General features: G+C 57.5%; 3 protein-coding genes across 9 annotated transcripts in view; 2 read left to right on the top strand and 1 right to left on the bottom strand.

Annotated features, from left to right (window-relative positions):
* RFXANK (regulatory factor X associated ankyrin containing protein) overlaps positions 1-4,739 on the top strand; it is a 12,543-nt gene extending 7,804 nt beyond the window's left edge. For all 6 annotated transcript variants that reach the window (XM_054013555.1, XM_054013559.1, XM_054013553.1 and 3 more), the window contains exons 7-10: positions 2,174-2,299; positions 3,292-3,358; positions 3,807-3,887; positions 4,316-4,739. In XM_054013555.1, coding sequence (XP_053869530.1) covers positions 2,174-2,299; positions 3,292-3,358; positions 3,807-3,887; positions 4,316-4,374 — 333 coding nt within the window. In that variant the 3' untranslated portion in view covers positions 4,375-4,739. The remainder of the gene's footprint in view (positions 1-2,173; positions 2,300-3,291; positions 3,359-3,806; positions 3,888-4,315) is intronic.
* Positions 4,740-8,278: 3,539 nt separating this feature from the next.
* Positions 8,279-13,958, bottom strand: NR2C2AP (nuclear receptor 2C2 associated protein). Of its 2 annotated transcripts, none has more exons than XM_054013512.1 (6): positions 13,852-13,958; positions 11,738-11,983; positions 10,950-11,040; positions 10,406-10,511; positions 9,542-9,609; positions 8,279-8,870 (listed from the first exon to the last, which is right to left on the bottom strand). In XM_054013512.1, the coding sequence occupies exons 2-6, from the start codon at positions 11,776-11,778 to the stop codon at positions 8,754-8,756; spliced, it is 423 nt and encodes a 140-aa protein (XP_053869487.1). In that variant the 5' UTR covers positions 11,779-11,983; positions 13,852-13,958; the 3' UTR covers positions 8,279-8,753. The 2 variants fall into 2 exon arrangements, with proteins under 2 accessions (XP_053869487.1, XP_053869488.1); XM_054013513.1 differs by lacking the exon at positions 13,852-13,958 and adding an exon at positions 12,111-12,180.
* A 42,853-nt stretch (positions 13,959-56,811) lies between these two features.
* NCAN (neurocan) lies at positions 56,812-133,822 on the top strand. Its single transcript, XM_054013879.1, has 15 exons — positions 56,812-57,225; positions 80,730-80,809; positions 97,579-97,980; positions 99,204-99,378; positions 100,626-100,753; positions 101,877-102,170; positions 102,966-104,087; positions 106,165-108,054; positions 115,190-115,306; positions 120,850-120,963; positions 122,521-122,679; positions 125,996-126,078; positions 127,485-127,629; positions 130,083-130,265; positions 131,067-133,822. The coding sequence occupies exons 2-15, from the start codon at positions 80,737-80,739 to the stop codon at positions 131,273-131,275; spliced, it is 5,094 nt and encodes a 1,697-aa protein (XP_053869854.1). The 5' UTR covers positions 56,812-57,225; positions 80,730-80,736; the 3' UTR covers positions 131,276-133,822.
* Positions 133,823-139,646: the final 5,824 nt, after the last annotated feature.

Raw genomic sequence — 139,646 nt, 5'->3', positions numbered from 1 at the left:
CTGTGCCTGGCAAGCGCTCAGCTTAGTCAGCCATGTTTTGATGGAACAAAGCAAAGCGCTTTCCCTTGGTCTCCCCCAGCCCCTCTGGGATGAAGGGGCCACCTCTGTTGGACTTAACCCTGGAAATTGAGTCACAAAACTTGCTCCTACACTTTGAGCACCCCTCTCTCTTCCCCGCCGCCCCTTCCCATTGCGCTAGTTACGGTATCAATCTGACAGCAAGATCATTGTCGCTGAAAAGTCTCTGCCGACCCCAGGGCAATTCAGATTTCCAGCCAGCCAATCGCCATCTCAGGTCTTCACAGAAGGGTGGTTTTACTGATGGATTTATCAGCTGGTTTTTTTTCCAGGGGAACAAAACAGATAGAAAAACACTTTTGCAAGGTTAATGTACCATCAATTATCGGACAGTTCTGATCAAGCCATCTGTAGGCTAAGTCAGGAGCTTAAAGAGCCTTATCTTGCGACTCGCAATAGCTGTTTGTAATTAAAGATCTGCATATTGGTAATTTGAGATCCGCCTTATCGCTGGGCTGCATAATCCACCCGTATTTTTACTCCGTGCTGCATTGTCCTCGGGCTGCACCCTCGTTTGATTGGGGCCTTTAGAAATAGGTCAGTTACAGTCCTGAAGCAGTGGAGGGTTTATTGTTAGCTTCTGGACAAAGCAAAATTCCTTGCTGCGTGGGGTGTTTAATCCAGGGGGAAGCTGCTACCCCCAGAGGGTTCAGAGAAGAGTCACGAGAATGATTAAAGGGTTCGAAAACCTGCCTGATAGTGATAGACTCCAGGAGCTCAATGTATTTATTTTAACAAAAAGAAGGTTAAGAAGTGACTTGATCACAGTCTAAGTATCTACCCAGGAAACAAATACAGTAAAAGCTGTTTTATCTGGCATGTTGGGGGAATAGGGGGTGCTGGTAAGGGAAAAGTGCTGGTTAACTAAGAGAGAGGGGTTTGGGTGCAGGGCAGGAGATTGGGGCATGGGAGGAGGTGCGGGCCGGGGCTGGAGGTACCGGATCCGAGGGGCACTCACCTTGGGCGGCTCCCCACAAGCAGTGACCTGTCCCAGCTGCTCCTAGGTAGAGGTGCGACAGGCAGGTCTGCGCGCTGCCTCCACCCACAGGCGCTGTCCTCGCAGCTCCCATTGGCTGCGGTTCCGGGCCAATGGGAGCTGCCGAGCCAGCACCTGGGGCGGAGCAGGGGCAGTGCAGCCTGCCGCGCCTCCGCCTAGGAGCAGCCGGGACAGGTCACTGCTTGCGGGGAGCCGCCCAAGGTGAGCACCCCACAGATCTAGCACCCCCTCCTGCACTCTGAACCCCTCGTGGCCGTTCCTCCGCTTAGGAGCAGCCGGGACAGGTCACTGCTTCCGGGGACCCATGTGGAGCCAGGTAGGGAGCCTGCCAGCTCTGCGCCAAGCGGGGCTATAAACCAGACTTTCTATGGAGATCAGAAATGCCGGTTTCTAGAGCTTTCTGGGTGGCACAGGGCCGGATAACACCGCTTTGACTGTATTTCAGAATGGGCTCTTTCATCGCGCAGAGAAAGGTCGAACACCAATCAGTGGCTCGAAGTAGAAGCTAGCTAAATTCAGACTGGAAATCAGGCGTACATTTTTGACAGGGAGGGTAATTAATCATGGGAACAACTTCCTGAGGTCGTGATGGATTCTCTGTCACTGACACGTTTTCAGTCAAGACTGGATGCTTTTCTAAAAGATCTGCTCTCGGAATTATTTTGGAGACGTTCTCGGCCCCGTGCTGACCAGGAGCTCAGACTAGGTGATCACGGTAGTCCCTTTAGGACTTGGAATTTATAAACCTACGAATGACCTATACTGTAGGGGGAAGGGCTCAGTAGCTGCGTGGGGCTTTTCCAATATCCAGTTTCTTTAAGGGGGGGTGGGAAGCCCTCGTCGTCTCTGCCCCACAGAAAAGACTCGGCATGCTGGGAAGCAACGGCCAGACCGTTCAGTCTGATCTCAGAGTTCGGACAACACCTCTGTGAGTTGGAGCCGCTCAGGTGAGCGGATAAGCCTAGGCATGCACGTGCCAGCCAAGTGGCACGTCACGCAGCGGTAACCGTGAGCGAACAGAGCCTTGACCATCCCAGTGCACTTGTGTGTGACCTGTTTTCTTCTGCATTGCTGGTTTCCCCCTTGTCCTGTCCCCAGGGTGCGGACCCCCACGTACTGGCCAAGGAGCGGGAGAGCGCGTTGTCGCTGGCCAGCACCGGAGGATACACGGATATAGTGACCATGCTGCTGGAAAGAGACGTAGATATCAATATATACGACTGGGTAAATGCACTGGTGCTTACCGCCAATGTCACTCCCTGCAACAGCCATCCTGGGCTTTTGCTGTTGCTAAAAGTTGTCTTTAAAAAATAGCCTGCTTATGACTGGGGTTAAAGAAATTAATTTAAAAAAACACCGATGCCAAGCTGGGGAGAAATTCATTGGCCCCCCCATCAAGCCCGTTGGTCTGTTTTCAGTTAAGATTCCACATAGGACCAGCAGTGTCTTGAATGCCCCCTTCAGGGACCAGCCAAAATTGTTTGCCTGGGGGAGATCTTTAGTGAACTGCCCATCCTGGGGAACTTAGGAGACTTTAAAGTGGCCCCTTCAGAGAGGCCATTACTCATTCTCTGGGGTGGTTTACAAATTACAAGCCAATGCATTTAGAAATAAAATGACTTTGAAAGTAAACTTCTAACCCACCCAAAGCTCCCGAGAATGCAGAGCCTTGAAAAATCAAAACCAAAGCTCCAGCCAGCCCAGAGAGACACAGCCACGAGCCGTGGCCCAAGGGCAGGCCTGGTGGGCCTCGGAGATCTCACCCTCTCAGAGGGAGCTCCAGCCAGCCCAGAGAGACACAGCCACGAGCCGTGGCCCAAGGGCAGGCCTGGTGGGCCTCGGAGATCTCACCCTCTCAGAGGGAGCTCCAGCCAGCCCAGAGAGATACAGCCACGAGCCGTGGCCCAAGGGCAGGCCTGGTGGGCCTCGGAGATCTCACCCTCTCAGACAGAGCTCCCCGCTCAGCCTGAAAAGCAGTAGAATCGAGTCCTTCATTTACACCGTTCTTCCGTTGCGACTCGCTCGGGGCGCTGCTATGGCGGGTGGGCGGTGGGAGCTGGGTGGCCCGCTGAGCTCACCCCACACCTGCTGACTCGGTTTAGCTGCCACACGACACCCTGTGAAACTTCTTTGAGTTCTGATGGTACCTGAGCGTTTGGCGTCCAGGTGGAATTCGGGGCGCACTCTCAGGGCTGCCATCTCCTGTCTCCCTGCAGAACGGAGGCACCCCGTTGCTGTATGCCGTGCGTGGCAACCACGTGAAGTGTGTCGAGGCTTTACTAGGTAATGAGACAGACTTTCACGTGCTGTTTACTGCGAACGCTGCCTGGAAGCGCTGACGTGGGGAGAGGCATGAAGTTATTTGGGTATCAGAAGGGGACGTGCATCCCTCGACCAATAGTAGCACGGAACAGATGGGCCAAAGCCAGGGCTCCCGAGACCCAAAACTGCAGCGAGTTTCCAGCACTTGCACCTTTTGTTCTGGGTCTCTGCATGGAATGGCCCAGATAGGCAAAGCCTGGGTGTCACGCGGCAGGTCATTCAGCCCCAGCATCTCAACTCCGAGCATTTACAATGGTCCTTCTGCTGTTTCCCGGAGCGGTCGCCCAGCCCCAGCCGGGGAAGATCAAAGCACCCAGGCCGGCCCTAGAGCCCACTGCTCAGTAAAGTGAGATGAGCTGTCTGTGTAGAGAGGGATCTCCCCTGAGCATGTGCTCCTGTCTGCTTTCAGCTCGCGGTGCTGATCTGACGACGGAAGCCGACTCCGGCTACACCCCCATGGATCTGGCCGTGGCATTGGGACACAAGAAAGGCAAGTGTCCTGCCCTTCAGACTGTCTAGAATGGGGGGGTTGGACCCGAACCCTGCCCCACTCCAGTACGGTTCCTCAGTGCCGAGTGCCACCTGTGGCATTCCCTAATCTGCACGGACACGGGATCGTCCCACTTTCCTGCTTGCTGAATTTGGCCCAGAAAAATCAGATTCTCTGGAGAGGGCATTAACACGGCACAGCTCACACCCAGCTGCTCACAGGGGCCAAGCCAGGGAGGGGATGGGTGCGGTACGTGGTCAGCCAAACAGAAACAAGTCTAAATTGCCAACTTCCAAGGGGATACTGGAAGCAGAACGACTAAGAAACCGCAGTGGTGGCTGCCATGTGGGGAGCGCATATAGGCTGGCCACACTCCAGCTGTGCCTGTTTGAAACTCTACTGGTGTCTCTTCTCTTTGTGCCCATTAGTTCAACAGGTTATTGAGAACCACATCCTCAAGCTGTTTCAGACCAAGAAACTGGAGTGACGCTGGCTCGTGATCCCTGGCTGAAAGAAGCAGGGCTTTGCTGTCTCCGTCAGCCCTCCGGATGCTGCATGGGAACACGGTGGCCAGACACGCTGTCTCTTTCCAAGGGCTGACACTCCTGCCGCAGATCTGTGCTGCCACTGCTGAGCGGGTGTGGAGGGAGCTTTAGAGGAAATCCCTGCTGGAGGAGGAGCTGTTTACTCTCCAAGCAGGTGGCAAAGGAGAAGCATCCCACACACAGCAAGACACTGAATTGTCCAGGTAGCTGCATTTCTGCTGCGAACAAGACTGCAAGCCGCCTCCCTCTGCCCCCTCTGTGTGTGTGTATTAAATGGTGCCTAAAGCAGCCCTGCCTGAATGCAGTAGCTGCGGGGTGGGGGCTGTGCTGGGAACTGGGGTTTGCTCAGAGAAATGCTCTTTGGGATGCTGCCTGTTCTTCAGATGGGGTGAGGGTGAACCCTGCCGCCTTCGAACGGGATTGAAAGTCTGCCCTGCTGGGGCAACCCTCTTCCCCCGGCCCACGCCACGGCCATTGACCATGCTTGTTGCAATGGCTGAGGGAGGGTTCAGGTCAGCGCACAGCATGCTGAACATACTGCAGCGAGCTCTGGGGGAAACAGGTTAGGTGGGGAGACCGTCTGCTCGACAATTCCCTACCGCCCCGGGCTAAATTCTGTGAGCCACTCTAACCAGAGCCCCCCTCGCCTGGCTATTCAGACCAGCCACCCTGCTGCACTTACCCTCGCTCCCAGTGCGGACAGAACAGGCAGCAGCGCTGGGAGTCGTGTCCCACAAGCAGCCTCTTCAGTCTGGGGCTTCCCTCCACCATGGTCACACTCAGCAACTGTTATTCACGCAGGTTCCTCCCTGTCTTTGGAGGGGAGAAATGTGCTGCTTGGATCTTCGGCCCTTGCAGCATCAGCTGGAAGGCAGCTGATTAGTTACAGGTGGGGCTGCAAATCCCCTTAAAGGGCCAGTCCCCCCATGACACTCATTGAGGTTTATGCCCTTCACATGTTAGTAGATGGTTAGGTCACTCCCCATCCCTCACCAAGGCTGCATGTGCTTCAAATCTCACCTCTTTAAAGGGCCAGTTACCCGCTCTAGTTCAACGGTGATTAAAACTAGGCATCCCTGAGCGATCCCAGGGAAGCCCTGAGCCGCTGTGCTGCCCTGGCCTGCAGCCCCGGTGAGCAAGCCACCATCTCGCCTTCCAGAACGGGCTGCTGGGTCGGACGGATGGGACCAACGCATGTGCTGGTGGACCCACTAGGGTCAATCCTGTGGCCACCCCAAGCACCTTGCAGGGAGCGTTAGCAGCAGTTTCTGCCTGGCCCCCGCCGGGGACCATGGTGCATCTTTGCAGCATCGTTCAAAGCTGCTGCGTGGGCGGACTTCCTTCCCCCTGCAGCTTCTTCCTGGAAAAGCTCAACAAATGCCCCCAGCACCGACGCTCCTTTCCTGTTCAGCACCTGCCACCCCCTCCCCACTTCCACATTCCTATTTTAGCCTCCCCCATCAACCACCGCCCCTCTTGACTCTCCCCACCAGCTGTCTCCCTTTTTCCATTCCTCCCTTTCAGTGCTGGGGTCAGAGGTACCTCCCCTCTTTAGTTCTCTGTGAGGCCCCCTGGGGCGCCCTCTGCAGACACCACCACACTGTCTCCGTCCGTCCAGTTGGCTCATCTCTGCGCACGGCTCTGTCCACTCATCAACGGCATCCAGCCACCAATGTTAAAGTCCACATGGTCCAAGCTGAGCTCCCGCATTTTCTCCTTAAGTGCCCATTGCTGCGTGGAAATCTTCCCTAGCCCATCTGGCTTCTCCCAGGCCCAGAACCTGGGCATCATCTGCACCAGCCCATGTCACATGAGTGGCATGAGACTGTTTAAGGTGCTCTAGACGCGTCGATAGGTAGCCATGGCCTGGTCCATGCCTGTGTGCAACGCCACCCTCTGCCAGCTGCAGGCGAAGCTGGGACTTCAGTTAGAAGAGAAACCAGCTGAATTCTATGCAAAGCCATTAGCTTTGAACGCAGAGAAACCTAACTTGTATTAGACTGGGGAGCTTCTGGCGCGTAACTAGCACCCTGCCTTGCTTAACCGAGGGCCTACAGTGTTTAATTAACGATGGCGAAACCAAAACAGCCAGAAACCCGACTATTCTACAAGACGGGGGCGGCTAGTTTATCGCTTTTCCTTTGAAGGCTGAAGTTACACGACGATGCTTTCGGGAGAGCGTATTTAGAGAAATGGGATTGTCGTCTTAGTTAGAAAAGAAATAACAGAAACGCAGAGCGCGCTAAGTGGAAAAGGGGTTGGCACAGGGTGATTGGTCTAAATGGGGTTAGATTAGAAATGAGCTCTAATGGAATCTGGCCTATGTGATGGGGGCTGGGCTCGGTACCAGAATCAGACCCCCCCCCCCAATCAACAGGGGAATCGTCTGCTCCTTACATGTCCAATCACTCGAGCACTTGACTGAACCGCTCAGACGCTGCGTGCAGAGGGCCGAGCTACGCAGGCACTCAGTAGCTCGTGCATTGCCCCCCTGCTGCCTGGGGATGGCAGGGTGCTTTGGGGCATGCAGCCTTGAGCGTTGGGCTCAGTGGGATTGTCTCCCTCATCAGGGCCGGCTTTAGGAAGTGCAGGGCCCGATTCAAAACAGTTTTGACGGGGCCCCGGCAGGGATGACTGAAAACAAAAACGTAAAAAAAACACATGGGGCTTGTACTCACCGGGCGGCACTCCTAGTCTTCGGCGGTGGGTCCTTCACTCGCTCTGGGTCTTCGGTGGCACTGAAGGACCTGCCGCCAAAGTGCTGCCGAAGTCCCAGAGCGAGTGAAGGACCCGCCGCTGAAGTGCCACCGAAGACCCGGAGCGCTGCCGAGTGAGTAAAAATTAACAAGGAGCCTCTAGCCAGGGAAGGGATTCTCGACCACTTGCCCCCACCCCGGCGGCTCTGCCACTGGGTGCAGGGCCCTCTTAGGCGCGGGGCCCGATTCGGGGGAATTGGTGGAATTGGCCTAAAGCCGGCCCTGTCCCCCATAAGTAAAAGGCCTGGAGGGAGTGGACTGTCGGCTGATTGTGGTTTTATGTATCAGAGTAACAGCCGTGTTAGTCTGTATCCGCAAAAAGAAGAACAGGAGTACTTGTGGCACCTTAGAGACTAACAAATTTATTAGAGCATAAGCTTTCGTGGACTACAGCCCACTTCTTCGGATGCATATACATGTATCCACGAAAGCTTATGCTCTAATAAATTTGTTAGTCTCTAAGGTGCCACAAGTACTCCTGTTCTTCTTTTTGTGGTTTTATGTAGGTGTTAATGATACTTTGGATAACTCGGGTCTTATCTCGCCCCCTGCAGAGGCGAGGGCAGCTAGCCCCATTCTCACAGCTGAGTGTTAGGGGCTTGAGGCAGCTCTGACGGGCGCCATTAGTCCTACCTTGGAGGAGCAGCCACATGATATTTCATAGTTCTCTCTCCTGTAGGAGCCGGATTATCCCCACTGCCTCTGAAAGCCCTCGAGTGCACGATCCCAGCTGTCCCCTGGCAACTACCACCCTCCCCAGCTGGGCCGAAGGCAATTTACATCTGCTGGTCAGTTTGCCGGAGCAGCTCAGGCCTCACCCTACCAGGAAAGGGCAGAGTGGAATTCTCCGCCTGACAAGGGTCTGAAACTTACCGGGCTTCATGGGCTGCAGCCCTGAGAGCAGGAGCCCTGAGGAAGCAGGTGTTCCTGGGGGAACAGACACTTCCCAACTCTTCAACACCACTTTCTGAGCAAAGCCCGGAGCTGCCACCTCTGTGACCCCACTGCATGGGCAGAGTGGGCCCGAGCTGGGGGCAAGGAGGCAGTTTCCAAATTCAGTATGTGATTTGTTTAATCTCTACAGACCCACTCGCTTGCCCCACATCCAGCGTGGGCCAGGAGGCGGGAAGCATTTATTCAGCCATTAAACATGAGCTTCACCGCGTGACAAGCCACTAGAATACGGCATGTTTGTCATGCACTGCTCTGCACTATGCGGAAAGCCCACGAACGCCACGGTGCGCTTCTGGGGGAGTTTAGATCCCGCTAGGAGGCCGCAGCTCGGTGGGGAGGGGGCAGGATCCCCGCCTTGTTCTGTTAATGCCCACGGCTGTTTTCTGTCTGAGCGTTTCCTGGTTTACTTCCAAGTGGCTACATTTCAATTGCAGAACAAGTCTGGCATCTCTCCTCTCTCGTAAGAGATGCTGTCTGCCAAGGCAAATATGCCAGTTCATGCCACCGGGGCCTATCAGACAGGGTGGGAAGGCAGAGTGCGGCTGATCAAACACTAGGGGAACAAACCCACTCGGGGTGATGGGCTGCTGTTCTGCCATTTCTGTCCCAGGTTAGAGCTTTTCCCCGAGGACGCTGAGGCGATACACGACGATTCTCCCGAAGAAATCCGTGCTGTTCTCAAAGGTGATTTTCAGTTTATCCAGCATTGTTTCTTCTGTCCTGAAGCTGTGGACAGAGCAGTAAAGGAAGAAACAAGGGCAGAGGGGTACATGACACACACACAACTTCCAATACAGCAAGAGAGTCACTCACCCAACACAACCCAATCAATGCAGGTAGCGAGCTGGGACACACGCTATATTCTCACCAAAACGGGGGTTCATCTCACACCCCCCAGCTTCCCTGGTACCCTCCCGCAAACTGCACAGAGTGCAAGGATTCCATCCAGCACCTGCTCCAACAGATTACGGCCACCTGCCTTTCGATATGCCCGGGTTACACAGACCCTGCCCTGCTGACGTTGTGCAGCATTGAAACAACTTATGCAAGGCTGTGGTGGATTCTCCATCACCAGCAGGTTTAATATCAAGCTGGTTTTGGTTTTCTAAAAGATCTGCTCGACTTCAAACTGGCATTAATTCAAGGAAGTCTTATGGCCTGTGCCAAACTGGAGGTCAGACCAGGTGATCACAGCGGTGCCTTCTGGGCGTATACTCTATGGAAGAGCCATTCTAACCTAGCCCGTGAGGGTCATGGATCAGTGTTCACGCTGCACTCCATGTCAGTACCCAGCCCTAGCCGTGGACGAAAATTGGTGACGAATCCTGGTCACGTGCCACCTGCAGCACGTTGCGCATACACTTAGCGGACCTAGCCCCCAGTGAGAATGGAAGGATATCTGCAGAGCATTGATGTCTTCAGGGTAGAAGTCTGATATCTTCACAAGTTCTTCACCTTTTCTGCCACCTAAAGAAGCAAGAGGAGAGGATGGAAATGTCTGCGCTGGTTGCAGGGTTAGATTAGCATTATCACTGGATCTACGCTGGGAACTGGACGTCCAACTGTCTTTGGCACTTTTGAAAAATCCCACCCCATGGCTTTAGTACAGGACGGGGGTCAGGCCAAGAACTGGGTTTCATTCCTAGTTCTGACATTTAATCTCTACAGTGCTATCCGTCCAGGTACCTGTATAGCCCTCATTGTTCTGGCCTAGACAAACCACTTTCTCTCTCTGGGCTTCAGTTTTTCCTGGTTATAAAATGGGATCAGTCCAGGCCCTGTGAATTCAAATTGGACCAAAGTTCTCCCACACCCCAGCCCTGGGGAAAGACATTCCACTACAGAGATTTACGCTGAATTAAATACAATTGATACTGTAACATCTAGTTCAATGCAATCCTCTGCGTCTGGCTATCCTGCCAGGCATTGCACAAGGCCACCCATCGAGCTGCAGAAGTGAATGCGCTGGGCTGTGGATTTGCGAGCCAGTGTCTCGCAGGCTCTTTGGCAAGGTGCTTTCACATGAAAGGCACCGGAGAACTGCCAAGTGCTCTTCTGCATAGCTGCAAATAACGACAGTGCATCGGCCACAGATCTTTCTCTGGATTGGTTCTTGTCTCAGTTCATCTGGCCTGTCCGGAGCATCAGTAGAACGTCGTCCGAGCCCCAGTCTGCTTCTGTCCCGTCATTAGAGCCCTGCAATTGACAGGAACGAATGGCACAGAATGCCGCACCTTGTTCCCCTGCTGGGGAGGCTCTTTACCTTCCAGTGTGCACAGCTGGCTCGCAAATCCACCCTGGAACTGAATCTGGAACTGGGAAACCTTGACAGTCTGTGGAAATTCCAGCATCACCCACTGGGAGGAGCCCTGCAGCCAGGAATGAAACGGGAGCGCAGGTTACAGTCAGCTTTCCACAGGGGCCACTCCGCCAGTTACACCCAGCGAGGGCGGATTCTGCAGAGAGCCCTGTAAGGCCCGTAAAGGTGGGAGTGAGCACCGGTGAAAGTGCCCCCTGCCGTGGTTAGCCAGGGCCAGCGCTGTGTAGCCGGAGCTAGGGCACAGCAGAGCACTGGGGCAGTGCACGGCGCCTGGCACGTGCAGCACTGCGGAGCGATGGCACAGCGGCCCGGCGCGGGGAGGCAAGCGTGGCAGCCATTCTACACTCAGCAATAGCCCCCACGTAAGCTGGGCCAATAGAGCCCAATTCCCTGATGGGACGTTTGCTCCAGGGGGTGGACGTGCCACCGTTCCATTTTCCATGCTTGCCCCGACGGAGCAAGCACCGGGGGCGTCCGTGCAGCTCACCTGGTCCGAGTTCCAGCAGGTCTCCTCGCTCCCGTCGAACATGTGCTTCTTCCCGAACTGCTTGGCGTCCCGGTTGAGCACGGAGCTCACTCTGCAGAGACAGAAACCAGAGTCGCGAGGGGCTGGGGCTCTGACGCCTAGTACGAGCGCGCCCCACTCCCACGGTGAGTCCTGGTGTCCGCAGACACAAGGCCAGGCTTCTCGGGAGAGTGTCTCTAACAACGGCACTGCACCAACGAGACCAGGCTGGGATGGAGCCGGGTGTTCGGGGCTGCGTAGTTGGTGCCTTTCCCAGAGTCTGAAGTCCCCCAGAGCAGGTGCAACACTGACAGCAGAACAAGCTGCCCCCGCCCCCCATCCCCCACAACACTGACCCTTCAGAGCCCCTCCGAGGGCGGGGAGGGGAGTTCAGGAGCTGACCCTGGTAACAAGCGGCTTCAGGAGCATTCACTGAGCAGGAACGAGGCTGAGAGCATCACACTTGTTCCACTCAGGGCAGCGGGGAGCCGCCAGGCGGTAACAACATGAGCCTCTCCCCGTCCTTTAGCTCCTTGGGGCTTCAGCCCTGTGTGTGGAGAGCCTAGCAGCTGCTGGCATTAACACACAAACCATACTCCGTGAGTGCTCTGACCCAGAGCAGGTCCAGGGGAAACCAACCCCCCCGAGAGCTCATTCTCTCAGGGGTGGCGGGATTTTACCCCACTGTGACTCATCCACCCAGGACAAGTTCACTACAGCCTGGAAAAATTCAGGTAGTGGGTTCTTCGGGCGCAGGAAGGAAAACTCACCTGCTCACAGTCTCCCTGCAGATCAAAGGTGCCGTGGGCATGGCGCTGCTGGAAGTATTGATCCTCTCCAGCCAGGGCAACCCCCAGCACACTCCACTGATGAGGTTCGGTGCCAAAGCACCCAGGTGCAGCCTGCGATGGAGGAGTGCCTGGTAATGGGGCCGCAGCAGAGTTGCGGGGTTCAGAGGGGAAAGAGGATCCGTTCTCTGCGCTGCTCTGAAAGATTAACGTCACAGACCCCGGGTCCTGAAATGAAGAAAATGCTCCCCAGAATCAGTCGCAGAGACTCCAGGAGACAAGTAGCACAATGCACAGAGCAGCCTTAGCCAGCCAGCCATGCCTTGGCTGGGGGGTCGGGAATGATGTGCAGTACCGTATGGGTCGCTGCAGATACTGCCACACCCTGGGTCAGTACCACGGCCCCAGTCCTGCAAAGGGCAGAACCTGAAGTCAGTGGGGCTGGAAGCAGTACCGGGGCCCACCTGCAGAGATTGGGGCCCCTGGGAGGCACTTGCCTCGATTCTATTTTGATCCAAGCCACCATCTGCAACCTCCAAAGAGAAACAATATTAAAACGTCCCCCCAACAAAACAGTTCATCACAGACTGCGTGAAAACAAGAGGAGAAGAAACAAAAACAAACAGAGGCTGAAAACCCGGCCCCTCTTGCAGTGTGTCCCCTCCAGAGCAAAGAGATCACCCCGAGAATGTTAACAATCCACGCACTATTTCCTCCAAGCAGAGAGCTGGAGTGCTTCCATCCCAGTGTTCATTTCACTCAAAAACGGCTGGAAAGATCTTGCCCACACTCCACTCCTCCCACCCCCACGCTTGCTCTCAGTTGGCACCTCCGGGCACCAATGTAATGTACACTAATAATGCCCCCCCCGCAATCCACTTTCAGGCTCAGACCCAAACTGGAAAATACAGCTCCTAGCGCAGTCATTTGGAGAGAGTCCCCAGGGGGTTGGCATCAAGGACTTGGGTTTTATCCTGCTGCCCAGCACCGCAGACGCTGAGCCCTTCTACATAAAATCAATACCAAGCATAAGGAGGGGGATTCTATCCAGGGAAGCAAGGACTCTGAAAAAGATCGGAGGGTCATAGTGAATAATCAGCAGACCCTGGATTCCTGCCCTGACACGGTGGGTATAAGAGCGAATGCGATCCTGGGATACACAAACCGGGGAGCAGAGAGGTTATTTTGTCTCTGTATTTGGCGCTGGTGCGACCGCAGCTGGACTCCTGGGTCCAGTTCTGGTGCCCACAACTCACGAAGGAGGTTGATACATTGGAGAGGGCTCAGAGAAGAGTCACAGGAAAGATTAAAGGGTTCGAAAACCTGCCCTAGAGCAATAGAGTCCACTGGAGCTCAGTCTATTTAGCTTAACAGAGAGAAGGTGAAGGGGGGGGACTTGGTCCCAGTGTGTCATTATCTACCTGGGGAACAAACATTTAATAACGGGCTCGTCAGCCTAGCAGGGAAAGATCTAACACACGACCCCAGGGCTGGAAGTTGAAGCGAGATATGTCCCCACTACAGACCTTACAGCCGCGCTGCTGCAGGTCTGTCGCTGTAAGGTCTCCCGTGGAGCCGCTCTCTGTCGGCAGGAGAGAGCTCTATTTAAACTAAACCACCCCCAAGGAGCGGCCGGAGCTCCGTCCACAGGAGAGCGTCTCCCACCCACATAGCACTGTCCACACCGGTGCTTCTGTCGGTCAAACTTATGTCGGGGGGGGGGATGTTTTAGTCACACCCTGACTGACAAAAGTGCTAGTGTAGACATAGCTTCAGACTGAATCCGGCGCAGATTGATTGGGGGGGGGACTAACCAGTGGAATTTACCACAGGTGGGGGCTGGATTCTCCATCACGGCCAATGCTTAAATCGCTCAGGATGTTTTCCTAGAGGCTCTGCCTGGGGGAAGCTCGAGGGCCCCAGGAGGAGCTGACCCCAAAGGTCTCCTCTGGCTGTGCGCGCCCCGCCCAGGGTGTCCCCGAAGCCCGCTCCCAGCTCCACGGCTCGGCGCTGGGGGCCCCGTCCTGCCCCAGCAGCGCCCCCAGGAGACCCCGGGAGAAGAGAAGGAAGCGCCCCGGGGCCCCCCGCGGACCTACCCCGGCTCCGAGCGCGCTGCGGGCTGCGCCCTCCCGTGCGCCCCGGGGAGATGGGCCGGCTGCCGGGGGGAGGCGCACGCCGGCCGGCCAAGGCGGAGCTGGGCTGCTCAGGAAGCCCTGAACTGCTTCCTGGGGCTGCCGGGGCCTCTTAAAGAGACACCGCCCCGTGTCAGGGCCGCGCTGCGCCGGTTCGGGTCCCTTCGGCCCCTCTGTCCCCGAACCCGGGTGGGGGGCTCCAACCCCGCCTTCCCGGTGACTCCCGGCGGTCCCACAGCTAGTCCGGAGACCACAAGAGCCCCGACTCCTAGCCCCCGCCGGGGGTCCCAGGGCCCACTCCCCTGCACTGCCCTGGCAAAGCTAGGGAAGGAACCCAGGCGTCCTGGTTCGCAGTCCTCCTACCCCTGCCAGGGCCACGCTGTCAGAGGTGGGACTAGAACCCAAGAGTCCTGGCTCACCCCTTCCACTTTAGGCATTAGACCACTCACAGCTCACCTAATACCGCTCTGTCCCCATCACAGCCTGAGCAAGCCTGGGACCCGGGTTACTTTGTAATGAAAGAGGTGCTGGTACAGTGGGACTCCTGTAATTTTTTTGCATTCATAACTGATGCAGCAAACCCAGCGGTGCCGGGGCTCTGAACCGCCAGGCCCAGCAGTGCCGGGGCTCTGAACCGCCAGGCCCAGAGGAACCGGGGCTCTGAACCGCCAGGCCCAGAGGAGCCGGGGCTCTGAGCCGCCAGGCCCAGAGGAGCCGGGGCTCTGAACCGCCAGGCCCAGCGGTGCCGGGGCTCTGAACCGCCAGGCCCAGAGGTGCTGGGCTCTGAACCGCCAGGCCCAGCGGTGCCGGGGCTCTGAGCCGCCAGGCCCAGCGGCGCCGGGGCTCTGAGCCGCCAGGCCCAGAGGCGCCGGGGCTCTGAACCGCCAGGCCCAGCGGTGCCGGGCTCTGAACCGCCAGGCCCAGCGGCGCCGGGGCTCTGAACCGCCAGGCCCAGCGGCGCCGGGGCTCTGAACCGCCAGGCCCAGAGGCGCCGGGGCTCTGAACCGCCAGGCCCAGCGGTGCCGGGCTCTGAACCGCCAGGCCCAGCGGCGCCTGGCCTCAGGCCTGGCTGGCCCTGGCACAAATTAAGCCCTGCATGGGACCCTCAATGTCATACATGAATCCTCCAGCATCATTTTATTGCCTCCAGGATGCCCCTGTAAGAAAGCTATTAAAGGGCGTGTTGTCTAGGGGGTGGCAGAGAGGGGCTTGGTGCCAGGACGCCTGGGTTCTGTGCCTGCCTTTGGGATGGAGTGTGGACTGGTCTGCAGCAGTCCTGACTTCCCACTCCGGGCTTGAACCAGCCTGTGTCCCTGACTAAAATGGGGATAAATGCTGCTACCCTGGCATGCAGACGAAGGTGACAAGATCCTGCCAGAGAGGGCCACACCTGTAAATCTTACAGAACTGGACTGGGGCCAGAGTGGACTGGATACAATAGGAGGACGGGAGTGTAGTGACAAACGCCCCCAGTGGTTTCTGTGTAAAGGCTGCAAATGTCGCCCTGGAAGTGTTTAACTATTAACCTCAACGTGCACTACTCCCTGCCCAGCAGAAAGCCCCTTTTAAAATGCAGATACCAAAAAGTATCTGTGTGTGTGAGTGGAGGGATGTGTCATGACTGCACGGCCATTGGTGCACGTGTGTGCAGCTACCTGTGAGCATGCATGTGTGCACAAATGTATGTATATGCACATCACATGAGCATGGCTCGCTGCATGTGCATGAATGTGTGACTCCACACGGGCATGTATGTGAGGATGATTGCGAACCTACAGAAGGCGAACAGGAAAGGAGAAATCCCGGGGAAGCCAGTGCATTTATTCCTGTGCCTTGTCCTCGCCCTGAACAACCAATCGCACCCCGGCTGAACAGACACACGGGACATTTTGGAGGAAAAAAATGGGGGGAAATGGAAACATTTTTGCTCGGAATTAAACAGGCACCGGGGCTGTTTAATTGGACTACAGCCAACTTCTTCGGATGCATATAGCACGAAAGCTTATGCTCTAATAAATTTGTTAGTCTCTAAGGTGCCACAAGTACTCCTGTTCTTTTTGCGGATACAGACTAACACGGCTGCTACTCTGAAACCAGTAATATTTATTATTACTATTGAATGAGCGTCTGTGCAGCGCTTTCGGGGTTCCCGGTGCTGCACCGGGTGAGAATGCATGCTTGGCTCCTCCCACTGGGTGCTCTCTGACTGCTGGGGCCAGCTCCAGGACTGTAACCCCGTCCCACGCAGCTGCCAAGTGGTTCTGGAAGCACACAGCAGCCTCCTGGGGAAGGCTCTGTAATGGCACAGAGACAGGGGCCCATTACATGCAGCGCGATGGCAGGGGAATTACTCAGAGCAGAACAATCAGGGAAGGAATTAAACAAATTGAAATGATGATCTGGAAATTGCTTGAACATAACGACCCCGGCCAATCAAGGAATGTCCCAGTTCCTTCGGTTCCCGGGTTAGATGTTTGTCGGGGGTCACTTAATGTTGCAAACACAGCCTCTTATTTTGTAGACTACTTCATCCTGCCACTCTAAGCACTGTCACTGTCTAAGCACTCCCGCCCTCCACATCAGGGCCCCCTCACCAGGACAGGTGGAGTGAGGAGAACAGGAGGGGAGGGGAGGAAATATTCTTCCTAGAGCTGATCAAACGGAGTCCCCGACGGATCCCTCAGGCTATAAGGACTCGGTTGTATGGGACTGAATGACCAAGCCAAAGACAGAAGCAGACCTGAGGGGCAGAGATTGATCCTGCAGGACAGATGTAATTTATGCCACGGATACAGGGTTCCCCTCCCCTACCACACACCCCCTCCTCCCTGTGGGGGTTCCAGCAGAGAGACTTCTACCAGAATTGCCCCGATGCAGGGGGAGTGCTCCAGTGGGAACTGCCAGCCAATGCAGTTTCGCGCAGCAGACAGGGGAACCCAGCCCCTGGTGTCTGGGACAAAGGAAGGATTATTATCCCGTTTCACACTCAGAGCAAGGCCCAGTGACTTGACCAAGGCGTCTGCGGCAGAGCCAGGAACCGACCCCAGCTCTCCTGATTCCCAGGGGAATTCCTCTTCCTCCGCAGAAAGTTCCCAAGCGGTGCTGCCAGCAAGGGACAATGTGGGGTTCTACCAATACCTGCCACTTGCATGCGAGGGCTGGCCAACGAGAAGAGGCCAGAGTGGTCCCCATTGGGGGAGGCGCTGCCAGGGCCTGGGCCAGCTGGTCAAATTGCTGGAGGCACAGGTTGGATTAGCACCGGGGAAGCTGAGCATCGACAGTCCAGGATGTGGAGCTGCGTCCCGACGTGCAGACGGGCACACTGGATTTCTGTGCGCGAAGGGGGAGGGGAACCCGGGGGGGCAATGGGACCCATTGAGCTTTTATTACACTGGGAATTACAGGGCCAAGACCCCGCAAAGCTCTGTCTGTAACCCAGTCACCGGAGACAGAGCCTGGCTCAGAACCGATCCACGACAGTTGTGCCTGGCTGGTGCGGCAGGCGCCACACGCCTTGGAAATAGGGGGCTGCATTTCACTTCCTTTAACCCACGTGGCGGGGCCAGTGACTTGACAGTGGCCTGAGGAGTGTGCGCCAGGGATCAGTGTGTGTGTCCTCCTGCATACCCTTGCTAAAGGGAGAGCTTGTGTGTTAGAGCCTGATCCAACGCCCACTGAAACCAGCCGGGATCCCCTCTGGCTCCAAAGGGCGCTGAGTGGAGCCCGTAGAGAGCACTTGTGCCTGTGTGTACGGGCGTGCAAGTGTGAGTGTGAGCTGCTCTCAGCACCAGTGCATAGATCTCAGCGTACGGCCCCACAGAGCTCAGCCAGCCAGGACTGCCAGGTCAGGGACAGCGAGAATGGAAACCATTGGATTCAAACGTAGGGAGGGGTCCCCAATACCTTGCCATGGGGAGGGGTCAGGCTCAATGTCAGGTCCCACAGGAACCCAGCAAAGAGCCCCCAGCACCTTCCCGAAGAGCCCCCAGCCCACATCAAATACCCCCCATCTCACGCCAGCCCTTAGCCAGAGAAAGGCAAAGCCAGTGTAACCCACTGGTTCTATGCTCATTGCAGGTCACCCCGTAGTGGCTGGTCCTCCTATGAGAATTACACAGCTAATAGAGTCTCTCCTTGTGCTGGAGGCCTCTGTTTTTAGCACCGGTTCAATCCCTGCCAAGGACTCGTGGGGCATTGCATGGGACCCCTCCCCTTTATTCAAGTATCAAGAAACGTCTCGAGAGCCCTTGGGACCGACACCCGCCTCCCCTCACTCTCACGCAGAAGCACTGCAGGCTCTCATCGGGTTCGGCGTATTCACCAGACAGAGGGACCAGGCCTCTCCTATTTCCCCCTGGGCCCAAATTCACCCACTGACTTCCGTGGGATCACACCAGGCACAGATCTGAACCTGTGGGGATGGGAGGGGGCAGGAATTCGGCCTTTGAACCCCAGGCCTGCTAGGGAAGGGTTGGCCACAGGCTGGGCCTGGGCAGTAGGTGGCGCTGGTGGCCCACAGTGGAGAAAAGCCAGCAGGCCAGGTAATTGCCCGGCCCCCTTTTCTTCCTCTGTCTGGCTGCATCTCAGCCAACAAAAGCGCGGCCGCCTCTGGAGGCAACACCTGGATTCGCCCCAGTTCGTCGCTGCACATTATTAAACTGGGACCTGCCGGGGCAGAGCAGCCAGCGGTGGTGGAGAAGCAGGGAACGACTGCGAAAGAGAGAAATAATCACACACACACACCCCGCGCTTACACACACGCACCAGCAGCAGCCGTCTAAAATTAACCTTCCCCGGCATATGGTGCATTCTCACTTCTCCAATTTACCTGCAGCTTTGCAGGGGCGCCCTTGGAATACAATGAGTCAGCCCCAGGCGCTCGATCGCCAGTCCCCAGCACCCCCCGGCCTTAGGCAATCTCCCCAGGCGACGCTCTGCGCGAGGAAATCAAACTCCAACCCAAACGCATTATCCGCAGCACTCCCGAGCCTCCAGATATTTTTCCCGTCACTGTGTCTGGATGAGTCACACTCCGAGCGCACACAGCCTGCCTGGGCATGCTGAAAAGCAAAAAGCAAATCGCCCCCACCCCAAAGCCTTACTCCTCGCGTGATCAGCACTAATTCACCCAGGCCAAGGCTGAGACCAGGGCTTGGGGTCTGGTGCAATCACCCTGGGGTCCCCAGTGACCACAATTGGAGTCCCCCCCACACACGTGTGTACACACACACACACACACACAGCACCTCCGAAAAATCAGGCATCTCATGCTGGGCTCTGAGAAATTGGTGGCCTCCCTACTCAGGGGCCACTCTTGAAAATCACAAGCGCTTGAGCTCCGCCCGATCCCCTGATTCTCTCCACCCTCCCCATTTCGCAGACCAGGAGCTGCAACGGGACCTAGCGGCTGGGTCACGTGAGAGCTGGGTGTGGTCCGTGGTATGTCACACGTGGCCTAGGGCCTGTGGGGCTATAATGGGGAGCCAGGGGGCAAGTGGGCTCCTAACAGACTCAGCCTTCTTCTTGCCCCCCAGCTCCCAGCCACCCCTGACTCCCAGTGACTGACTCCTACGGCTCGCTTCCACCATGTCCCGTCTCAGGGCTCCAGCACTGAATTGTCCCGTCTGGAGGGGCCCAGCCTCTGTCCCAAGTCAGGGGCTGCGCATCTCCAGCGTTGGCGGCCCTCGGCGGGGACAACGGCTGGTCAGGGAGCCAGCATGGGGCCTAAGTCTGACCGAAGTCTTGCTTTGCAGGCTGGTGCATCGGCCCTGTGCTTTGGACCATGCCCTCTTGGCGTTTGGAAAGCTGGCCTGTGCCCTCCCCAGCCAGCCCTGGGGCGCTGCAGGGAGATTGCGCCAGCTCGCTGATCCAGGGAGCACGGATACTAGGCAGCGCCCTGCATGGGGGGAGGGAGGGGATGACGACAACACAGCACAGGGCACCAAATGGGCATCATCCAGGGGCCAATGTGCCCTGCACCTAGTCACTGGCAGTGAGCAAATTAACAAAGCAAGAAAGCCGCACAGTTAATGAGCGGTGGAATAATTAACCAGACTGCAAGAGCAGCACCAGTCCATGAGGATCACTGACCCTCGGCCATAGACTTGCTGCTAATTGCAGAGGATAACCCCCCCGCCCCCCCCCAAGCAACCTCCCAGCCCTATGGTGGGGAGGGGAGGGGAGCTCTTACAGGCCTAGCTGGGGTTCTCTGCTCTGCATTGACCATGACCTGGTAACAGCTGGGGCAATGGAATCACCCGTCCCAAGCAGCTGGCCTGACCCAAGACATCACAGTTGCCTTGGCACCTCCCGCTGAGCTTTAATCCTGGGGTGCTGCCCCCCCCCCCAGCCAATGAGAACGACTGGCACATGTATTACAATAGCACCCAGAGGCCTTGCTGTGCCCGGCGCTGCTCAGACCCAGAACTGACATCTGCAATACACAGAGGGGCGACAGACTTGCCCAAGGTCTGCCTGCAGCAGAGAGGGGATTAGAACTCAGAACTCCGGAGCCCCCGGCCCACACCGCCTCTCAGCTAGAGCCAGGGGAATGCAACGGTGGAGCCATCGTTCCCCGGAGCGTAGCACAGACAGACACACAGACAGTCTTATGCTTACACAGCACCTTTCAGGGGCCAAGCCCACAGCAATGCTGAGCCTTCGGTGTTAGTGGCGGCTGCAGGTGCCCAGTTTAAGAGATGCACTGGGCACGTGCTGCCCCCGGGCTGCCCCTGGCGCGTAGCGCTCACTCCGCTCACCCTTCCCCGGCAGCCCTGTCCTGCCTGCTCCTTTCTTCCAGGTCACCGACGTGTGCAATGAGCTAAATCAGACCCCAGCCCGATCCCCGCAGAGCTGCCCCCTGCCTGCCATGGCCGGGCCAGGCACATCCCTGCCGGAGCCGCTCACCCGTGACTGACCTCCCGGATGAGCCTGGTGTGTAGCACTACGTCGAATGCCGCAGTAACCGATACCCTAGATCCCCTGTCAGCCCCTGATTGAATTGGCCTTGTCAACACTGGTTCGCCACTTGTGAAGTAACTCCCTGCTCTCCATGTGTCTGTATATAATGCCTGCATCTGTAGCTTTCACTCTATGCATCCGAAGAAGTGAGGTTTTTACTCACGAAAGCTTATGCCCAAATAAATCTGTTAGTCTTTAAGGTGCCACCAGACTCTTTGTTGTTTTTGTAGATACAGACTAACACGGCTACCCCCTGATACTTGACAACATGCAAGGCACTAAATTTAGCCGTATGGAGTGGAAATCCATCAACCTCAACAAAAAACTTGCACAGATACAGACAGACATCATCTTCCTCTCCAAATGCAAACAGATGGACATCATACCAAAAGGACTGAAGGTAAAAAATCCATTGCAATCAACATACTACACTGAGTATGGTGAGAGACTGTGCCACACACTCTCAAAGAAACTGAGGAACCACCTGATCAGCATCCTGTACAGCAGACAGGAGAAGATCAAGAATGAGCTCTCAGAACTGGAGACTCTCATACAATACCAGCCTTCTACACAAACTTCAACGTGGCTGGACTTTACAAAAATGAGACAAGCCATTTACAATGCACATTTCACTTCTCTACAGAGGAAAAAGGACTGTAAGCTATCTAAACTAATACCTGCCACTGGGGGCTATAACAATGGTACCCTCAACTCATCTAACAACATTGTCAATCTTTCCAACCACACACTTAGCCCAGCAGAAGAGTCTGTCCTATCTCGGGGACTCTCTTTCTGTCCCACCATCCCCACGAACATGATACAGTTCTGCGGTGATTTGGAAGCCTACTTTCGTCGTCTCCGACTCAAGGAATATTTTCAACGCACCACTGAACAGTGCACTGACCCACAGGAACCTTCCTACCAACACTACAAGAAGAGGAACTCTGCGTGGACTCCTCCTGATGGTCGAAATGACAGACTGGACCTCTACATAGAGTGTTTCCGCAGACGTGCACAGGCTGAAATTGTGGACAAACAACATCACTTGTCCCATAACCTCAGCCGTATAGAACGGAATGCCATCCACAGCCTCAGAAACAACTCTGACATTATCATCAAAGGGGCTGACAAAGGAGGTGCTGTAGTCATAATGAACAGGTCAGATTATGAACAGGAGGCTGCCAGGCAACTCTCCAAGACCACATTCTACAGGCCACTATCCTCTGATCCTACTGAGGAATACCAAAAGAAACTACACCATCTGCTCAAGAAACTCCCAGCTACAGTACGGGAACAAATCTACATGGACACACCCCCAGAACCCCGACCAGGGGTATTCTATCTACTACCCAAGATCCATAAACCCGGAAACCCTGGACGCCCCATCATCTCAGGCATTGGTACTCTGACAGCAGGATTATCTGGCTATTTGGACACTCTCCTCAGACCCTATGCTACCAGCACTCCCAGCTATCTTCGAGACACCACCGACTTCCTGAGGAAACTACAGTGCATTGACGTTCTTCCTGAAAACACCATCCTGGCCACCATGGATGTAGAAGCACTTTATACCAATATTCCACATGAGGATGGACTACAAGCTGTCAGGAACAGTATCCCTGATGAGGCCACAGCAAGCCTGGTGGCTGAGCTTTGTGACTTTGTCCTCACCCACAACCACTTCAGATTTGGGGACAACTTATACCTTCAAGTCAGTGGCACTGCTATGGGTACCCGCATGGCCCCACAGTATGCCAACATTTTTATGGCTGACTTAGAACAACGCTTCCTCAGCTCTCGTCCCCTAGTGCCCCTCCTCTACTTGCGCTACATTGATGACATCTTCATCATATGGACCCACGGAAAGGAGGCCCTTGAAGAATTCCACCTGGACTTCAACAATTTCCACCCCACCATCAACCTCAGCCTGGACCAGTCCACACAAGAGATCCACTTCCTGGACACTACAGTACAAATAAGTGATGGTCACATAAACACCACCCTATACCGGAAACCTACTGACCGCTATACGTACCTACATGCCTCCAGCTTCCATCCAAGACACATCATACGATCCATTGTCTACAGCCAAGCCCTAAGATACAACCGAATTTGCTCCAACCCCTCAGACAGAGACAAACACCTACAAGATCTTTATCAAGCATTCGTAAAACTACAATACCCACCTGGGGAAGTGAGGAAACAGATTGACAGAGCAAGACGGGTACCCAGAAATCACCTACTACAGGACAGGCCCAACAAGGACAATAACAGAACACCACTGGCCATCACATACAGCCCCCAGCTAAAACCTCTCCAGCGCATTATCCACGACCTACAACCTATCCTGGAAAATGATCCCTCACTCTCACAGACCTTGGGAGGCAGGCCAGTCCTTGCTTACAGACAACCTCCCAACCTGAAGCAAATACTCACCAGCAACTACACACCACACCACAGAAACACCAACCCAGGAACCTATCCCTGTAGCAAACCTCGTTGCCTACTCTGTCCCCATATCTACTCTGGCAACAGCATCAGAGGACCCAACCACATCAGCCACACCATCAGGGGCTCATTCACCTGCACATCCACTAATGTCATATATGCCATCATGTGCCAGCAATGCCCCTCTGCCATGTACATTGGCCAAACCGGACAGTCCCTCCGCAAAAGAATAAATGGACACAAATCGGACATCAGGAATGGTAACATACACAAGCCAGTAAGTGAACACTTCAATCTCCCTGGTCATTCTATCACAGATTTAAAAGTCACTGTCATTGAACAAAAAAACTTCAGAAACAGACTTCAAAGAGAAACAGCAGAACTAAAATTCATTTGCAAATTCAACACCATTAATCTGGGCTTGAATAGGGATTGGGAGTGGCTGGCTCACTACAGAAGCAGCTTTTCCTCTCCTGGAATTGACACCTCCTCATCTATTATTGGGAGTGGACTACATCCACCCTGATTGAATTGGCCTTGTCAACACTGGTTCGCCACTTGTGAAGTAACTCCCTGCTCTCCATGTGTCTGTATATAATGCCTGCATCTGTAGCTTTCACTCTATGCATCCGAAGAAGTGAGGTTTTTACTCACGAAAGCTTATGCCCAAATAAATCTGTTAGTCTTTAAGGTGCCACCAGACTCTTTGTTGTTTTTGTAGATACAGACTAACACGGCTACCCCCTGATACTTGTCAGCCCCTGGGGCTGCGGCCGCGCTTGGTTTGTTCGGCATCGTCTTCCCACTGCTTACAGGAGCCGGATGAGCCACCCAGGGGACCATCGGACAAGTGCAGCCGGGCATGGATAGTGCAGGCTTGTACACACGCACACACACGCACACAGACTCACATACAAACGTACACAGGTGCACACACACATATACATGTACCCACACCTGCATGCACAGAGCCTCACGTGCACACTCCCAATAGCGTGTACACACACCACCGCTCAACCAACGGGCTTCAAGCCTGAAGCACGGAGAGCCGGCCTCTAGTCCACGGAGACTGCTAACGAGGAGGGTGGTCACAGCCAATTTGCGAGGGGAGTGGCGAACTGAAGTGGGCCAAGTCCCCCCCACCCCGCCGTTCACGAAGGCCACCCAACAGCACCAGCTGATAATGGTGCCAGTCCCCAGCACCTGGGCTGGAGTTGGGGTGAACAGTTTCACATCCCCCCAAAGTCAGTACTGAATATCGCTGCCCACTGAGGGTGCTCTGATGGCCCCTCCCCAGCGGGAGCAGCTCTCAGCTGGCAGACCGCGGGTCTGGATGCTGGCCTGGGGGTGTCTTCTGGAGGAAGCAGAGCTCGAAGTGCAGGGTGATGGCAAAATGCATCAGTCAAGCCAGGCCTGTGGCATCCATTCAAGCAGTTGTGGGTGTTCTGCGGCCCAGGGTAGCTGCAAGATGCCAACTGGGATGCCCGGGGCAGGCCGATGTGCCCCTGCCCATGAGGAGAGAGGCCATGCTGGGTTACAGGGTTATAGTGTCTTTCATCCCCAAAGATCCCAAAATGTTTATCGATTGCAAGGTACCCGTAGCCCACCACCGACATGCAGCTACCTCGGGGTGCTGCCTGCCTGGGCTTACCAAAACAGCAGCTTAGGACCGAAAAAGAGGAGAATTGCATCTGCTTGACACTGCAGCAGGGAGCTGGGGGGGGAGGGAAAGGACACCAAGGTTAACACCCATGATCATTAAAGACTGTGAGTCCTTGGGCCTCAGTTCCTTTCCCCTCCCTGAGCCAGGCTGCGGAGGAGTGGCCAGCAGTGGAGAATGGACAGAGCGTCTGGAGGAATGTTGAAGGTGGCCCCATTGGGGAGAGATGTGGGCTGGGAGTGAGGTTCATGTCAGATCAAGGAGAAAAAAGAAAAAAACGTGTTTGATGAGAGGGAAGCAGCAATCAAGTTTATTAGGCTCAACGATCTCTGAGCTAGCAAAGTTCGGCAGCCAGGCCGAGGGCTTGTCAAGCAATGCGCAGCATTGCCGACATCTGAGACAAGCAGGGCTGGGCGCTCTGCACCGGCCTGCTAGGGGTCTTATTGGGATGGACGGGAGCATGTCCCAAGGCGATAACCCAGCGGGTGTCGGGGCGGGGGGATGGGTTTCTGTGCTAGGTGAATTATTAACCCTGGAATGTGCCACTTTGTTCCAATCTGGGAAGCACAATTTTAAATTCAGATGAATGTAATGAACGAACAGCAATACTGAGCCGTGGCTGACCAGCCCGACTCGGCCCCCGCCTTGCCGAGCAGGAGGAAAGCTGCTCCCTGTTTTGCAGATGGGGATCCAGCACCCTAGGCACCATGTTCTCCCATGGGCCCTCCCATGGGTAACTTTACCGTCGCTCTGGAGCTGTGCTGCCAGCCAGCTCCAAGCGTGCAAATATCAGACGTCCCCCCAAGATCACATCACGAGACTTTAACCCTACTAAATGCCACGTCTTCTGTTTGCCTTTGGGGTGTAGAGCATTTAGGGGTCCCATTTTCAAGCTTTTCTCCACCATTACGAGAACTTGAAACCCACTGGCTCTCCGGTGTGCCTGGGAGGCAAATGCAAGCAGCGTGCGGTGCCTGGGGTGGTGTCCAGGCCAAGGGAAGGGGCTTTTCCCGGGGAGGCCTGGCCAAGCCGGAAGGCGGCCCAGGCTTGCTCTGAGCCATAGGGAGAGTCTGTGGCAGAGTCAGGAGCTCCCAGTCCTTCGATTGGACCCCCAGCCCAGGCATCACCCCTCTGCCAGAGCACACGCCCCTCCCAGACACTCTGCTGCCAGAGGGGGGTCGGCCCTTCCAGCCCAGCTCTCCCCGTGCCCGCCTAGGATGGTGTTTACTTCCCCTAAAGCTGGGGGAGTAACCCCACCACCACCACCACACACACAAACAACAGAGCCAGGGAGCTGACGGGAAACCGCCACAGAGGGCCGTTCCCGGGCCCCTGCCTGTGTTCCTCAGCGGAGGCTAATGGGGAGAGACGGTTGCTCGGGGCAGCGTCTGTCAGCTCAGATTAGAGGGCGCTCGCTGGCTGTGGGATTCCTGCCCCCTGAGCCACGACGGGGGAAGGTGAGAAATCCGCTGCCTGAGCCATCGGCAGCCAGTCTCTGGCACAGCCTGGTGGGCCAGGGCCAAGTCAGCTTCCGCGGGGCCTGGGGAGATTCACATGCAGTGGCAGGAGAGGGGTCTGTGGATCAGATCCCAGCTGGGGGGGGGAGGAGGCTGATTCTCTGTTCCCTTGTCCCTGGGCTTGGAGTGGGGCTTTGTGCTGCCCACGTTCTGGGGCACTGCAGGGCCCCGCCTGGCTTCTCGTATCAGTTAGAGCCACCTCAGGGCTGCTCAGCCTTCCGCTCTGTTCCCCATGGCTGCTGAGAGGCAGAGAAAAGCCCCAGCGCAGTGCCCTCTGGCCATGCCCCGGGGCCATGCTAGGCCAGGGACTGGGAGCAGAGCGCTGCGCAGGGGGGCTTCTCCGCTTTATGCTGTCAGAGTGTAGTAAAGGGGCTTTAGCCAGGTGCTGGAGCGATTTCCTTAAACTTCCCAGGATCCATCATAAACCTTCCCCCTAATTTTACCCCCTTCTTTCCTTCTTCCCTGCCTCCCATCCCCCACTGCGAGACATTGTCCCTTCTCCCTGGTGATTCACACCCCCCCTCCGCCCAATCCCCAGCACCAAGCGAGCGGAATTTGCATGGTAATGAAGGCCTGGGAGTTGCAAAATATATGGCAATCATGTTTGAAATCTGTTCAATTAGCAACTTTTCAGGACTATTTATCCATCATGTCAGCAGCTTGGAGTGCAGAGGGAAAAAAACCCCACCCAGCTCCTAGAGATTGCTAATGGAGCCACTTCTGATGTGCGTTTTGTCCTCGTTTTTTCTATGACAACTGTGCAGAATGGAAGGTTGCCTTTTTTTCTCTCTTCCTTTAGGAGGCAGCTTTTAATATGCTGGTAATGAAGGGCTCGTTTGACTCAGGTTCCTTTAAAAAAAAAATTCTTGCGGAAGCAAAAAAAAAAGTCATTAACAATAACAGTGCCTTTATTAGGGGACCAGACAGCAAGTGTGAAAAATCGGGTCGGGGTGGGGGGTAATAGGAGCCTATATAAGAAAAAGACCCCAAAATCGGGACTGTCCCTTTAAAATCAGGACGTCTGGTCACCCTAGCCTTTATTGCAAACATATTGGCACCAAACAGTGGTCAGGTCTTCTGATTGGCAAGCTCACTTGCTGTTAGCCAGGAAGATTCCAAACTGCCCAAGGACCCCTCTTATGATTGTGGTATGGTAGCACCTCCAGACCCTGACCGAGATCAGAGCCCCATTGTGCCGGGCACTGCGGATACACAGCAAGAGACAGGCCTGTCCTCCAAAAGCTCACAATCGAAATAGACATAAAGCATTATTATTAGACAGTGAGTCTGTGGCAGCACCAGGAATCCAGCTCAGGGCTCCAAAGCCCCAGACCATCTTTTCTGCCTGTCAAGTACTGGGTGAACAGCTCATTTCATGGGTTTAAATTTAGACCCGAGACTCTTTCTGTTCCAAGTCAGGTAGGGTCAGTAATGGCTGGAAATCGCTCACTGCCATTTGATGGCCAATTTGAACTGGGTTTGGTGGCTCTCAGCCAGGTCCTGGTGTTCTGGGGGTCACGTGACAGACCCACCAAGGTCTGAATGGACCTTCACAGATGGTCTGTCCAATCCATTGCGACTTTGCTGCAGCCCGGGCATTTTAACTTCTGCTCTGGGTTTTCTGGGGGCTCCCTGTCATTTTTCTAATCCAGCCTGAGCTTCATTTAAACACTGAGACACAAGGGGAAGAAAAAAAGAACCAAGCTCTTCCATCTCCCCAGCGCCTCCCACCTGATAGTAATTGCCTCTCCAAAGCCTTTTCAGCAAATTGTCTGGTATTCTTCACCGTTTAGAGAGTGCTCATGATAAATAGACATCTCCCAACCTGGCACCTGGGAACTGGGGATGGCCAGTCCCTGCGATGGCAAATTCAGAGCTGTGCACAAAAACTATCACCTCCGATACTTATTATCTGGAGCTGCCAAGCCAGAGACAAACAATCCAGTGATGAGTGGCTCCCACATCGCTCCAGACACCCACTGTTTACTTTATTTTTTGACAATGCTTCGCCGGCACAAAAAGCAAAGACATCGCGGAAAACCCGTAACCAGGGTCTGGATCCGAGAGCCTTCCTCAAAGCCACTTGAAACTGACACAGGACTTTTCCTTGCCTTCAGTGGGTGCTGGGTTGGGCCCTTTATAAAAGGAGGGCCAAGTTCCTAGTCAATTTCAAGCCTACATCCCATGTCACTGTTTCCCCCCGCTATAAACTCAAAAGGATAACGGAACCCAACGCCCTGCGCCCAGTAAAAGCCAGCGAGAGCAGCCAGAAAGCAGCCCTGCTTCCCAGGGACTATTTTTTATGGACAACACGGTATTTTATGATGGACATTTACAGGCAGCTGGCTAGTCCCCCTGCGTTTTACGGGCTGTCTGTACGCAGACACAGAGCTGTCAGCCCCGGGATTGCCGTGCAAATCAAACCCTTCTTGCTATTTTTTGCCTGCAGGATAAAATTACCCCTCTGATGCTGATTGCAGGGAAAGCGACGCCCCATCATCACTGCTGCGAGGCCCCGTGGGTGGGGGTGGGGAGGCATCTGCTTTTGCAGGGAGAAAACTCCCCCCCACGTGGGGAGCGGTGGATCATTTGGATGAAAGTTGTTACTGTCAGAGTCTGAGTTTAAGGGCAGAAGGGACCAGCAGATCATCTCACCTGTGTGTCACCGGCCACCGCCCCACCCAGCACCCCTGCCCCAAGCCAACAACCAGAATCAGGCCAAAGTATTACAGCCCTCAGGAGACTCATGCCACAGGCAAAGAACTGGAGGGACCAAGGTGCTGCCAATGCCCGAGGCCCTGCCACAGCACGTGGCAGGGAACGGCTTAGGTGAGATACGCATAGCAGGCAATACCCACCCCATGCTAAAGAGAAAGGTGAAAACACCCCAGGGTTCCTTCCAACCTGACCTGGGGCAAATTCCTTCCTGGCCCCACATCGCTGAGAGAGAATTCTCAGTCCTGCCAGTGGCTGTATCAGTGGCCTGGGTGAGATGAATTTGCGGGCTCTCAGTTCTGCCACTATTGAAGTTGGGACTGATTGACAGACTGGGTGTGTCTACACTGCGCACTAAGCCCAAACTCTGACTCTGGTTTGAGCCCGAGCCCCCCTTCCATCTACACACAAATCAGTCTGACTCAAGTCACCAAGCGGGCAGCACCCAGGTCCTAGACCCCGGCTAGAGGGATGGGTCAGAGCCCAAGTCCTGCCGTGACTCGGGTCCACGCCCTGTCAAGCCGCAGGCCCAAGCCAGGTCTGCCCAATGCAGTGCGGACGTGTTAGCGCGGCTCTGAGACCCAGGTCCAGCATTGTAAACCCAGGTCGCGCGAGTGTGGGCTTGGAAACACTGGGTCCCACAGACCCAGGCTTAGTGGGAAATGTAGACATACCCAGAGAGACCAAGGACTGAATTCCACGTAGCCAGTTCCCTGTCACCAGAGAGCCCCGGGCACCATCACCCTGCACCAGATCGGAATGGCGAAAACTGGCTCCCACGTTGCCGTGGGCTGCATCGTTTTACGAGGTGCGGGGCACCCGTGAATTAGATCTTTGCTCTCTTTGTGCTCCGGGCAGGCGTGGAGCCAAGAACTCTGCAGCTCGTGCCCCAGCCCCACCCCTGAGTCTCCTTGTGACTTTGGCCAAGCCACTTCCTCACTCCAGGCCTCTCTGCCCCATCTGTAAAATCGGGAAGATAGGGTTGCCAATCCTCCAGGATTGGCCTGGAGTCTCCCAGAATCGGCATCCATCTCCCGGTGACTAAAATCCGGGAGATTTTAATAGGATATTTTAAGAAAATGACATTCCGTCAGTTTGGGGGGGAAAAGTCTCCTGGAATAGCTTCAGTTAGAGTTGGCAAACCTAGAAGACGATACTGAGCCCCCCTGTTCAGAGCGGCTGGGGAGGGCTCAGTCATGTTTGCAAACAGCTGTTCTTTCTCTCTGATAATCATCCCCATTTCCAGGAAGTCTCGCTCCAGCTCGGCGCTCTCGAGGAACGATGCGGACAGTAAATGCAGCTGTTTCGTTTTCTCCTCCAGTGAGAGCCGCTCAAAAGGCGGTTGCGAGTGAACAGAGAGGCCCCTGTGGCCGGGATTCCAGGCTGCGTTCCAGCCCGGCACTTAGCAGCCCATCGGGGGGTAGTTTGCATTTTATAAAACAGCTAATAGAAAAACTGGTGTTTAACAAGGAGCTGCCAGGTCCGTGGGCCGGCGTGCACCTGTGAGACCGGGGCTTAAATCCATCCTGGTAAGGAAACCAGAACCATTTTGGAAGGACCTAATCCTTCAAGGCCGCAAGAGCTCTCAGCTCCCATTGAAGTCAATGGGAGCGTGCCCAGCACCTGGCAGGATCCAGGCCCTATATGGGGAACAATAGTGCTGATAACACAAAAAGCCCACACACAGCCCCAGGAATCCACGTGGCCGGCAGCTCAAGAGGCTTTTCTTCACTGGAAGGGAGCTGATGAGGGCTAGCTATTGACTGGGAAGCCTAGTGCCCAGGAAGCGAGCGCCGGTGTTTTTTGTGTGCCGGGGGTCTCAGTGCGGGAGTTTTGCTGGGCACTCCCGGCCGGCGCAGCAAGCTGTTTCCGAACCAGAAGTGGGTGTTGTGCCCTTTTGAGTTAATTAGCTGCAGCAATTGGTTTCCATGTAAACACTGGAGGTGAGAGCTGAACGCAGCACAGAGGCTATTCAGAACCTGCTCCCGCACACGGACAGGGCCTCTGCAAACCCGGCCCTTCACCTTGATTTTCTTGGCCACACTGGCAGCTGATCTACCGCCGGGGCTGCAGTGCATTGTGGGGGACGTGGACAAACCGTGCCAAGGACTCTGAGACATGACGGAATAGGCAGCGCATGCCCTGGGGGAGGGGGATAGGGTGTGGTCAGGCGGGAAGTGATGCTGTGTCAGAGGAGAGGTGGCCAGATGCTGGACTGGACTTGCTCAGTTAAGCCAGTCGCCAGTCCCAAGAAAATGAGCCTTCGGCCTCACCGCTGGGATTTCAGGGAGGGTTAAACTGGAGTCTCTCCACACCAGCCCAGACCTGGGCCAGAGCTTCCTCTCCGGAGGTCCTGCACCTGCTCCCTTCAGCTCTATTCCACAGCGTCACTGTCAGCGTCATGGAGCGGATGGGACTGCAGGAGAGGCCACATGCCCGGTGCTGCCCTGGGCCAGTGACAGCAACCCCCCGCGATTTCGGGTGTCCAAGCCCCTGACACAAGGGGGCTCCTGGCTCCCACCAAAGCAGACATGGCTCAGCCACCCCGAGGGGATCAGGGGAATCCTGTAGCCCATTCTACTGACCAGAGCACAGGGCTGGGAGCCAGGAGCCCCTGTGTTCCAGTCCCACTCCCCACACTGCCTCCCCTGGGCAAGGCCCTTGACAACTGTCAGAAGCTGGGACTGGACACCAGGGGATGGATCTCTCAATAATTGCCCCGTTCTCTTCATTCCCTCCGAAGCACCTGGCACCGGCCAGTGTCAGAAGACAGGATACTGGTTTAGATGGACCATTGGTCTGACCCAGTGTGGCCATTCTTATGGTCATTCTGTGCCTCGGTTTCCCCATCTGTAGCAATACTTAAAGGACGGTCAGTAATGTGCTTTCTGGGGCAGCGGCTGTCTCTCATCCTGTCAGTGCAGCCCCCAGAGCAGCCGGGCCCCGATCTCAGTCAGGGCCTCGAGGCAGCCCTGTGATAGAGAGACCGATGACAGCAAGACCCCCACGCCCAGGGAGACGGGGAGAATTATTTAGCTTCTGTTTGCAAAGGGCCATGCAGACAAGTGCTGCCCAACAGGAGCAGACTGGCGCTGCCCAGAGCAGTGACATCACAGCAGTGCTGGCATCCTCCGACCCCATGCCTTGCCCCGACCCCCTTGCTCCTTTCTCCCCACAATTATCCCAGCAGGACTGTCCCTCTGACATTGCCACACTTGGGGCATCGATCTTGGGGACAAGACACTTTGGGGAGCGCAGACCAGGCAGGCACCACGTCTTCTGTGCCCGCTGACCAGTCATCACGGAGCCGCCAGGAAACGCAGCTCCGTAATTAATGCTCTTTGCTAAATAGGATGATCGTAGTAATAATGCGGCGGCATTTCACAAGCAGCTTTCTGTGCTGGGAAGGAGCTCTCTAGAGCAGAGACTAATATCTCCCTCTGGAAATAGACAGATTAGGGGATATCATTATAATTATCTTATTAGAACCATGCAACTAAGGCCACAAACCAGCCTCTCCTCCTAGTGGGGTGAGACAGGGAATGGGCTCGCTCTTGCCAGTCGGGTCGCTCCAGCCCAGAGACAGCCGAGCTGGGGAGGGTGTTCCCTTCAGCCCGGGATGGCTGAAGCTCACCACAGGGCACGAAATGGGATGTGCAATAAGACGGACAGGTGGCTAATTTCAAACCGATGTAGGGACATTCTTTTTCAGCGCAGTGCACAGTTGGCCTGTGGAACTCACTGCCACAAGGTAGCGGTGAGGCCAAAAGCTCAGCAGGATTCACCAGAGAGTTCTGACATTTACATAGCGTGACCATGCAGCGTCAGAACTAAGTGTAACACCCCCAGCAAAGTTAAGGGCAAGAATCCCATGGGCTTCCTGGGGCCAGGAGTTCCCCCCAAGGGATACAAACCCTCCTACTTCAGTCTCTGGTTGATGGGGTCAGGAGGGGTCTCCCCCAGGGGAAGGCTATCCCATCACGGCAGGGCTTCTTGCACCATCCTCTGGAACAGCTGGTGCCAGCCACTGTTGGAGACAGGTTACTGGGCTGGCCTGGGATGGACCCCGGCACTGATCCTGCCTGGCAAGTCCCATGTTCCTATTTAATGTGGGGGAGAAGGGAACCTGAGAAAGTTCAGACCTGGCTCTAGAGCCAGACTGTGCAGCACAGGCCCGTGTCTCTGTCACGCGGCCGGCCCCATCGGCAGCTGGCGTCTGGTTCCCCTCGCGGGCCCGTGTCTCTGTCACGCGGCCGGCCCCATCGGCAGCTGGAGGCTGGTTCCCCTCGCGGGCCCGTGTCTCTGTCACGCGGCCGGCCCCATCAGCAGCGGGCGGTTGGTTCCCCTCGCGGGCCCGTGTCTCTGTCACGCGGCCGGCCCCATCGGCAGCGGGCGGTTGGTTCCCCTCGCGGGCCCGTGTCTCTGTCACGCGGCCGGCCCCATCGGCAGCGGGCGGTTGGTTCCCCTCGCGGGCCCGTGTCTCTGTCACGTGGCCGGCCCCATCGGCAGCGGGCGGCTGGTTCCCCTCGCGGGTCCGTGTCTCTGTCACGCGGCCGGCCCCATCGGCAGCGGGCGTCTGGTTCCCCTCACGGGCCCGTGTCTCTGTCACGCGGCCGGCCCCATCGGCAGCGGGCGGCTGGTTCCCCTCGTGGGCCCGTGTCTCTGTCACGCGGCTGGCCCCATCGGCAGCGGGTGGCTGGTTGCCCCAGCAGGATGGTGTTTCGTGGCACTAGCCTAAGTTGCCGGCAGTCTGGGGCTACTTGGAGCACGGCACGGCAATGAGGGAGAAAAGCTCCGATTCTGAGCACGTCAGTTTATCATTTACCATCAATGAGCGCTTGCTTTGCTAACCGGAGATGCTACCTGCCTACGGGCACCGGCAGAGCCAACGGTGCAATTAACGAGCCTGGGATGGATAATGTGATCTCGATGCATATGCATTTTGCCAGCACCGCTGCCCCATCCCTGGGCTGGTCATCCCCGGTTCATGGCAGTGCTCTCTCCTGCTGGGACCACAAGTTACAAGACTTGCACACGGCACACAGGGCAGATGCTCCTGGGATCCTGGAGGCTGGGGGAGAACTGTCCCGATGCGATGATGTGTCGCTGGGCCCCCTCGGGTCAGTCCCATCCCCTCTCTGTGCCTCAGTTTCCCCATATGTGAGGTGGGGAAGTTCACTCTGAGCTTCTGGTAGCCTCATGCGGCATCCAGGCCTGCTGATGGAGGGCACCTGAGGTGCCCAAAGGAGGGCTCTGCACCAGGCAGCGGAGCAGGAGGGGGATTCCCAGAGACCGGGCACAGCGGCAGAGAGAGAGTCACAGAGAGACAGCCCCAGGGTTATTCCTGTGTCCTCTGCATCGTATAAAAGAGACCAAGAGATTGAGGGCGTGATCCCCTCGGAGGAAGCCTGATGTTAGAACCCTCCCGCCACACGCTCTCTGGAGCCTGGGGAATTAGAGCCAAGAGAAACAAGAAGGGCTGGGCCAGTCCTGCTCCTCGAGCAAAGATGCTCAGTGGTTTCGGTGGCAGGGGGACCGGGCCTGGAACAGCTCTGGGTCGCTGAGCTGCAAAGGGGGCTCGGGCCCATCTAGCTAGTTGCCCTGTTTTTCCTGAGCATTAAGATGCACGTTGCCTTAGATTGAGCTGGAAAACATCAGCGCTCCAGCTGCAGCACGTGTGTGTATTATCCTGGGATCCAGGCCCCCTGCCCCACGCCAGGGAGCCATTTGGTACCATGCGGCACCACTGCTCGTGTCCCTGCCTGGGTCTGGCACGACCCCCAGCGTGCTGGCAACTGCCCACTCGGCCCCTTTCCGGGGCGTATTTTGCCATCTGCTGCAGACTTCCGGACGCCATTAAAAATCCCCATTCCAGCTCGCGAGGAGCGGCTCCCCCTTTAAAACCCTGCCCTGCCTCCGTCCTTTGCAGCCACAGTGAAGAGCTGTTCCGCGGGAGCAGATTTCCCCGGTATCGCCATGGAACTACAGTAGAGAGCGCCCCAAGCTGGGCAGCCCAGCCCCGGCCTGGAAGCCCCTCGCACACTGGGCTCGGCTCCACCACACCGGCTTTGTCACTGTGCTGACATCTGAACCCCAGCGACAGCCCTGACCGAGGCTGCGAATCCAGGCCACACGGCTCTGCCCCGGCTGCTCGACCATGCGCCGGCCACGTTCGCTCTGCCACGGCCCCTCACAGCCCCGAGGAATCCTCCAGGAACCAAGCGAGTGCTTCATCCCACGTGACTCCCCTCCTACTGCAGCCAGCCCAGGACTGGAGCCAAACTTCCTCCGCGCTGCGCTGCCTGCTGGAGACAGGCAAAGGTCTCCAGGGACACATGTGAAGAACACAGGGCGCGCTGGGCCATCTCTGGCCGGCATGGACCCAGCTCCCCGGCAAACCACACCCCACCCTGCCCAACTGCCACTCCGTGGGGCCACAACTCAGACCCTTCTGCTTCAGAAAGCCCGGACCCTGCCACCTGGGCTAACGGAGAACCCACGCTAGCCATGGCACCGCTGAGCCGCTCGGGCTCTATCCAGTAGGGGGCACTGGTGGCACCTACACCCTAGCCAGGCTGTTACCGTATTTAGGGCGGAAGTGGATGAATAAGAGACACCGGCGAGGCAGGCAGGCTACCGCGATGCACACGGCTCCTGGCGAGGAAGGCCCAGCCGGTGGCCTGCAGACCTGCTGTGTATGTTGCTCTCTCCGGGGAAACTGCACAGAATCAGTCTGACCCACTGGCGAAGCGGGGGTGGGGGTGGGAGTTACCATGGAGATTTTTTTTTAAAATCCATCAAATCTCTCCCTGGTTTTGGTGCAAGGTCCCGTCTGGGCGAGAGCGGCCCGGAGCGCCCCAGTTCCTGCTAACACACCATCCCCGCTGGATGGACTGGTGACGGGCCACAGCCAGCCAGCCTGCGCCGATGGCACATCACCGGCCAGGGGCTTGTCCGTGTCCCTCTGCTCACTCCCTGCAGCACAGCGGAAGGGAACAGGGCGGGGAGGCTCAACCCCAACGCACAGGAGAAGGGCTCGGACAGAGCCCCTGAGGAGAGGACCAAAGAAAGGGTCCCTCAGCCAGGGCTGGTTCTAGGGTCCCATCACTGGGGGGCAAGGGGTTATTTGGGGGCCCACCTGAGGATCCCCCAGCAGAAGGGGAATCCCTGACTAGCCTTTCCAAGGCCTGTCCCTTTCCAGCTCGCCCAGCCTCGCCGAGGATCTTTGCCCCCTCGAACCCCCCAGGGCCTGGTGCTGACCCCGGGGCTGTCCCATGCTCTTCCATCTCCTTTGTGACGAGGCATCAGCGCCCCCATGGGCTGGAGCCCCCCACTTCCCCAGCGCCCGCCCTCTGGGAATGTAATTCTGACTGCAAATTAAACAAGGGGCCAGGCACTTCATTTTTCATGTCAGATCCCACTGCCAGGAGCATAATGAGACTCAGGGACTTAGCAAAGCCAAACAAATAGACGGCTAATGGCATTTCAGATGGCAGCGGGGAACGGCTTGCGGCAGGCCAGCGGGATCCCCCCCACCCCACTCTCAGTGGGGAGAACTTTGACAGACATTAGCCCGGCTTATTTCCTCAATCGCGGGGAGGAGGGGACGGGTTGGTTTTCCCTTCTGATCCCGGTTAAGAACAATGAGAGTCGCAGCAGGGACTGGAATGCAGCCAGCCCTGCTGGGACCAGCACAGGGTCTGGGGGCCCTGCCCCTTGGGCTGCCCTGTGCTCGGGTCAGTTGCCCTCCGCAGGTTCATTACCAGCACCGTGGGGATGGGGACCTGGGTCCAATCGATCCCCCGGCACGAGGTTTAACCCAGGAGGAGCTGCACCGAGGGTTCGTCTCCCAGCCGCTGACTGGTGGCAGCTGCACGGAGCTGGGCAGTGCCCCCCGGTGCAGACACTGTGGGAGCCACGCCGGGCCAGTCTCGATGCTTCCAGGCCTGGGCCGAGCTGCAGGACTGCCAGCCCCAGTGTTCAACTCTCGGGAGTCAGGCTCACCCGGAATTGTGCGATTATGGAAAGTCAATAGACCTGTATTCGCTTTCTGCTTTTTGAGCCTGCTGGGTGCACTGGGGTTCCATTTGGCAGCTTTCACCACAGCCACAAGGGCTAGAAACTTTCTTGACGAATGAAGGCTGAAGTCATCACATCGCCACGTGACTCCGGGAGCTGGGGCTTCAAGGAAAACCATAATTCTCGTGAGACTCATGAAAAAACCAAGAGAGTTGGCAAGCCTGGAGCCAGTCGGAGCTGCACCGAGCTCGCTCCCTCTGGACGTCATTGCTGACTTGCTGTCCAAGGCAGAACTCGCCCAGTGGGGCCGGAGAGGTTTGGCCAGAGCCTTTGCCAGCCCCACTGCAGCTGGGGGCAAAGCCAGTGGGGAACTTGCAGCAAAGCAGGGGCCAGAGATCCCTGGCTGGATAAGCCCCTGCTGAACCACCAGCCCAGAGAGAGGGGTGGAACAGGAGCCTGGAGGGAGAGAGGCGAAAATCTTCTCCTTGTTCCAAAGGTCCCAGACCTCCGGGCTGCTCCTGCAGGTGGCACTGCAGGGCCTCACCCTCCGCAGACAGACGGAAGGCAGGACACACAGACAGCACCACAGTCCCTGGGCCGCTGGCAGACCGCCCAGGTCAGGGGGAGGGGGAGGGAGAGATGCCCCAGAACAGCCTGGGACAGGGGAATGGCTGGAGGGACAGGAGAGAAATGATCCGTTTGCTCCCAGTGAATCAAGACGGATGGACAAACAGACCCAGTCCCCCAGGCCTCCATTCCTGTGGCCCCAATCCTCCATCCCCACCATGGAGTGCACAGATTTCCAAGGGTTGAAGAAAATCTGCCCTTAATCTCTCTGGGCCTCAGTTTCCCCATCTGGGAAACTGCAGTAAAGAGCCTTCTTTGCACCCACCCCATGTTTGTCTCGTCTATTTATATTGCAGGGTCTTTGGGTGGGGGGGGGGGTCACTGTGTGTGTACAGCGCCCGGCACCATGCGGCCCTGGTCTCGATCGGGGTCTCTAGGCACTACTGTAATACACATGAGAATAATCATCTCAGGTCCCAGCAGGGTGTGGAGGGGAGCGGGAGCAGCCCCAGAGGGACGAGGTGGGTCCATTTATCTGACCAGCTGCTGTCACGTATCACTAATCAACAGGAGCCAGGATTAATCCAGGGCTCCCGAACTCTAGATCACGGGCTGCTCTGCGCACACCAGTGCCTCCGTGCTGACGCAGGGACTAAGAGATGATGGAGTATTTGAAAGGCAAGGGTCAGGCCAGGGAGCAGGCTGGTCCGTCACCCTGGGTAAGCGTCACCTTGGATGTAATTTATCGGCCACTGGGGCTGCATTCATGTGGCAGGCGCGAGGCATTGCCAGCTCCGTAATTAGCTCTGGCAGATATGCGGGAGCAGGAGGAGAGAGAATCAGATGCAATTAGTTTGAAGTCACCCAGTGCCCGCTGAAAGGGGAGCTGGGACCTGGGCTGGGGCTGGTTAAATTATTGCTCTTATTATATCATAATGGAGCATGAGATGCACCGGGCTGGGCTCTCATACGGCACCTCGACATCAAAGCATTTTGCAAAGGCGGGGGAGGACATGCATCGGCCTCCCTTTTTACCAGGTGGGGAAGCAGAGGTGGCGGGGAGCTTGATTTGCCCAAGCTCGAGGAGCCAGTGAACAGGCAGCTTCAGCCACCTCTGAGAAATTTGCCACTGAAGGACACGGGGAAACATATGCCCTTGGAGACCAAGTGACCTCTTGGAGTCACGAGTGACCAGGCTAAGCTGGGACCCAGACAAACTGCCCTGGATAAGTCCAGCCTGCCTTCCTGATTCCTAGCTCCATCCAACTGGCTGGGATATTCCCCTTCGCTGCTCCACCCCAGAGGCAGCTGCACTTCAGGGCTGTAGGAAGCGATTCCTCGTGGTGTTTGTCGGTCCTGGATGTAATGCAGGACCACTTGGGCTCTTGCAGTCTGAGTGCCTGGATTAGGGTCAAAGGGGAAGGGGGAAACAAGGGGATGTGGCGTCCCCAAGACTAACTCAGGCCCCGATCCTGCAATACATGGATGGATCCCTAGTTGTCTGCCCTTGTGCCCTGACGCGGGGTGTGAGGCAACGCCCTGGGGCACGGGGAGGGCGAAGATCCGAGTCAGAGGGTCTCTGGAGAGGACAACAGGACACTCCATCTCGCCGACTTGTTGCCTTGTCCTGGTTTTGTTACATGGCTGATCCGGAAACCTTTAATGGAGACAAGAGCCAGGGCCTGGGCCCCGGTGCGAGGATGGGCCCCAGGGAGCAGCCACAGCGGGATGGGGGGAAATGAGCAAAGCCCTGTCCGCGGGGGAGTCTCCGTAAGATGGAGCGATGACCGGTGCAGCACCCGGATTATCGCCTTGCCAGGCTGCCTGACGTGTTCTTAGCATCTTCCAGCCTCTCGGGTGAGGGATGCTGCTGGGCAGGAATCAGCCAGCGGAGGATGAGTGATGACAGCCCCTTTGCCCTTCTCCAGCACCTTCCAGCGGGGATCTCAAACCCAGCACGCGCGTCAACGCACGGATCATGCTTCAGATCCCATGACGGGCTTATTGCCTCCATGCTGCAGGTGTGGGAACTGAGGCACCGGGAGGGGAAGCGTCTCGCATAAGGTCACACAAATGAGTCAGTGGTAGAATCAGGAATAGAACCCAGGAGTCCTGGCTCCCATCCCACCCCCACGCAGAGCCAAGAATAGAACCCAGGAGTCCTGGCTCCCATCCCACCCCCACGCAGAGCCAAGAATAGAACCCAGGAGTCCTGGCTCCCGTCCCCTGCCTTCACCACTAGCCAAAGCTCCAGTACACAGGGCGAATGATCCTGGCTGAGTCTAATGGACGGTATGATGCGCCCACATGCCATGTACGTGGGGGTGGGGAGGAAAATGAGAGCCAATTTTCCACAAGGAAATAATTATACAAAGGAGGAAGCCTTCGAAGGGACGGGAGGAGGCTCTAGGGGGGTTGAGCGGACGCTGGGGTTCTAGCCCCAGCTCTGGGAGGAGCCCGTGGCCCTGGTTTCAGGGTGTCATTGATTGGTCCAGGTGCCAGCGCCGCGGCTGGCACAGTTACCCCAAGCCAGGGCGGTGTTGCAGCAGCAGTTCAGAGCAGAGGGAACCTGCTCTGCTTCCCTCCCAGTCCGGAGCAGGGAACGCGTGAGTAACTGAATGAGCTACACTAGGTGCTTGGCAAGCTGGTGCCTGGGGCGGCCACTCCGGAGAGGGGCGGCAGGTCCAGCTATTCGGCGGCAATTCGGCGGACGGTCCCTCACTCCTGCTCGGAGCGAAGGACCTCCCGCCGAATTGCCATGGCAGATCGCGATCGCGGCTTTTTTTTTTTTTTTTTTTTGTCTGCTTGGGGCGGCCAAAACCCTGGAGCCGGCCCTGGGTGCAAGGGGCTGTGTGCATGCGCATCTGCATATGGGGGAGGGCGTGCCTACAGACTGCACCACTACAGACGCGGGACCGAGTGGCTAGGCAGCAGTTCTGCAGAAAAGGACCTGGGGGTTACAGTGGGGATGAGAAGCTGGATATGAGTTAACAGTGTTCCCTTGTTGCCAAGAAGGCTAACGGCATTCTGGGCTGTATGAGTAGGGGCATTGCCAGCAGATCAAAGAACGTGATCATTCCCCTCTATTCGGCATTGGTGAGGCCTCATCTGGAGTACTGTGTCCAGTTTTGGGCCCCACACTACAAGAAGGATGTGGAAAAATTGGAAAGAGTCCAGTGGAGGGCAACAAAAATGATTAGGGGGCTGGAGCACATGACTTATGAGGAGAGGCTGAGGGAACTGGGATTGTTTAGTTTGCAGAAGAGACGAATGAGGGGGGATTTGATAGCAGCCTTCAACTACCTGAAGGGGGGTTCCAAAGAGGATGGATCTAGACTGTTCTCAGTGGTGGCAGATGACAGAACAAGGAGTAATGGTCTCAAGTTGCAGTGGGGGAGGTCTAGGTTGGATATTAGGAAAAACTTTTTCATTAGGAGGGTGGTGAAGCACTGGAAAGGGTTCCCTAGGGAGGTGGTAGAATCTCCTTCCTTAGCGGTTTTTAAGGTCAGGCTTGACAAAGCCCTGGCTGGGATGATTTAGTTGGGATTGGTCCTGCTTTGAGCAGGGGGTTGGACTAGATAACCTCCTGAGGTCCCTCCCAACCCTGATAGTCTATGATTCTTTGATTCTATGCTTGCTGGGTGACCTCAGCCAAGTCCCTCCCTTGCCCGTGCCTCAGTTTCCCCATCTGTCCAACAGGGGCTCTATATGCCTTTGCAAAAAGCTTGGTGCTCCCCAGCCCGAACAATGAGAGTCGGCCCCAAGCAGGAGGATTACCCGCCCGCCCGTCGGCCAGGCGAAGGGGTGCAAGGTCGGGGCATCCAGCCCCATTTCTCAATCGCTGGATAAAAAGTCTGACACGCAAGGCGGGGGAGGGAATCTCTTTGATTGGACAATGTCTGTTGGTGAGAGACAAGCTGTCAAGCCCCCGAGCTCTCCTGGCATCCTGTCTGGGTGGGACCACCCAAGGGTGCTCAGCGGCCAGCCCTGCTATCTTGGGGGGAAGCTGGGAGGTGAGTGGCTCATTCTGTGCTGGGGCCATCTCAGGGGAGAGCCTGGGGGCCTCGGGGCTGGACCATGGCTTCTATAGACCCCCATCTGCCCCTCCCTGTGCACCGGCCAGACGGACGTTCCCCACCACGGGGAGCACTCTGTCCTTCCCCATCCCTGGGGCTGGTTTTCCTGGTGCAGCATGGTACCGGGGGAGGCATCCATCCGTCCATCCTGGAGGAGCCTCTCTTCCCTTCTGCTCGCACCCCGGGCACTGGCCCCAGCTGCAGCGGCCTCATTAATAAGCCAGTCTCCGAATGAATGTGGCCGTTCTCCTGGAACAGGCTTCATTAGCAGCCGGGGAACACGAGCAGAATAACAAGCATCTCCATGGGATGTGGGGGGGGGAGAGACCGGGGAGCCCCGTGCTCAGCATGCCAGGGGGCTCAGCACACAGCCAGGGGGCGCGGGCATGAGCACGGCCACCCTGGCCTGGCAAGCGTGGCCCAGGCAGCCATCTGGGACACTGCTTGGGAGGTTTTCTGTATCCATTCCACCCCTTCCCATCCCTGCCCCCCACCACGATGCCCCCACGTCTCAGAGAACAGGGCACGATGGCCCCTGCCAATCCCCCGGCCCTGTTCTCACACGCCAAATCCCCCAGCCCCAAACTCTCATCATCTTCATCTTACCGGGGTGGGGACTGAGGCATAGAGGGGGCAGAGCCTTCCCATGGCCACAGAGGGGGCTGGGAATAGACCCAGGAGTCCTGGCGCTTTGGCCTCGTCTAGGCAGGTCTCTGCTTTGGCATCAGTGGAGCCACTTCAGTGCAAACTCCGAGCCTAGCTCCCCGTCCTTCGTGCCCGGTTCCCACCGCCAGGCCCAGTCCCTCCCAGATGCAAGCCCAGCTGGGGCTGGCTGCTTTCCAGGGAATGGGATTGCACTCCAGGCAGCATGAATTAAACATTAAAGCCTGGCGCTGGCTCAGTCTGTAACAGAGTCTAATTGCGGCTGGTGCTGCGAGAGCAGCCCAGCCGCCGAGTTCCTCCCGCTGGACCCCGAGGGCGGTCCCGGAGCACCACCGGGCTGCTGGGACAGGCCATCCCGCGGGGGGCAGAAAAAACACTGTCTGTCTGGTTTTCCCCCTCTCCCCGTGCGCCCTGGCTCGTGGGCCGTGCCTCACACCGCGGGGGCCCCTGCAGAGGACGGTGCTTTGCTCGTGCTGCCAAATCGGGCTCCTGGCTTCTCTACAGTGTGTTGGAGTCCAGTCCCGGCAGCCCCTGGGGTAGGACAGGCCGATTCCTGCCAGGCAGCCTTTCCCCTGCAGTGCTCCCCGCTCTGGGCACTTCCGAGCCAGCGGGCCTGCCGAGGAGTCCGCTTCACGGAGTGCAGACCGGAGCCAGCGGGGCTGCTGGACCAGGGGCCTTATCCCCCGAGGGCGTCGTAGTGTGGGAAAGACACTGCTGCTGCCAGCACACGGCGGTGCCCCGGGGGAGATGAGTTTGGTGGGTCACAGCGGTTCCGAAGGGGCAGCGTATCCACGGCACAAAACTCCACCACAGCTGAGGGCACTAGCCAGCCTCTTCGCTTGCCAAGGACTGAATGGGCCACACACACCGAACTCCCCTCCTGGCGTCTCCCCGTGATGGGGCGAGGGGGCTGGGCAATGTGGGGGAAGCGGCCTGGCTGCTGGGCTGTGGCTAGCAACCTGTAGTCTCGGGTTTCACCAGCAGGAGTCAGTCTTGCCTCCCTCTAGCACCACCAGGTCACTTCCTCCTCTTCCCTGTTGCTGACCCTAATGCACTAAGACGGGGGCGCTGGAATCACGCTCCCCAGCGTCCTGGGTGAGGCCATCCTGAGTCACAGTGGGTGACATCACCTCCATTGCCATGACAATAGACCGAGGATGTCACGGGCACATGGCCTCCCTGTGGGGATCCAGCCGATGGAGGAATCAGGGACGAGACACACGAACAAGGGCACACGGGAAACAGCCGTGGGGGTAACGGGATCAGGTACCGACCTGCTCCCGTAGGAGCCTGGCTGCCTCCACCCTTCCACAGAGCAAGAGCATGTGTCAGTCGGCCGACACGGGCCATGCAAACTGCATTATCTGTCTAGATCCTAGTGGGTCCATCTATCCACCCCCCCTTCCTAGATCCCAGCCCATCCAACCATCCCCACACAGCCCCCTCCATCTATTTCCCTCACTTCAGTGTCTGTCCACTCATCCCTCCATCCCCCCACACACCCCGCTAGCTAGCTAGGACTCCAGGGTCCTGCAGCCTTGCTCCTGAGGACAATTTGCCCCAGGTCACAAAGGACTGCAAGCAGCCAGCTCTCTCCTTGGAATGGCGGGGGCGGGGGGGCTGTGGCTTGGGATCAAGGTTGGGGCAAGAGAGACGCAGGGACGACTGAGGGGCATCGGCTGTGCTGTGAGCGGTGGGCCCTGGAATGGGGGGTGAGGGCTGAGGTGCCTTGGCAGGGCGGGATAAAGGGCTCAGGCCAATCCCTAAAGAGACGCCCTCACGCCCTCACTCCCTACTCCATTCAGAGGCCAGCCCCGGGGACACTGATGTGGCCAGACCAAGCTCTGCCCATTCAGAGAGATGTCAGCAGCATCCGCAAATCGCTTCTCTAGAAATCTTCCGAGATTGGAACAGGTTCCCTTGGTATTTGTTGTATAAAGTGAATTGATTGCTGGTGGACCAGGCCGTATGCACCCAGCCCCAGCGGACAGGCCGGCCCGTCCGCCTAGCCAGAGAGCAGCTACTGTCCGGCCAACAGCTGCCTGGGCCCCTCCACCCTGCCCCCAAACCCACTAGCTCATCTACCTAACCGGTCCTGATTTCCATAGAGTGCTTCACACGCTTCAACCTAGTTATCCTCCCAACCCCCCGCAGTGCTATTATCCCCACTTTACAGATGGGGAACTGAGGCATCGAGTGGCTAAGTGATGTGCCCAAGGTCACACATGGAATCTGTGGCACAGTCAGGACATGAACCCAGCTTTCCAAGTCCTAGATTAGCATCCTAGCCACTAGATCATCCTTCCTTCTCTCAGCAGTGAGGCTGGGAGGTGAATTCCAGCTTCAGAATCCATTCAGCCCTTAAGTGTCCCTGCTGAGTCGGGTACCAGGGGCGGCGGTGGTGCTTATGACTCAACCACATGCCCAGCAGGAACCAGGCTGAGACCCACCAAACTCATTGCACACCTGGCTGCGAGATGGCGCTGACTCCTGGCAACTCTGCATTTCTCTAGCTCCTTTTGTCAGAGGATCTTAATCACTGCTCCCCTGCGCTGCTACTGGTAACACGCCCTGTGTCCTTGGACTCTCGTCACGGCCGACATAGGATGGCTGGGCCCTGATGGTTCGAAGCTCTTGTGTGAGCAGGGAGGGTGCTAGCCCCAGGGCAAGGAACCTCCCATTAAAGGTCCCAACCTTGAGGGGCTAATTGTCTTCCCCCAAATGCCCGGCCCTCTTCTCTCTCTGTCACAGCAAAGGGAAATCATCTGTATGGGGAGCTGCAGGAGGGTCACCAAGGCAACGCTGCGGCTGGTTTCCAGAGCGAGATGGATTGTCTCCAGCTTTAAGAGACTCTCCCATGCCCATTCTCCTCTCCCGCAAACTGATGCAACACCAGCCACTGCTCCGAGGGAGTTCCCTTTGATTCACACGATGGAAGTGGGAGCTGAATGCGGCTGCTTGTGCCCCAAGAAGATTGCTGGTTCCTCGTGCTCCCGGCTGGGTTGCAGCACAGGCCATCTGGCTGCCAAGCAGAATGTGGCTGGGCCCTGCTGGAAGTGCGGAGATGTTGAAAAACCAGGGGCCAAGTTCTCTAAACCTGTCAGACCCTGCAGGGAAATAGGAGGCGGAGGCTGGGTTTGTGGTTTGGGGAGAGGTGAGTGCTGGTTCCAGCAGCTGGAGTATCTCATCCCTCAGGGCTCTGGTAAGTGGGGACGAGTCTTCTTTCAATGACAGGTGTCAGTTACCAGGAACTCCCCGGGGCGGAGCCAGATCTGCAGCATCACTTGTACCTCATTGAGTTCAAATGGGGAGGCTGAAGCTTAATGAGCCGTGCCCCAGAGGAGCAGGGCTGCTCCTGACTAGCCCGGGCTGGGAGTTTCTGCTCAGTGGGGTGAACGGTTACAGGGATCTGCCTGGCCACGTCCCAGCCTCCCACGTAGGGCTTTGGGATCAGCAACAGGTGCCGAGCTCGCAGCCAGGAAGCCACGGTCTGGCTGCAAGGGGACGAGCGAAGGGTAAATTTCTACCTGGCGGTGAGTTTGCAGGTGCTCCTGGTTTGAGCGGGAGGGATGTTTTGTGAGACGCCCCCTGGCCTTATTCCGGATCGGCAGGATTCCCCAGGGGACGGAATTCCCCGGCACCGGTAAAAAGGTTCTGAGCTGGGGCCTGTCGCAGCTGGAAGTCACGTGACGGCCTGATCCGGCTGCAAAGGGAATCTCAGGCTCCGGGGCTGGGTCACAGCAGGGCCCAGGATTATCCGCCTGCCCCGGCCCAGCGTACAGCATGGCTGGCAGCGCACCGCTGGGGGTGGCCCAGTGCGCTGTGCCTGGGAGCCGCTCCAGCTACAGGCAAACTAGCTGCCTCGGGCGGCAGATCCTGCCTCGAGCAGCCGGGGCAGCTGCTGGGCCAAACCTGAGTGAGTGGTGCTGCCAGCTGGCATTTGCCCCCTCCCTTCTACCAGAACCACTGGCCCACCCAAAGGCTGGCTGCGCCCACCCAGAGAGCTGACACCCCCCCCCCCCGGTCATGCCCCCCGGCCGAGAACCTGGGGGGGGGGGGAGCAGGGGCCTCCTGTGCCCGTTGCGGTAGTTTTGTGTTGGTTAATAACACGGGCGCGTCTTCTGAGAACTCTGGGGAGCACCCGGGTTTGCGCTGCCCGCCCCTCACCTGCTGCAGGAGCTCAGCCCCAACTCAGGGCTTTGCCACCTGTAGGAGAGGGGGCTGCTAAGCGGCTGTGAGGAGCCGGCCCGGGGAACGCGGGGAAGGAACAGAGCGGTGTGAGGCGGCCTGTTGTCCATCGCCTGCCCTCATTCAGAGCCAGCTCCCATCTTCCTGTGCCGTTTCCTTTAGCGTGGGGGAGCCTGGCACAGTGCAGCACTTTACCCAGGGCAGTACGGTTATGTGGGGAGCACTGGGGGCAGCAAAGAGAAATGCACCCCTTTCCCTAGAGTGCAGCCTCCCTGTGGAACTCCCTGCTGCAAGAGACAAACACCCTGGCTGGATGTAATAGCAAACCGGATCGTTTGCAGCTACACTGGCTAATCCACCAGCAATCAGCACTCATGCTTCAGGGCCACAGCTGGTGACCCGACCCAGGTGGGGCAGGGTTGGAAAAGGAGCTGCCCCCCCTCCATCCCCATGGGTTGCATTTGCTGGTTACTGAGGTACGAGTGCCGAGCCTGGCCCGTGATTTGCACCTCGAGTTCATTAGCGGCTGCTGGTTTCCCCTTCAGTCCCAGGCACCTATTAGCGGAAGCTGCTGCCATGGGGAAGAGCCGTGAGAGAGGGGGCAGAGTGTCTATTATATCCTCATCCATAAGCCTGGACGGCTGGTGTCTGTTATGACATTTATCATCACCCGAGAGAACAGCACAGATAACTCACTGCCGGCGCCCTCTCTCATGAAGACAAATGGCCACAGGCAGATTAGCCATGGAGGGTTTGTTCCCACTACAGCAGGGGCGGGGCGCTGATAAAATCCCCATGCGGGCGCGGAGGAGAACGCAGCGGTGGGGTCAGGGCATGGGGGAGGACAAGCTGTAAGGGAGTGTGTGAGCCAGGCCCAGGGAGCAGAGGTCATAGAGACAGGGCTCCGTTTCTGCAGCGATCGCCCGCGTCAGCAGGGTTTGCAAGGGGGATCCCTGGGAGCAGGACGAGGCCCGCAGTGCAGATGCCGAGCTGGATGCCTGGCTGCTGCGATTCCAGCCAAGGGGGCTGCTCCAGGCTGGCATCTGGCCCCCGGCTAACGCTTTGCACTTCCGTAGCCAGGGGGGCTGCCGAGCCAGCTACCGCCGTGGCCCCTGGGGCTACCTTGCTGTTTCCTGCTCAGTCTGCTGCGGAGCAGAACAGGAGCCCTGGGGGAGATTGAGGCATCTCCCTCCTTGGTCACCAGCACCTGTCACCCGTCTGCTTAACAGGGTCAGGGCACCCGTTCAGATAGTCTGGTCCCCACGGGTTTCCCACCTCCTCCCACAGGGAGCCCAGCCACTGGCCTGCCTGCCCCTCTGTCTGGATGGCGCTGAGACCCCGTTCGTCAGCTCACAGCACCACTCACTGACATGTGGCTTGGCTGCCCTTCGGCCTGGCCAGCGGCAGGGCAGCCGGGTCACGTGTCCGTGGCATTGGGACCATGCAGTCAGAGCGATGCTCCGGACACTGGCAGCGGCCGTACTAGGACCACGGCTCAGAAGTGGCCGGACCACGGCCCCGAGCTCTGCGGCCTATGGAACTTTGAGCAAGTACAAAACCCGAGGGGGAGGGGGCATTTGCTGCCCCCGGACACCCCTAATTGTCGCCTGCTGCTTACCAGGACGCTGTGAAGGGCTCTGGGCCAGGTGGAGGTGGCAGGGGGTCCTCAGCCACCCGCCTTAGCTGGCCCCGGCCCTGAGGACAGCCTGGTGCCTGCCACACACTGAGCGACCCAGCCCTGCAGCGGCTTAGCAGGGAGGGAACGTCGCACCCTGTACAGAGTGAAACGCTGGTGTCTTACCTAGCTCTCCTCTTCCGAGCCCCTTCTCCGAGGGGTGCCCCGGGGCTTTTCCTTCAAAGGTCTGGGCTGCTGTAACCACCCACCCCAAGCTCCGAAACACTGGCCAGATGGGAGCTAACTGGAGCAAAGTAGGGTGCCCAGCTCCTGCCCTGGGACCCTCGAGGGAGCAGCCAGCAAGCAGCCACTGCAGAGGGTCCAGGGGGGTTCCCCTGCCCCTGGCAGCCCCGCGTGGGCCTGGATCCTTCTGCTGCACTGAGCTTGCCATGGGGTCTCTCCCGCCCCATGCTCTCTTTGCTTTCCAGGAGGCAGCCCGAGCCGCAGATCGAATCGATTCCAATCAATGGGGTGGCCGCCCCAGCCTCGTTCCCAGGCGGGCTCGGCCCATTACCAGTTCTCCCCGTAAGAATCCGAGACGGATCTCGCAGGCTGCCCCTCCTGCTGCTCCCAGCCCATCCTGCGCACTCCAGTCACTGCTGGCTTTGCAGTGGAGTCTCCCCACATCTTGACTTGTGCAGCCCTTGGTTTAAATAAACAAATCCAGGGGAGGGGGAGGAGAGGTAACAGTCGGGGTTAGGTCGGAGGGAGCAGGCCCGGTTCTCTGTAGCCCCTTGTCCAGTCAGTTACATCCGGACAAAGTGGGAGGACAACGCTACCCAACCATAGAGCCAGCGGTTGCAAGGCTAGATGAGACCACGGCCATCATCTCGTCTAGCCTCCGGCGTAACTCCGGCCCGAGGAGCCCCCCCCGCATTTCCAGCCTCCAGCCCAGACTTTGCAGCTGAGCGCAAGCCTCTCTTCAGAACGGCATCCAGTCTCGATGTAAAGACCCCAAGCGCTGGAGAACCCGCCACGTCCCTGGGTGAGCTGTTCCAATTCCCCTCCCTGTTCTAAAAGCCGTGCCCTATTTCTGGTCTGAATGTATCCATCTTCAGCACCGAGCCCTTGGAGTCTGCCTCTGCCTGCCGGATGAAAGAGCCCCCGGTTCTCAGAAGCCATTCTTCCATGTAGGTACCTCCAGGCTCTCGCCTCTGATCAAGTCACCTCCTAACCTCCTCTTTGATAAGCTAAATAGATTGAGCTTCCCGCACCTCTCTCTGTGCCCGGCTTGCCAGACCTCCTGGGAGCTCTGTTCTGAACTCTTTCCAGGTCACCCACATCCTTTCTGAAGTGCGGACCCCAGAACTGGACGCCGCGTCCAGGACCGGTCTCACCAATGCCGTACGCAGAACTCATGTTCAGCTGATTATCCTCCCTGACCCCCACAGTCCTTTGCAGGGCGATTGCTTTTCAGGATGCGGTCCCCCCTCCTGTCTGATGCCATTCTGGGGTCGGAGGGGTATGACCTGGCATTTGGCTGCGTTAAAACACATGTTGTTCCAGTGAGCCCAGCCCCCCAAGCGATCCTCTTCGCCCTGCATAACTGGCACTTATAACTGGTCTTTATCATTATTAAACACATACACACTGATCTCCGTGTCCTCTGCAAACCTTACCAGCAACAATCTTCCATTTTCTTCCGGCTCGCTGGACTCAGGACCGGGACCGATGTGCACTCTGCACTGGCATGACAGGCCCAGAAGGCGCATGGCCATGGAGAATTGGGCCCAGAGCATTTGGGCATGAGAGCCACAGGGTCTGATTCTGCTCCCACTGACATTGGTGCAGCCTTGCTGATGTTGACAGCGTTACTCCAACAAGTTTCCTGGGTCCTATTTCCTGCTCTGCCCTGGTGACCTTGGGAGACCCCCTTCACCTCTTTGTGATGCACCGATGGGTGCAATTCGCCCCAGAGCCGAGGGATTAAGGGGCCCCAGGGCGTGGTGCCATCCATTGATGATGTTCACCCTGAGAGCCGCGGAGGTGGGAGACCAAGTGTTAGCGCTAGTGCCTCCGACAGCCAAACCATGAGCTGGGTGAAACCTCGCTATGGGCTGCCTTGAAACCCCACTGGAACTGATATGTGAACACGCCCTTCACTTCTGAGAGCGGCACGACTGTTAAGGGGCCACACCAACAACTAGGCCTCAGAGAGCCCACCCAGGAGTTCTGGTTATGTGGGCGGAGGGCTTTCTGACGAGTATTGTCTCATTTGGGGGGGAAGGGGACAATGAGGGAAGGCAGAAGCCAGAAGATGGGGAAAGACTCGGCGCGACAGCCAGCCAGAAGGAGCAGCTCGAAGCCCGATGTCTGACCCCAGAAGAAACCTGGGCAGAGGTTTGTGGGTCAGGGTGCAGGCGGGAAAGATTGCTCTGGGTGCTGTGAAGAAAAGAAGCTGTTTCCTGCTGGTTGATTCCCTCTGTGTTCACAGACACAGGACTTTGTACGTCCTTTGAAACGAAACCAAACTGCCTCCGAGAAACACCCGACTAACCCCAATTTCCATCCCGCCTGGAACAGCCACAGGGCCACTCGGGTCGAAAAGGGGCAACATAAATACGTTTCCAGAGCCCCTTGGAGACACCCGGGAGCCTGTCATGTGCCAACGGCCCCCTGATTGTGCGCTGAGCCTGTTTGTCTCCTGCTGAGAGCTACCATCTTGCTGCTCCAGCCCAGCAGGAATCCCAGCTTGCTGACAAGTTGTGACAAAGGAAGTTTCTGCTTGGCACACCAATGCGCCAGGAAGGCAGGAGACAACAGCAGCTGCTCCAAGGTGCTGGCTGCTGGGGAAAGAACGGCTGCAGAAAGTCTATTTATTCCTTTGATTTAGTTTAAAGCGCTCCCCCTTCCCCCGCCACACACGTCCCATCCCCCAGAGCTCTCGAGGCCTATTCAGCAGATAAAATAGCGATCGTTATTTGGATGACAGCAGCACCGAGAGAAATCAGGGCCCCGTGGTGCTGGGAGCTGCACAGACTCAGGCCCCGCCCCAAAGAGCTCTTGGTCTATGTAGACAGGAGAAAGGGCGGGACCTCGGTGCACGAAGGGGCGGGCCTGGCTGTGATGCAGTGTCGTCACAATCGCTGCAAACAGGAGATTGTATCATTTTTTAGACTAAACCACGTGTTCTGGCTACAGCTCTGGGGGCTCCTTAGCTCCGGCTCCCTCTCGCCACCTGCACAGACCTGTGCCTGCCTCCCCTCATGGCTCCCTCGGGCCGCACGGGGTATTTAAACAAGGCCCCAGCTGCAAACCTCAGCCATGCCGCTCTCTTTTCCCTGGTGGGACCCAGGGTTGTGGCCCCCAGCCCCTGCCCAGGATGGCCAGGCGGGGAAGAGTTTGGGTGTTGCCCCTGAATTCTACCTGCTCCGTGACAGAGCTGCTCTGCGCTCACCTGCCCCAGGCTCCAGAGCGGTACAAACGTCTATCAGCGTGCAGCTGATTTCCCCCAGAGCCCTACGGCGTTCAGTCCACGTCGCTGACCCCCAGCAGCTTGGAGCCCTGGCTCTGTAGTCCCATTGCAACGAGGGATAAGCCACCATGGCATCTGACAGCCTCCCCGCCCCCACACAAAGCGGCCTCTCTCCTGGGTAACAGATGTATCTGACTTGAACTCAAGCCCAAGAAACTCCAGGGAGGTCTCAGCTAAAGCCCTTCGCTTCCTGCCCCCGGGCACAGTCAGCGCCCACCTGAGCTGCAGCCTCTGGATGGGAGAAGCAGAAATAAACCCATCTCCATTCTCCCCTCTTGCGGCCTGCTCCCCTAGCAGCTCTTCTCCGGCTCCATTGATCCCCTCCGCCGTATTTCCCTCTGCACGGCAACTCTCCAATCTTAGCAGCTTGCCGCCTTTATTAATCACCCAGTTGTTGATTGCTTCCGATCAACTCCTCCAGCTCCGTGACGGCGACTCTCTTTGGCCTGGCAATATTCCCCCTTCCCCCCGCCCCTTTCCACATGGCGTATAATCACTTTTCGAACGTGCCCTCTCATTAAAGCTGTTCAGACGCACCCGCTCGCTCTCTGCAGCTGCTGACAGCGATATGGATGGAACAGGGAAGCGCGAGACACAGGCAGACGGGGAGGCAATTAGGAAGACGGGCAGGCGGAGAAGGTTGGGCTGCGGAAGGAGGGTTGGTGGTAGGGGCAGGAGGGTGCTAGAGAGGCAGTTTTGTTAAGGCATGGAGGGGGATCCTTGGGGAACGAGTCTCGCATGGGGGAGACAGCTAGAGAGGAGGAGTGGGCAAAGCAGGCCAAAGAACCCAGCCATCACTTACCCCCCAACCAGAATCTCTTCTGGACTGTGCGGGAGTTTGGTGACACTCTGGGTCTGACCCCAGCACTGGGGAAAGGAGCCCCTGATGGGCCATGCATGGACAGAACATAGGCAAGGGCAGGCCCCACTCTCGCACACCTAACACCCACCAACTCCCACCACGTGTCAGCCCTGAGTTGGGAGAGTTCTTGGCTTCTGTGTTGCTCTTTGGCCTTGCTTCTGACCACGGGGCCGTCCTGCTGGAAGATGGAGAGAGGTCAGCCGGGCCTTCCGCACGAGGGCTCTGGCCAACAAGGGTCCCACGTCTCCCGCCAGCCATGATGGCCTCCACCTCTTTCTTTGCAATGTCTTGTGTCTCCCCCAGCTCTGGTCTGTCCCCACCCCTCATTGCATCCCTGAGGAATCCAGCCCTGTCCCTGCAAGCCCATCCCATGCTGAGAGCTAAGCAAGTGCTTGTTTGCTGCATCAGGTCCCTGGACTTGTCAGCTCTTCATGGCTGGAGCCCTGGGCTGCGCTGCAAAGCTCTGACCTAGCAGAGTCTGTGAGTGGCGAACATGAGGGGCCCGATCCTTGAGCTGTGTAAATCAGCAGCGCTCTGCTGGAGTCCCGGGAGCAGGCTGCTTCGTGCTAGCTGACGAGCCGGCACAACAACAACAATTAATAAGACGTCTGCTAATAAAGCTAATGAGCAATAAATTCCCATCCTGACCGAGGATTATTGGAAACCTCCAATCTGGCGAGTTTTCACCTGCTTTTCTGATGGGTTTATGGACAAAGAGGTTCAGCTGAGCTGAGGGGAGCTTGGAATGACAAAGCCTCCAACAAACCAAACACCCGTCCCAGGGTTTTGGGTGAGGCACTTGTGGCGAGGCAGGGACCCACCGGCAACTATTCACACCAGGGCAACATCCCTTCTGGCTTGGGTGCGGATCACCCTTGCACAGCTCTGGGTACGGGGCTATACGAAGAGCAGGGCAATGGAGAAGCAAGTGCAGGTGTGTGTGAATCTGCACCTTAACTCTGTTTGATGCTCTGAGCCCACGCGCCTGGATTGTCCAAATCAGGATGGCTGCATTTGTCCATAACCACAGTACGAGCCGTGCAATGGAATATCAGGCCCATGGTTCAGAATCACCCACTGCCCAGTGTGCCCCCCAGTTCCTTCCAGCTGTGCGCCCAGCCGTAAATAAACATGAACACGGCTTGACATTTCACCTGATTTTTCTCAGGTCTTAGAGTAGCAGGAGCTGCCTCCGCATGTATGGAATTCCCCCCACCCTGCCTGCTCCCCTGTTAGCCCCAGCTGGGCGAGGGTTTGTCATTTCCCAAAGCAATGTCTGCATTGGGGGGAAAACCCAGTGGAGACAGGAGAACACACGTGTGCACAGGCATAGAGCAGTGCACATCACTGAGATAAGGGGCAGAAGCATGTTTTAGTAAATTAACTAATACAACCCCCTCTCCCTCCCACACACACTCATGTCTGATCCATTGTACAGATCAGAGACTGTATCGTAGCCTCTGGCTTTTCATCTGCAGCTTAGAAAAATAAAGAAAAGGGAAGGGGAAGGGTTTGAACAGAGAGCGCCAAGAACAAAGGGGAAAGCAATAACACAGCTAGCGAGGAGGCAAATGTCTGGGAGCGAGTTGATTTCTGACATCTGTCTGTGCGTCTCTCCTTCCGTGTGTGTGTCTGTCTGTCTGTCAGGGATTTATCTGGCAAGTCAGAAGTTACACTTAAAAAAATGACCTACTTTGGCTTGAACACCTTCTTATTTCCCTGTTGGAGAAAAGACAGAGCACGGCTGTCAAAGGCCAGATGATTTCTGTTCCCCCAAAGTCCTTCAAAGGATGGAAAGTGCTAGACACAGGTCGAGGAGCCGGGGGCTGGTGGGGGCAGGGCTCAGCTCAGTGGCTTGGACCGGCCCAGGGTAAATCTCGGGCTTGGAGTGGATGGTGCTGAAATCGCATTGGCTGTTCCCAGCCAAACAGGGAGGCAGGACTCCTGATTTTGGCTCTCAGCTCTGGGAGGGAGCTGGGTCTAGTAGGGAGAGCAAAGGACTTGGGGGGATCAAAGCTCCAGGCCTCTACCCTTGGTTCCAGGAGACAGTGGGATGTAGTGGTTAGTGCTGGGGACTGGGACTCAAGACTAATGGATTCTATTACTGTCTCTAGGTGTGAGTGTGATCTAATGGTCAGACCAGGAAACTGGGTGGGGGTTGGTGGTAGCCCAGGGAGTGGGGTCGAATGGGTTAGAGCAGGGGGACGGTGGAGTCCGGGCTCTGCGAGGGGTGTGAGGGTAAGTGATTAGAGAAAGAGGAATAAGGGTCAGGACTCCTGGGTTCTCTTCTCAGTTCTCACTCAGTGTGCGATTTTGAGCAAGTCAGTTAACCTCTCTGCCCCTTTCCCCATTGCCTGGAGACCTCGGGAGGAGATGAGCCCCCTGCAGCTGCACTCACACAGCGGAGGGGGGAACAGAAGGGCTCTGTGCTTAAATAATATTAGGCCTGTGACAGTGACTCACAAAAGGCAGGAAGTGGAGCCTGGTTCTTATGGAAAAGTCCTATGCATCGGAACAGGAAAGGAGAACGTTTCTGTCGGGTTTCCTCGGCCTATCCTATAGAGGTGAATAGACAATTCTGTCCCGGCTATAGAATTCCATAGGCTGGTGCCAAAGAGCTGCAGAAAGGCCCCCATTCTCCATTCACATCTATAGTGTTGATAGGCCACAATTGGTTTAATCATCTCCATTGAATGCTGCAGGATCTTCCCATGAGGAGATGGAACTTTCACCCCAAAGCCGCACTCACCCGCTGGTTCCTGCTACAACGGCCGGGTCCCCTTTTGGTGTTTCATGGGCAGTTGCCGAGTGATTGACAGCGCTTCGGGAGTTATTTCCTCAACCGCTCGCTGAGCAAAAGACCCATTTTCCAGATGGGAAAACAGGATGTGACTGGCCCAGCAAGGCAGCGGCAGAGCCAGGACTAGAACCCAGGAGTCCTGGCTGCCGCGCTGAATACCAAAAACCCGGTTCTCCATTGCTCTGTGTAGTCCTTTACCCCGGAGCAAGTCAGCATGGTCGAGTTCTCCATTCCCTTTGCACTGGAGTGAAGTCTGGGCCAGGGGCAGGCAGATACACAACTGGGTTGGCAGTGGATCCCTTCTCCCTACTGCTGCCAACAGTTTTTTACTTGTATTATTTTATCTCCAGCTTTTCACCTTCATTTCTTGACCTGTACCCATTATTGTCACCTTCCTGGATTTCTTTTTTTTTCATTATTATTTTTACATTTAAACACTAGCCGCTTTCCTATGCTTAACAATTGCCAAGCTGGACTCTTGGGCCAGTCATGTGATCGGTCCGGGCCTCAGTTTCCCCATCTGTAAAATGGGGATTAAGGTCCTTCCTTTGGGCTCTTGTCTGTTCAGACTGTGAGCTCTCTGGGGCAGGGCCTGTCTCTCACTGTATCCGGGCACCGCTGGCGTAGTTGGGTTCCTGATCTTGGCAGGGGGAGGGGAAGTCTCTGAAGCTACTGGAATATAAATAATGAACAACAGCAATGCACCAACTGGGTGGTATTAAAAACGCAAATAAACCCAACGCACCCCTAGGACTTTGTCCTTCCACCCACTCTGCCAATGCCTGTTCTGCCATCGGCGCTTAGACCGCTGCCTCCCAGTTGCTCCCTAAATTCAAAGCACTAGAAATGGGCACACTATTTATCAGCACCACCTTCTGACCCCTGCTCCGGCACCCAGCACCAGCGCTGTCTGAACCTGCAGAATTTGAGTTTATTTTGTTTTCTTGCTGGTCAGGTTGTTTGCAAACTTTAAAGCTGAACAGATCTTGCCAGCAGGGCTGGGCCTGGGGGGGTCACGTCCTAGATTTTGCATCCCTCAAAGAGCAAAACAAAACAGAATCCATATATGGATATGCAGCGCCCAACACCCCCGGATCTAACCAGCCCCCCAATAATCTGGGAAAGTTTTGCAAAAGTTCTTGGGGGGGGGGTGCGCCCCGGTTCCGTGTGGGTGATTTGGGGGGTGGGGTGTTGGCGCGGCGAGGAGTTTGATGGGGGGGAGGGAGGTGTGGTGAGAGCCAGCGACGCATGCGCAGCCCGACACACGCCCTCCCCTGGCAAGAGCATCTTTGCCTGGCGGCTCCGGGCAGGTGACGCGGACCGGGCAGCCGGCGGGGACCGGGCAGGGGGCTCGCGGCCCATGGCTGCGGGCGGGGACGCGAGCACCCCGGGGCCCAGCAGCGGCAGGCGGCGCGCTCGGCTCGGGGCCCCCTTTGTTCCCACCCTGCTGCCTGGGATGAGCCGGGATTGGCTCTGCCCCCCAGCCCACTGCGGGAGCCACTGACGGGGCTGGGCATGGAGCTCTGCCCCCGCCTGGGGTAGCCCCCGGCCCCTCCCCCAGTTCTTCCCACCCAGCCCCCCGCCCGCCTGCGCTCGGAGATGCGGTCGCTTCCCCTTCCCAGCCGGCGCTGACCGCGGCACCTGCTCCCCGGGCGGACGGGGGAAATTCCTGCGGACCCTGGAGCAAGCGGCGGGGCCCCCCCTCTGCAGCAGGTACGTGGCTCTCTGCCCCCCCCCCTCCCCATCGCCTTTAAAGCCCAAACTTCTCGGCTCGCCCCGGGTGGCTTCGCTTAGTCCTGGCCCGCAGCTGCCTCTCCCCTCCCAAAGTCACAGCACTTGCCAGGCACCTTTGGGAAGCCGCTTCAAATGACCCCCCCACACACACACACACACCCCCGCTTGCCTTCACTCCGGAGGGGCATTGTCTGGCGCGTGCATGGCTGACTTTCCTTTGCAGAACTGGCTGGCTGCACCGATTGTTAAGAAGGGGGAAATCTCCCCTTACCTCCCCTTTGCTTCCCCCCTGTTAATAAAGTTGATACAGGGGTTGTTTGCATGATCTATTATGGGTATTGCTCCTTGTCTGGTAACTGACCATCTCCTCAGAACAAAGCAGGGTTGTCTCTGGTTGCAATGGAGTTAGGGGGTTGCTCTTTTGGGGATGAATGTATTGTGGCGACCGAAGGCGTTGGGTACATTGTTTTGCAGCCTAGCAGCGTGTTAAGAGGCGGTAAGGGAGCTTGACTTGGTGGGAGATCCAGCGAGCCCCGTGGGACAGAGATTGCAGGGAGTTCAAGGGAGGTTGGCAAAATGTTAGCTCTGGTGAATGGAGAGTGGATTGGTTCCAAATGAGCCGGTTTTATGTGAGTGTGAAACACACACACGGGGAGAGAGAAAGGGGGGGGGGGAACTAGAAGGAAAGGTGGCGGATGAGCCCCCCTCCCTCCCAACACAACCCCCAGGCACTGAAATTATTGGTGAGAGACAAGAGTCTCTAACGGAATGAAAATGAGCCTCAGGTAACTAGATTCAGAGCGGGGAGGCTCGAACCAAGCCAAGATAAGATAAAGTGGTGGAAGGAGGAGAGAGATGGGTGCTAATGAGACAGGTGGAGAGAAGCTGAATTATTTATTCTTGTTAGTAGGAAAATGCTGAAACTAAAATTTCAGCGAAGGGAGTGTGTTGGGGGGGGGGGGGGGGAGGCTTGATGAGGCCAGAGCAGGACCTGATACCAGGGCTGGCAGGATGGGAGAAATCTCATTTCTATTTGAGAGGATTATACCCTGTTAAATCACACTGCAGCCTTGCAAGCCAGGAGGGTGGGCCGGGCAATAATGCAATACCACAGCAATTTCGGGGGGTGTGTGTCAAATAACGTTATGAAGATCAATGGCTCTGCCTCGGAGTAATTTCCCCCTCCTGCTCAGTCTGGTGGAAGTAGCTCGGAGGTAGCTAATCCAACACCGAGACAGCATCAGCCTACGAAGACGCTAGCTGTATCTATAGCCTCATCCCCACGGCCTTTGTTACGAGATTCAAGGAGGGGGGGTGGATCACCCCATAACTGCCCTGTTCTGTCCATTCCCACTGGAGCACTTGGCGGTGGCCACTGTCAGGGACAGAAACACGGGGCTGGATGGGCTATCGGTCTGAACCAGCATGGCCGTTCTCCGGTTCCTGTTCTCCAGACGGTGAGAGCTGGGGTTTGTGACAGTGTAACTGTTTATTTAAAAGAAATCAAAACTTTCAGTGCCAAGAGCATTGCAACTTGCCCTCCCCTTCCCCTCCCCCCGTTGTCTTATGGGCAGAGAGCAAAGCTGAAGCCCCTTCACGTTTCCTGCTTTGAGATTAGTCGAGGATGGGTGTGAGGTGGTGGTTGTGATGTCGTGCATTGCTGGAGCAGACTGCCTAGAACATACCAGGACACATCCTGGAATTTCAATACGCAGGGCACAGTGAGATCAGGGCTGCGTATATCAAAGTGCCAAGAGTCAAGGCTGGTTTTCCATCACAGAATACCTAAACAGAGACAGCAGTGGCAGTCCAGGCCGGAAACTCGGAGACTTTTGGCTATGCCTTCCCAGTAGACACAAAGAAGGGGCAGGCAGCTCTCTAGGGGATTAATTGGGCTGGATTTAATGGCAGTGCTTTCAAAGAAAGAAAAGAAACCATACAAATGACTGAATCTTTGCTAACTTCGCTAAGAGGCTTGGTTCGTTTGCTAACACATTTTCCCAGTGCAAAGTATTTGCAGGCTAGCAATAGGGATCTGGGTCTCTGTACCTGCCATTGTGCATGCCAGCTTGAGGGCATTGCTACGCTACCTACAACAGCCCCTCATGGCTTCAACAGCAGTTCAAGGGGAGATACTTGTTTTGCCGTTTGGATGAGCTTGTGTTTCGTGTGTGTGTGTATTGGGGGATTCTAAGCATGTTTGTTTAACAGGAGGAAAATATCTCAGGCTGAAAGTGGGTTTTTAACATTCTTGTTCTGTTCATTTATTTTGTTCCTGGGTAGCTCCTGCCATGTGATAGAAAAATCAAAATAAAATAAGAATAAATATTATTCTGAAATAAAGGCTGCAGACTGCACGCCCAATAAAAATCACACCTATTAAAGAGCCCATATTGGACAAGATCGCAGCTTTCCAAGGTGCTAATTTATTCTAGCAGAGTGGAGGGGGAAAATCTCTCATTGCCTGAGCGATACGGGGATAGCGAGTTTTGCAAAATCCTTTTGTTGTGGATGGTGGGCAGAGGAGGTAGAAAAGGAAGAGCTGGGATTTGCGTGTGGATTTCTGTCTTTCTGATTCTTGTCCTTCGCCGCTTGATATCGACATATGGGTGGAAGCAAAACCCCGCCCCCTCCCTGGAAGGCAGAAGCAAGTTTGTTACTGGAGGTGGGTGCTGGGAGATGCATCTTCTCACGGGCTTGTATCCTGCCAGTGAGCTAAGATGTCTCTTTGGTCTCTGCCATTCTCCTGTTGTGCAAGGCAGCAGCTAGGCAGGGTCCTTTTGGGGAGAGATCTGCACAACTTGGCTCAACCCTTCCTCTGTAAAGTTGGTTGACGCCTCAGATTGCAGGGCACATCCAATGGGGGGTGGCTGGAAAAGCTCTGTGGTTTGAGCATTGGCCTGCTAAACCCAGGGTTGTGAGTTCAGTCCTTGAGGGAGCCATTTAGGGATTTGGGGCAAAAATCTGTCTGGGAATTGGTCCTGCTTTGAGCAGGGGGTTGGACTAGATACCTCCTGAGGTCCCTTCCAACCCTGATATTCTATGATTTCTATGAATGACACCCTCTCCAACAGCTCCCCCAGCTGGTCAGTCTGTGGAGTAGCACATGCTTCTTGCCCCCCTCCCGATCATTGACTGGCCCAGCTGAGGAAGGAGGCAGCCCCCCACCCTGTCACCTCCTGGGAACAAGCTGAGTAGATTTGGGAGCATGGGGGTGGGGCTCTCTGGCTGTTCGATGGGGGTGTGCTAGGAACCCTGCAGCCCAGGTGAGTGCTAAGCAGCAGAGCCTTGTGCACAGAGATGCAAAAGCAGCCGGCAGGGCTGGTCAATCCCAGAGGCACTCGGCAGCATGAATGGACCTCGCTGATTCTTGGCTTCTGCTGCCCCATCCCAGGGCCACAGCAACCTCATGGTGCATCCAGCTGCCCCTAAGGTCTTAGGCGGCCACTTGTCCTGGTGCCAGAGAGGTGGAAGTGACCTGTCAGGTCCATTTCCCAGGCAGTGGTGCAGGAGTTCTCCCTGCAAACGTGCCAAGCATGGGTGCTCCCGCCCCAGCCAGCTCCATCACTGGTCTCGCTCTGACTCTACAATCCCTCTGGTTTGTCCATAGCTCTCCAGAATGGAGCGGGGAAGGAGTCAGAGCCCCCTTGGTCGGTGGAGGGCTAGTCCTGGTACAGAATAATCTCCAGTCCCACTTTAAGGTCCTCTGGGGCAGATGCATCCCTGTTACCCCAACCTCAGCAATGGGCCCGCTGCTTGGTTTACAGTGGGGCAGCTCCATCACAGGCTGATTTACACCATTAATTACGTAGGTTCCAGGAGCACCTCGAGGCTGAGATGAGAGCAGGTCCACGCTGAGCTGGACTCCGAGTGGTCAGACCCCAGGGGTCTTACATCTAAATAGACAAGACAGACAAAGGGCTGGAGGAGAAACAGAGGCACGTGGATGGGGGGGTTCAACCAAGGTCACATGGGGGGTCAGTGGCAGAGCTGTTCTACCACCCAGTCCAGTGACCGACCAAAGGGCAGCGCGTAGATTCCAAGGCCAGAAGGGGGCACTGTGATCATGGGCTCCCCTGCTGCACAGCACAGGTCCTAGGACTGCCCCGCAGTGGTTTTTGTTTGGATGGGAGCATTCCTTATACCATTCCTGTCTGAAACGCAGCGGGTCGTTCCCCCACCCCCTCAGTGTGGATGAGCAATGTGGGTGGTGAAATTTACCCCGGACCAGGCTGTTTGGCTGAGAAAAGTCAGCTGGTGCCCCCTCCACCCAGCACTGAGCTCTGAGTCAGGGTGCAGGGCAAGGAGCAAATAAAAGGGATCCGGTATGGGGCTCCTGGGAGTGTCCTGCCAAGGCTTCACCCCAAGGCGCGGTGATACCTAAACCAGCTGCACGGGGCTTCAGCCTGAATTCTGGATTCCAGGGGTTTCCTCCCCTTCGATGCAGGCCTGGAATGTTTAATTCCAGCCGCAGCCAGGCTCTGCAAATCAGCATTAAAGCCTGCCCCAGCCCGTCCATGGGAGCTGGAGACTCCTCCCGGAGCAGCTGGGAGACGCTGGTCCCCCCAGAGATAAGATGGGCCCGTTGGAGGGCAGTCCCCACAGAGAGATGAAATGAACTGAGTTGGTCAGGTCTCATCCCAGCCCCTCTCCTGCTTGGGAGAGGCTCTGCGCTGGAGCAGCCGTGGGGGCTGTGGGGCAGGACTTGGCAAAGGAACCTGCCAGCATCACCTCTGCCCCCAATGGCCTCATGGCTGAGGCATCAGCACCGGGGGAACTCCCCCAAGTTCACTAGGGCAATGAATTCCTTCTCCCCACACTCATGTGGCTCTGGGGTTTGGAACTGGGTGGTTCAGAGGGGGAAACGCCAGGAAAACTACCAGGGACGTCCCAGCATCCAGCCGCCTGTGAGGAATGAAGCTGTGTTTCATCTGAAGCTAATCACAGGGCCCAAGCTCTGCATATTCATGAGATGGATGAATTATTCATGAGGCAACAGCCAGCGACAGATGTGAAAATGTTCACCGCTGCTGGGGGGAGAGGTGGGCTTTGTGGGTATTTTTTTAAATCAATATAATCTGGTGTTTATCCCGATTTTAATAGGCAGACAGTGGCCTGAGGGTTGGTCCTGCGTGAGAAAGGGATGAGATTCCCATGCGCGGAAGAGGCGTGTTTAGCAGCCGAGCCCTGTCTTTTCCGAATAGTGGAAATAATGGCATGTATTTATGCATCGTGTGCCAAACAACTGCCTACAAATGTCTCCCTAATTGCAAAAAGCTGCCGGATGAGTGAAATATTGTCTATTACACAAGGGCCCAGACAGCAGGCGTTTCAGGGATTGGGGTTTTATTTTTTTATTTTTTAGCTAACACTGTTATGCCGTGACAAGCTGCCTTGTAATTTCATTTCTTTGCTTAGAGGAGGAGGAAATAATCTGCTTTGTTTTATTTGCAACCACTCCTTTCTTGTTTGGTTTTGTTCAGTTGGGTTTGGTTTAATAACCTTAACATTAGCTCGGAGGGTGATCACAGCTATTATTAATGAATTACACTGCTCTTCTTAATTAGTTGCTCACACATGGGTCGCTGGGGCAAAGGGAGAGGACCCTAATGACCATGAGTGGCTTCTGTTGTATCTCTCAGCTGGCTAATTAACACCCCGCCCCAGCCCACACTGAATGGCAGATCTGTGCTTACCTCCGAGACACAATCCTATCTGTGACTGCAGAGACGGACTTTACACGCTGGAACATCTCATCAAGCCTTGTCCCAGATGAGCCTGTCCCGCTGGTATCTCTGCTGGTCACACCACGTCACATGAAGTAATAGAATCGTAGGACTGGAAGGGACCTTGAGAGGTCATCTAGTCCAGTCCCCAGGATTCAATGCAGGGCTAAGTATTATCTAGACCATCCCTGACAGGTGTTTGTCCAACCTGCTCTTAAAAACCTCCAGTGACAGCTCAATCAGATCGCCAGCCGAGACTTGGCTATCTAACATTGCTGGGTTTAAGCCATACACACGGAGGGGAGTACACCGGGGAATTGGTTCACTATTGATTCTCGGAGACATATGCTCCCACAGCAAGACTGTCCTACCGCACAACGCCTCCTAGCGTCGAGCGGGGGATTGTTTCAGGGCTGACTCAACAGGCAGTTTGTCCCCTGCTGAGTCACATGGCTTAAATTAAAGATCTAAATGGTGGCAAATAAGATGGTGAGGTTGTCCCATCTCCAGCAGCATCCTCGTGCCCTGCAAAGGGCGGCCCAAATGACCTCTTTCTTCCTCAGCCAGAAAAATCTCCCCAGGAAAGGCCACACAGCTGTCAGTGTAAGAGTGAGGAGGGATTTAAATCCCCCACCTTTGGGTCGCAAGAAACAGCTGCTCCACCACCCTGCTGAGGGACAAGTAGCAGTAGTTAGTACAGGTAGCAGCACTTACATTGCATTAGAGGCCTCTAACCACTAGAGGGAGAGACGAGTCCATAAGCAAAGGGGACGTTTAATCAGAGGCATCATGTAAAGTTCAGGCCTAGCTGGTGTGCGTGACTTTGTGCACACGTGAGATGTGCACCATGATCCTTCTTGTGAGACACAGAGGCATTGGGACGGGGGGAGGGCGATGAAGCGGGAGAAGCAGCTTCTCCTGGCCTCCTCCCTGCTTCATCCAGGAATATCTTTCCCCCTAGAATTTCAGGTCAGGGTGAAGTGAAATTAGCCAACATCCAAGTCGAACAATCCAGGCCGCCCGTTGCTCATTCTTCTCTCTGCGAGATGGCGCTTTTCGGGAGCCCTTTGAGGTGCGAAGTGCAGTACCAAAAAAATGAGAAAGAAATAACAATGAAAAGGCATGAAAGGGAAGCGGGTCTCTTTCAAGCTTGCTGTATGTAGGCTCTGCCTTGGCGGGGACAATGGCATTCTATTCAGAGATCCAGGTCCTTTTGTAATGAGAAGCCAACCCCTGGGGAGGTGGCAAGGTTTGCAGATGATACAAAATTACTCAACATAATTAAGGTCAAAGCTGGCTGTGAAGAGTTACAAAGGGATCTCACAAAACTGGGTTTCTGGGCAAGAAAATGGCAGATGAAATTCAGTGTTGATAAATGCAAAGTAATGCACATTGGAAAACATAATCCCAACTATACATACAAAATGATGGGATCTAAATTAGCTGTTACCACTCAAGAAAGAGATCTTGGAGTCATTGTGGATAATTCTCTGAAAACATCCGCTCAGTGTGAAGTGGCAGTCAAAAAAATCTAACAGAATGTTAGCAACCATTAGGAAAAGGATGGATAATAAGACAGAATATAGCATAATGCCACAGTATAAATCCATGATACAGCCACGCCTTTAATACTGCATGCAGTTCTGGTCACCCCATCTCAAAAAAGATACATTAGAATTGGAAAGAGTACAGAGAAGGGCAACAAAATGATGAGGGGTACGGAACAGCTTCCACATAAAGAGAGATTTAAAAGACTGGCAGTGTTCAGCTTAGAAAAGAGACAACTAAGAGGGGAGATGATAGAGGTCGATAAAATCATGGCTGGTGTGGAGAAAGTGACTAAGAAAGTGTTATTTACCTCCTCACATAACACAAGAACCAGGGGTCACCCAATGAAATGAATAGGCAGCAGGTTTAAAACAAAACAATGGAAGTATTTCTTCACACAACACACAGTCAACCTGTGGAACTCATTGCCAGGGGATGTTGTGAAGGCCAAAAGCATAACTGGGTTCAAAAAGGAATTAGCTGAGTTCCTGGAAGACAGGTCCAGCAATGGCTATTAGCCAAGATGGTCAGGGATGTAACTCTGTGCTCCAGGTATCCTTAAACTTGTCCATGCCAGAAGCTCGGACTGGATGACAGGGGATGATGGATCACTTGATAAATTGCCCTGTTCTGTTCATTCCTTCTGAAGCATCTGGCAGTGGCCAGTGTTGGAAGGCAGGATACTGGGCTAGATGGACCATTGGTCTGACCTAGTATGGCCGTTCTTATGTATTCTAAGTAGCCCTGCCACCTGCCATAGCAAGATCTAGAAGCCTTTCTCTACTTACCATCTGTGTTCTGTTTCATGACCCCTGCTGTTGCCTAACCCAGCACCCCTTCTTTTCCAGACATTCAGGTTCTAGGTTTTCCTATCCCACTTCTCATATTCAAATCTAAAACTCCTTCTCTCCTAGCTGTCCAGATTCTAGATTACCCCACCATTTGCTGTAGATCAGCCTAGCCCATTACTTTCCCCAGACATCTGGGTTCTAGATCACCCTACTCCAACCTGCTATAGCCAAACCTAGAACCCTTTATCTCTCAGGCTAAAACCTTGCAATACCCACCCTTTTGCACATCTCTGTCACCCTTTTCAGCCTTGGTGTTGGCTTCTGAGAGTGTCTTTCTTTGCTCCACAGGGGTCAGATAGGTTAGGATCAGTCCTTACCAGCATTTCTGTGTTGGGCAAGAGATAGTCCACTACACAGGGGCTGGTGGGGGTTTTGATTGCAGGTTAGCGGATCAAGGAGGGATGGGGAGGGAGAGAGCAAGAGAGATCTCAATAATTAATGAGCTGTCAGCACTCGGCGGAAATATGAAGCCGGCTCGTTGGCCGGAGGGTCGATAGGGATCTATCGATATTCTCGCTGTTGCTCAGAGCTAAGTACATCGGGGGGGGGGGGGAGGGGGGAGAAGCTGGTCCACATGCTCTCCCAATTAAAGGCATGTTAAAAAAAAAGACCTAAGTGAAGGTCCCAGTCTTCCGGGGGCAGGGGAGCTGGGAAGGACAGGAGCGGCAGTGACCTTTTCCTCTGACCTTGGAATGGACTTCGCCTGGTTGCAGCTGATTTAGCACTTTCTGGGCTCCCCTAGCAGCTTGCAGCCAGGCTGGGCCGGGCCCTGAAGACCCGTCTGGGCTTAGGTTAGTTACAAGCCAGAGAAAACAGGACGTCCCTCCTTGGGTTTGGTCTTTGCCTTCCTTGGCTGAGAATTGACGCCTGCTCCGGGGAGGAGAACGGGACTGGGTCTGCACAGCCCCGTGGCTGGGGAACGCCTGGACAGATGAGATCAGGGCTGTGGTTTGGGACCCTCGCTGGACTCACGGGGAGGGGAGCCCGGGCCATTTCCGCTCCCTGCTGAGCTGCGCCTCTGGCTCGGAATCAATTTCACGAAATTCCTGGCTCAGGCGTATCCATTGCCGAGGGCCCCCCTGGCCCCAAAGCCGGTTAGCAGGGCTGTTCCCGGGACAAAGGGGAGGGAGAAGCTGCATCATTTAGCAAAACTGTAATGCAAACCCCTGGGGACAAGGCCGTGCCCTGGCTGGGGAGGGGCAGTGGCTTCAGTAAGGCAGAGCCCTTTTACGCTGAGCATTTGGCAGATCCAGGAACAGATTGGTTGGGGGGAGACGGAGTCTTCCCCATCCCCACAAAATAATCCCCCCCCCCCCCGCCACCAGCTCCTGACTGCAGTTCAGAGCCTGATTGGATCTTGGAGGCAGTTTCTTCACCCCACTCCCTTGGGGCTGCTTGATCTTCCCTCTGCTGCTTCAGTGAAACCTGCAGAAATGCTGATGTCAGGGGGACGATGGCACAGCTGAGCGGGCGCATTAGTTAACACTGAACAGCAAAGCATTTTACTGCGGCCCCCTGGCCTCAACCACTGCCAGGCTCCAGCCCCTGCCGCCTCCTCTGGGCGGAGGGAGGATCTGCCTTACATCCTGTGAAACCAGAACATGCCTGGCTGCTGCGTCTCCAAGCACAGGGGGGTCAGTCCTCCCCATAGCCAGGGTGGGGCTGGAGCCCCGTGATCCCAGCGAGTGGGGTGCTCCCCGTTCAGCCATACTGAGCAGCAGCAAAGGGGGTTGACATGCCCTGGCCACATTTGTGCTGGGTGTTGGATGTGCAGATGGCGCTGGAGCTCAGAACCTAAAGCGCAGGCCCCCACTGCTTAAGCTATAAGGAGACTCCTCCCCAATGGACAGTATAGGGCCTATGATTCACAGCTGGGCAGTTCTTCTTGCATCCAGGAGAGGACAGAAGAGTTTGTGTGTGAGCACCCACCCACCTAAAGACCATCACACTGTATCGGAGAAGGACCCACACTGGGCAACCCAGAATTTGGGACAGGAGCTGGGGGAATGGAATTTCACCCTCGGGTGCAAGGGGAAAAGCAGGCCATGCCCGGGGGCAGCCGGCTGCTGTTCCTGACCAGGGTGTGTGATCAGAGCGGGGAATCGGGTGCACGGAGGAGGGGAGCTGAAATAGGATCCCACTGTAAAATGTCAGCTCGCTGTGAAGGAAGCAGATTGGTGCGTGTTCACGTATTCATCCCCCATTGTCTGCGGGTTTCCAGTGGAGGCCGATGGCCATTAGCGTTCTTCCTGCCCTGGCCACCCCGCGGCTGCATGCTGTTTAGTGCCACGTCTCTCCGGGAGGCTCCTGTCACCAGATGAGGGGCAGACAGGTAGCAAAGTGCTCAGAACCCAGGCCTGGTTCCCTGCCTACCTATCCAGCCATCCCCATGCACCTCCATCCCTGTATCCATCCATCCAACCATCCCTCGATCCTGCCATGTCTGTCTGTCCACCTGTCTCCCAGGCCCGTGTATCCCCCTCTGTCTGGGCCCATTACCACAGGGTCTACGTTCCTAGGGTAACTTTCCGAGACATAGGCCCCAGCCACTTCCCACAGGTGAGCTAGTCTGTGGGTGGTGGGATGGAGCCTGGACTCTAGAGGGGAGTGAGATGGGGCACATTCCCCTCTGGGGGTGAGGGAGCTAAAACGCCCCTTTGCTTAGAGGACTGAAGTCTAAACCCATCTCTGAGCCCAGAGCCATGCCGGCCCCCCCACCCCACCCCATCTCCTTGCCCTCAGAGGCTGACAGCAACGTTTTATGATTCACATGCCATGGCTGGTGAAAAAGGCCCCCAGCAGCAATATGGGGGAGGGGACTGACAGGCCTTTAATCCTCCCCACTCCCGGCGTCCCCGGTGGGAACAGCCCTCGCGGGCTGGGCCCTTTTCCCCAAAGTTTAGCACGAAGGTTTGAAGCAAATCCAGGCTGGTGAAAGGCTGGAGCCGGGGGACCCAGGCTGGACACTCTCAGCGTGGGCTCGTTGGGGGAGATGACTGATCGTCCAGTAGCACCCAAAGGCTCCCGGGCAGGATGGTGGCCCTGCTGTGCTTGGCGCTGTTCGTACACACGCAGACAGGGTCCCGGCCGCAGGGAGTTTGCAATCTGAGAGGGGAGGTGAAACGGGGCTCGGAGGGAACGGGCCAGGTGGCGGTTACACAGACCGTTGCCAGAGAGGGAGGCCTGGCAGGGTGCTAACGAAGGGCCCGACGAGGAGCAGAACAGACAGCCCATCCCCACAAGGTGCACGGCCGCCCTGCTGCTCCACCGGCCAAGAGAGAAAGGCCAGACACGGAACAAACCCCAGCCCTGGATGGTTCGTGTTCTGCCCACACCCCAGGAAGCAGCTGGCCCTTTATCTCCTGGGCTGTCAGCCCGCAGGTTGGGGGTCGGCCCTGAAACTCACACTGGCCTCCTTAACTGCAGCGCCCGGTCAGCCCCGTCCCAGGCTATAGGCCTTTCCCCACACTGCAGCAGCCAGAGCCGGCTCCGGCTCCCAGGTGAGGCTCGGTGACTTATTAGCAGTTTATTTCCCGTCTTCTCCTTTTTATTACTTCAAAACATGTCAGAACTGAAGCAATTTTCCCTCTGTCAGGGCTGTCGGCTTTGTGTCTGCGGCTGCCTTTAGCCGAGACGCCAGCGCCGGGCGGGGCAGGACACTGGCTCGTTCTGAGCTGCCCCGAAGGGAACTCGGCCCGTGTTTGGGTGGCTGGGAGGGTGGGAAACAGCCACGGTCCAGCTCCCACTCCCGCTCGAGCCCTTATTAGTTGTAGCTGGCTGGGGGCCTGCACCGCCTGCGGGGGCTGGTCGTCTGGCTGGGTTGTGTCAGCGCATTGAAGTGCTGGGTGGGGGTGGGATGTGTGTTTGGCTCTGCATTGTGTGTGTTCTACACACATGGAGGGTACTGGGGGGGCAGGGCTGTGACGTGTTTGCTGGGCCGTGGGTGTGCAGGGTTGTGGGGGGTTGTACTCACATGGGGAGTGCTGGGGGGAAGGGCTGTGATGTGTTTGCTGGGCTATGGGTGAGCAGCTGTGTGGGGGGTTGTACACAATTGGGGGGGCAGGGCTGTGACATGTGTTTGCTGGGCCTGTGGGTGTGCAGGGTTGTGGGGGGTTGTACTCACATGGGGAGTGCTGGGGGGAAGGGCTGTGATGTGTTTGCTGGGCTATGGGTGAGCAGCTGTGTGGGGGGTTGTACACAATTGGGGGGCAGAGCTGTGACATGTGTTTGCTGGGCCTGTGGGTGTGCAGGGTTGGGGGGGGGGTTGCACACACATGGGGAGTCCTGGGGGGCCGGGCTGTGATATGCGTTTGCTGGGCCATGGGGGGATTTGTACACAATTGGGGGTGCACTGGGGGAGGGGCAGGCTCTCTGTTTTCTCTGGGTCTGATTCTCCACCCACGTGCTCTGGCTTGACACCGGTGTGGCGGGTGGCGGCGCTGACTCACTCCTTATTTACCCCAGGTCCGGGAGCTCAGAGCCAGGCCCCAGTGAGGGTGGCACGGGGGTGTGGGCTGTGTGTGGGGAGGGGATCAGACCCACCCCCCCGGTATGTGTCTGCGAGCCCCAGGAAACGCCCGGCTGCAGGTTCTGCAGTCTCAATGGTTTCAGCACCACGGACAAGGGCGCAGCCCCTCTGCCATGGCCAGGCTCCCGGCTCTAACCGCTGGGTGCAGGATCCCTGCAGGAAACGTAACCCATCCCCACAAGCCCCTATCCCTGCCCCACCTGCCAATTCACAGGGCCTGGGAAACGCCCCACTGCCTCCTGACTGCTCTGCTCCGGGCCTCGCACACTCGGGTGCGTGGGGCCTTGCTGGTGCTTGCCTCCCAGTGCCATGGGGGGACACCCCGGGGTGGCTCCCGTGTGCACGTCTCCTCCAGCCCCACAGCAGGGGGGTCTGCTCAGTGCGATCGATTCCAGCTGACGCCGCACACTTTGATTCCCCCGAGATATTGCCTTCCCCCGGGGTCCCTCAGCCCCACGGCCCCACCCAGCTGAACAGAGGCTGACGCAGCGTCACAATGTGCGATGCCATGGAGTCTGCTGGGGACTTGGCTGTTCCCACCAGTTTGACATGGGACGTGCCCAGACACCACGGGGATGGGCAGCAGCCTGCAACCTCTGGGCCGGACGATGAAACTCCATTGGTGTCACCCTTCCCCAGGCCCTAGAGACGCAGGCCCTCACCGCTGAGCGGGGCGGGGGAGCTGGTTCCTCCTGCCTGCCGGAGCTGGGAGCCAGGCAACAAGATTTAATGGGTTGGGATAAACTGGCATTTTAGAGCTGTCCATCCCCACCCCACACTGGCCTCTCGAGAGCCAACGGCTGATGTCAACGGGAGTCAGTGCCAAGCTCACAGATGTGGCTTCTGGGGAAAGGAGGGGGGGAGTCTCTCCTCCCTGGTGCCTTGAGTTTGAACAACTCCCTCCCCCGCACCTCCAAGACTCCTCTGAGCCTCAATGAAAACTCAGCCTGAAGCACTAACTTTCATCTGCACCCAGCCACATGCTAGGTAGGTGGATCCCTGCGGAGTCCCGCCCAGGCACCCAGAACTGGGCCCAGGTCCACTTGAAATTTGGCCCCGACCCTTGACCTTTGGCTCAGAAGGCAGCTGCCCCACGGTCTGTGCACAGCTGCCTTTCTGCCCCATCTCAACGCAAGGAGGTGGGCGTCTCCACCCGGCTGGTAACACAGCTGGCAAACTGTCCCCCATCCCCAGCCGGTGTTCGCAGTGACCCTGGGATACAGGCTGTGTTAATCTGACCTGGGGCTTAGCCCAGCTCCCCTTCAATCCACTTCCCAGCCCACGTGGACGCCGGGTTCACAATCCAAAGAGCAACTTGCATGTTTAACATTTAAATCAAATGCTAACTGTTTCCCCAGCTGTGCTGGCCTGGTGTTTGCTCAGCCGGGAGCCACTCTCCAAAACAACTTGCTGGGTACACAGGGAAGGGCTTACTGGAGTACTTACACATTTGCACATTAAAGCTGCTCTTCAGATTCTTAAACCAGGGTTCCTGTCAGCTGGGAGGTTCCTTCAGCCCCGCTTGGCCTGGTTCCCAGACAATCCTTCTGGTCAGGAGAATTAGGCCTTGGTCTGCAATATACCATTGCTGCCTTCCTTTCTAAGCGAGGGGGAGGATGGTCTTGTGACGGAGGCTTACAATCTGCAGCCAGAGTGGATGACTTTAGGGAAGTCCTTTCCGGGCTTTGTGCCTCGGTTTCCCCATCTGTAAATGGAGGGGTGACAGCAGTGATCTGTCTCAGTGAAGTGTTGGGAGGGCACATTCACTGATGTGTGTGATTGAGACATTTCGGTTCAGTTTTGACCTAACTATACATTAATGTAACATTTAGAAAATCTAGGAACATGACACGGACAATTTTGAAACGGGAAAATCATCAAAACCAGCCCCTCTCCTGGGAACTGTTTGGTTTCAACCAATTGGGATTGTTCACCCAAAAAAGGGCATTTCAAAAACTGCTGCTGGCTGTAGACATAACCAACAATGCTCAGAAACACGGGTTTTCAGGGGCCAGGTTCCTGTCATGTGCATTTCACAGCTCAGAGTGTTCAGGGCCAAACCCAGCCATTGTTACCAACAAGGATCCTGCTGTGGTCAGCTACCACCGCCTGCTGCTGGATGGAATGAGAATTGCTTAGCTGTGTTTCATAGGCCCCGTACTGCTAATGAAGTTCTCCTTTAGTTCAAGGGGGAGGGGGCTGTGAGCTCAATCCCTGCTTATCACTGAATTTGGAGCAGCCCCCGGGAGTCAGCACCATGAAGGGGTGAGTGGTGCTAGCTCTGTGCATACAGATTTGGAGGCAGACAAGACAAACCAAAACCAGTGCTCTTGTATTAAGAGCTAAAATCAACCCAGCTGAGTTGTAACCAAAGGATACAGGGGAGGCAAGAAAATCCCAACTCTGATTGGGCCCAAGGAAACTCCACCCATGAGGTTTCCCCCCCCCCCCCCCCACTGCAGGATTTGGAGGTACACGCATGACATCATCCGAGCCAGCTCTCCAGGGCTTTGTCACCTGGCCTCTGCTGACAGGTGCTGGCTTTGCAAATCAACCTTTTCACCTCTGCCACTGTCAGCACATCAGCTGGTGCCAATGGGCTCTGCTCCCTCGACTCCATGAGTGAGTCCCACCAGCCGGGGTTCTGGCCCCGTGGACTTTCATTTCCTCCTGCTGTGGCTTCTCCTGACAGGCACGACTGGTTTGCGGCAGCAGCCTAAACCTCAACGGTTATTGTAAAGTGCTCAGACATGGGGGGAAGGGCGGGGAATGGGTGTGAGCCCTGGGGCTCCCCCGGAGATGCCTCATTCCCCAGAGCAGGCCGCCCGCCTGTCAAACATTAATTGTTTGTGATGGAAAAGATTTTTCTCTCCTGAGGCAGCGGAGAAAGTCAAAATTAGCATTTCAATGGGGAGGATTTAGAAATGTGCAACATTCGGCGTTTGATAATGTCAAGTTATCTTTTCTTTAAACGGGAAGGAAGGGAAAACTTTAGTGCCGCTTTTTGTCTCCACTGGGAAGCTGAATTCCAGCCTTGGGGACTCTGCCTCTCGCTAATGATCTGGGCCTGGGCCGAAGCTTGGGGCAGTCTGGCCTGGTGCATGGAAGCAGGGTTTGGCACATGCCCCTTTAAGAGCCACCTTGCGGAATTGAAGCATTGGGTAAAGTCTGGGTTTGCAGTGATCTGAAAGGGGGGACGTCTGCCCGGGATAATGCCAGCAGCCAGCCAACCCCTGTCCATCCGCGGCCTCTGCTTAGACTGCTGGCAAGGGAGCCAATTAGTGCCAGGAGATGGATTGAGACCCGCCAGCTTGTGGCCACCAGACTAACGGCACATGGACACTTTTGTCACTGCAGCTTGGGACTGGATTCCGGCTCAGACTAGAGGGGCTCCATATGCCCTTCCCTAAGCCCGCCGGTCCACCCCAAACTGGCCTGTATTCCTTTCTCCCTTCCCCCGAGCCAGCCAGTTCCCCCGCCCTGGGGGCCAGATCGGAGCCAGCACCCCTCTAGAGGGCAAAGCCCTGTGTCCCATTCCCTCCTGCCATGGGGCTGGCTCAGAGCCGGTGCCTCCGAGAGGGGAAAGGCCCATATTCAATCCCTGAGGATATCCCAGCAGCTATTCCAGACCTCCCGCCCTCCCAGAGCCCAGCTGTTGTCTGGCCACTCCAGGGACACGCGGAGGGAAGGGGCCAGTGTCCCCGGCTGGGTGGGCCAGGGCACCGTTGCTCTCTGAGCAGGCGACTGCGTGTGCAGCACACCAGCAGGGAGTAACCGTCTGCTCCTGACTTGGGAGGGGTCTGGCCCCTTTGCTAGGAACCCACTGACTGCCCAGTGACTGAGCCCAGCCGTGTGTCGGGACTGAGGGCAGGGGTCAACCTCTGAGCTCCACGGGATGCAGGATCATTCCTTCCACAGCCCTGGCACTTTCTTCGGGTGGCTTTGGGCTGGAACGAGTGCTGCTGCTGAGCCAGTGAGGGGACCCTGGGCCCAGTATCCGTAGCTCAGGGGGCCTGCAAGTCCCCAGTGCGGCCAGCCCAGTCCTCACCGTAGCACAGAGCAGCATTCGGGACAACCCCCCAACACACACGCTGTGCAGGTGGACGGCAGAGAAGGGGGCTACACTGGCCTTACCCCATCTTGGGGACTCCCCCATGTCACAGGGGACCCTCTGCTCGGCCACTCCCCAGCTTCAGCACCCCCTTGCACGAGTCTGTAAGCCTGAGGGAGGCTCTGGCTCCAGGCCTTGGAGGAATCTGCAGGAGGAAAGATCCCATTACCCGGCAGGGCTGCAGGCTGAGGGGTGAGCAGGGGGTGCATGAACACGTTCTGCAGCAAAGCGAGAGGGGCAAGGGGCACCAGCAGCAATCGGCCCCGTCACACACGGCTCCCTCCACCAGCTGGGAATGGCCCAGCCCAGCCTTCCCAAAGAATGCCATTATTCACAGCCACAGAGAGTTTAAGGCCAGACGGGACCATTCGTTGTCTTCCTGGATAACACAGGCCAGTCAGTCCCCCGGCATTCAGTCCAATAACTTGGGTTTGACTAACACATCTCCAGGAAGGCATCTGGTCTGGAGCTGACGATATCAAAAGATGGAGAATGAACCACTGCCCTTGGGAATTTGGTCCAGGTTAACCACCCTCATTGTTAAACATCGGGGCCTTATTTCGCCTTGGAATTTGTCTGGCTTCCGCTTCCAGCCACTGACTTGTGTTTGGCCTCTCTCTGCTAGATTAAAGAGCCCTTCGGCAATCAGCATTTCCTCCCCGGGAAGACCCTGATACACCATGATCAAGGCACCTCTTGATCTTCTGTATTTACTGGTAAAGATTCCCGGAGGGGAGAGACGCTGCCCAGTGGAGCTGGTGGAAAAGCAGGGCCAGGTGGGGGGAGGAAAATAGTTGTTGAAACATCAAAAACCTTTTTATTTACAAGCTGTGAAAAGAACTGATTTCTTTGGGAGGGAGGGGGGTGTTTTTTGCAAAACATTTGACCAACAATTTCCAGTGCTGCCTATTCATTCTTTCCATTTCCCCTCCTGTCTCCCCCTTTTCCTTTTTGCCACAGAAAAAGGAGGCGGGAAAAGGAAAAAACTAAAGATGAAAATGTAAAATGAACGTTTTTTTCTGTTTTTGTCAACCCTCCCCCCCAGAAATGTGCCAACCCCCGGTCTCCCCACACACACCTTTGTCCCGACTTTTGCCCCATCAATGACCACTTTTTTCATGGAAAAAAATATACCATTTGAGACATTTTCCTGTTCTCTGCCATGCACACTGTATAGCCTGCGGGCAGATGGATGGTTGGACAGACAGACGCACAGACGGGCTTCTGCTCCCTGAATCTCTCCATCTCATCTGGGCTCCTGTGACTCGGAGGAGCACTGGCAATTGCTGCGTGGGCAGGCGGATTCCCCCCCAGTTAAGGTGACGCGCTGTTGACGGGCGCTGGACAGGCGACCGCACTGATGGTTTTGTGAGGAATAAGCGCCCGGTGTCTGCGAGCTCCCACGCTCCTCCCTGCTCCCATTGGCTTCCCTCAGATAATGCCCCCGGGCTGAGTCGTTACAAACCGGACAGAGCCTGCAGAAGGGATCTGGGTGTGGCTAGGGGGGAAATGCTATAATCCATCGGCTTTGACAGCCGCTTATAGGGAGGCAGCATGGACAAGGAGCCAGCAGACTTCGGATCTGTTCCTGTCTTTGCCACTGACCTGCAGGGTGGCCTTGGGCAAGTCATTTCCCCTCTTGGTGCCTCAGTTTTGCCTCCCACCCTTTATCTATCATGACTGAGCTCTTTGGGGCAGGGACAGTCTCCTGCTCCGTGTCCATGCAGCGTGTGGCTGATCTCAGTTATGTCCTCTGGGTGCTACTGTAAGTGACAGAGTGGGGGGACCAGACGAACATAAGGTCTGGGCCTTGTCCCAAGGCAATGGAGAGATGCCAGGCGAGCGTTGGATGGGCTGTATGTCAGCAGAACGTGGAGCCTCTTCTCCCATCTGTCAAAAGCCATTCCCAGCTCCAAGTGCACGGCCCATGCAGGAGTCGTGCTGCACGGTGCAGCCTGCGGTGCCAGCGCGAGAAGTGTCAGGGCTGGGTGCCCGGGGTAGTGCCATGAGATGCCAGCAGCCTGCAGTGCCATTGGCGGGGGGCTGAGTGGACGCCTCCCAGACACAACGCTGCCACTGCGCTAATTACATCTCCTCCCGATAACATCCCTGCCCCGGCTGTCACCAGGGGCCCCGGCGCCATCACCTGGCGCCTTCTGCCTGCGGAGACATGATTAGATCAGGCACCAGGAAATCCCAGTGGGGTGGGAGCTAGCGACCCTGCACTGCCAGCAGCCGCTGCCACGTGGGACTCGTTGGAGAGCGGCGTGGCCCGGTGGGAATCCACCCGCCACCGGGAATCCTGAGGGATCAGGGCTCTGCAGAGCCCAGCCTCACGGCCCGCATGGCATCCCTTGGGCAATGCACCTGGGGAGGAGGCCCTGGCCTGCCTTCCGTGGCCACAGAGGGTGCCAGATAGGACGGGACCACCAAGGTTCTACCACCCTGGGGAATCCAAGCCAGCCCAGTGGGGAGGGAGCATCGGTCGCTATGTGCCGGCTCCAGCCTTGCTCCAGGGAGAGGGGGGCACAGGAGCAGCTGGGGCTGCAATTGTGCCAAAAGTCTGAAGCCTGGAGACAAGGAATTCCCCTACCTCGGAGGGGCAGTGGCAGAGCTGTGGGGAGGGGGAGCCCAGGGCTGGGACAGCAGGGGGCTGCGGGTTGGGACTAAGGGGCACTGGGACTGAGGGGGGAGCCCAGGGCTGGGACGGCAGGGGGCTGCAGAGCAGGACCAAGGTGCATTGGGGGGCGTTACTGAAGGAGGCTAACTCCTGGGTGTAACACAGCAACGAGCCCTCCACAGTCAGGTCTGTGACCTGCAACCTGAATCCTGGGACTGGCCATGCACCAGGATCTCTGCTGGAGCTGGGGGGGGACTCCCGCCCCCCAAAACCATGGAGCAGCAGCTGCACCTGCCACACCACAGCCCCAGCTCCCCATGGAGCAGCCCCTGTGACCTGGGCGCTGGGCACAAGAGGTTCCCCCTGCCCCACCTCACGTCAGGTGACTGCATGCTGAGCCCAGCGCTTCCCCTGCATCGGACGGGGAGAACGTCGGCTCGGTTTGCCTGCGCCAAGAGGGGCTGGCCTGAGACACGATCAGTAGCCAGCCCCTTCTCTCTGGCTGTGTCGCTGTCCACAGAGAGCGAGCAGCCCCCGGCCCACAGGCAGAAGGGGCGGCTCTGCCCCGGGGCTTGGTGAACCTCACCGTGCCCGCCTGGCAAAGGGGGCAGGAGGCAGATGCCAGGGGTTGGCGCCCAGCTCAGAAGCCAGCTTTGCTGAACAGCCCTCCCCTCCCGTGGGGCTGGCACCTGGCTCCCTAGTGCAGGAGCCTCCTTTCCCATCTAGACAGACCTGCCAGGGCAGCAAACAGGGCCCTGGCTGGGTCGGTTACGCAGGCCCTGCTGGCCTTGGGCTGGCACCATGGATTCCAAAGTCAGAAGCAAGGGCCCATGATGACCATCTGGTCCCAGCTCCTGCAGAATCTCCCCTGAGCGATTCCTGCCTCCAGGACTCTGGCCCGAGCTGGAGCGAGTCAGCCCAGCCTTGGTGTGAAGAGGCCAGGGGATGGAGAACCCGCTGCAGCCCGGCCTCAGTTGTTCTGATGGTTAATTCTCCTGGCTTCTTATTTCTAGTCTGAATGTGTCTGGTTTCAGCTTCTAGCCTTGGGATCTTGTTCAGCCTCTGTCAGCTGGAGTGAAGAGCCCCTGTCAGAAATCCCTTCCCGGGGGAGGCCCTGGCAGCCTGGGATCAAGTCACCTCTTAAACCTGCCCTTGGACTGACTAAACCGTGAAGTTTCTCCACAAACTCTTTTTCTTTGGAGACGTTGGGCTGATTTATTGGACTTTGTCTCCTCCCGTGTTTCCCCATCTCAGGGGCAGACGGAAACACAGCGAGATCACAGCTGGACAGACAGCTTTTCCTGACCTGACCCCCACAAGCCCAGGACTGGAACAGGTGTGAGGGAGAAGCTGTGGGTTAGGACTGAGGGGCATTGGCAGACCTGGAAGGGACGAGCCCCAGCTGGAATAGCCAGGGGCTGTGGGTCGGAATTGAGGGGCAGCGGCAGAGTTGGCAGGCGGCCCCCCACTTTGGGGAGATTTGCTGTGTCAGTGGGACACGCCCACCCCCCATCCCCAATCTCTGCTCCGTGGAATTGCTGCAAAGCCCAGCTGCGCTGGGAGGCCCATTCTGCCGTGCCCGGGGCAGGAGTGGTTAGCTTGGCCCAAAGGGCTCTGCAGGGGATGGGGCGTTTGGCCACAAGGTGAGATCTCGGGGGCCTGGGAACAGCGTGGCTTGGCTCATTTCAGCCCCGACATGGAGACCAGCTGGCAGGGAGGTTCCTGCCGTGGCTGGGGCTAGATGGTGTCCTAGCGAGTCCGGGTGCAAGAACCCTTCCACAGGGCTGCTGTCTGGGCGGTTAGGAATATTTGGGGGTGGGGTCTGGGAAGATGTCCAGAAATTGGGGCTTTTGGGGGCTCTCTGCGTTCACACCTAGCACCGTGTCAAACCGCACCTCGCTGCAGCGCCCTGGGAACCTCTCATGAGCACCCGCAAGCTCTGCCCTGACCCATGGACGCTTCGAAATCCCCCCTCCCCACGCAGTGCCCATTACCACTCCCAGCCCTTCGATGCCAGCCAGGGAGCCGGCCCAGCCCCGGGATAAACAGGCTGCAGTGGGAGAGGGGTGGAGGCAACGCAAACCAAGTAACCAGTGCCGGTGTTCGTGGGTCTAGACTCTGATCCATCCATCAGGGTGTTTTATCCTAACCTCAGAAGCCGGCCCTTCTGCCATAACCTGGCATTAAACGGTGCCCAGCTTACCCGCATGGGCATGATGGAGTCTCACCAGGCGCAATTCTCTCTTCTGGAGCTCCCCAAGGGGAGAGGCACCTGCCCCCGTCTCCAGGTAGCACTGAGGGGGGCTCCGGGAGCGGGAGGGGATGTGGCTGTGAATCCGGGGGCAGCGCCTGGCTGGATTCTCCAGCTGCACCGGTCTCAGGCTGGCTCTGCAGAAGGGCTGGTTGCTCACGTGGGCTGCTGGCTCCTTCTCCAGCAGAGTGGACCCCTGGGCTGGAAGGCCCCCCAGTAACCGATGCCAATGGCTAGAGCCATCCGATGGAGGATCTCCATCCTTCAGGGGAAGGGGAAGCCCCAACGGAGGTGGGGGGGAATCGCAGCTGGAGTCTGATCTCGATGATCCCGGTGTAAATCCAGCATCAGGGCCACATCCTGCTCTGGGTGAATCCAGAGCAACTGTTGATTTCAGTGGGTTTACACGAGCCAGCGTCCCACCTCCGACAGCACCAGCTGCTGCAGAGCCGGGACAAGAATCCCCAAAAGGGGCAGTTACAAGCCCAGGTCTTAGTGTCTCTGCTCCTGGAATGGCCTGGCCTCCTTGCTGGGTCCCCTGCTCCCTGCTGGCCATTGTGTGGGGGAGCAGCGGGGGTGGGCGGGAGGAGGACTGCGGTCTGGTTAAAATTGCTGCATTTTGTAGCCTGAACAAAGAGCAGCAAGGCGCATTGAGGCCAAACGGGGTTGTAAAAGCAGCCGGCAGTTGCGTCCCCGCATGCTGTGATGGGAGAATGATTTGTCTGAACTTCCTCTCCTAGATTGGAGAGCAAATGATTTAGAAAATAATAATTGGCGCTGCAGTAAAACAGATTAATGGGAGATTTTAAGCAAGTAACGTTGCTGTCTTTGTGCGGCACGCGCAGCCCCAGCAGGAGGCCGGGAACAGGAGATCTGGAGCATACCAGCTGGAGGCGGGGAGAGGGCAGCCGGATGCTGGGCATGGCTCTGCTGATCCCCTCAGCACACCACCCGTTAGCCAGGGAGAGGGCCAGAGAGTCCATCGCTGTGCCGGGCGCGGCCGAGGCAGAGTGAAACATTATCCCCTGTTTACAGCTGGAAAGCTGAAGCCCTGGGAGATGCAGGGACTGGCCCAAGATCACATGGGGAGGCTGTGGCAGAGCTGGGACTTGAACCCAGATCCCCTGAGCCTGGCCCCCCCCCCACACCCTTTTTATGGACACCTCCATGTAGGGTCTCTGTGCTGGGGCTGCAGGTCTCCGGCCAGCAGGGAGAACAAGAAATGTCCAAAGCACCTTGAGATTTAACCCTTTTGTGTTTCTAGAGCGGCACCAATGGGCGAGGGTGAGGAGGTAGCTTTGGAGCCCTGAAATCGACCCAAGCAGCAGGAAGAGAAAGGGGCAAACGTTGGGCCAGGGGCTGGCTGGGCTCTCCCAGCCCTGGGCACCACACACACAGCTCTGCCCATGCCCATCAATCCCAGTTTGCAGCCTCCGGCCCTTCCTGAGCAGAGACAGACAGCGGCGGCATGCGGGGGACAAACCTCCCTTGGGAGCACGAACCAGCTCCTCCGTCTCATTTGGCGGGTGGCCCGTTCCTGTGTCCCTGCACAGGGCGCGCTGTTCGCCCATGGCTTTCGATCCCTCCTCCGGTCTGACCCCACCCATGGGCACGGGCTGCTCTCCCAGCACCCAGCTCCAGGGGCGTCTTCTCGCCAAGAGTGGGATTAAATCCTCCCCGTCGAAAGCTGGCTCCCTACGTGGAGATGATTTTGCACCGCTGGGCCATTTCCTCTCCATTACTCACCGGGGAGGTTGAGTGTCACGGGGGCCGCGGTGCCCGCTGGTGATTTACAAGCTCGGGGGGAGGGGGGAGAATTTGTCTTCAAAAATCTCTCTCTCCTTGCAGGTTAAGGATGGTAAATGGGATGGGTGATGCCGGCTGCTGGCTCCTGCTCGGGCTGTCCCTCCTCCCTGTCTTGGGGCTGGGTAAGTGATGCCGGGCCGGGCGAGCGCATGCCAAGGGGATGGCAGATGGGGAGGGGGGCTCCTTCCCCAAAGGGGGCAGGAGGGGGGCGGGCTAGGAAATCCTCTCTCAAGGAAGCCAGTGAGGCCTCTGGGGAAGTGGGGGAAGCTTTGCCAGGATGTCTGGCTCCATGAAGGCCCCCCACCCCCCAACCCAGTGCAATGCAGCCCCCTGGCAGGAGCAGCCATGCAGGAGGATGGGGGGAGGGTTATTGTCCAGCTGCAATGAGTGCTGTGGAGTGGGGCCCCCGAATGACCCCCCCACGCATTGCCAAGGAACCTCCCTTATACCCCCCTGCCCACACATGGCCCCGGCCCTGACCTGGCAGGGTGTGTATGTGGGATGGGGGAGGGGAGAGGGGCTTGGTCTCCCTGGTGGTTACTGCTAATTGGGTGTGTTTCGAGGGGGGGGAGCTGAGACCCCTGACAGGACCCCGCGGAGATGTAAAAGCTTGCACCAAAGAGGCCAATGCGTCAGGCCCCAGGTAGCCACTGCTCGGCTGCAGAAGACCCGGTGCCCTGAGGTGAATGACTTCGTGTTGTACCCACCAGCTCCGGAGCCTCCTCGGTCACAGATCTAGTCCCTGGGAGCGGGAGGCAGCCTGGCCTGGGAGTCAGGGCTCCTGGTTCTATTCCCAGCCCTGCCACCGACTTTCTGTGTGACCTTGGGCTAGTCACTGCCCTCCTCCGTGCCTCAGTTTCCCCATCTGTAAAACAGGGACAATGACACTGTAAAACTCTTTGGCCTTGCTGCAGAGGGCATGTGCCTGGCAGAGAGTGCATGGCTGTCCTGGCAGCACGCGGACCCTATTAGACCCAGCCAGGCACTAATGCTCACCACCACTGTCCTATGTAAGCACCTAGTCACCCTCCCCCTGTAACATGTGACCCATAATCCACCACGTCACTCAACCCATTGCTGGGTCCCTATCCCCGCACCCATCCTGGGGGCTTATCTCCCTCTGTCCATTGTAGAGTCCCGTATCCCGTCATCGGATGGGGGCCTGTTTCTCTTTGCCCACTGAGGAGCCCAGTATCCCTCCGCCTGTTGGAGTGTGGGGGCCTGCGTCCCCTGTTGGCGTTCGGGTGGGTTCTAGCTGCAGGTGCAGCACAAACAAAGTGTCCCAGCGCCCTGCCTAGACTCTCTCTGGGAAGCTCAGTCCTTAGCGGCACAGTCCCCAGTACCGCACCTTCCCTCCCCAGCCAAAACTTAAACCAACATGACCATAACGCACGTGTGCACGTGGTCACAGCCAGCCCAGCGGCAAACCCTGCCAACGATCTTCAGCGAGTGTCTGGAGCGCCCAGGGTGGCTGTCTCGGCCTGTGGGCTGCCTGGAACAACATCACCGCTGCTGGCAGGATGTGGCCGGTCCCACTTCTCCTGGTAGTGCCATGGCCTAGGGCTCCATCGTCTCACCCTGCCGTGGTTGGTGCCTGTCTGAGTGCCCCTCATCTCCCCCCATTCTGGGATTTGGAGAAGGTGCAGCCCATTCCCCTGGAGAATGTGTCTGTCTGGGGGTACGTCCTCATCTGACGCCAGCGCCGCCTGTTGGTGACACCCCTGCTGCTGAGCGCCATTGTTTCCCGTCACAGAGACGCCCAGCGACCCCAGATTTTCGGTTTGCCTTGTCTGTCTCTGTAGACGTCTGCAAGTCCCCTGTGAGGCCTGACATCGGTTTCTAACAGTGCCGGCGCGCCGGGTGTCAGTTTCCTGTTGAACAGAACGTCAGCAGGTGATACCCCCGGCTTCACGGCAGCAGTGCTAAGTAGGGATCCGCCTTTTTCACTAGACGCGCTATTATTCTGACACCATTTTCAACCAGCCCAGTGGATTGAAGATAACGTGGACTAGGGGTTACCTGTCTAAACCCAAACTTCACTGCAAACTGCTTAAACTCATGCCCACTGCACTGCGGCCCACCACTAGACATCACGATGTGATACACACCGCGTCTAGCAAAAATAGGTTTGATACGCTCAGTCCCATGGTTAGCAGGAGTATCTTCTAGTAAGGCGATCTCAGGGAAGTGAGAACAATTGTCTGAGATGAGTGCAGGGTTTTTTCCCCAGCCAGCATTAATCAATCTACGCCTACGTTGCTCCAGGGGGGCAGTTTGTCCTGTGCCACCAACAGGGGCTCTTTTTCTTGGCTTTTCCAGTACTTTTTAGTCTAGGCAAAAAGCTCCAACAGCTTCCTGAACGTTGCTGTTCGTCTGAGGCCAGTATAAAATCATCTCTGGCCCTTCGCTTAGATTTTTCTACGTCTAAATGACCTTCCTGTGTCCTTCAGCATCTTCGTCTGCAACAATTCAGGAATCCCCATCCTGCTGCTTTGAAAGCAAATCCCAGCTCCTCCAGAGAGTGCCTCCCCGGGTTGGTGAGAGCATAACCGGCCCGATGGAGGGTGTTCAGAATCAGAGCAGTGAGGGGAGGCAGAGGAAATCTAAGAGGCCAGATTCTGTTCTCTCAACCAGTTGGGGTACAGTATAAATCGATAACATGGGGAATAATCCCAACTAAATCAAAATTCGTTGTTTTAGCAGGAACTGCTATGTAGGTTTACCCCATAAATTACTGCAAACTCTCACTCTGCTCTATTGTATATTAACTGCTATCAGCTTTACTCTTATCTAGTGTCTATTATCTGCTAGTATCTTAATTCAACTCACTTTATAGGTAACAATGAACATTTATGGAATGACAGAGTTTGGAATTAGAAAATACCGTGCCCTAGAAGATAAACCCCACCGGTGTCTGCTCCCTTTTCAGTTCCTCGGCGTTCAGCCTCTGCACGCCCAGAGTCTGGAGGAAGAGTTGCTAGGCTGGTTAGTTCTCTCTTTGGAGTTCCAGCTTCAGTACGGACAGCTGTTCCTTGATGCCATGTCTTGGCTTCTTGACTGTCTTACGGTCCCTTTGCTCTCAGAGAATTTCTCTGTTCCTGGCACTGCCCTTTGGATACCTTCAGACGCCCTCCAGAAGTTCTGTGTCACAGTCCTTCCTGTGTCCTTATCGTCACTCCAGCTCACTCCCGCCTCCTTTCCTAAGTTGATTTCCCTTTCATTACAGTTTATCTTCCATCCCAGCTTATTTCCTTCCCATTTCCTTCTTGCTTGACTTTTCTTGCCATTTGTTAACAAGGTTTGTCTAACGATTTCTTAGAGACTCTTCAGTTAGTTTGGCTCTTGTTTATCTGCACTCCTCTTCTTTTAACTTTCCTTCTTTTCCTGTTACACCTCTGCCTTGGCTCTTACTGGCTTTTGTGGCTAGCCCTGCTGTTCCCCCAGCTCGGTCTTTCCTCGCCCTCCTGAACTGGACTTTCTCCCTCTCAGCTCTGTTCCTGGAGCCCCGACGACACAACTCGGCCCTACCCACTTGCTGCTGTCCTTTTCTGGTGCCGGCTGCTGCCTTGCTGGCGACTGGCCTCTCTGCCCCCCAGCACTGGGCAGCCTCCCTCTGACGCCTCCAGCTGGTTCTGCCACTGCCTGTTTCACCTGCTCGCAGTAGCGCTTCAGGGGGAGGGCGGGAGCCGCCGTCTGCTCTCGCTCGCTGTTTTTTCCCCTTTTCTGACCTCTCCCTCCCCCCACACCAAAAAACCATTCCAGGCCGGAGCTCACCCTACTTCTACTGCCTTGAGATGAATCCTTGGAGTTCCCGGGACTCCCTCAGAGCAGCTGTTCTGGGCTCCCCAAGCCGCCAGCCTGCGCTGCTCCCTTTGCAATTCGGGCCCAGCGGCCTCCAGTACAGGTGGGGCGTTCCGCTAGGGGCTGGGAATATGCTGGCCCAGCCGCGCCGTGTGACTACCAGCCATCACTCCTCCCGAGCAGGATCTGGCCAGCGCAGCTCGGCGTTTGTCGGAGCCTGGAGAGGCGTTTTTTAATCAGATCGACATGTACAGCGTCTAGCTTTGGACTCGGCTGCAGAGCCCTTTTGACAAAAGCCTCCGTAATCACCAGCTCTCTCCCGGGTTTGTATTCAACGTGCAAATCCTACCACTGGAGCTGAACAACTGATCTCTGTCTTCTCAGGGGAGCCCGGGGGCGTTTGCCAGCCCCCCTTGGCAATCGCTGTAAGCGGTTTACGGTCAGTTTCAGCTAGCGCTGGCCTCCCGTCAATAGAGTCATGACACTTTTTATGCCCAGGGACTCAGGCCAAAGCCGCCTTCTCTATCTGAGCACAGTGGCACTCGGGTTTCGTTAGCGGCTGGGACGCAGAAGCCGCTTGTCTCCTGTTGGGACCATGCTGCTGTAAGTGGCCTGTGCCAGCCAGGCCCCTCCTTGGTGCTTATTGTCCGTCATCGAGCCTCAGGCCTGGGGCAAGTGTGCTGGGAATGGCCTCGGCCCGTCCCCTCTGCTGGGCTAACGTCTCTTACACGGACTTTACGTTTTCCTTTATTCAGCTTCAGCCCAGCAGCTCTGGCTCTTCCTAGAGCCGCCTGCAGCCTGTGGTCACTCTGCTGTTCCCCCCTGGCTCAAACACCAGCTCTGCAGAACTTGTAGATTCACTAAACTGCCAGAAGTGCGTTGTGTTTTCCAGGGGAAGCCCCTCGGGGACTGACCGCCACCCACTCGGCAGCCTGTGGAAAGTGGCTCCCCAAGGGATGTGCACAAACGGGAGTTCTGAGCGCACCCGCTTGTGCGCCCAGCATAGAAACACATCTAGCATCGGCCAGCCCCCTGCAGACTTTTCCCCCGGGTCCCCGTCCTCTGGGGACTGTGCCACAGCAAAGGGGTCCGCCTTTTCCCTACAGTTCCCAGTGGGCACATCCTCCCTGCCGGCTCTGCGACTCGACTCGCTCAGATTCCCAGAGCAATGGGCCTCCCCAGCCCCTCCTTGGGCTGAGGGAACTTTCTGGGGGCGTAACTTGTGGCCCGGCTGGGCTCTGTGGAGAACTCCCCGGATGACATCCTCAAACTCTGCCTCAGTTGATAAGGCCCCTCTGCCCCTCCAATGAGTGCACCCCCTGGGAGGCCAAGGGTGTGATGTGCTTCTACATTTACAGCTCCCCCCAGAAGCAGGAGTTTGCCTAGTAAGCCACAGAACGTGAGGCCGGGGGCGCTGGGAACCGCACCCTGCCCTCCCTCCCTTTCCTGGGGGTGAGACCCTCTCTGCTCCGCACAGCCTCAACCACCAGCCCCTTTCGCGCAGTAACTTCTCAAACAACCACCTTCCCAAGGCCCTGCATGGAGAGGACTTCGGGAGAGAATCAGTATTAACGATCCCTGATAAAAAATAGCAAAGAATAAACTGCTAATGACCAGTAACAAATCGCCCGTGATAATTAGCCAATAACAATGCATTAACTAGCGTTAACAGGCAGCAATGGTTCGTAATGAACAATCAGAACAATCGCTGGCTTCTGGCAGGGCTCGTGCTGGGGACAATAAAACCAGACTCAGCTTTAGTATCCAAGTTGCAGAATTAGACACTAAATAACTGGTAACAGCGGCAGGCCCAGCGTGGAGACGCCGGCTCTGCTCCTTGCTGACTAGCGGGGGAGGATGCAGTGGTTGAAATGCAGGAGTTGCAAGGGATACTTCCCCCCTCCCCCCATGTCATTAACGTCACTCCAGGCCCAGGCACCCACATGCTCCTCTCCCCTCCAGCATCTCCTTTCCCAGCAGTCCACAGAGGGGCGCTGCTGTTCCCTAAGACCCGTCTCATTGCCCAGCCACGTGGGCCTTGCCTGATGGCTCTGCCAGGCCTGGGGGCTCCACCTGCCCTGACAGGGAGATCTTTGCCTGCTGCCGGGAGCCGGCTCAGAGCCGCCTGCCGCCTGCCGCCGACATGGATTTGTCCCAGGAGGTCTGGCAACTGCAGTGTCCAAAAGCAGAGAGGTTTGGCACAGCTGACTGGCCACAGCCGTGACTTCACCCGCGGCAGGGGAGATGCAGGGTCCACATGCACCATGGTGCACCCTCGTGTGCCTAGTGCAAGGACCCTGGGAGCTCCTGGTGCACACAACTGCTCCCCTTGCCCTTCTGACTGGAGTCAGCTGGGAAGCCTCCCGCCAGCGAGGAGGGGGCAGTGCCCGAGGCCAGAGGAGATGGTGAGAGGCCCGTGGGGAGTTCTAACCGGGTGCGTAGAAAGATAAAGTCTGAGCTTCCAAACATCCCGGAGGAAGCGGCAGTGAGGGTGGGGCCCAGCCTGGACGAGTGGGGACCGTGGGGTGAGTCCAAAGCATGGGCCTTGCTGTGGAGCTCGGCTCAGCATGCAAATTCCCTACACACTGAGGCCAGCTGTGCATTCACTGGCAGCGGGGGCTTTGCACCTAGGGCATCTTCCCAGCTCCCCACTCCCCAAACCAGGTCCTCTGGCTTTTCAGTCTGCTTTGTTATCATAGGGTTGCTCGGGATCACGGGGCTGAGACCCATCAAACTCATTCCACCCCCCAGGCCAGGAGCGAGCCCTTAGCATGGGGCTGGATTCGAACCTGTGACCTAGAGGTGAAAGGCTCTGTGTTCCAGCCCCCTAGGCTCCCAGAGCATCTCTCTCAGGTGCCAGAACAGGAGCGTAGGAAGAGACTGAAATGAAATATGAATAAAACATGGCCCCCTCACCGTGCCTTCCGCGTGGCCTGCACTGTGAAAACCCATCCGCACACTCCCTGGTGCAGAGAGCAGAGCAATGTCATGAGAGGGGCAGAGCATTAATAGGATTGCAAAGCAGGGTCACTGGGTATTAAGCTAAGTAGAGAACGGCCGTAATGAGGAGCATTAATTATTACCAGACGTCTCTTGCGTCAGAGTTGTCAGGAGAGCCGAGCATGTTAGCCTGGGCGTTCGTGAGAGCCATTTCACCAGGAGGAGAATTAGAGCGTTACAGCCCCGGAGCCCCATGCTTGTGCTGCCTGGTGGCAGATTAGGTGGGTGAGGAGTTTATCACTGTGAGGGCTGGAGGTGGGCTGGGAATGACTTTCCTGCCTGGCGCCCTGTACGCAGGCAGGAGCAGACTTCTGGCCCAGGCAATGGCCTGGTGCCTGCTTATGCTGGCAGGAATTGGGCACCTCCTCATGTGGTGGCCCGGTGACTTTGTGGGGCTGGCTGTTATTCCATGGCCCATAAAGTACAGCACAGAAATTAATTATCTCATCCCCGGTTTACAGAGTCACACATGCCTTGCCCAAGGTTGAAGCTGGTGTCAGTAGTGGGATTAGAACGCAGGCGTTCCCAGCTCCCAGGCCTGTGCTCAGATGACTCAGCTCACCCTTCTCCTACGCACGCATCCGTCCTGAGCCAGAGCACGCAGGAGCATGGGACTCCAAGGAGATGCTGTCGGATCCATCTCCTTTGGAAGGCAGGAGCGGACATCGCAGTGCTCAGCCCGGGGGAGCTGTGGATCAGAGGGGATCCCCAGGAAAGTGTCCTGAGCAGAATAGGACACGCTGGAGTCATGTGGGTGTCAGAGATTCCCAAGCTGAACCCAGCTGCTCTCAGCCTGTCAGATCCTGTCAGCAGTGTGCCCTTGTTGCCAAGAAGGCCAATGGCATTTTGGGCTGTATAAGTAGGGGCATTGCCAGCAGATCGAGGGAAGGGATTATTCCCCTCTATTCGACACTGGTGAGGCCGCACCTGGAGTATTGCATCCAGTTTTGGTCCCCCCACTACAGAAGGAATGTGGACAAATTGGACAGAGTCCAGCTGAGGGCAACGAAAATGATTAGGGGGCTGGGGCACATGACTTACGAGGAGAGACTGAGGGAACTGGGGTTATTTAGTCTGCAGAAGAGAAGAATGAGGGGGGATTTGATAGCTGCTTTCAACTACCTGAAGGGGGTTCCAAAGAGGATGGAGCTCGGCTGTTCTCAGTGGTGGCAGATGACAGAACAAGGAGCAATGGTCTCAAGTTGCAGTGGGGGAGGTCCAGGTTGGATATTAGGAAACACTATTTCACTAGGAGGGTGGTGAAGCACTGGAATGTGTTACCTAGGGAGGTGGTGGAATCTCCATCCTTAGAGGTTTTTAAGGCCCGGCTTGACAAAGCCCTGGCTGGGATGATTTAGTTGGGGATTGGTCCTGCTTTGAGCAGGGGGTTGGACTAGATACCTCCTGAGGTCCCTTCCAACCCTGATAGTCTATTATTCTATCCCCAGCAATAAAAGCATAATAATAAAGTACAGCGCCTTGCATAACGGGCTCCTGGTGCGTGTCTGAGGCTCCTAGGTGTTACCACAATAGAAAAAATACATTCATAAGATTTTAATAACAATGGTTGTCTGGGAGTGTCTGCTTCGCACACGCTCCCTGCGATCCCTTTAGTCCTCTCATTCAGTCTATAAATCAGCCCCTCTCCAGAGGGATAAACTGCTTCAGCAAATGCCCTCAACAAGTGATTCAACTCACTACCTGGTCATTTATGAAGGGGATAAAAGCAGTTTATGGCTTTACATAATTAGATGTATTGACGCCGGGTTTTTATCCCTGAAGGGGAGCGCAGCCTGCCTTGCTTATTTCTTCTCCCTTCTGTTTTAAAGCAATTTATGCAGCCACTCCAAGCCCCTCCTCCCCAGCCACAGAGCTCAGATTGCTCCTCACGGATATCCCTTCTTGATGAACAACTGCAGAACAGAAAGAGAGGCCAGGGAGCAGGAAGGCTGGGAGGGGGGCACACAGAGGGTGGTAGAACAGGTGTGCAAGGAGGAAGGGTGGGGCAGTGTATAACTCACTGCACAGCCATGCATGGGAAGAGGAACCAAGAAGTATAGGGCAGGGTGATTCTCTAGGGGAGAGGAACACAGCTCTCAAAGTAGCTGGGGGAAATGCGGAATCTGAAAATGCCAAGGCTGTGCAGGGCTGGTGGAAAAACGTGAACTGCAGGGTATTCATGTTATGGTGGGTGGTCACCAGGTGGCGCCATTCCACGTCGCCTCACAAGTTCTTTGTCTCAGTCTGTGAGCTGTGTACCATCCTTGAGGAAACACAGCATTGTTTTTAGTTTTGTTATGCACAAGCTTTGGGGGGAGCTGTTGCAAACAGCAGGAGTTTGTTCCCTGCTGTAACCTTTGTAACTAGAGTAATTTCTGAGGGTGGAGTTGCTCCCAAGCAGCCAGGCATTGATGTTTGGGCTGAGAGTCCTGACAAAGGGGATTGGCTGCATGCTGTTTGTGGCCACCTCTGTTCCAGGACTGGCAAGTATAGGGTAAATAAACGAATTACTCTTGGAAACTATCCAGATTCCGTATCACTGATTTCTCCTCAACAGGAAACTGATCTGCAGCCTCTTCCCTCCCCATGCCTGCTACCACTCGACAGAATAGGAAACTGATGCACAGGAAGGGGAAGTGCCCTGCTTAAGGCTGTTGGCAACAGAGCTTGGAATAGAACCCAGGAGTCCTGATTCTTGTGCTCACCATTAATTCATGCTGCTTCCCTCTACCGCCAGGCCATTGTTGAAAATGGAGATTAGGAAGTTATGGGGCAAAAATAAAAGGCTTCAGCTGAGAGAAAAATCTTTCTCCAAGTGTGGAAGGGATGGAACATCTTCCTGGCTCCGGGGCATCAGCTGATCCCGAATTAATGGGGGTCAGGAGAGAACCTCCCCGGGGGAATTTTATCCTAGTGCTGCCCATTGCAGACCATCTGCAGCATGTGACGCTGCCCTCTGTCGGGGGGGGGGGGGGGTACTGGGTTGGATGTGTCAATGGTCTGATCCAGCCTGGCAGTTCCTGTGCGCTAGTCTAAGAAACCCACGTCGCACTCCAGTGTTTTCAAGGGCCCCTACAGGAGCTAAGCTACAGGACTGCGCGACAGAGCGGGGCAGAGAGAACGGTACAGAGAGAAACCCAAAGCTGCTGTGGGGCGGGGGGTTATGAAGAGAGAGAGAGGACGTTACAGATCCCCGAAAGCCCACAGCAATCAGGGCCCTTTCTAAACAGTGTTTAGCTAAAGGAGGTGGCTGCTGAATCTAGAATTCAACTGAGACAGCAGGTTGTCCTGGAGAGATTCCAGCCCGGTAATTATGACCGGGGGCACTTGGGTACGCCCTAAGGCCTGCTGTCTGGAATCTAGCCACACGCGGCCCGGTGACCCCGGGGCGGGGGCTGCAGGGAGCAGGGCAGTCCATGGGTGCTCTGAGCTTGCTGATTTCTCGTCTCTGTATTTCTGGTGCTCTCCGCATTGCGCTCGCTCTGCCAGTGATACCTTTCGGCCCTGGGTAGCTCCATCAGCCCGCAGCCCGTGGAGGGGGCTCTTATGGGAAGCTTAATGCTGGGGGCGGGGTGTGTGAACCCTGGAGCTTCAGCCTTGGAGGGATGGGTTTAATTAGCAACGTCCGCCTCCAAGTGCCAGCTGGGGAGTGGCACAGGGGTGCCTGGGGGGGGGGATTAGCCAGGCCCTTTTATGCTCTTCCCCTGGGGACCTTGCTGATATCTTAGACAGCACAGCCCACCTCACCCCTTAGAATGTGGTGTTTGTCACAGCCGGCTGCGAAATGACATCCACGCACCCACCACAGGGCTCCCAGCTCCTCCCTGCCCCTCCCGGGAGCCAGTCATGAATTTGTGGTTGGGTCTGGGCGCTTGAGTCCAACGGGAGCCGTTTGCCTTCAGGGCGGCCTGTTCTGCCGAGATAAAGAATCCAAGGCCCTAGTGCGTATGGCTGGAGGGGGCAGAGATAATCGCAGCCTTGGAGCCTCGGGGAGGGGGGAAGGAGCTTTCTCCCGCCCTGTACTCCCGTAGGCTGGCTGGAGAGCCACGTGTCAGCCCCACCGCGCTCTGTCCGCTCTCACGAGCGACACAGGGTTAACTTGGGCTGGGGGATCGGGTGGGGATCACCAAAGAACCGTGGCAATAGACGACGCCGGGGATTCACAACATGGAGCTGCTTCCACTGGGTTCGTAACTGGCTGCCAGACGCTGGGACTGAATGGCAGGGGATGGATCACTCGATAAATTGCCCTGTTCTGTCCATTCCCTCTGAAGCACCAGGCACCGGCCACTGTCGGAAGACAGGACACTGGGCTAGATGGACCATTGGTCTGACCCTCTATGGCCGTTCTTATGTATCAGGGTGGGGCAGTGGGCCCACTCTGCCCTTTGGAGGTGAAGTCCAACTAACCCCCAGGCTGCATGCAGGGACTAAAGATCCCATGTGGTGTTTGGCATAAGGGGCAGGGTATTAACCTTGGTGTCCTGGTTCCATTCCAGCTCCATTCTGCCTCCCCGTGGTGTTAGCCGCGTCCCAAATCACTCATCACTTCCCATCCTGCCCTGCTGCACGGCCTTAAACAGCTGCCGTGCCCTAGCGCCAGGTTAGCCGTCGTGCGGCAGGAGAGGCGCTGTCTAGAGGGGAGATCTCACGAGTTACCCAAGCTAAAAGAACAGGAGTACAGACTAACACGGCTGCTACTCTGAAACCTTCCCCGAGCTAGTGACCCGGGCTCACCAGGCAGGGCCGGTGGTAGTGGTGGCTGGCTGCCTGCCGCTGGAGGTTAGGGTGATACTCACAGGGCAGCGCGAGGAGGTGTCTCCGCAGATCATTTTGCTGATGCTCTTGCGCGCTAATTGGGTCCAGCTGGCCAGAGGGGAAATCAATCACCGCACAGGCTGGGGAGCACCATTGTGTGCGTGTTGTTAATTCTGACGAGGCTGAGTCCTGGTGCCCTAATTGCCATCCGCAGCTTGCCAAGCAGCGTCTCTGCTAACAATCTGGGCAGCAGCGAGACACTTGGCTCTTTCCCGGTGGTTTCGGGAATTGCTGCAGGTATGGCCGGCCCGGTGAGCAATGAGGCTGCGGGCTCAATGCCAAGCCAGGCCCTCTCCCTCCAAGCTGGATTTCACTGATGCCAGACGATCAAAGCCCATGCTGGAGGGTCACTGGGGAAGGGAATGGGGAGCAAGCCAACCTGCCGGGTTATGGAGTCCTCTTACCAAGGGGGTGGGAAAGTCTGCAAAGGCTTTGACTCGGGTGAGGCTACGCCTGGAGGCAGAGTGGAGCTGGGCATTACGGATAGATCCAGCCACGTGGGGAAAGCCTCAGTGGGGAGCCTGGACCAGCTACCAAGTTCCATGTGCTGCTGGATCTTGTGCCAACGTGGGGGGATCTCCTCCCGGCTGCCGGCAGCCTGGAATGAATTCACTAAGAGTCAGTGGTAAAGCAGCGGCGGGGTATGCGGCAGACACAGGATTAACTGGAATCTCCCTGAAACAGTTCCGGGCCATCCTGATGTGGACTGTGCTCTGCTGTATAAACTGGGAGGGAAATTTCTTCCCCAGTTTTTCCCAGGTCCCTTGATCTGGTAGTTGGGCTGAGAGGCACCAGGTCAATATCATACCAGGAGGTGCCGTTACCGTCTCCAGATATTTTGCTTCGTGAGCGAGCAGTGTCCTTGAAGCCATGCTGCGTTGTTGGTAGTTTGGTGATGCTTTGGGGCGCTGTAGCAAGCAGCGGGGGAGCAGAGCTAGTCAGTTCCTGGGGCAGAGTTGCTCCCCGGGAACCAGTTCCCTGGTGTTTGGGCTGAGAGTTCATAGATTCTATGGCCACATGGACCCCTGTGCTCATCTTGTCTGACCTCCTGCGTAGTACAGGCCAGAGACCACCCTGAATTAACTCCTGTTTGAACTCAGAGCGCGTCTTTGAGAAGAATATCCAGTCTTGATTTTCAGATGTCCAGTGCTGGAGAATCCACCACGACCCTTGGTAAATTGTTCTGTCAGTGTTTAAAAACAATTGTGCCTCGTTTCTAGTCTGAATTTCTCTAGGTTCAACTTCCAGCCATTGGAGCTGGTTAGACCTTTGTCTGCTAGACTGAAGAGCCCTGTGTTATCGAATCTGGGCTCCCCACGGAGGTACTTGTAGACCAGGGTCGGCAACCTTTCCAAAGTGGTGTGCCGAGGCTTCATTTATTCACTCTAAGTTAAGGTTTCGCATGCCGGTAATACATTTTAACGTTTTTAGAAGGTCTCATTCTAGAAGTCTATAATATATAACTAAACTATTGTTGTATGGAAAGTAAATAAGGTTTTTAAAATGTTTAAGAAGCTTCATTTACAATTAAATTAAAATGCATAGCTCCCTGGACCGGTGGCCAGGACCTGGGCCGTGTGAGTGCCACTGAAAATCAGCTCGCGTGCTGCCTTCGGCACACGTGCCATAGGTTGCCTACCCCTGTTGTAGACTGATAAGTTGCTTCTTTGCCTTCTCTCTGTTAAGCTAAATAGATTGAGCTCCTGGAGTCTATCACTACAAGGCAAGTTTTCTAATTATTCTTGTGGCTCATCTCTGAACCCTCTCCAATTTATTAACATCCTTCATGAATTGTGGACACCAGAACTTCACAAAGTGTTCCAGTAGTGATCGCATCAGTGCCAAATCCAGAAGCAAACTAACTTTTCTACTCCTACTTGAGAGTCTTCTTTTTATGCATCCCAGGGTTGCACTGGGAGCTCATGTTCCGATGATTATCCACTGTGACCCACAAAGCCGCCCAGGATAGTCCCCTGTGCTCCGAGTATGGCCTGCATTCTTTGCTCCTACATGTAGGACTTTACATTTGAGCAAAAGTTCAGACAGAGGGGAGTGGCTGTGTACCATTTGTGGCCACTCTGTTCCCGGACGGGTGTATATGACGTAAATAATTACACTAGGAAAATACAGAGACTCTACTTCATTTATTCCTCCTCCAGTGGAAACTGATCTGCAAGAATATGGCTCGGCAGAGGGGCAACAATAGCATTTATTGCAAGCTCTAAGATCCAGCTTAGAACACACAAAGATGCTAAGGGCATCAAGCATGGTGCCAGGGGGTCCCCCCATAGGGGTTTCCATTTGCACATGGTTTCTATTTTCATACGTGCTAGCACCACCTAGAAATTGATGGCACCACATGGAAGGGCCCCCAGCTGGACTCTACGACGTTCAGTAAATGCCTTGAGGTAGATGAATCCTTGCAGTGCAGTTCTTTGATGCCTGCCCTAGGGAACAACAGCCCAGCCGGAGAGCCTGGCGGGTTCTGGGTTACTCATGTGGAGCGGGACACGGCTTTCCCTGGGGCGCTGCTTTGCATACAACTCAATCCCTCATGGGGCTGGTGGACCAAGTGCAAGGAGCTAGAGTGGGGATGGCAGGCAGGGAGCTTGCAAACACAAACCTCACAGTAAAAGCTGGTCCTCGGGCCTCAGAGAGACCAGGCCAATTGGCAGCTCAAAGATTTCCCGGCACGGCATCCCCCCCATCATGCTGCGCGCACCGAGGAGCCTTGGTTTCTGGTCTTGACACCTCCATAGACCAGCCCACTGCATCCATAGGACCTTTGTTACTCGCCCCAGCGCCCAGACCTCTCGCTTTCCCCCTTATACACCCCGGGGCAGGGCTGGACTGTGTGGGTGCCCTGGCAACCCAATAGGTGTGGCGAAGGGCCTTTAGCTCAGTGCCTCCTGCCATAGGAAGCTCTTAGCTGTGGGGCCCAGGCTGGAGGAACATGGGGAGGAACAGAGCCTCTGGCCTGGGCATATCACATTTGGCAAGGACAGGCCGGTAACATGGCAACACCATTTGGCTAGAACAAGCTCAGGGAGATGGGGTCGCATTGCTGGTAGAGTGGGGGTGGGGGGGCGGAGGAGGGTCCAGTCTCTGGCCTATATCTCAAAAACTCCCCCTCCCTCCTTATCATGTGAATTGGGGTAGCTCCTAGAGGCCCCAACCTAGATCAGGCCCTCACTGTGCCAGGCAGCTCCTCAGGGCAGCGCTCCCAGTTGTATCACCAGCCTCACGGCATTTTCTTTAATCCCCAGCTTCTGGATTCATGGGATTAAGTGCAAGTCTCAGCTTTCATTTTATTTTAAAAGGGTAAGTTTCTGGCTCTGCTCGTTGCAGAGAAGAGATGGAAAATGGCCCCACCCCCAGAAAGCAAAGGGAAAGAACCCACTAGTTATCATCCTGTTTAAATCTCTTCACTAGGAAGCCAAACTCACGATCTTTGGTGCCTGCTTCATGGTCTCTGATCATTTGAGGTTCACAATATTGGCTGGGGAAAAGGAAAGTTCATTAACCCCTTTTTCCAGAGAAGGAGATGCAGGGACTTGGCCAGAGTTGCACCCCGCCAGGACTGGAGCCCAGATCCCCCTGATCTCAGGCCCATGCCTCCTTCCATCAGAGGCACCTTCCATTTCGCATTCAGACAGCCCTCTCTGGAGAAGGCACATGCTGCATTTTCTCACAGGAGAGTTAGCTTTTATTCTTGCCTAGGGCAAAGCAGAACCCTGGGGGGGTTCAGAGTATGTTCGAGAGGAGAGAAGAGGGTTGCAAACATGCAATTAAGAAGGAGAATTGTTAATTGCAGCTTAGAAAGGACTCCTGATCTAAGCTGATATTTAGCTACTTTATCTTCCACTCGCTAAAGAACCCTGCCCAGATCACCTCACCCTACCCCTCACTGCACCTGCATCCCAGCCCCAAATGACAATAGCCCAGGTTTGCCAGGGCTGCTTTTATCCCGGGCTCCCTGCTGCAGGTGTCAGCACTCATGCAATTAAGCACAGCTTGGGCCAATCAACCTAGCTGCCTGCCGGGACCGGATTGCCTGACACCCTTTCATGCCCAGACAGCCCTGCTGCTAAAGCCGTCCCAGCATCTCCACCACCGTGCGTGCTATGCAGGAGCACCGAAAAGGGCCCTAGCAGAAGAGTCATGGGCCATGCAGCCTAGCCCAGAGGCCTGTTTCTAGCCGTGCTTTGTGCCACCTGCTGCAGAGGTAGCCAATAGCTCTGCGGTGCTACAGAACCTGGCGGCTGGCTGGAGGTCCCTTGCAGTGCATCTGTTGGTGCAGCAGCAGGTGTATGCTGACCATGGGCTCGCTCCTCTGACCCTGCTCTCACCTGCTCTCAGGTAGCTGGTCTCCTCCCCGGCAGCGAGGTGACACTGGGGCCCGTGGACGTCTACAGGGCTCTTCCTTGTGGGCAAAGGCGGCAAGCCCTTGCTCTGTGCTCCCAGCCTGGCTTGGTGGGAGCCTGCCGCGCTGTCCTGCAGAGGGCATTTCCAGCTCAGTGCTGGAGATCCGGAGCTGGGCTTCGACAGGGGACACCACCGCAGCCCAGGGACCTTCTGACCTGGCGGGTCTGGTTCAGGCTGTCGGCACCTGCTGCAGCTCTAGGGCCAAGGGGGTGAAAGCTAGTAACCAGAGCTGATCTGCATCCTGCTCCCCACCGCAGATCACTTGATTTATACCCGTACAAAAGCCCCCCGGTGTCTGCAGTGTCAGCCAGACCCACTGTGGGAGTGATCGCGGGCCTGCAGGGGGAATGGATACCAGCCAGGAGGGGTGCCGCCACTGGCGCTGGTACAAACTGCCCCTTGCCTGTAGGCATCAGCGAGGGATCGACAGGGCTGCTTGATCTCGCCCTGTCCTCGCCGTGTGACGCTCCCAGGGAACGGATGCTCTGAGAGTCGCCCAGTGGGAACGGATCACAGGAGCTTGGGGACCATGTGGGAGACCTGGGCAGAATGCTCATCATCATGGGGCTGGAAATGGACCCCAATAGCTTCCCAGTGGCAGCCCGGCACTGCCAGATCCCAGCCGGACGAAGTGAGAATGAAACTGTTGGGGGAAATGCAGGGGACTTTTCTGCACCCTGGAGTCGGTTCCGATTTGAGCTTGGGGTCGGTTCTGAGTCTGAGATGGTTTGGCCAGAACATGCGTCTCTGTCTCTTTCTCTCGGCTGTGCCTATCACAGGGGTATCTCGCTCCCCCCAGGTGTATACCTCCCTCTGATCCCCTCTCCTCTTTGTCTCTCTCCTGCAGGCTCCCAGGACAATGGGAAGGTGATTCGCATCAACAAGGTCCAGCACCAGCCGCTGCGTGTGGGGCTGGCTGAGCCAGTGGCCCTGCCCTGCCTCTTCTTGCTCCAGCCTTCGGCCTCGCTGGGGCCCAACGAGCCACCGGACCCGCCTCGCATCAAATGGAGCAAGGTGCAGGCGGCATCCGGGCAGAAGGAGGACGTGCCAGTCCTGGTGGCCAAGGATAACGTGGTGAAGGTGGTGAAAGCCTACGAGGGGAGGGTGTCCCTGCCTGGCTACCCCAGCAACCGCTACAATGCCACCCTGGTGATCAGCGCGGCGCGGGCCAGCGACGCCGGGCTGTACCGCTGCGAGGTGGTGGCCGGCGTTGACGACGAGCAGGACCTGCTGCCCCTGGAAGTCACGGGTGAGTTGGGGACATGGCAACATGGGGGTGGGGGCACGCCGGCAGGATGGGGGTCGTGAGCCATGCAGGCCGAGCACCAGAGTGGACACTTCCTCTGCCACCTGCTGCTCCGCATCCCTCACCCCCACCTCCACCTGCGCAGTGATGCACAAGCCAAGCGGGTGATTAGTTTCCCATTGGATGCCTGCGGGAGAGCCACTGCGGGAGTGTCGGCTACTCCAGGCTGGCCAGAGCCCAGCCACCGCCGTGTGCTGCCAGTCCCAGGAGCTGGAGGTGAACTGAGCCCTGGGGGCAGCTGGGATCAGGGCAGCTGCTGCAGGGTAGGCAGTGGCACTGGTATCTCTCAGGGCAGCCCTGGCTCTGGGTCTCTCTCCTTGTCTGGCTGTGTGTACACGTGTGTGTGTCCTGTGCACTGAGCAGGGGTGCGCCGTCTCTTCACCCCGGTACGCTGGAGTCCCAGTAACATGCAGTGTAGTGACTTGGGCGCCCCCGGAAGCAGCTTCCCGCTGATGCTAACGGCTCGTGCTCAGGCTGCACGTCCAGCTGGTGTCCAAAGGGGAACCGATGGAATCGTTCCACCCTGACAGCCCATGGCCAGCGACTCCTCTATCCGCGCGTAGCCCGGCTCGGGTGCTGTCCACGCTCCACGAGCAAACGCTGCCGGCTGCTTCTCGGCCTCCTCCGGAGCTTCCCCCGGAGCTCTAGCGGCTCCGCGGGGCTGTAGTACTTGCAACTGGGGCCTTACTCATGATTTGCTTTTCTCTTTCAGAGGGGTCTGCTGCTGGCTCCGGGAGGGGAGTGGGGTCTAGTGGGTTAGAGCAGAGGGGGCTGGGAGCCAGGACTCCTGGGGTCTGTTACTGGCTCCGGGAGGGGAGTGGGGTCTAGTGGGTTAGAGCAGAGGGACTGGGAGCCAGGACTCCTGGGTTCTATTCCCAGTGCTGCGAGGTGAGTGTGATCGGGGAGGCTGAGAATCCAGACAGCTGCCTTGTGTCCCCAGCTCTGTCACTGTGTCACTTTGAGCAAACACCTTCTCTGTGGATAAACAGCAAACGGCAGGCTCCAGGGCTATCAATCCAGCCCCTTTCACCAGCGTAGAATTTACTTTGTCCCTAAGACAAACTGTCTCTGGGCTGATTGGAGGGGGGGGGGGGGCTCCTTCCTCCCTGCGCAGCCCCCATCGGCATTGTCCCCTGTTCACGCCCCGCATGTCCCCTTCTCCCCAGGCGTGGTGTTCCACTACCGAGCCGCCAGCAACCGCTACGCGCTGACCTTCCCCGAGGCCCAGCGCACCTGCCAGGAAAACTCCGCCATCATCGCCTCCCCGAGTCACCTGCAGGCTGCCTTCGAAGACGGCTACGACAACTGCGATGCCGGTTGGCTGGCCGACCGGACCGTCCGGTAAACGGGGGAGCCCCCGGATCCTGGGCGCTGTCAGGAGGCGGCTCGGGGAGTAGCCCTATGGGAGAGTGGCCGCTCGGTGATGGGGGTGGGACTATGGGACCGCTTCACAGTGTGACGCGGCTGCTTCGTTTCTACATCTCGCACCTCGCCTGGCAGCACCGGAGTCCTGGGAACGATGTGATGTTGTATCCCTCCTTTGGAGCCCCTAGATCCCTATTTCCCTGTGGGCCCAGGCTCCCGTAACACAGCCCTGACCCAGCTAAGCCGCAGCCACTGAGCCATAGATTCAGATAGCAGCAGCCTGCAAAATCTGCCCCAAGCAGGTTCCCGCGCGTGCAAAACATGTGTGTGCAAAACACCTGTGTGTCTGCAGATCAGGCAAGGGGCTTGGTAACTGGTGCACAGTGGTGCCTTTCCACGCGCGGGCCTGTCCCATGTGCACAGTGGTGCCTTTCCACGCGCGGGCCTGTCCCATGTGCACAGATCTGCTCCCATCTCTGCCACTGACTCGCTGTGTGACCTTGAGTGAGTCATGTCCCCGCTCCATCCGCAAATGACCCTGGGGAGAATGACCCTGAGCGTGGGGGGTGGAAGGTGGTTAATCCCTGCCAAGCACTTTGCGGCTGCTCTTCTGCTGTTAGCAAACAGGGGACAGTTCTCCTTTGGGTTCAGGACACAGATCTGCACTTACATCTCCCATCTGTACACCTCCAGCTCCCCCTTGCCCCTCTCCATCTCTCCCTGAGCCTCCCTCCATCCCCCTGGGCCCCCAGCTCTCCTCTATATCAAGAGATTTTTTCCCCCTCCACCTCTTCTCCGTTATCATTAAAATTGCCATCAGACACCCTCAGCTTCTGACCTGAATCAAAGTGACGGCTGCTTGATTCCAGCGCGGTTCCCCGTGGCGAGTGATTCTCTGCGAGATCAATGTGCCGCCGCCTGAGTGTCATGCAGCCAGATCTGTCACAAATTTGGAGAGCCGGGGCTTGGCATCTCTGCTGTCAAAGGGCCCCCTGCAGAGACACCGGGCCCCTACCCCCACCCCAGCTCCCTGCAGACACCGGTGGGGATGCTGTGAAGCTGTGACTCCCCCCACATCTCTCCCTTTGCACTCTATGCTTCCTGCTTTAAAGCATAGCCGCACGGAGGGAGCATCTGTTCTGTGGCTGTCCAAGGCTTGTGGGACAGGCAGGACAAGGGCTGATCCAGGCCCATGACGGCTGCTCTGCACCTGCTCCCCACAGGTACCCCATCACGCTCTCCAGACCTGGCTGCTACGGAGACCGCAGCAGCCTCCCGGGCATCCGCAGCTATGGGGAGCGGGAAGCCAGCGAAGCCTATGACGTCTACTGCTATGCCAGGGAGCTGCAAGGCAAGCCTGGGGCGTGGGCCCCTTCCCGACGACGCTTCCCTAGGCAGCCCCAAAGGGCCCCTCCTGCCGCCTGCTTTCAGGGGCTGGGAAGTGGGTCTGGGACATGACTGGAGGGGGGCAGTTATTTCCCCCGGCACCTCTGGGCTGGGAGTGTCTCTCTGGCAGGGTCCCCAGTCCCTGCTGGGTGCAGAGAAGCCAGGAGGATTTTTACCCCAAGAGGTTCAGGGCAGGGAGCGGGCTCCTTGGTGCCAAGCCCTGGCCATCTCCCCTCCACGCGCTGCCTCCCCTGCTGCTCTTTGAGAGTCAATAAAAGGCTCCCTGAGGGCCGGTCCTCAGCCAGCAACGGGCGGCTCCTGATTGATTGGCGACGCACCGCTGGCTGCATGCCGCCCCCAGGGGACGGTGATAAACTCAGGAGCACTGTGCACCTGGCTGTGCCTTATTGCTTAAGCAATGAAGACTTTAAAAATGCATTCCTCTGCTCCGAGCTCCGCGGGCTGACGGATGCTGATTTCACGGCCGTGTCAGCAAATGGAGCAAAGGAGAATTTATTGCCTCTTTGCACCTGAAGCCTTTCCAGTGACCTTGAGTGGTGGGGTGGCTCAGGGATGCTACAGCTGCACCCCCTTCTGCCCCTGGGATTTGTGCTGTGGCAGGCCTTGCAAGCTAAGCAGGAGTAGGCCTGGTCAGCACTTGGAGGGGAGACCCAAGCGTCTCTCAGCAAGTGGTGGGGATGTTTGCCCTCCAGAGCCAGTTCTGCCCCAGTTCCCCGGTAGGATGACAGCTGTGCTGCTGGAGGGGCTTTCTCTCAGATGAGAGGGGAAGGTGGGGTGCTGAGTGGTAGCAAAGATTCCCAGGCCTAGGCAGGGCCAGCTCACATATCTTGGCTGGATGCCAGCATGAACCTGCCATCCCTTGGATGCAAGAGGCCCAGATCCTCACCTGGTGTAAGTCAGCATCACTCTAGTAAAGTCAATGGCTCTGTTGCACCACCAGGCTTCAGTTCACATCCCAGCTGTTATACAGCACTGTTAAGCTGTGGTTGCATTCCACCCCAGAGGTGGCTGCACTGCTAGGTGACTGGTGAGCTGTATGTATCAATGGGCTTTTCTTCCCCTGGCAGGGAAAGTGTTCTACGTCTCCACGCCCGGACGGCTGACGTCTCAGGGAGCCAGGAAGCACTGCCAGAACCGGGGGGCCTCGCTAGCCACCACGGGCCAGTTGTACTTAGCCTGGAGGGATGGCTTGGACCAGTGCGACCCAGGCTGGCTGGCTGACGGAAGCGTCCGCTACCCAATTAGGACCCCACGTAAAAAATGTGGCGGGGACGAGCCGGGCGTGAGGACCGTGTACCAGTTCCCCAACCGGACGGGCTTCCCGGACCCAGCCTCGAAGTTTGACGCCTACTGCTACAAAGGTAGGTGGGAGTGAGTGCGTCCCTTCCGGGGACCGATCAGACCAGGGGTGATGGGCCTGTCCAGTTCCTGATCCAGAATCACCCTCCGTGTCATTAAAACCACCCGCCCGCCCCACGACCCTGGTGCCCACCTGTCCCTGCGTCACTTACCCACCTCCCAACCCTGGTGCCTGCCTGTCCCTGCATCACCGCCTCCCCATGACCCTGGTGCACACCTGTCCCAGTGTCACCCACCCATCCCGCAACCCTGGTGCCCGCCTATCCCTGCATCACCCACCCACCCCACAACCCTGGTGCCTGCCTGTCCCTGTGCCACCTCCTCCACATGACTCTGAATCCCTTTACACACCTCCCATGTCTCGGTTCCCCACCTGTTCCACGGCCCTGCTCTGCGTGTGGTGACCCCTCCGTTAATGACTCTGGCGCTGGTTCGGAGATCCCTCCATTACTCCCTGGGGATGGTGCGAGTCGCTTGGTCGGCTCCTCTCACACTGTCCATTAGTGATTCAAACAGGAAACGGGCTCGTTCTGGCGTTCCTGTGCCCCCCACCCCTCACGCTCACTCATAAGGCTTCATCTCCCCAATGCTCCTGCAACCCCGTAGGGGCTGGAGCCAAACGAGACTTCCAGGCCCCCGGGTTTCACCTGGCTCTGGGTCCAGGCCTGGTTCGCAGGCGGGCTTCCTGCCCTTGCTGGGTGAGTCCCACTGAGTCCTTGTTAGCACACGCCCGGTTCTCGTCTCTGTCCATTTGGATCAGAGCAGCCTGTGTCAGCTCCTCGTTCATCTCTTTGCAGCGGGTCAGCAGCCTTCCCCGTCACAGAAGAAACCAGACGAGTTGAGTCCTGAGAAAACAAAGAGCAGCTTGGACCGTGGGCAGCCGGAGCAGGATCTGGATGGGTTGGAGCCGGCGGGGCCTGACCCTCTGGGCATTGATAACGTCTTGGTGGAGCATGCTGAGGAGCGGCTGCCTCTGGCGCGAAACGAGCTGATCCCCAAGGAGCGGGAGGACCCCAGCGTGTCCGGGGACTCCAAGGAGATCACCCGCGATCGCTACACCCTGCGGCACAAGCTGCTGGGGCCAGTCCTGACGGAGGACGAGCAGCTGCAGCTGGTGACGGCTAGCCCAGCCGGGAAAGACCCGGCGCCGCCCCAGGTGGGATCTGAGAGGGCAGCAGCCACGGTAGCTCCCATTCTGGACGGGGCCAGGGTTCTGGCTGAGACCGTGTCTCCGAAACCCTCTTCAGTCTCCTTTCTGGCTGGGCCAGGGGAAGATCAGTCTCTGAATATGGTCGACCAGGCACCAGCGCATGGGGTGAGCAGCGACCAGGGAGCCCACGAGCCGCTGGGCTTCACCACAGGCCGCTGGGAGGAGACACCTGGCCCCAGCCAGTTGTCCTCTGAGGAAAGAGACGCCCCAGCCCTGGGGGAAACCACCGATGCCTTCCAGCCAACCTGGCACACTGGCATCACGTGGGGGCCCCTGTCAGCTGATCCGCAGCCACCTTCCCAAAGCCCTGCCCCAGAGCTCCCCCAGGAAGGAGTCGCTAGCACCGTGGCCCAGGATAGCATGGGGGCATCATCCGCTGCCAACAAGCCCGAGCAGCCAAGCCCCGCTGCTCCGGATGAACCCAGCCATCTGCCCCAAGGCCCCGAATCCACCAAGAAGAGCATCTCCTCGGGGCTGAACGGCCGCTACTTCCAACTGCAGCGCGAGGGACAAGCCCAGGGCGTGGACGGCAATGCTTGGGGGGGCCTCACGCCTGCCCCTGGCCTGGCGCAGGAGATGAAAGGCAGAGTGGACAACGCGGTCGAGATCCTCCCTGCGGCCAAGCCCACCGCCAAGGCCCACGCAGGGGAAGGCGCCTATCCTCTCTCCAACGAAGTGGATGGGCAGGCCGAGGGGCAGGTCGGCTACCGTGAGTATCTCTAATTAACCTCTATCCGAGGCAGGGGGTGAAGTGGAATTCTTTGCGGCCGCTGTAGCTTTATAATGCAGGACTGATCATCTGCCCATGTGTTTGCCAGGGCAGCCCCATGAGCTGAGCGATTTGTATCTAGACAGAGAGAAGCGTTTCCCGCCCAGTCGTGCCAATTTCACCCCATTCTGACCACGGTCTAGTCCGCTCATTACACCTGCAATTCCACTGATGTCCACAGGGTTACTCCTGCTCTGCCCTGGTCTGACTTCTTGTTCACTGTATCATGGGATCATCTACACTCCCAAGGATCGGGGCCCCGTCGTGCTGGGAGCCTCACAGACCCCAGGCGAGATGGGGGGCCCGCCGTTGGGCCGGGCACGGGGCGGGCGCCGACCGAGATGGGGGGGTCCCCGTCGGGCCAGGCGCGGCACAGACAAGATCAGGTCCCTGTGAGGGGCTCAGGGAGGTGGGGGCAGTGAGCCAGAGAGCCCCAACAATACAACACCAGCCGCCTCCCCCCCCACTCACTCTGCCCCCTTCCCTCCTAGTCCACAGACTCCCTCTCCCCATGCAAGGGCACCCCTCCCTTCCTCCCACCCCCTCCCATCTGCACTGAATTCACTGGCTGTATAAACAACTCCCTTGCTCTCACTTCCCACCACCCCCTGCTCCCAGGGACTGTTGGTGACCTGAGCCCTTCCTGCCCCCTTCTCCACCCCATCTCCCACATTTCCCCCCCCCCACACACACACACACCTGAGGGAGCCTCCCCTGGACAAAGGGCTGTCTCCCCTCCCCCGCCAGGAGAGAGAGCATCATGTGCAGCCCCCCCCCCATCACCTGGCAACTAACGAGGCCTTCAGAGTGGGGGAGCCTCCTCCCCAGATGTTGCCTGAGTGATGAGGAGCCAGTAGCCATGGCAACCTTGCCTAGCCGGGATCTGCTGCTGCTCATCATTAAAGGCCATTATCAAGTCCTTGTGATAATGTGGCAGCGCAGAGCAGGGCTGTGTAAATTGAGAGCTCGGCGCTCGTCACAGCCCAAGGAGAGGGGCCGGGGTGATGGGTGTCCAGCCACTCAATAGCACCTCTCCTCAGACCCTTGTGCACCGATGGTGCTTTCTGTCCCAGGATCCCCCCGTGTTGTAGACCCACCGCCTGCCCCTGAGAGCTCCTGGCCCACGGCTGAGGAGCAGGGCACAGCCAGGGCATGTGGCCGAAAGCAGTGGTACGTTTTGCGTATTGAATTTGCACAAATGATTCTCACACACGCAGGTGCAGTAGCCCCATCTGACCGTTCGCACGTGCACGTAGCTGATGTACATGCACAAATGCGGTGGCTGTGTCGGCACGTCAGGCACAGCTCCGTCCATGCCACCGCATCCCTGCCTGGTTTGAAAATTTGGCCCTAGGTGAGACCGTGTCAGAGTCCTATAGAGATCCAGCCCTCCCTGCTGTAACCACCAGACAACACTCCCCTTCCAGAGCCAGGAAGAGAACCCAGGAGTCCTGACTCCTATGACTGTGCTGTGACCCACCCACCCACCCCTTCCCCTCTGCCAACATGAAACACCTCCGCGTTCTGCACTAGCCCGCCAAGACCCGAGCGTTTACAGTCAGACCATCCCAGCACTGAGACGGGCCTCGGCAATGAGCGCCACAGTGGTTACCGGCGGTCGTTCCTCCTGCGTGGGTGGGGCTCTCCACTCGGGGCATCGGGTCTTGTACAGCTCCGAGCACATCATCTGTGCTTAACAACTCCTCATCCATAATGACTAGTATGGGACTCGGGGCGGCGGGGGGGATGAGTAACACCCCCAGCGCATGGCAGATTCTCCCCCTGACCCTGCTGAGACCAGGAGCCAGGATGGGCCCAACGGGAGTTCTGCAGTCAAAGCCCTGCACTGCCAGGATTGGGCCCTTCCCTTTGGCCTGCGTGGGTCCTGCTGTTGTCTGGTTATTGTATTTAGAAGAGGGGCTCCTGGTGTAGCCGGTTGTGTGATCCATGCCCCCTCGCTGCTCCCTTGCCCATGCCCCAGGGCCTTCTGCTAACCAACATCTCCGGCTTTTTGCAGAGCAAAGGGAATCAACACACCCATGGCACCCGCAGACGGGGACAGCCCCAGCACCCCCCTCACCATCCGCTCCCAGCCAGAAAGAACTGCCGGAATGGACCCTCCACCTGACACCGCCGCTCCCCCAGCACAGCCGCTGGGCTCCCACTGACCAGCCGCCGGCCAGCGACAGTCCTTGGGCAGAGCATGCGGCCGACACCAGCGGGGTGGGAGAGTCACTGATGGGTACTCGGGGGGCGGCAGAGACAGCAGCCAGCGCGGAGGAGGGAAGACGGGACTGGAGCTCTGACAGCACCCTGACGCCGGCAGCCAGTGGGGTGTCTCTGCTCCCGGCCGGCACCCTGACCCCAGGAGACGCTCTCAGTCCCCTACAGGAGGCTGCTCTCGACCCTCCACTCCCCAGCTCCAGCGTCCGAGGCGACTACCCCCAGGTGGGGGGCTTGGGGCTGCCACCCCCTGGGGAGGATGCGGAGGATTCCTCTGGGGAGGTCACCTCCAGTGAGGAGGGTGCCACCCCCATCCTGCCGCTACCTGCCCTCCCCAGGGCCCACCTGCATGCACTTCTCCCCCCCTATGCTGAGGATCCGGGAGCGCCCCCCTCCGCCCATCCCCACCCCGGGGGCAGCGAAGGCAGCGGCGCTGCGGAGTACAGCTTCCCGGAGAGGAAGGGCAAAGCCGTGAGCTTTACGGAGAGGTTCATTTCCTTGGCTGGCCGCGCTGGCAGCCCAGCAGCCAGCACCGAGAGCTCTGGCTCCAAGGATCCCAGAGAGCGAGCTGGCATGGACGCCCACAGGGCTCTGGGCCTGGAGTCTCTGGATGAACCCCCGGGCACAGAGGAAACGCTGCCCAGCCTGCCTGGCCCAGCCCGGGAGCTGAGAGACGAGCGTGCCGAGGATGAGCGGGCCGAGCTGCAAGTCGAAGGCGCCGTCACTCATCCCGCCGAGGAGATTCCATCCCCAGAACCCGCCCGCTCTGACCCTCAGGTGGCACCAGCCCAGTTTCCAGGCAGGGACAGCGAGCCGGCCAGCCGCGAACCTGCCACGCAGCCCAGCCCAGCCTGGGCAATGGCAACCAGCCAGCCACGGCCACAGGAGCTGGAGGGGGAGGGCGAGGACGTGTACTTGGCTGCAGCGCTGTCCGGAGACGGGTCAGCGGAGCAGTCTGTGGGTCCCCCTACACTCCCTTTTGGCACCACCCAGACCGTGGCTCTGGGCCCCTACAAGCCGGCAGGGACCAACTGGCCTGTGACCAGGAGGGGGCAGATGGCGGCAGCAGCCATCAGCCTCCTACAGCCATGGCTGGCAATCACGGAGCCTGCCCACTCCCCCACACCGGGTCCCACACTCCCCGGCGCAGTTGCTAACCGAGCCCCTGCAGCAGGATCAGCCCAGGCTGCTGTCGCAATGACCGGGCTGCCAGGAGCCACCGGTGCCACGGAGCTGGAGAGCTCACCCTCCGCACCGCCTGCTGCAAGCCTCACAGAGCCCAACGCGGAGGATGTCTCAGGGGAAGCCAAGAGGGAGGAGCCCCCGACGCTGTGGGGCTCTGCAGCTGGGCCGCCCCCGCTGGAACAACGGCCGAGGGTGAGCGCCGGCCCTCAGGACCCCTTGCCCAGCTTGCCCACTGATTTGTCCCCGCTGGTTGCCGGATCCCGGGAGGAAGGCGTCCTGGAGCCCGCCGTGCCCACCAGCCAGGCCTTCGAGGTACCCGAGGCGGAGCCGGACAGATTCATTCTCCAGCCCGTGATTGACATAGCCCAAGAGGGCATCCTGGCTGAGGCCCCGGGGCTTTCGCTGGCGGACAGCGGGAGTGGAGAGGAGCAAGCGCTGCCCTTTGTGGGGGAGAAGGAGAGCCCGACCTGGAGAGGGGAGAGCAAGGCCAGCACACTGGGTAAGTGGTGGCCCACAGAGCCGGGAACGGGGCCCATGCTGGGAGCTCAGGGGTGGTGGCACCTGCTGGAGCCAGGCAGAGCACGAGCAAGAGCTGGGCCCCCCACTCCCAACCCATAGCCCCCTCCTCCTATTCCAGACCTGGGCTCCCCCTCCAGCTCTGCCGATGCCCCTCAGTCATGCTGAATTGTGCTACACAGTGTGGTAGCTGTGTTGCTTGCCTGCCATTCCTGAAACCCTAGGAGCTTTCCCAGGATTTGAACCCAGGTCTTCACAGCCGGGCTGGCAAAGACAGTCCCTCAGAAGCCACTCAGTTCTGAGGGAGGAAGCAGTCTGCACATTGCAAGATGCCATTCTGTGTGTCCCCCCCACCCCCCACTTCTCTTCCCCTGCCCACTGCTGCTCCTGATCCCAGGTTTCGGGGTAGCTGCACCCCACCCCTGCACTTCTCCTCCCTCCATCCCAGGGCCTGACCAAAAGCCTGATGAAGTCATGGGGGACGTCTGGGGATGCAGGACCTGGCCCAGGCAAAGGGCGAGGTTCCCCCATCTCTCATGGAACAAGGAGCAGTTTCCTGGCTCTGCTTCCTGTGCAGCCACCCTCGCGCCCTACGCAGAGGTTCTCCAACTGAGCAGCGCCGCTGATGAAATGCAACTCGGATACAGTCAAGTCGGCAAAAAATAGTCTCCGCTTCTCCTCTGAGCTGGCAGCCTCCTGGCATGCTAGATCCGCCGAGGGGGAAACTCAGCAGAGTCCTTGTGCGTAGCTCAGTGAGCAAGTCTGCCCAGCTGCTAAAAACCAGGGGCCTTCGGAGAGAGCGCGAGAACAGTAGAGAAAACCGAGTCGATAGAGCCACTAGGCTCTAGGGATGGAGAGAGAGTTACTAGGATTTTAGGTGATAGATAGGTAGATAGCAGCGTGGGGAGGGGGATGGATAGCTGGATAGATGACAGATAAAGGGGGTGTATTGGGATAGATAGATAGGTCAGAGGGGTGAAATATTGGAACGGCCTACCGAGGGAAACGGTGGGGGCGACGGACTTGTCTGGTTTTAAGATAAAGTTAGATAAGTTTATGGAGGGAATGGTTTAATGGTAAAACATAGTAGCCGAGGAAAGCCAAGCAATGGTGGGTAAATAGTATAATGGCTAACGGGGTCGGGCTGGAGACTCTTGCCTATATGCTCGGGGTCTTACTGATCACCACATTTGGGGTCGGGAAGGAATTTTCCTCCAGGGCAGATTGGCTGAGCCTCTGGAGGTTTTTCGCCTTCCTCCGCAGCATGGGGCAGGGATCTCTAGCAGGAGGGTCTCTGCCGATTGAAGTCACTAAAAACAGGATTGGGGACTTCAACAGCAGAGTCCAGGGAAGGGGTAGGGACGGTTTTATGGCCTGCAGCATGCAGGGGGTCAGACCAGATGATCATAATGGTCCCTTCTGACCTTAAAGTCTATGAGTCTATGAGGATTTCGGGAGAGAAAGACTAGACTCTAGGAAGGGCGACAGATAAACAGCCCAACGGATAGACACACTAGGATATAGAGAGATTGATTCAATGTTAAGGCCAGGGTTCAGGGGGATTTATTTTATTAGCACCAATTTCCTCGGTGCTGAGTTTTATACAGAGCTCTCCTTCCACCCACGACGGGGCTGCAGGCATAGCCTGGATTTCTCGACGTGCTCTGTGCTGTTAGAGCGAGCCGGGAACCCAGGCTTTTAAATATTTAATATTTGCAGTTGCTAATAATAATAGCTAGAGAGGCAGCTCCTGGCAGGGAATATTTAGCATCCAAAGACTTTTAGTAGCTGGGAGAAAGACAACAACTATATTTAAAGTTTGGAGCCACTGAGAGGCGGGAAAGTCAACACGGTTAATATTCAGCAGTCTGAGGTTCCTACGCTGCTGGGAAAGGAGCGTGCCGGTGAAATATGGGTCAGCGCTGGGAGCTGGAGCTGCTGCTGGGCCGAGCCCCTGCAAACAGCTCCCTGATGGGCAAATACACTGTGGCACCTCACCCCGCCGCCCTGGCACGCCCAGCAGGAACCTGGCACGATCGTATTGTTTCTGGGGCAACACAGACTCTGTCCTGTGGCCGTGCTAATGCTGGGGGGTAGGGGGAGCAGTCAGCTCCCCCCAAGGGGGAGGTAGGTCAGACAGACTCCTACCTGGAGCGATTCCTCAACCCTCCCCACTGCCCCGGCTCTTGACCTGACCCAGGTGGGTTTCTTTCCCCAGCGCTGACTGTGGGGAGGGGGCTGCAGCTTGGTTCTCGCTAGGCCTGGATGAACTGGCCTCTTAGTTACAAGAGCCAGCCAGAAATTTTCCATTGGAAAATGCTGATTCCATGAAATTGAAATGTTTTGCGGGAACGTAACTTTTTCATCTACATTTTCACCGGAAACTTTTCGTTTCCGTTTTATCCTTCAGACTTTGCTGTCAATATGTTGCACCGTGCTCGCCTGTAATGTCATCAATGAACAGTCCAAACAATACGTTCAAAACCAAATAGTTTTGGACTGTTTCATTTCATGAAAAATTCCCAGATGGTGACTTTTTTTGTCACGTTTGGGGGCAAAACCAGATTATGATGTGGTAGAACTTCCCGGGGACAGGAGTTTCCCCATGTCACGGCTGTGGGTATAACACTCAGTGTCCCTCCTTGCCGGCCTGTGGAGTGAGCCAGGCAGGTCCCTTCCCCAAACTGCCCCCCACCACCACACACCCCCTGTGCAGACCCACCCTCCTGGCCTCTGTCCCTTGCTCCCCCATCCTAGCAGCTCCCTGGCCAAGCCAGCCCAGACTGCAGAGACATCCCTGCGTGGAAGCCGGCCATGCTGCAGGGTTGCTGGGTGGCTCAGCCAGGGGACAGGTAGCCCTGGCTACGGTCCAGTCCCAGAGTAACCTCCTCACCTTATCCGGGCTGGGTCTCCCACAATAGTGCAGGCAGCAGGGAGCGCTTCACCCTGGGTGGAGCCACCTGGTGCATGTCTATAAACCCCGATAGAGAAGCCCCAGGCATGTCCCTCCCTCTGCAGGGGTCGCTCTGCTCAGTCCTGTAGGGTGTTTTTGGTGAACGGCGCATGGAGCCTGGCCCCAGAATGCTGCCTTTCATAGGTCTGGAATTTACCCGCCCATCAGCCTTGTGCTGCAGCCTTAGCATTCTCCACACTGGCCTTAGCGGTGTCGAGATCCAGGGGACCCCCCACTACCTACAAATCCGAGCTGGCCACAGAACAGCACCTGGGAAAGGGGGGCCGTGCTCTCCTGCATACTGATGGGCAGGCCCGGACCCCCCTGCATCCCTGCTAATAGGTCCCAGCGAGCCCAGGGCAAGATGTGAGATGGTTTTAATAAGGTGCACTTGGGGCTTTGCTTTTGAACACATCTTCCTGGTAAAGCACTTACAGCTCCGAGAGGGCGGGGTTTCACGAGGCCAAGACACTGCTTGGCCTGGAAAGAGATGGTGATTCTTTCTTTCTTTCTTTCTCTCCTATGGTTAGCCCCGTCACTAGGTCTTGGTGGATTTATAACAAGAGACACAAACACTCAAAGCGGAGCTGTTCTTCCCTATTCCTGCCCCTGGCTCCAGCATGCCCACTCACCCTCCATCACCACCCAGGGTGCAGCGCGCCTTCACCCACGCGCTCAGCGCCGGCTTTACTGGCAGTTCTCCAGCAGTGTCTCTGCTCCATTCCCATAGCCAGCGGGGATGGCGCATCCCCTGCCGCGTTGTGGGAGCTGGCGGCACTGATGCCTGCCGAGCAAACAAACAGCCGCGGGGCTCCTGGATTCTTTTTCCTGTCTCCAGCACGTCTGCCCGGCCTGCCTGGCTAGGGGCGCTGCGACTGCCTGATTGCTGGGGTTTGCTCCATTAGCGCTGGCCCCAGCTCTCCCCAGTCCCAGCTACCACGGGGCACTGCTCTCCTCTGTTACCCCTTCTGCTTTCTGGCTGGGTTGGGGAGGCGGAGAAGTGGGAAGCCCAGCACCCGCAGGCAGCCCCACAATAACAAATCAGCGTACACAGCCCAGCCCCCGCAGGCAGGCCTGCACTAACAAACTCGGGGGTGCAGTCCGGCACCCATGCAGAGCCAGGTATGCTGGGCAGGAAACGAGGCTGCTATGCCATTAACCTGGAGCACCTGGTGACACTCGCTGTTCAGTCCCCGGGTCCTAATTAAGCCCTTGCCGGGGCGGTGGGGTCAGTGCCGGGGCGCAGCCATCAGCCCTGGAGAGCCGGCTGAGCCCCGCCGCGGCCCGGCAGGCATCACGCACTGGATGCAAATGACCCCAACGGCTGGAAGTGAGACCGAAGGGCCTCGCCCCCGTACGTGGCTCCCTGAGCTCGGACTGAGACGTCGGCTGCGGGAGGGCGAAGGCTCCGACGGAAAAGCCCGGGGGGAATTTGGTGGCGTTCCAGTTGAGGCCTCTTTGCCCCTGCTCATTGTGCCGCCCCACGCCAACACCGAGCCCTCCACGTGATCCCGTCAGTCCCCCACTAACCGCCAAGCCTTCCGTGCGGCTCCCCTGCAGGGGAGATCCCGCCTCTGCCGGCTCTCGGCTGGGCTGGAAATAGGCCCCGCTGGGCCCTGCACAATCAGCTGGGGCCTTGGGGTCTGAGAGTGGCTTGCCCTGGCCTAGCCTGTTGGCTGTGAACTCCTTCCCTCCTGGTCAGGCCCTGCTCCTGCGCTGGATGCAGCGCCCCATGCAGCCGCTGTTACTCAGTTTGAAAAATAAGATGGCTGCAGACGTAGCTCCCGGGAGACACACTCGAAGGTTAGGGGGCATCATTAGTCTCTGCATTAAACCCCTTCGGGGTCTGCTGGCATCTAAATCAAAGGGACCCACTTTCTTCCAGCTTGGAGACGGAAAGATGAGAATCTAATGAAGAGATTAGATAGACAGATAGATTAGATAGCGGGGGTGTACGAGGATACATAGATAGAGAGGGTGTTTGGGAATAAATAAATCAATAGATTAGATAGAGGGGGTGGATGGAGATAGATTAGATAGAGGGGGTGTACGAGGACAGATAGAGGGGGTGGATGGGGATAGATTAGATAGAGGGGGTGTACGAGGACAGATAGAGGGGGTGGATGGAGATAGATTAGATAGAGGGGGTGTACGAGGACAGATAGAGGGGGTGGATGGAGATAGATTAGATAGAGGGGGTGTACGAGGACAGATAGAGGGGGTGGATGGGGATAGATTAGATTAGATAGATGTTTGGGGACAGATAGATCGATGGGTGTGTTATATCGTGGCAAGGAGTTCCATAGGTTACTGATGAATGTGTAACGGAGTATTTCCTCACATTGGTTTTAGATTTGCCACCTCTCGTTTGAATTGATACCGAACGAGGTACCATGGATGGAAGGAAGGAGGGGGAGAGAGAAAGATTCTGTTTTTGCAGTGCTGCGCCTTTAATATTCCTGTAGGAAGAATGTGCCTGTTGTACAAGAACTCGTGATTGCCCATGCTGAGCTCTTGCGAAAATCTGGCCCCAATTCTCGGCGTTGTGTACTTGAAAACCCAGCCGTTAGCAGGGGGCTCTGGGGGCAGCAGTGGGAAGCAGGGAACAGGGATGGACTCCAAGGTACAACCCCACTCGGGGGACCCTGAGCACATGCTTGGCTTGCTAGCCCCTGTGGCAGCATCTTCCCTGCTGTTGTTACCCGTGCCGGTGGATTAACGCTAGTGGGGGGATTCCTACCCACGCTACCAACACACTGTCCTTTGCGGTATAGACGTACCCGGCAGGTCCGAGCCTATGGCCAAGTGATAGCACACAGCATGTCAAAGCTGCTTGGAGGAGCCATCTTCTGCCGTTCGGCTCATCCAGTCGCTCTCCCTCTGCCAGGGGCTTTCACCCTGCGCGTTGCAACGCTCCTGGTGGAGGGGCTCAGCTGTTTGTTTGCCTGGTGTGTCCTCTCTGCCCATTAAGTGCTTCTGTGTAGCTAAATGGAGCGAGATTCCTCCACTTCAGCCGGCGGAGAAGTCCGCTCGCCTATCTCGGACTTTGCAGGGCTGCTGGCGTTCGGCTATGCTCCTCATTGCCATGCGAGGGCTGCCTGCTGGTTCCCCCAGAGACTGTTTAAAGTCAGTCAGAACTAATTATAAAAAGAAAGAATTAGATTCCAACTCGAGCCAGCTGGCAGGCGTCTGAGCTGCCTTCGCTGCAAATCTTTTGCATATTTTAAGGCTGCGTTTGGGTGCCGGGCGTGCACGGCGGGTCCCGCACGCGGGCCCAGAATAAAAGCGGGAGAAAAATCCCAGCTTGCAGAGATCAAGAGCACAGACCCTGTCACGGCTTAACAGCTGGGCGCGTACCAGGACCAGAAGGAGAGAGAGGGCTGCGGAGCTGGGCTTTCATTTGGGGAGCGGAGCGGGTGGGCCTGGGGCAAGCAGATGGCCACATGCGAGCACATTACCAGAGTGTGCAAATGTGGCTGTCTCCTGGAGTTCGCTCAGGGCCCCGTTCCCACGGCAGCCCTGCTGCCAGGGCAGAGCCGCGTGGGGTTCAAACGCTGAACCAGGCTGGACGAACTGGGGCGTGACTGAAGCAGGGAGGAGGGCAATGGCAAGGAATTGTGGGAAGGCACCGGAGGACTAGCAGCACTGAGATGGCTCAGGCCTGTATTCACACTGCAGAGCAGTGACAACAGTGTGAGCAGCACTTGGGTGTAGACTGGGCCCGTCGGCCGGCCGGCTTAGTGCAAAGCACCCCCATGCTTGAGCCAGAGGCCTTTGAGTGTGGCTGGGACTTGAGTGAGGGGCAGCGCTCGCAAGAGAGCCAGAGATAAGGGCTGTGCAGACAAGCCCTGGGTCTCTTGCTCTGAAGGGGGCTGCCACAGAGTGACCCCCCTGGTTGGTATCAGGTGGGTGGGGGAAGGACCCGCTAGCGCGCATGGCTACAGCAGAGATGCAGGGAGGCTGCCCAGTGGAGCCGGAGAACAAACCCTGCTCGTGAGGAGCCCACACAGATTACTGATGATGGCCCATGTGTGAAGTGATCTCCGTGGGTCCTGGGAGCCTGAGAGGGGCGGGGGGGGGAGCCTGAGCAGTGGCCTCAGCACCCGTCTCCCAAGGGGCCCGAGCTCTGCCCCATGCCCATGCACCCGTGCCTTGTGTCTTGCAGCTCAGGCCGACCCCTGCGAGACTAACCCCTGCCTGCACGGCGGGACCTGCCAGTCCAACGGAACCATCTACAGCTGCAGCTGCGACCAGGGCTTCACCGGGGAGAACTGCGAAATAGGTGAGTGGCCTCGGCCCTGCAGGGACAGGAGGGGCTGAGAACAGCCGCCCGGCCAAACTGAGTCGCCGGTTCAAATCCAGCCAAGGGCAGGCGTGGCACTTGATGGCCGTTGACTGGTCTCTGCGGCGGTGCCAGGCTGGGGATGGGAGTGCAGGTGCCCGTGGGCACTGATTGACTCCTGGCTGGCAGATGCTGCGAGGATGGAGTGAGCCACGGAGGCTGAGAAAAGGGGGGTGCAAAGCTAAGTCTGCTCCTACCCCTGCCCTGGGGGGAATCTCAGACTCCAGCCAGGTGGGCCCCTCTTGCCAGCCTTACAAACACTATGAAAACCCCCACACAAAGGGGTTAATGGGCAGCGAAACCCCCAGCTCGTTCTGAGGGATGCAGGAATCTCTCCCGGGAATGTTTCTGCTCCCGGAGAAAAGTAAAACCCCTGGCTAAAAACGAAGGCTAATCCAGGGCTGGGTGTCTCCGGAAAGGCCAGTCCACCCTAGATTTGTTCCTGGCATCAGTGTTCCTTTTAGGGTGGTGCTTGGAGTCTCAGACCAGGCCCCAGGCCTGCAGAGCCGGGGGACACACGGACAGGAACAAAGCAGGCAGTCCCTGCCCCGGAGAGCTCCCAGTCTGGGCCTCAGGCAGGATGGAAGCAGCTTGAAGGCTCCCTGCCCTGCAGTTTTGTGTCTGTCTCTTGTATCAGGGCTCGGCACACCGGGATGTAGGGGCTGCAGGCTGCTCGTTACAAACCTCTCTGATGCCTCGGTGGCGCCAGGAGCTGGCCCCGTTCCCCCGCGAGGGGCGGGAGCGTGAATGGTTGGCGAGGACGATCTCACCCCCCTACCTTATGCCACGCCTGTGCCGTGATGAAGCACTGCGGGCTCCAGGCTATTATCACAGTGCTGGGGCCTCCACACTCGCTGATTTCAAATTGGCGCAGAAGCTGGCACGGGAACGGCACCTCACTGATTCCTCTTTAATCCTCTTTCTCCTCCCCAACCACCCCCCGTCTCCTTGTGCTTCCCCCTGGGCAGCACTCTCGGGGGGTGCAGTGGGGTACGGGGGACCCCCAAACTTCACCCGGGGGGGGGACCCTAGGGAGGGGAAGATCTTGCTTTCCAAGCGTGTTCATTTCCCCGCCTGCTGCAGCCGTTTCTCTCGCAGTACGAGCTAGAGGCCCTGTTGTGCAGGGTGCTGCACGAACCCTGGCCAGGCAGAGGGAGGATCCTTATTGCCCAGCGAGGGAACTGAGGCTCCAAGAGACGGAGTCTGTGGCAGAGACCGCTCTCCTGGGTCCCCACGCAGCGCCTTTCCCCAAGGTCAGGGGCTGCTGAAGGAGACCTGCCATGGGAGCCCACTGCGTCTCCCACAAGGCCTGGGCCCTGCCCGTCGGCCGTGCTTTGCAGGTCAGCCCAGGGCCTGGGGCAGCCGGCACTGGAATATCAGGCTTAGAACCAGAGAGGCTGAAATACACGTGGGGAGAAAAAACCTTTCCGGAGTCGGGTCATAACGTTGAAGCACCATCGATTTCCCTGTTACCGCTCAGTAAACGGTAACGAACCGCTCGGCGCCTTCCCAGATGGGATCGGTGCCTCCTGCACAGGGACAGGCTCGGGCCTGACTGCGCACACGCCCGCTGGCTGTTGGGGGGCTCACCGGGCCCCCTCTGCTGTGGCAGCTGAGCACTGGGCACACTGCGGCAGATTTCTCCTCACTGCCCCGGAAGGCAGGACAGGGCGATTAGCTCATTTACAGGTGGGGGGCTGATGTCCAGAGGCTAAGGAACTTGCCCAAGGACACATGGTGAGTTCGTAGCAGAGTGCGGCACTGAAACCAGCTCTCCTGAGATAAAGCCCCAACCTCTGGACCATTCTGCCACTGAGCGCCAACTGGGGAAGAGGGTCGTGGCATCCGCCTTATGCCCTGGCTCCAGCTCCACCAGTGACTAAGCGCCTGTCCAAAGCCCACCGAAGCCAACGGGAGCCTTTCCACGAGCTCCAGTGGGCTAGGGTCAGGCCCCAGGAGCCTGCGTGATGGCAGGGGGTTTGGAGCAGACAGGTGTCCGCGTCCCGCCGGAGAATTGCCCCAGAACGGCTGGGGAGCGGGTCCAGGAAGCGGGGCTGGAAATCGCGACAGCACGGGCCGTCTCCGACACTTCCTGCAGCACTAGCTGCCGAGAGGTCTGGCAATCCACCAGGGAGCCCCAGCCCAGCCCTGGGCCGTACAGACATCTGCCCCTTTGGGTGCTCTCCCAGAGTCTCCCCTCACTAGTCCCGCCCGGGTGCCCCCTGGCCAGCTGCCCACACCGCCCAGCCCTCAGCACCAGCGCTGGGACAGCTGCCAGAACCGAAAGCATCAGCCCGATAATTCATTAACCACAGATAAATCAGCTCCAATTAGTGCTATTGAGCAGGGCAGCCGGGGCTGAGCGGCCTCCGCTGCGATGGCAGGTGCGCTGTGTCCTTGTCAGGGAGAATCCGATACCCCATTAGTGAAGCCATCAGCCCGGTGGCACGCTCCGCCCTGAGCCTCTTGGGGCTAAGCAGCCACCTCACCCCACTTCTGGGATCCCGTGGGGCGGCTGCCTGGGGAGGGATCAGCCTGCCCCACCCCACTGCGAGGGGGGAGTCTCTGTTCTCATCATGCTCTGGGCCTAAAGTAGCTTCCTGCAGCAGGGTGTCCCCATCGGCAGACACCGGCTTGTGTCCATCACACTTGGGGCAGGTGGGGTGCTGGGGCCCAGTGGGGCCTACAGCAATGGGAGAGGCCTCCTAGGGCTGCAGGTCCATACTAAGGTGCATGGGAACTGTGTGGGAGCCCCAGGGGCATTGTGGGTCTGGACCGTGGCACATGGGCAGAGCAGGGGGGCAGGCCGGGCGTTGTGGGTCTGGACTGTGGCACATGGGCAGAGCAGGGGGGCAGGCCGGGCGTTGTGGGTCTGGACCGTGGCGCATGGGCAGAGCAGGGGGGCAGGCTGGGCATTGTGGGTCTGGACCGTGGCGCATGGGCAGAGCAGGTCTGGACTGAGGGCCATCAGCAGCGAGCCGTGCACTGTTTGCTGCTTGTCTTTCACTTCCATCCGCACTGAACCCCTCGCCCAGAACCGCCAGTCGCTCAGGAGATGGTGGCCTGTGTGTCCCGTCCCGGTGGCCTTTGGTCTCGCTGATAGGGGACTGCAGAGCGCTGTGGGGGTGCTGGGGTCACCCAGGGATTCTGCTTCTTCCTGGGCTGCTGCCCTTTGCCATCTCTGGCGCCCACTCCTATCCCAAACCCTCTCCCACCCCCCCTTGCCCACGTGACCAGACTGGGGAGGGCCAGGACCAGCAGTAATAACAGCCCGGGGCCTGCCCCCGAAGTCCCTCTCTTGTGTCTGTGACTTGGCCATGGTCGGGATGAGGCCGCTGAGCTAGCCCCTGTCGATGTTAACGCGGGGTAGCAGGGGGGGCGCATGTCCCAGCTGCTGAGCTGCTCCACGGAGACCATCAGCCCGGCTGATATCCTCTGGGTTTAATCTCTTACTTAGGATGCAACCAGCTGTGCCCTTTCCCTGCCTGAAAGAGCCAGCGTCAGCTCAATCCTCTCCCATCAGTCATTTCGCTAGCCCCGCTCCTGGCTCCTAGTTGTCTGTTTATCTCCATCCCTAGATCATAGTGGGTTTATCCATCCGTCCATCCATCTCCAGCCCTAGATCCTGGTCTGTCGCTCTCTCTCTCTCCGTGGTTTCTCTAAGGTGCCTGTCACCGTGGCGTCCAACCACCACTGGCAGCCCCAGCTCCTCAGCGCCGTCGGGAGATGGCTGCCCTCGTTTGTTGTGACGCCCGAAATCGCTAAACTGAGGCCCTGGCGTATCCCATCTGTGGGCAGCTGAAGGCTGCGACGGGCTGAGAACTGAGCTCCCCACCCCCACGCCTCATAGCCTGGCGGCACGTACGACCCGTGAGCTGCCTCGGCTGGCATCCGACTGGGCACCTTCGGGTTCCTTGCCCAGCTGCAGAGGAGGGATCTGCTGGTCCCTGGCTCAGAGTGATTCCCTCGCCCAGGCGCGTGGCTGGCTGGGTCTTGCCCACATGCTCAAGGTCTATCCGGTCGCCAGGAGTGGAGTCAGGCAGGACTTTCCCCCGGGTCAGACGGGCAGGGAGCTGGGCGGGAGGTTCCGCCTTCCTCTGCAGCGTGGGGTGCAGGTCATCTGGGTGGGTCTCACATAACCATTTCCCTGCCATTGCGGGGAACGTGGGTGCTGGTTCACCTGGGTCCCTCCTGTTCTCTGCCTGTGGCACATCAGAGCCTCGTCTCCTATGGGCTATGACACTTTGGTCTCTTGTCGGTTGTGGGGTTAGTGTGGGGGGAGGCAGACTGGGGGAGGCGGCCTATGACGTACAGCAGGTCCCTTTAAATTCTGTGTCTGCCTATGACTACAGACCCCCCAGATCCTTGTTTAAAGGGGCGCATTCTCCATAAAGCAAACCCAACAGGGAGCCTCCCCCAGCATAACCCCCTACGGCGAGCTAGGAACAGATCTGCAGCTGACCAGGCCGTGCTTTCTCTGGGGTGGCCAGGGCGCTGGAGGGCTGGGAGTAGGAGTCAGTGGGGGTTGATTGGTTGGTTTGTTCCTAAAGCCCCTGATACCGATGTATCAGGAAGCGTCTCTAGCCAGAGCCACATCCTCCCCAGTCCTGCTGCAGGTGACATCCGGCATCCCAGGTTCCGGGGCGCCGTGGCCCTGCCTTCCATCCATCCATCCCCCAGTCCCTGGGTCCCGGAGCAGGATGGGCTATCGCAGGGCTGGCTCAGGCCAGTGGGAGAAGGGAATTCCTGCTCCCCAGCTGGCACTTGTTCAGGGAGAGCCATGTCCAAGTGCCAGGGCACGGGGACAGACTCCGGGGCATGGGCACCATCTGCAGGCATCCGCCTGGGCTGCGGGCAGGGGGAGAATTGACGGTGGCCCAGGAGTGTGTGTGTCACAGGGGTGGAATGGGCTGGAGAGCAGGAGGTCTCTGAGGCGGAGGGGAGGCCATTGCTGGGGGGCCCCACAGGAAGCTTGTACCCCAGCGACCCCACCTGATGGGGCCCGACAGGTCTTTCCCAGCTCCGGTTTCCACGATGGGGGAGGGAGCTGCGGGAACCCCCCCTCCCCCAGAAATAAAGGAGGGCTGGGGCCAAGCCCCAGGGGCACAGGGCCCGATCCTGGGGGCCACAGCACCAGGGGCTGTCAGCAGGACAAGCTGGCAGAGGCTGTGCTCCATAGCACACCCTGCCTCATTAGAGCTCGTTAAAGCCCTTTTACCTCCCCAGAGAAGCCGTGTCAAGCTGCATCCCAGCTGCCGGCACATACCCGCCGTGGGGCAGCCCCGGGCGCCCCCAGAACCAGTTCATCCCCCAGCCAGAGCCATGGCTTTAACGCCCACGCCGTCAGCCTCGGTGTGTGAGGCAGAGCAGGCATGTGTGTGTGCATACGTGTGTGTGTGCGTGTGTGTGTGTGTGTGTGTGTGTGCATCCCCAACGCACAGACACTGCCTGTGGGCCCTGAGCTGCTGTGTCTCTCGTGGCAGATATTGACGACTGCCTGTCCAGCCCGTGTCAGAACGGAGGCACCTGCATCGACGAGATAAACTCCTTCGTCTGCCTCTGCCTGCCCAGCTATGGGGACAGCCTGTGCGAGAAAGGTAAGAGCCGAGGCATCCCGTGGCCCGGCCTGCAGTGTGACCCTGGGAACCGCGGCCCCTTTAACCACACTCGAGTGGAAGGAGTTACGTCAGAGCCAGCCCCGGGGAGGGCAGTTCCACATCCGGTCTGGATCCGGGATCAGGATCTGGGGGGTTGCTTTGGGGCCAGCCCAAGCGGGGCTCTCTGGGGGCTGGGAACCTGGGACCTGTTTGTAGATTGGCCTCACAACTGCGAAGTTTGGAGATGGGAGGAGGGGACCCAGACTCTTGCTGTTAGGTTCCATAGTGATGCGTGCAGGATAGAAAGACAGACGGACAGCCTGATAGAGAGGGAGAGCGAGCCAGAGAGTGATCAGGATTTGGGGAATTGGATGGTGGCGTTGGGATAGATGGACAGACCAGGAGCTAGGAGGTGGATAGATAAGAATCTAGGGATGGACACAGTCAGACGGAAACGCCTGACCGAGCAGCCATGTGAAACTCACTTTCAAGCGGAGCCTTGCAGCCCGACCCAAACTCAACAGGACGCAGGTACGAGGGTCTGAGACCAGCCAGACCCCTGGAGCCAGCCCGTCTCTGATAACTCTTCCTGGCGAGGGGCCACGCGGCTCCTCCCAGGCGCTTCCCCTTGGCTGAGTGCTGGGCGGGTTGCAGCACCCCTCGCTCCGCAGCATTCACAGCACAGCACAAGCGGGTTGGGTCTCAGCCCTGCCGTTCCACGGGCAGGAGGCAGCCAGGGACAGGTCGCTGATGGGGAGCCGGGAGTCCCCACCAGGCCGAGGCGTCGGTGCTGACACGGGCTCAGGAGAGCTGTTGGGTCGGTTCTGAAAATGTCTCCATGCCCTTGGGTCACGTTCAGCTCGGCTGCGCTCGGCTCGGGGCCAGGCTGGACGGAGCAGACCTCTAGTTTCAAGTGAATTTCCGGGTGATTTGGGGTTGGTCCATGTGCGATTCAGAGCTTGTGCTTCCCCGGCATCAGCCCTGCCAGCCCCAGACCAGAACTGAGGAAAGAAACCTCCCTGCAGCAACATCCCACCTGGCACCACCCACACGGCCCCTGCCTCGTCTCAGGTGCTGTCATCCTGGCTGCCAGAGACAAGGACGCTTGTAATAAGATCCTGTGAGCAGACCCCCAGCTCTGAGGCCAGGGAATTAGCCGCCTGCTCCCCTCTGGGAGTGGGACTGTGTCCGCGGCACGCTGCAGCCCATTGCACAGCAATGGGAAACGGGGCTCTGGCTGCCTTCCCAGCTCACTCGCTCTGCGGAAAATCCACCCGCCTCTGCCGAGCGTTCATCAGACCTGGGCTCTGCCGGCAACTTCCACGCAGCAAGCGCCGGTGCTGTGCCGACGTTGGGGCTTCAGGTCACGGCTCATTTCCCCCGAGTTAGAGAGGGGGAAATCGAGTCACGGGGTGGGCCAGGGACTGGCCCAGCGCCACCCAGCCAGTCAGAGCTGGGCATAGAACCCAGGACTCCTGCCCCCAATGCTCTGACCGCTGATGCTGGGGTGCTGATGGCATTTGCTAACCTGTTCCATTTCTCCCCACTTGGCGGCAGACACGGAGGGATGCGATCACGGCTGGCACAAGTTCCAGGGCCACTGCTACCGCTACTTTGCGCATCGGCGCTCCTGGGAGGACGCAGAGCGGGACTGTCGCCGGCGCGCTGGCCACCTGGCCAGCATCCACTCGCCAGAGGAGCACGGCTTCATTAACAGTAGGGCGGGTGCTTCCCTTCTCCTGTAGCTTGACGTGGGCCGGGAGGGTGGCGGGGCAGAGCCCGGGTTCAGTGCTAGCAGGGCTCTGGGGTGGTGTCCTAGTGTGGATGTGGTTACACTGGTATAAACCCCGTCCCCCCCGGATAGCTGTGTTCACACTAAGGAGGGTTGCGCTGCTTTCATCAGATCGTTGTAGGGAAATATACAGGATCCTCTCCCAGGCGATTTAGAGCAGCACAACTCTGTAGTGGGGCCATGTGCTGAGGGATGCAGGGCTAAGCATTGCAGAAAGCCTCCAAGGCGGGCACCCAGCCCTCTAATCCCAGTGCTGCCGGGAGCACAAGCCTCGTGAGTAGGATTCAGAGGGCGCCGGTTCGCAGGGAATCAGAAACCGCGCCCGGTGCAATGTGGCCATTGGAATTTTGAGGAAATGGTTCTAGTCGTGCGTGGAAACCTCAGACTGATTCCCAAGGCCAGAAGGGACCAGTCTGACCAGTCTAATCTAGACGGGGACTTAGGAGACCTAGAGTCACCTCCTGGCTCTGCCACTGCCCTGCTGGGTGACCTTGGGCAAATCACCTGGCTGCTCCGTGCCTCGGTTTCCCCATCTGTCAAATGGGGATAAGAATCCTGACCTCTTTGTAAAGCGCACTGGGATCTGCTGCTGAAAGCGCTGCAGACGAGCGGGGTTTTGTGATGATCTAGCTCGGCCTCCTGCAAAGTACAGACCAGAGAATCTCACTCTTCCATGAGCTGAAGAACATGTGGCTGAGACGCCCACTCTTGATGTAAAGCCTCCAAATGATGGAGAATTTACCACCTCCCCTGCGGAGCTGTTCCCATGGTTAATTACCCTTGCTGGTAAAATGCGCCTCTGATCTCCAGTCTGACTTCAGCTCCCAGCCCTTGCATCATGTCCTGCTTTTGTCTGTGAAATGAAAGCACTCCCTTCTCTCGAGAGCTTCTCCCTTTTGAATGGGGAATACTCCGAAATGCACATTTTCCCGCCCACCAAGGGTGGGTTACACAGCCAGATGCGGGAGGGGGCACTGGAATTAGGGGTGTTGGGGGCACGGCAGCACCCCCGGCTTGAAGTGGTTTCCATCATATACAGGGTTTACAGTTTGGTTCAGTGACTCTCCCCCCCCACACACATTGTTCCAGTGCCACTGGTTATATGATGTCACAATATGGCATCGCACAACGTGCCTTATGAGCTACCGTCCCTGCTGCCATGGCGTGAAATAATGGACAGAACAAGGCAGGTGATATAAAAATGGGGAGAAAAAAAAGAAATTCTGAAGCAAAACGTTTGTTTTGAAACAAAATTTGGGAATTTTTCCGACGCAAAACCTGGCCAGCGGGACGCCTCGGGGGAGATTTCCGACCCACTCGGGTTTGCTCTGATTCTCCAAGTGCTGACATGTCCGTGTTCGGACCCGCTCTGGCTGGGAGAGGCCTTCCTCTGCCGGGCGTTCATTGGGCCAAGAGCCAAAGCGCTGCGGTGGGGGCCTGGCCGGCTCGGGGGCTCGTCATGGAAACGGAGCATCCCGCCTGTTGCTGGGGGGCCGGGGGGAAGTGGCATGGGGCAGCACGGCCCGGATTTGTTGCTCTCTGATGGGTGGCTCAGGGCTCTGTGTGGAGTGAGTTTGCTGGGCCTCAGGGTACACACACCATAAAGCCTTCGTCCCCATTGGCACCAATTGTGCCACCTCAGTGCCCTGCTCCCCCCTAGAGGGGGTCCCGCTGGGTCCGGCACATGGGCACGGGGCTGCCCCATTGCCTGCGCCTGCAGCTAACCAGAAGACTTCGTTCTCCAATGGCTTCAATCCAGCCTCATGCACAAACCATTTTGGCTTGGCCAAGCTCCTGTTGCCTCTTCCTCCGCTCAGCCCCTCCCCTGCACACGCGCCTGCCGCAGGTCTCAGCAGGCCCCAGCTCTCTTCCAGCCCTGAGCTGAGCTGGCGTCCATCCAACCTCTTCCCCACGCCCAGTGCACCTGCCAGCCGAGAGCCCAGGTTCAAATAACCATCCGCAGAGCCGTCCCTGCCCCGCTTCGCAGGCAGGGGCATCTGTAAAAGCTTCTTATGGAGCGGGTGCTGCAGAGGGGACCTGGCCATGCTGGGAAATGAAGGTTGGATTCTCTTTTTTCTTCTTTGCTCAGTCTCCGCTCTGCCTTTTCCATTCACCGCTGTGCAATCGGGAAAGGCCTGCGCGGGGCATGGGCTGCCCGGTGCCCTTCCTGCTGCTAGGAATTGGCTGGTCTCACGTCCTGCTAGGTGCTGAGCTGGGCACCGGCGCCAGTGGGAAATCAGGGCACTCAGCCCCTCTTACGAGGCGCTCGGTTTCTTGCAGGATTGACCCCACTATGAACAGATGACCCTGAACAACAAAACCAGTTCCAAGTCTCTCTCTCGGGTCTTGTACAGCCCCATTGCCGGGGGAGGTGAAGGGCTCCGTAGTATCTGAGCACCGACCGTGCAGGCCAGGTCTCTGGCCGCTGATTCTTCCTCAGCCCAACAAAACCTGCATGAGGGACCCCCTGCCCATGGGCAGCGCCCCGTCTCCAACAGCCACTGCAAAGGAGCCAGTGGGAGGATGGGAGTTGTTGTGGGGAGGGATGACAAAGAGGGAGCCAGGACCCCGGGGCTCAATTCCCAGCCCTGCCACTGACATCTCAATTAGTGCCAGCAGCGCTGGTGTTTTCTGGGGCGTGGGACCTGGGCAGAGCCCCACCAAAACTCAGTCCACATCAGACCATCAGGACTCCTGGGTTTTATCCCAAGCTCTGGTTTTAGACCTGAGAGCTGGAGGTCAGGACTCCTGGGTTCTATTCCCAGCTCTATCACTGGACTCAGTGTGTGACATTGGGCCAGTCACAGCCCTGCTCTGTGCCTCAGTTTCCCCATTTGTAAAATGACACTTACACAATTTTTGAAAGTGCATTGAGGTCTATGGATGAAAAGCCACAGGCCCATCCAGCAGAAGTGCCCCAGGTAGACTCTGGGTGCAGTTGGTAAATCAATAGGTAAATATCACCCATCACGGAAATGCAGCCATCACTGGGGTGGAGCATGACACACTAGCTGTCTAGTATTACACAGCTTAGCACAGGAAGAGAAGCAGAGCTCGGTGCCAGGTTCTAGTGCCCTGGAATGTACCATCCAGTAGCATTTAATGTGATCCCTGCCAAGAACAGTGATCAGCTCTAGCAAGTGCTTTCCTGGTTGTGTTGCACAGCTGCTCCCTACGCAATGACTTGGGCTCCAGTCCCTCTGAGACAGTCACGTGTGTCTCTTGTGTGACTCTTCCCAGGCTTTGGGCACGAGAACACCTGGATCGGGCTCAATGACCGGATTGTGGAGCAGGATTTCCAGTGGACGGATAACACAGGCCTGGTGAGTTTGAAGCACCTCTGGCAGGGAGCACCTTGGCTCAGGGACCCTTCGCTGCCCCAGACCCCAGCATGGCATTGTCCTGTTCGATCCGGTCCTGGCCCAAGGGATCGGGGTTATAAAATGCCCGTTGGCCACTTGGGCCCTGCTTGGGAATGTGCACATAGACTCATAGACTTTAAGGTCAGAAGGGACCATTATGATCATCTAGTCTGACCTCCTGCACAACGCAGGCCACAGAATCTCACCCACCCACTCCTGTAACAAACCCCTAACCCATGTCTGAGTTATTGAAGTCCTCAAATCGTGGTTTAAAGACCTCAAGGTGCAGAGAATCCTCCAGCCAGTGACCCCTGCCCCACGCTGCAGAGGAAGGTGAAAAACCTCCAGGGCCTCTGCCAATCTGCCCTGGAGGAAAATTCCTTCCCGACCCCAAATATGGCGATCAGTTAAACCCTGAGCATGTGGGCAAGACTCACCAGCCAGCACCCAGGAAAGAATCCTCTGTAGTAACTCAGATCCCACCCCATCTAACATCCCATCACAGACCATTGGGCATATTTACTGTAAAGGGGACTGGTGAGGTAGGGGGGAGAGCGTGCAAGGCAGTGCATGCCTGGAATCACGGGGGAGTGAGTGTGAATGTGTGTGCATCTGAGGAATATGGAAGAGAAAGAGGGAGGGGACTGGGAGGTCTCAGAGTGCGTGGCAGGGTTCAGTGTGCATGAGTGTGCACACGTGTGCCAATGTGTGCAAGCGTGAGTGTGCACACGAATGTGTGTGTGTGTGTGTGTGTGCAGGGATGCGTGTGTGTGCCACTGTGTAAGCATGGGTGTGCACACAGGTGTGGGAGTGCATGAGTGTGTGCTAACCTGTGATTGTGTGTGGGTGTGTGTGCAAGACAGCACGTGTGAGCGTGTGACCGCGGGCCTGGCCTCTCCTCTCCATGCAGTCACAGAGCAGCGTCCCACCCCCAGAGACCCCGCTCTGGCCCAGCCAGGCGAGCCGCTGCCTCTGGCTCACAGGGGCATCACCTTGAGTTTGGGCAGGGGGGATACAACCCAGCCGAACCACGGGGGGAGGGGCAGGGCGGGGCGAACAGCCCCGAGCAGCAGGATGCCTAAGACAGCTCTCGGTGCAGGACACCACATGGTGAGTCTGGCCAGCAGCTGGCTCAGTCCCCCCCTGATTTCTGGGAGACCCCCTGGAATAAACAGGGGTACCATCACTAGTGTAAATGGAGGGGGGGCCCGGCCAGGGCCTGGGGCAGCCTCTGTCCTGCTCCAAGGGACTCCCACCCTGGCTGCTGCCCCCGCTTTGCCCTGCGGAGGGCGGTGCGGAGGGTCCCTGCAGGGCGGAGGGGCAGGGACGCAGGCAGGGGGTATGATTGCCACTGTCTTTCCCACCAGCAATACGAGAACTGGCGGGAGAACCAGCCCGACAACTTCTTCGCGGGCGGCGAGGACTGCGTGGTGCTGGTGTCCCACGAGATCGGCAAGTGGAACGACGTCCCCTGCAACTACAACCTGCCGTACATCTGCAAGAAAGGCACCGGTAACCCCGCCACAGCCCCCTCGCCCACGGGGCCCCCCCGAGCCCCCTCCTGCCTTCCCACCCCCAGACTCCCCCAGCTGCTGCTGGCTGGGAGCAGGAGGGGGTAGCTCCTCCTAGCAAGTGACCAGGGTCAGCCTCTGATTGGCTGAATGGGAAAGAGGGGTGGGGCTAATGGAACTATAAATTGGCTTGGTTTGTAACTGGTGAGCCAGTGGGAGTGAGTGGGCGGGCTGGCTGGCGGGCGGGCGGGCTGGCGGGCTGGCTGGCTGGCTTGCTTCAAAAGTCAGCAGCTCCCGTTGAGAACAATGAGAAGTCCCTTCTCCCCTCCCCCACTGAGAACAATGCAGAATTAAATTAACCCCGTCCTAGCGCGCTCCAGCAGTAGCCCTTGGCTGTGGCTTCCTTCAGGGCACAGTCTGACTCCGGGCTGAGATGGGCCCTGTTGAAACAGAGGGGTGACTTCCAGGCACCCTGACCCCACAGCAGGGGGGTGCAGGCAGGGAGCCAAAGAGGTCAGTGCTGCAGGGTGGGGCAGCCCAGGGACTCTAGCTGATGAGGTCGGCTTAGAAGTGCGGTGCTTTTCCAACTCTCACTGTTCACTGAGAAACTTGCGATACTTAGTGGTTTTCTTCAAGCCCCAGCTCCTGGAGTCATGTGAGAATGTCGGCTTTCTTTTTTTTTCTAAAGTGGCATGTTAGCCCTCTCAGCTGCAGAGAAGAACAGGAAAATAGGGCTCCAAAAGTCTCAGATCTCTGGAGGCAAATGAAAAAGAACCTGATTTTTAAGCCAACCTCCTGATTTGGGGGACTGGTCATGAATTTTGAGGGCCTGTCAGTGCCAGTCCTGCTGCATTCAATCTAATCCCCCTCAGAGGAGAGTTTTGCTGTTTGCCAGCCAGACCCATTTTATGGCTGTAAATCCAGCGCTCCCCCTCCCCGGATAGAGATTTCTGCATGGATTCGTGCTGCCTCTCAGTGGAAGGAGGCAAATCAGATGTGGGCTAGACCGTAAAGAAAGCGCCCAAGTCACAGGCAACTTTCCCCTCCTCGTTCTCTTTTACTGCCCATTTCGCCCCCCGACAAAGAAAATCCAAAGAACTTCGCTTAATCTCGGTTTTTCTACTGCTTAATTCTTCCCCTTCTGCTTTAATTTGCTTAATAGGCCACCATTAAAACTATTAAGTTCTCATTCCTTATCTTGAAAGTTATATTAACCTCCAGCTGTTCCCGCCGAGCCAGAGAAAGACGCTCCAAAATCCCAGCCACCGTATGTAATGATCTATCTGTCCCGATAAGGCCATTAATTAAATATGTAAATCCTCCGCAACACCTTGGCGCAAATCTGTCAAAGGAGCCCTCTCCATAGATTGGATTTATACAGCAGCCGCCGGCAGCTTCCTGAACCGTTCTGTATTATATAAGCAGTGCGGTGGAACTGCCGGGCAGAGCGGGAGACAACGGCCGTATTTCACAGGGAGCCTGATAGAATGGAGGAAGCAGGGAGGCTCTGAACAGGCGTTTAAGGACAGGACAGGGTGACTGGGCAGATGCTGGGTAGATGCGCCCAGGTTCTGCTCCATCTTCCTCCTTGGGCTCTGCCACAGTTGCACCTTCCTCTGAAGGCATCTGGGCTCGTGCACTGCGGGAGGCACGCTACTGGACCACGTGGGCCCCTTGGCTGCTGTAGGGGGGCAGGGCCTGGGTTATTCTGCCAGCTGTTCAGGGACCAGTGCTCAAGGCCTGTGCTGGGTTCTAGTCCCTGCCCCGCCATGGGCTCCGTGGGTGAGTCACTTAGCGTTGAAACCAATGGGAGTTAGGCACCTAGTGGGGTTTTCAGAAGAATCTATCTGCATCTTTAGGCACTTAAATACATTGAATGGTCCGGCTCTAGGCCTGTCTGGGCCTCAGTTCCCCATCTGTACAATGGGAATAATAGCCCAGCCCTGCCCTGGGAGGTGCTGTGAGCATTGCATTGTGAGGGGCTCAGATACTGCACAGAAAATAGGGTTTATCCCACCAGCACCATTGGGGCCCACTGACTGGCAGTCTCAGTGAAACCCCTGCACTCCTAGCCCTGGGCTCCCCACGTGCAGCTCTGCTAATGCCCCGCGGTCCCAAACCCAGCCCCACCGCTTGCTAAGGCCAGCCTCCATCCATAGCCCGGGGCAGTGGAGCTGAGAAACCTGCGAAGTGCAGTGAAGTGGGTCTGGCTGACCCTCCCCAAACTCCATGAACTCGGATGGCGGGGGGGGAAGGCAGCTCTCCAGCTGAGTCCAAAAGCTGGTTGTTTGCAGACCGGTGTAGGGCCCCTGGTGCCTGCGCTTTGCCCAATGTTCTGGTATCCTGCCAGCAGCCCACAGGCCATGACCCGTTTGCATCCAACGGAGAGCACCGTCCGCAGCCCCTATGCCCCGGCTCTCTTGTAACCACGCCTGCGGCTTGCCCCCTGTGCAGTGCTGTGCGGGCCGCCCCCGGCCGTGGAGAACGCCTTCCCCGTCGGCAAGCAGAAGGAGAAGTACAGTATCCACTCGACTGTCCGGTACCAGTGCGAGGATGGCTTCACCCAGAGGCACGTCCCCACCATCAAGTGCCACAGCAACGGGAAGTGGGACAGACCAAAAATCCTCTGCACAAAACGTTAGTGCCGGCTCCCCATCCCTTCCCATGGGGGCTGGGGGAGGGGGCACTTCTCTATAGACAAACCCACCGTTACTCTGGGCGCTGGAGGTAGCCGTGCTGGGGGTTCCCGAGCACAGGGCTGATCCCTCTGGCTCAGTGCCGAGCCAGCACCCCATCACACGTGAAACACCAAGCCCCATCCCTGGAGGGAGGAGGCATTTAGCCCCAATGTCCTGGCTAGATCCCAGGGGCGTCTCTCCATGTCTACCCTGCCCTGCGCTCTCAAATGGAGAATGCTGAGCAGCTGCTGCGTTCCACCCCAGAAGTGGCTGCACCGGAGGTAGCCCTCAGGCCTTGCCTTCACTGTCGATTCGGGCGCGTCCCTCCACTCAAATGAGCGTGACCGCACTGCGCACCAGCGCTGGAGCTGCGCAAAGGGGTTGGGCTAGCAGCTGCTGGGCTGCATCCGCGCACACACGCCTGGGTCAGCTCACTCCAGTTTAAAGCGCCACTTAGCCTGGACTAAAGCTGTGTGCGTGTGTGGCCGGGAGTTGGGGTGGGGCCACACTGGAGCTCTACCTCCAGCTAATACTGCAGTGAAGACGAGCCTTCGTCTGCTGGCCCGTCCCAAAGTTGCCATCTGTCGCAGTGCAGCGCCCCTCAGCCCCACCCCGCAGCACCTCCATGGGAGGGGTGGGGGTTTCCCCAGCCCTGGTCTAGGATTCGTCTCCTATCCTCGACCCTGGGGGTGTGGGGCGTTTGTGGCTTAGCCCTGCGGTAACGTGCCTCCTCCTTCTCCTCCTTGCCTCCGTTAGCCAGAAGGTCCCACAGAACCCGGCGCCACCACCGCCGCCACCACAACCACCCGCGCCACCACCACAACTCCCGCAAGGAGCGGAGAAAACACAGGAAGCAGCTCCAGTTGGACTGGATGGAGGAAGGCAACTACTTCTAGAGGTTGGAGACGAGCAAGCACAAGTCCCCTCCCCTCCTCCCCGCCCCGGGATGAGCCGGGCACGTGTGTGTGATGGGAAAGGGCAACTTTTACTGACCCTCCCAACCCCCCTTTTCTAAACCCCTTTGCTTTCATTCCTTAGGACGCCCCCATCGCCCATGTGCCTGGGGGGGTGCGTGTGTGTGCGTTTGTGTCCCTCTGTGCGTACACACGGCCTTGACCCTGCTGGTGCTCAGTCCGTCCAGGAGCCGCTCGGCACCACGCAGGGTCCAGTCGCTGGGCTCCACCCATCCGGGCTCCCTCTGAGCGCAGAGGCCAGGCCAGGCTCTCAGGACGGGTCCAGACTGTCCTAGCATGGCCGTGCAGGGCCTGATCCTCAGCTAGTGTCAACTTCAGTGGCTTTACACCGATTCACCCCGGTGGGGGGACGAGGGGCTCTGGCCCGGTTTGGTACGTCTACACGGCAAAACAAGCCCGCGGCAGCGAGTCTCAGAGCCCAGCCTCTGAGACTTACTGCTGGGGGAGTGTTGTGGGAACGGAGACGTACCCGCTGACTCCAGTGGAGCCGGGCGGATTCACTCCAGCTGGGATCTGGCCCGTGTTCCCAGGGAGGCAGGACAGACAGTTCCCCTCCCCATCTCTGGCTCCTTTGCTTGGGCTCCTCTTCTGGGCAAGACCCCAGTGTGACTCCTCATCCCCAATCCCACTGGCCTTCTGCAAGGGAGACTCCAGTTTTTTAATAAACAACTCCCCCTTCCTTTCCCCCCCGCCTCCCAAGTAGCAGGTCCCTATAGTCCCCTCCCTACCAGGCCCCCTCTTCCGCTCCTCCCCCAGTGGCATCTATGTTCCGTTCTCTTCCTTTCGGATCCAGTGGTTTCCTGACTGGCTAGAAGTGCAGAAGCTCAGAGCAGGACGCACGCTCACACTCACAGCACTGAAGGTTTCTCAGTATTCGAAAACGACCGTCCTTACTCAAACCAAGGGCAGTTCCCGTAGGAGCCCAATGGCTGACGATGCTTTTCCAGCTTCGGTCTCCCCGACAGACCGGGAGAGCAAAGCAATCCCAGCCACCGACAGGTTACAACGCAGTGATCAACTCGGAATCCTTTCCCTTCCAGCTGCCTTCGTTTTCTTTGCTATCTTCCTTTCCCCAGGGCAAGAGGCAATGGGTAGAAAACGCACCGTAGGAAAGACAAGGGGGAGCAGGCGGCCCTTGAGATCCAGTATTGCTCTGGTGTTGGGGCGCTTCTCAATAGAAAACAAACGGAAACCGTCCAGGGCGGGGTCTGTTCTCGCCTTTCCGTCCCTTCCCCATTGGGTCTGACAGCGTAGGCAGCAGGCGGCCCAGTTACACTTTCTTTCTGTGCTGACGGTTCTTCCTGGCTCCAGCCCCCGCCCCAGGACAGACGTACCAAGGGTCCAGGGCCTGCTTTTCGTTTCCTTTGCCATTTTAAAGCACTGATCTTACAAACATGTGACCTGAGCAGTCCCCTCGGGCCAGCCCCTCAGCAGAGGTAAATCAGCACTGGTGGAGCGACACCAGTTTATACCAGCTGCAGATCTGGTCCGTTGACTCCAGTGGAGCTGGGCTGATTTACCCCATCTGGGGCTCTGGCCCCATTGACTTCAGCGGGGCTGCTTGTGTGAGTAAAGTTACCCCAGTGCATAAGGGCTCGATTCTGCCACCATCACTGGAGCTGCCTGGCCGATTTCAAGGGGACTCCTCGAGCAATAGGGAACTTGCCCAAGGGATGAAATTGAGCTGTGGACAGAGGTCGGCACAAGGACTGTGCACCGATCCAAACTGAGAGTCTCCTGTTTTGGATGGCAGCACCTGGAGCCCCCAACTGAGATTGGGGCCCCTTGTGCCGGGCACTGCACAGCAGAGCTGGCCCAGCTCCACACAGCTCACGGCCTGACTAGACAAAGGGCAGAAGGCGAAGCAGAGGCCCCGAGGGGGGAAGTGACTCCCCGCAAGGCAGAGGCAGGACTGGAACCCGCCCTCCCCAGTCCTGTCCACTAGACCCCGCTGCCTCTGCCTTACATCCAAACGAGCTGGACTGATTTACCCCAAGGGAGGGGGGGTCTGTGCCGGAGCTGGAGGTGTTATTTCCAGCTGGCCTGGCTGCACCCAATCACGCCAGTGCACTAGGAATGGAAGTGTAGCCCTGCGAGTGTTATCTAGCACCTCAGATGGGCTCACCCTCGGGCCAGCTGGGCCATCCCACTGCTAGCGCTGCCACGGCTCATTGCAAATGACACCTTCAGCTCCAGAGCAGTCGTAGCCTTGCACGGCCCATAAGCCTCGTGCCAGGCGTTTCGCACGGGGAGGGGGCTGAATTTCCCCCAAGGTTGACAGAATCGGTCCCAATGCCTTTGCAGGATCGAGGCCCTCCCGGTTTGTTTTGGGGTTGGGTTTTTCTTTCCGTTTGTCGTCATTTATTCGGGTTGATTTGGTGTGTGCGTGTGTGCGCGTGACAACGCAGCCAGCCGCTTTCCAGTCTCTGCTGTTTGCGATGTGACCGCAGTGTCCTGTGTCCCCAGCCTCCCGTGGCTTCCATGACACTCTGCGTTTCTGTATTGCTGGACATTTTAATAAATTTTTTTAACAGTTAATAAGCCCCTGCAATCCGCTTTGCCTTTTATTATGATTGTTATTATTTTTTTGCCTTCCATTTCCTTTCCCAGATGCAGTGGCACAGCTGAGACGCCTGGCTCCTGCGCTCGGCTAATGTAATGCTGTGGGGGCATCTTTCGGCAGCTAATTCCAAACGTCGCTGCTGCTGGATTGCTACCGCACATAATTATATTCTGGCATTCTTTTCCTGTCTTCCTATTTCCATTTAAATGAGCCTTAAAAAAATTGGATTTTTTTTTTTTTTTTTTTTTTTGGCTGTTCCAGCCTAAAACTCCAAAGATTTGAAATGTCTCAAGGGGCTGGAGAGAGGGCAAGATCTAGGCATGACATATTTCAGGCTAGAATTGACACCTGCAGCCGCCTTTCTTTGATGCAAGGGAAAGGTCCCACTAGCTACAAGTGCCTTGCCTGGGAGAGAAGCCACCCCACACCCCCAGGCAGATACAGCCATGGGCTGCCCCCCACCCCAAGCCTCAGTGCAGGGGGCGTGTCTGGAGGCGGGACGGGGCATGCTAGGCTAGGCTCTGTGGAGCAGCTAACAGCCTGCCCTACATGAGAGCAGACCCTGGCCTCTGACAGCCCAGAAATGAGAGGGGGCCAGGGTGGCTCAAAGCCTCCTTCTGCACCTAGGCTGCGCCTTCTGTGCGCTGCCTCCAGGGGGCGCAGCACAGACCCTCTCCCCACAGGTGTTTGCATGTAGAAGCAGGTGGGTTCTGGGCTCTGTGGGCATCAGCCAGGGAGATTCCTTGCCCCCCATCCCAGCCTCACATCAGTCTGGGAGGGGCCGGAAGATGGCCATCGCCTGGCTCTGGACTAAGAATGAGCCGGGTCCCAGCAGGGCCGGGAAGGGGGGCCTGAGGAAGGGGCAGGAGATCGAGCCAGGTGGCCTGAGGGGGAGCTGGAGGTTGGATTTCAACGATACAGTTCATCCAGAGTGATCAGAAAGCTGCGGGGGATGGTCAAGGGCCGGGACCCTTCGGCAGATCAGTCTCCCAGCGATGGGCCTGTTTGGAGCCGCTGGGAGCGTCAGGCTGCACCGGGGGCTTGGGCTGTGGGTGGTGGGCTAAGCACAGAGGGCTGCATTTCCCCTTCTGCCTTTCTGTCTCACATGTGTGGTTTCCACACACTCACGCCCAGGTGCCCTGGTCCCTCCCGCCTGCCCTCCACTGAGCACAAGTGGCAGGTTGTCAATTTTTAACCACCTCCTCGTTTATTTTTATCTCTTCTTTTGTTCCTCCTGTTTCTTCCTGGGGCAGGGAAGGGCTGAGGGGAGGGGACACAGGCATGACCACCCGCTAGGCCTCTTCCCATCTCTGATCCCTTCTGTAGCAGGAGCTCAGGTTCCCATCCACCCTCCGGATAAAACAAGGTGGCTGGAGATCAGAGGCAGCCCTGGGAGCCTCCTCCTTTGATTCTGCCACCCTGCTAGTCCAGGAGCTCTTCAGATCTTCCCCGCCAGGCCCTGCACATCAATTTCCTGGCTGTGCTGGTGTGTGAACGAGGCAGGGACTGCGCCGCCCCCAGCCTGGGGGGGGGGACGTCTGAGGAATGTTACTGACACCCCGAGCCCCCTCCAGCCAGTGTTCAATAATTAATCACTAATAACAAAGTGGGATGTCTCAGCCAGGGGCGGCTCTATGTTTTTTGCCACCCCAAGCACGGCAGTCAGCGGCCTTCGGTGGTGTTTCTGAGGGTGATCTGCCGGTCCCGCGCCTTCGGCATACCCGCTGCCAAATTACCGCCGAAGCTTGCCGCCCCAGGCACGTGCTTGCTGCGCTGGTGCCTAGAGCCTCCCTGGTCTCAGTCTGCAAAGGGAGTAAGTGTCACAGACACTGGAATATTTTCCTCAGTCCCCCCAGGTCGCTTGGCCCAGTATCCCCAGCCCTGGGGATACACAGGGTCATGGGAGCTGGAGTGGGGAGAGACCCCTAGGGACCCAGCCAGGGGCTCTCATGTTCCTCTCCGGTGCTCAGACGCGGCAGGGATGGGCACTACAGCCGCTGGCACAGAGATCTCACGTACCTGCCCAGCCCTCAGCTTCTGTAGTGACAGGTTCTATAGGCTCCAGCGTGGAGAGCTCATGTGCCTTCCTCGTGCTCAGACGCTGCGGTGATGGGCTTTAGAGACACCAGCACAAAGCTCTCATTTGCCTAGACTCAGAGGCGGATGAGGAGTTTGTGGGGCCCGGGGCCAGAGCAAGTGGGTCCCCGCCTCACCCCTTCTACCTGCACTCCTGCCAGGGAATGAGGAGCAGGTCAGGGCGCAGGGGCACCCCAATTGGCCAGGGCCCCTGGGCACAGGCCCTGTTGGCCCGATGGGTAATCTGCCACTGCCTAGACACTGCGGTGATGGTCGTTGTAGAAAAGCTCCAGGCAGACTCACTGACAAGTTAGCTCCTCCAGTCCCATCTCCTGCGAGCGCAGGTCACAGACCCCATGGAGCAGACCCCAGCATGTTCACCTTGGGAAACATTTCTCCCAAAGGTCCTTCCACAGCTCGGTCCCTGGCTCTGCTCCGGTCCAGCACCTGGGCGTGGTTACTGTCTGACGGCTGCGACTGGCCCCATGTTGGCAGGCTCAGCAGAGAGGCCAAGGGATGGATGGGCCAGGGGAACTGAGCACCCATCTCAGCCTTGCACGGGCCCCTTAGCAGGCCCGGGGATGGTGCGGGAGCTCATCCTGCCTCCACTCCAAGCAATAAAAGCCTTTCATCTCCAGGGCTGTCAATCCGGCTCCTTTCACCGGCACTAAATTAATTTTAAGCAAACATAATACTTCTCGGAGGGCTCATTTCCCAGCCCGCCGCCTGCTCCTGTCTCATTGTAAAGCGAGCGCTAATGAATCACCCCAGCGCCTCGGCTGCGGCTGGGACGGCGTGCTGAGGTTTATGCAGACAGCTATCTAACAAACCCATGAATAATACAGCCGCGCCGGCCTTTCAGACGCAACGGGCAACTTTAGTTTGCCACTTCGGAGAAGACAAAGAGGCATTAATGAATTTGTCAGGGAGTCGTCTGCATAAAACATGAATCTCGGGTTCCTGCCTCACCTGCGCACGATGCCATCCGTCAGCTCCGCTTCCTTTGTGGGCCAGTGGGAATCTGCTGCCCTCCTCCAGGCAGGGAACGCAGCAGGCTTGACTGACAGACCTCGGCACAGGACACTCTGCGACAACTGCTGCCACTCGGGCAGAGCCCTGGAGTGACATGGCTCAGATCACACAGAGCCAGGAAAAAACAGGAGTCCGGATGCCCTGGCCTATCTCTAACCACTAGACGCCGCTCTCCTCCCACAGCTGGGAAAGGGAACCCAGGAGTCTGGACCTGCCCATTGCCTCATCTAACCAGCCGCCTCTAATTTTGTCCTACAGGCAGGAATAGAACCCAGGAGCCCTGACACCACCCCACACTCTGCTCTAACCACTAAGCCACACAACCTGCCTTGCTGGAGCATGTTCATTCCACCGAGCCTCCCTGGCAAGCGACAGGTCCTGCTTCCCGAAGCCACGGGGACCCCGGCTTTGCTGCCTCAATGCCAGTGGATGGGACCTGGGGGGGGCAGAGGAGGTTGGGGGGGGCAGGTGGCACTGTGTACAAAGGGGGCAGCTTGGCTCCACTGAATCCATGCACACTTGTGAGATCTGCCTCTGGGATGGGCAGAGAGAAGGGGCTTCACATCTGCTTGGGGATGTAGAAGGGGGGAACCCAGGTGCACCCATCCCCACCACCCCTTGCCGGGCCAGGAGATGGGCCCTGTAGGTTCTGCCAGCTGGATCTGCATGCACAAGGCCAAGGCAAACGACCCATAAACCCCCTCTGCAAAGCCGCCATCCTCTGGCCTGGGACGGAACAGAAGCACTAGTCTGGCCTGGGGGAAACAGGGCCCAGTGCAATGCCGTTGGTGCGCCTGCCTCCGTGCAAACCCCTAGTGGCGACATGCTGCTGCATTCGTGCAAAGCAGAGTCTGTACCTGGCACCTCGCGGGCTCAGTCACGCTAGTGAGGGCTCCTCGTCCCATGATGCACGGGGCCGCTCCATCCATGCAACAAGCCCCTGCACAAACCCCCAGCATGGACGTTGCTGAGCTGGGTTTTCCCCAGCGCCCGTCTCTGCTGACCTCCCCAGCGGAATAGCCCGCGCCCTGGCTCCTCCTGGCTCTGCTCCCTTCTCCGGCACCATCGCGGCCAGCGCCGGTCACCCAGGTCCTTTTCCCAACAGCTGTGATTGCTAGCTAGATCTAACCGCACCAAGCAGCGCGGATCCAGGCAGGGCCGGCTCTAAGATTTTTGCCGCCCAAAGCAAAAACAATTTTGGCCGCCCCCCCAATCCGTTCTTTAATTACCCCACCCCCGGCCCGCCTCAACTCTGCCCCTTCCCCAAATCCCCAGCCCTGCCTCCTCCCCCCAGGCTCTCAAGCCTGGGAGGGAGCGCGAGTAGCGGCCCGGGATCAGCTGTTTCCCGCGCCCTGACAGCAGCAGCAGAGGTGAGCTAGGGCGGCCGGGGCACATTTTTAGGGGCGGCATTCTGGCGCCGGCCATGCCACCCCTAAAAATGTGCCGCCCCAAGCACCAGCTTGTTTTGCTGGGGCCTAGAGCCGGCCCTGGATCCGGGAGAGTGCCTGGCATGAGGCTGTGAGACTGGCTCGTGCTGCCTCTCAAAGCCACCCCCCCTTCCTGCAGGGATGTTGCCTGTTCCTCCCCTCCACCCCCTGGACACTGCTCCAGACGGGAGGGAGCTATGGGGGAGCAAGGGAGAGGTAGCCTCTCTCTTCCCTTTGCAAAATGAGTCTCCTGGTTTTAGCCCCCGCCGTGTCACAGGGCCCTGTCCGGGCTGTCGCCGTCCCCTCGCTCTCTTCGGTTCACATCCCTGTTCGAGCAGCGAAATCCAGCCCCAGCACAGCTAAGCTCCGCTCCCCCGCCCCGTTCGCCCTGTCAGCACAGCCAGGCCCAGCTTGACGGTGTTTCGCATTCCGGCGGCTATTTATTTTCATCAGCGTTTCGAGTCAATAAACATGATGAATGAAACGTGCTCGAGTCCCCCTGGCAGGAGATAAAACACCAGCAGAATCCAGGCCTGCCTGCTTAGCCAGCCCCAACCAGAGCCGCCGGGCGCCACCCACCGCTGGCTCTGCATTCAGCACCTCTCCTGCACACAGCGGCAGAGAGCTGACGGGAAGATGAAAGGAAGAGCGGGGGGGGGGACACCTCGCTCCCAAACTCCAAAGAATTAGGGCCAGTGATTGAGAAACGGCTCTAGGTGGAAAACAAGAGCTTTGGCCGGTCTCCATCCGAGTTCGCTCTCTGCGAAAGTGCAGCTCCGATTCCACCCGGAGGCTGGTTTCACCCCAAAAGACGTCGTCCCTGGTGGAGCGAGGGCCGGCTGGCCAGGATTTTGTGTTGGGGGGGCAGAAAGGGCGGGCTTGTGGTTAGGCCACTGGGCTGGGCCTCAGGAGAGCTGGACTCCCACTCTGTGTCTGTACAACGGGGCCCTGAAGGCAGTTCAAGCGTCTCAGGGCAACTGCAATAACAGGGCAGAGGTGTCAAGTATCAGAGGGGGAGCCGTGTTAGTCTGAACCTGTAAAAAGCAACAGAGGGTCCTGGGGCACCTTTAAGACTAACAGAAGTACTGGGAGCATAAGCTTTCGTGGGTAAGAACCTCACTTCTTCAGATGCAAGGGCAGAGGTGAAATGACGAAGCAGGACCTGACCCAGAGATGGTGGAAAGGGCTGCGGAGCCTTTCGCCTCTCAGTGACTGGTTCCAACCCAGCCCGGGATGGTGACCCACCACTGCAGCTGTCTGGTCCCTTT

Source organism: Malaclemys terrapin, chromosome 24 (genome assembly GCF_027887155.1).
Source record: "Malaclemys terrapin pileata isolate rMalTer1 chromosome 24, rMalTer1.hap1, whole genome shotgun sequence".
Lineage (NCBI taxonomy): Eukaryota > Metazoa > Chordata > Testudines > Emydidae > Malaclemys > Malaclemys terrapin.
This window is presented reverse-complemented; position numbering and strand designations above follow the sequence as displayed.

Coding starts and splice junctions, on each gene's coding strand:
- NCAN (XM_054013879.1), top strand. CDS start 80,737: ATGGTAAATGGGATGGGTGATGCCGGCTGCTGGCTCCTGCTCGGGCTG. Junction 104,088..106,164: donor CGAGGGGCAGGTCGGCTACC/GTGAGTATCTCT, acceptor GGCTTTTTGCAG/AGCAAAGGGAATCAACACAC. Junction 130,266..131,066: donor AAAAATCCTCTGCACAAAAC/GTTAGTGCCGGC, acceptor TCCGTTAGCCAG/AAGGTCCCACAGAACCCGGC.
- NR2C2AP (XM_054013512.1), bottom strand. CDS start 11,778: ATGCCCACGGCACCTTTGATCTGCAGGGAGACTGTGAGCAG. Junction 11,041..11,737: donor TGCAGGGAGACTGTGAGCAG/GTGAGTTTTCCT, acceptor CTGTCTCTGCAG/AGTGAGCTCCGTGCTCAACC. Junction 8,871..9,541: donor AAGACATCAATGCTCTGCAG/ATATCCTTCCAT, acceptor TGCTCTGTCCAC/AGCTTCAGGACAGAAGAAAC.